Source organism: Neopsephotus bourkii, unplaced genomic scaffold, assembly GCF_033783945.1.
Source record: "Neopsephotus bourkii isolate Nb327-2 ecotype Australia unplaced genomic scaffold, CSIRO-AGI_Nbou_v1 NB_739, whole genome shotgun sequence".
In the NCBI taxonomy this organism is placed as follows: Eukaryota; Metazoa; Chordata; class Aves; order Psittaciformes; family Psittacidae; genus Neopsephotus; species Neopsephotus bourkii.
In genome coordinates this window covers 838,047-953,809 of record NW_026901237.1, presented here as the reverse complement: position 1 = coordinate 953,809, position 115,763 = coordinate 838,047, and the positions used below count along the sequence as shown (strand labels likewise).

The following is a 115,763-nucleotide window of genomic DNA, read 5'->3' as shown; positions in this document are numbered from 1 at the left end:
AATCCTCAGCTGATGTAAAGCATCATCACGCCTGTGAAGTCAACAGAGTTACCACAATCTATGTCACGTGAGCATCTGGCCCTCAAAGGACTACTACCATCCTGACATCGAATTTCTGCTATTTTCACCCAAGTGAACCTCTAGCAAACAAGCAATTCATCACATTTGTGATCCAGAATTTCCTGTGAAAATATCTAAATTTGATGTTCATATCTTCTCATATTTGGCTAGCTGAAACCTTAAACAATGTAACAAAAACAATTAAAAAACAATTCCTTTAATTGAGGTCATCAAGAAATAAGGTCTGTCTTCTACTGTTTCTTCCCCCATCACCTCAGCAAGATCAGTAACATGCCATGCTGTTAAAGGAAATGCCAGTTAGATGAGGTACCAGTTCAACCTATACATTATTCAGCCCATTTCTACAGGTTTTTGTGTAAGAGTTAAGTTGCTTTTTGAGATGAAAGAGCCAAGGTACTACAAGTGGAGGTGAATGGGAGAAGTTCCTGGTCACCGGCTATTTGTGAGGTTCCAGTAGCTAGGAATAACTGCTGACATCAGCACAATTAAGAGAACAAGTGAGACAAATGCATTGCAGTATCAAATGTTTCCATAATTATTTACAACATGATTAGCAAATTCAGTTATAAACTCACTCCACAATTTTTCTTTAGTCTGCTTCAAATTACCTGTTCTATTGCATCTTGACTGAGATTAGCATCCTAACTCATTAAAGGTAAATTGATTTTTCTCAGTATCTTTCAGAAGCAGGGCTTCAAGACTTGCCCTGGAAAGGTACAAAGACTGCTGTTCGCAAAATCTCAGTATGGTATTTTTTTCCCCAATAATACTGTGTCTGGAACAGGCAACCCATTGCAGTCAAACGCACACCAACATTTTCATTCATGAACTTCTCTCTGAAATGTCTCAGACAGGAACTGGGAATAGGAACTGTAAACACTGCTGCTTAACATTTATCTCCAGTATTATCTTTACTGACAATTTATATTTGCCAATAGACCAGATAAATTAATAAAAAGGAGAAGCAAAAATCACTGTCAATCAAATTGCTTTTTTAGACCCTGTTATAGAGACAAAACCAAACACAGGCAGATCTTGGTTGATGTACTTCACAGTACCTTCACTGAAGTCAAAAGAGCTGCAAGCCTACATGCATTGAAAGCATTCTCTATACCGTACCAGTATACGTATCACCGTACATAGCGATCAGAAAAGTTTCAACATCCTGCAACTACCTGCCAGCATAAATCTCCATATGGATAAATAGTGGCATAGATGGGATTAAACATATCAACAAGATAAAGACCAGACAAATTAATGCTCTAAAGAATTAGAGATGCTCATAAAACTTTATTTCATCTCCCCTCATTATACTCCTGATGCTCCTTAGAGTTTTCCAGAGGATCTTCACCCAGTACACATGACAGTGGTCCTTCAATCAGCAGCTCTTTGATATTCTGAGTTTTAGTTCATATTAGGTGGCCCCAGGCCTCTCTGCCTGCAGAGTGCTCAAGCCCTCCACTGACTACAAAAACAACTATTTCCAGTAAGGTGTTTGCTTGCAGAGCTAAACAAAAACCGAAACACCTAAACAAAGTATTCTAGCTGGAAACGATTTTTGACATTACAGCCAAAAGTAACAGCTTAGCAAATTTAACATGCCTTCATGTGCTTTGGGAAATAAAAGAGTCAGAAGGAAGATTTCCCCAGATTTAACTGGAAAACTTGAAGCCAGGGTAATAAAGTATGCTTCTAATAATGTTCCCTATAGTAGTTCCTAGTCTCAGGACTCTCACCTCAACCTATTTCTGATCTTGGATGAGGAGGAGATGTACACACACAGGGCTATGACCTGATCCTGCAAACGCTCCCATCTGGCTGAACAGAATGAAAGTTGTAAGACTTTCCAAGGACTTACACACTTCACTGTATGGACAATCAACCTTTCCCCATACATCTCCTTGTCTGATCTATTCTGAATTCCACTTCTATCCCTGCCTGTCATGGCAGAAAGCCCTTAGCTCCATGCAGTCACTATGTATGCATTTCCACCCTATCATGTGAGTCAGCTGGAGCAGCACATAGGGTATAAGAAATCCAAGTTGCATTCTTGCTATTGCAGGGTCAAACCACTCAACAGGCTACTCACCTGCGCTGCAAAAGGAAACCCTACTTCCTTCCTGAAGCCCCAGGCTGCACAAGCTCCAGACAAACTTCAGGGCAAACCTTCTCTTCTTCTCATGTTGACAGCAGATATGCAGAGCCATCTGATTTGGCCAAAACCAAGAAGGAGAGTTTGAAGGAGAAAAAAAGCCCAGATGAGCCAGAAAGCCCCATTTCAAGTCCCTGTGAAAATAAAAATAAACCATGAAAGTGACAAACTTTCTCAAAAGTGTGTGTCAGGGTTTTTTCCCACTTAAATAACTACAAAATAATGCATTTTCCCTGTATCACTCCTGGATCTGGTTAAACAGTAATTTACTCATGCTTTCCCACACATACATATATTCATATGCACAAAGAGCAGCCCAAACCAAAGGCCTGCAACTGAAAATTTCAGCCTGAACAGTTACATGTTGGCAAGCACATAACATTGGAAAACAGAACCTTTTAATAGGAAATGTCTGGCAACCTTAATTATAGTCACCACTGCCAGCTCCACCAATAATTATAGCTTAGTTTCAGAATCATCCATGTGCTAACAAATATATTCAATGACAAGAGCATTTCCCAGTGGTATTCACCAGGAAAGACTTCCAGCCAGCTAGAAGACAGCCATGAGATGCAAGGATGACCTTACATTACTTGTTTGCCTCCAGGTACAGATCTTCTTCTGCCTAAGCCATAGATGAGCCTCATGGCTGCTTTGGTTTCCTTCCATCTGTATCCTCCCCCAGGCAGAGGGAGAACTCTATCTTAGTCTTGCATATAAGACTATACCTTAGTCCCCTGTGACCACCAGCAAGTGAGTCTCTTGCATCTTTATGTAGTCTGCAATGAATACAGTAGAGATAAGCAAAAGAGTCTCTCTCTGCTCCACGGTTTCGCAGTGAAGCCAGACAGGTTTACAACAGGGGTACTTCAGATGCAAAAAACTGTCCACACATGCACACATTTCAACAGCCTTTTCAAGAACTTTGCTACTATCTGCGTAACAACTGTTCTCCCTCTGAAAGGCTCTGGCAGAGAGCATTACCCAGTGCTGAAATGGTTTTTGTCTTTCTCTGCACAGCTTTTTCAGCTTCCAGATGTCTCCAGATTCATGTGTAAAGTGTGGAGCTCTGCACTGAAAGTTAACACCATTGAGTTTGATGGCTCTGGTCCAGGCTTTAACAGTCTCTGCTAGCCACCATTCAGTGGCCTGCAGTCCAGAGGCCCTGGTACACACAGCCACATAAATCAGTGAAGACGCTGTGGAGCTCCAGCCATCTATGAGAACCTCAAAGAGGAAAACATCAAACGTTGAACATCTTCAAAGATTAACATCCTCCCAGCAGTAGATCAGTGAGCAGGGCATGATTGTCACCTCCTCATCCATTGCAGCTGGGAGCAGGTGTCCCATCCTTCAGCCCAGGGAAGCCTATGGTAGGCGGCTTTAACACTGCTTACAGAGCTTTGTATAGTCAGTGCAGAAAATTGATGTGGTTTAGGCACAAACGGGCTAAGCGGGCCTACAACTACCTCTCCTGGGCATTTGGCACCTGGATGCCACTGGAATTTCTTTCTGGTTGCCCACTCAGCAGCTGGCAAGGCAGCTCAGCAAGGGGATAAAGAGGATACAAGCAGGGCTTGCCTGCCCATTGTCATATGCAAAGGACTTAAGGGAGCCCTCTTTTTTTAGAAGCACTCAGGAGACTGGACCAGTATGAGGGAAGGCAAAGGATGTGTCCAAATACCTGCAGAGAGGTGTCATAGAATGCCCAGAAAAGCTTCATGTATGAAAACAGCATTTCAGAAGCAGGAAGTGTGTAAGCATTTTTCCATGCCTGTGCACCTGTGCTGCAGAAGACATCTCTGTAAGTACCCAGAGGTGTTCTTTGGTATGCAGCTGAAGCCACTGTTACAAGTGCATAGGTTCAATGCCAGCGCTATCTCAGGAACTGTGACTCACTCACCCTTTCTTAATCTGTAAAAGCAGAAGGGACCTCAAAGGCTCCAACCCACCTCCTGCCATCCTGGTACCCACTGGTGTAGCAGAATTCTTGTGGGTGGACAAAAATCTCTGAAGCACCCCCTGGGAGAAGACTGTAATCCAGGCTTTTTATCATCCTATTCCCAGTTTGCATGATGCTGTGGTATGTAAATCAAACAAAAATGGCCCCGATTTCCAGGCACACTATACATTTAGTATCTTAGAAGCACTGCATTTAGGCTTAAAGAAAGTTATGTTACTTTGATTAAATACAAGCTGAGGGCTGAAAGAGCGCTTCCTGAGCTTTATAGAGCTGCAAGCAATGAATTGTGTTGCCACCTAATTATTCTGTCTCACTGGGATCTCCAAACCAGAATGTGATGCATATTTTTCACACTGCTAGGAGGACCCTAGCCTTTATAAGCTCTATCACAGCTCTGTGATTGCAAGGAAGATAGACGGACCCAGGTCCAATCCCACTTCTGCCCTTGCCATCAAGCACAGGCATACCTCTGCCTGGTCTGCCAGGCCCTCAGCATATACACTGTAAAGCCACCAAGTCCTGCATTTAACTTCCCTGGGAAATGTATGGACAGCATAAATTGAGCCAAAAAACTCCCCCAACAGGATAAATTTGTCTCCAGCGAGATGTCTGTACCATGCCACCAGTTTCCTGAAAGGGGACCATAAACCTTCTCTACTGCTAGACCAAAGAGGTCTAGCAGCATATTCTCTCTTCTCTAATCTATATAGATTATTATATTACTTCTTACAGGGTTTTACCTTCTCCTTCAGCTCAAAGCAAGAGTAGGTTTGCTTGAACTTGGAAGGATTGAGGAGTCCATCACTTGCTCTCGCTCTTGGTGGGCTCAAGGCAGCTCTCAGCTCCTGCCGAGGGGCCAGCAGCTCTTTTATGGGTTAATTACAACTGTGCATAGTGTCTCACTCTGGAAAGGACAACGGAACAAACCTCTCTCAAAGCCCTAACTCAAAAATGGGGAAGGATGAGCATCCCCACACACTGATATTACACCTTTAGCTCAAGTAGGAGCTCTCTTGTAAAAGAGGAATCATAGAATCACAGACTGGTTTGTGTTGAAAGGGACCTTAAATCTCATCCAGTTCCAACCCCCTGTCACAAGCAGGGACACCTTCAACTAGACCAGGTTGCTCCAAGTCCCATCCAACCTGGCCTTGAACACTGCCAGGGATGGGGCAGCCACAGCTTCTCTGGGCAACCTGCTCCAAAACCTCAAAAAAAATGCAGCTTCCTCCTACTGAGCTTCTCTTCTCAGGAAGCTGCTTAGGAGGAAAAGCCACACCGTTATTATTCCCATAACCAATTACAGTTACCAACATAGTTTTCTGTACCTACTCACAATCCAAACCCATCTGCTTCAGATCCTGGGGAGAACATTTCATTGTGGGAAGGACCATGTTCAGCATGGCAAGAAAAGCCTCCTAAGAAAACTGCTTGGTTTATTCCAACACTGGAGAATAGGTTCCAGGCACAACCCAGGCTCCCTCTGTGACTTTGGGCAAGTCATTCAATTCTTCTGTGTCCACACCAAAGAACCTGGTGCTATCTTTAAATACAGTCCTGGGGTACACAAGAGCTGGAGTCTTTTCTGCTTGCTTACAGCCCCTAGAACAATGCAGACTGACTCTGTTGCTCCTGTCATCTGAAAAAAGCCTTATCGTCTTATCCTGGTCACGGAAGATGATAGAAATAGTTCTTTAAAAGGGGCTTCAAAGGCTGAGTCATCCTGAATTAACCAGTCATTTATTTTAATGCAGATGCAGTTACCTATTTTTTCATGCAAGAAATCTGCTGCATGTTGCTGAGTTCCAACCTTAGCTCTCAAAGTACATTAGAGCTTTTGCCCTGTCCATGGGGAATGTGTCTCCAGGCACGAGTATTCACCTTAAAGCTTGCTTAAAGCCCAGCAAGAGAGGATTCTCAGCATCCTGCTTGGGAAGGTTTCAGTCCTTTAGTAAAGATAAGTGTTCTTCCCATCTTATTTATTCAGACTCGGGAGCACTGAGAGGGAAGAAGGGGATTGGTTTGGGGTTTTAACAGCCTGTAATAACTTACACGTCCTTTCCAGACTCAGGTATGTGGGAATCTTTATCTGCCAATTGTTCAATCCTCAGAGTGCCAAATTAAAACAATGACACAAAATGCCATCCTACGATCACACAACACTATTCTGAATTGCCAAGTGCATTCTAAGCAAGGGTGAAAAGTGTAAAGTGATCCAGAGCTAGGTGTCAAGCTCTGCCACAATAGAATTCAAAATAATTGTGCTGTTGTTTGACAGGTAGTAAAATTCATGGTGGTTCATTAAATCAACGGCAATATCATGTGGGACACTGCAGATTAAAAAAAAAAAGCCAGAGTTCACAAAGGGAAGCCATTGGCAAGAACCCCTTTGGAGCTCCTAATAGGTTTGATTTGTTGCAAGAAAGGCTGATACATGCAAGGCAGAATAGAGGGGAATACAAGAAGAGAGAAACTGAAGAAGGAAAGCAAAATAAATGTGAAAGAGGAGACAAGCGAGGGGAAAATGTGAATAAAAGAATTGTAAAGAAGATACTAGCGAGTTGTTATTGTGTATATATGCCTCGGTCTTGCCACCTTTCACGCCTCATTGCACTGGTGCTCATTTTGTCACACAGCCAAGAATTCCTTACTTATAGATGTGGTCTTGTGGATGTAGTCTTCCCTGGCTGTCAGGAAAAAACCTGTTGATAAAGTTCAGAAAGTGAAATCTGTGTTTGCTCTCTTAAGCAGGATTTATCCCAAATGCAGTAAACCCCTGCAATTTTATAAAAAGAACTTGCCTCAAAGCATGTCAGCCTGAGGCACAATGAGTATACAAGTGGCACTGGAAGAGTATAACTTCCCATGGTTGGGCGTATTATCTTTTCCTGTCTGGAACTCAAGTTTTAAATCCAGATAAGGAGCCCAGGGTGCTTGGTGTTCATACTCTCAGGACCAGTCAAGGATTTCAGCCCACTTGCAATCATACACATTTTAAAATCCAATGGGTACATCTTGCACCCTGGAATTCCAGGCCTAGGATCTGGGAAATAATTTTGCATTAAATCACAGTGTCTTCATGAAATTATCCTCACAGGTTTCAGGGAAACAGCTATGCCAAAAGTGTTTGTGAAGATGAGCACAGGCCTGTGCCTGAATACATTGCAACAAAATGAGTGGAAGACAAGCCTGAAGAAGCCTGTGCTGTCAATAAGGGTCGCAGAGGTTCACCTCCCATCTATAGCAATAGGAGCTCCACCTTCTTAAGACACCCTGAGCCTCTTCCATAGCAGCAGTTGAACTGGAGAGAACCTTTCAGAAAGCCATTTAGTTGTGAATTAAAAGGCAAGCAGTCTTGATGGATTCACTGCTCTTCATGAGAGGCTGTTCCAGTAGTTAATTGCTCTCACTGTCAGCATCTTATTTTCCTTTGGAATTTATCACACTTATGTCCAATCAAATGCTCATGTCTATCAACACTCTGCTATAAGAGTTTGGTGAGAAATGATGAGTCTATTAGAGGATAGATACCTTCAGTACTAGATGCAGGTGCTGACATTGAGATACCTACAGTCAAATCACCTTCTAAAGCTTTCTTTGGGTAGCCTGAATACACCAATTACTATATCTGTGTGTAGGTATTTGCTGAACCCCAGCATTTTTGGTGCATTTGTGCTCTCCACTCAGCCTGTGAAGACCAGAACTGAATGTTGCCTTTCAATAATGATCTTCTGAGCTCCATTAGCAGAGATAATCTCTTACTTGCTTCAAATGACTATGCCAGTTTGTGTTCCAGTACAATAAAAGGAAGGACAGACGCCTGTTTACACCACCACAAAAATCTCTTCAAATTCACTGCTTCCCGGGATATATCTAAATTATTAGCTCAGTGCTTCCTGAGTCTTTTGTTTAAATATTTGCCATGCTAGGAACAGTTTATCTTTGTCTTGTCAAATAAAACTCACATCCTTTTAGCCTTCGCTCAAGCTCTCCTCAAAGCTGAAACACTTGTTTCAGTGAAGTTTTCAACATTTCAAAATTCATTCCAATTCTGCCTCAGAACACCCTTGTTGGGTTAAATCCTTAATGTAAAATGATTTCTCAGTGTTTTTTTGTTAATATATTAAGAACAGTTGGTATTTTATTTTGTCTCTAAACCCTGAAATTTTGCTGGGTTTTTTGCAACTTAACTGAAAAGCCGTAATACAGTTACAGAAAGCTGCTTGGTTTTCCTTCTCAATTTAGCACATACCTGCAGAACAGAAACCCACTCAATCATACCTGCTTATCAAAGCCTCTTCATTCCAAGGGTAACCACATGTTTTAGTCTCAGAATTCATCCACTTAACACAAACTGGGCCAGCTGTTGGGGTTGGGGCAGCCATAACTTCTCTGGGCAACCTGTTCCAATGTCTCACTACCCTCATAGTTAAGAATTCCCCACAGATGAACCCTAAACCCTTTTAAAGTTATAACTAGCTTACCTCCAAGAAGGTCTCAACCCAGTAGATACTTTGTCCTTCCGCACACCTCCCACCTATATGCTCGAAACATGAGAAATCCTATCAAATCCCCACTCCACTTCTGCCCAAGGATTGTCAAGATTGGATGGCTCACATAAATCTGAGTTAACTTTTTCACCTCTCATTTCTCATTCTGAAGTACCCATCTAAAATTCCTTCAGCTGAGGTTCCTTGTTTTCCTCACTTTACAGGCCTGCAAAGCTCACTGTAAGAAAAGTTATTTAAGACTTAACATTACTCTCAAATTGAGATATTTCTAATAAATACACTTGGAATACATTACCCTGCTTCTTCAAAAATACCTGTCTGCTCCAATTTCTTTACCCATCAATGGAAACAAAAATTTAGAGTTTCTAACTTGTCAAGAAGTAAGTTCAGAAGCATTTTCAGATTTTTTCTCCTACAGTTGTTCAATCACGATAAACAAGAAAATACAGATTAATAGAAAAAGGATGTTAAATATTTTAGGACTGATAAGCAGATGTAGAATGCATAACTTTTTATACTCTTTAAAATCAGTGGAATAACCCACCTGGCAAAGTAGGAAGCATACAGAAACATATATGGATCAAGGCATTAAAGACAACTGAACATGAACCAAACAGCTGTAGTAGTTGAGTGTGTGAAGAGCCACTTGGCAGTTATATACTGGGAGTGTGCTGTGCCACCCCTGAACTAAAGCAGAAATGTAACTGTTCAAAGAATTTTGAAGAGACTTAACACTGTGGATTATAAAGTACACCCACTTTTGCCTTTAAAGACAACATTTTCAGGCATGCTTAATTATATCATGTTTAAAAGTCAGCAACACTTGAAATTACATTCTACAACAAAAAAATTAGGAGTTTAGCAAATGAATGTGCATGCTGTCCTTTGGATCCCACTGCAGAGAATTACTTTGGTTTTAAACACTGCTGTTGTCAGCTGAGAATCTGTCATTTCCTAGTGGTGTCCTTTAGCCACCTATAAAATACAATTCATACAATAAACCCAGGTATTGCAGTGGTAATTAAAATCCAAAAGCAATTAGCCTTTTGTTTATTTCACTTGGGAATCTGACCAAAACCTAAATGAGAACACAAAAAAAAAGAGGGGGAGGGTGGTGGAAAGAAAGCTCTCCAGCTTAGGCATGGTCCCAGATGTCTGAATGATGTCCTAATTAAGCTGTACTACACCACAGCATCAGGCAGCCCACATATATATGTATGTGTGCGTGTGTGCGCTCTTTATTATGGACTGTACAGTCCTGACAGCCTCAACAGTTAATTTCCAGGACCTGAGCTGGTAGTAATTGGGACTGAAGCACTTGAGGGGGTGTGAGCTAAAAAAAAAACCCAAGCAACCCACCTAAAGCTTTACTAGAAGTGACCTGCAAATGAGTGGCTTCTTCTGTGAGGATACAAAATACCCAGAAGCCACCTTAAAGGGAGATCCTTGTAAGATCTCTGCATAGAGGTGTTTAGGCTAGAGGCAGGCAGGCAGTCAGGCTCAGTGGAATGAGATGAAGATGTGTCTGAGGTTGAGTGGCGAATTGTACACAACCTCCACCACTTGTGGGTCAAACGCAAATCTGCTAAAGAGCTTCTTGTTTGCCAAGATTTGTCCCTCCTGACCCACACAGAGAGAGGCTGCAGATCAATTCTCCAGGCTCTCAGAGGTGACCCCATCAATGAAGTTTCCATTTACTCCAGTGTTTTAGAGTCTACAGTCACAGACTTTTGGTTTCACCCTTCTGGAGCCTTTTAAAGGTGGGATTGACTAGGTCATTGGCACAAGTTAGAAACACCCAGGACTAGGTTCTGGACCTGGATGCAGTACCCAAATGGGAATGCAACATAAGGAAGGCTGTTTTCTAAGAGCAGAACTGCAGCTTTGGAGAAGTACAGGTCTGGGAGCAGAAAAAGGGGAAATTAATTATTTCTGAAGGACACCAGGCCCAGAAAAACCCTCTGGAAATGCTGTACTCAGACACCAGCTAAATAATACCTTGACGATATCAGCTGCTTGACTACAGTCTAGTGTTCAGTAAAGTCACATGAAGGAATATTCTTATGCATAAAAATAACTCCCAACCTCTTCCTTGTGCATTATTAATATCAACCCCCCAGATTTGCATAACTGCATAGTCTACATGTGTGTATCTAGAAACTGACCTGCAAATGTCTCTAGGAAAATGGAAGGATCACTCTTTGCTGTCAGTTGTGTTGCAAATCTGAGCTACAAGCATGGAGAGAGAAGTAGCATCTAATTGTAGCAGTGCAAAAGGTGAAGGAAACTGGATTCTTAAACCTAATAGAAATGTTCAGAGTTTATATTTGTTTTTAGGGCACTACTTAGAGATAAATAGCATTCAATAAGTTACATTCCTCAGTAGAGGGAACACATTCAGCTTTACATCAGTATTTCGGGGCTTAGGCAGACGTTAAGCAAAGAAAGCACCAGCAATAAACCAGTTCTCCCATGGGAAGGGTGGAAAGTGCTCTCTTGTTCCTGTTATAGTCAAAATGCAAAGGGAGAGAGATGTTAGGAACTGTTAGATGCAGTTAGCACACCCCTGTCCTAAGTAATCACTGACAGCCCTTCTTAGAGGAGGTACCTCCCCAGGCAGCAGATTGGATATGCGTTACTTGGATGCTTGGATCTGCTTAAAAAACACAACAGCATATATCCAAGCCCAGTGCCAAGTGCTATACCTGAGATACTGTCAAATACTCTGCTTGGGTGCTGCTTTGCAGAGCAGACGCTGCTGACAAAACCACATCATATTGCCAGCTCCAGCAGGTATCCAAACCAACTACTGTGCTTCAGAGGGAAGGAATCAGTGTGGCTTTTCAAGGAGAGTTTAGCCTTTTCAGATGCTTTCCAAGAAGTCTTTTGCAGACCAAATAAGCTCATTTTCCTGATATTTTTAGGTTTCCTTCAGCTACAATTCCCACTTCCAGCCATTCTCCCCTCTCTGAGAGTACTAAAGAAGCCTTCCAGATGCTCGTAACTGGTGTTGAAACCAATCAGTTCTTTGTCCTATTTGATATTCTTCTTGACATGACTGCTTTCATACACCTTTATTTCACTGTCTTCTTCCATAGTTGCCCTTGTACAGAGAGAGTTTGATGCAGAAGCCTGCCAAGCTCTGAGCAGAACATCCATGTAGACACCTGAAGTCCCTTCCAACCCGAATTATTTTATGACTGGTATAAAATGTGTCTCTCTGTCATCATGTTTCATCATCCAATAAGAAAAAAAATAAAGGCAGCCTCCTCTGCAAGGTTGGATGCTCTGTTTTCCCTGCCTCTTTTAGATTATGAGCCCACTTTTCTAATGCCGAGAGTATTTCAAGGCACGGGGGAATCAACCAGCAACAGTAAAAACATGCGTGGTAAAGATCCCCACTGCCCAGCTAGCTGTGAGCCTCTACAAAGGCTAAGCCCTATCCAGGGGTTTATGCAGAGCCTTTGTGCTGCATATAGGTTGTACTGAACCTCCAGAAGGATGTCTTCAGAGGGTAAGTGCACTGCAAGGTTCACGCTTCAGAGATCTCACAGCACTACCTGCAGGATTTCCATCTAGTGCTTCACTTTCTCGCCCTGTAATACGGCAACAAATAAGCATCACCTTTCACTGCCCACTAAAGAGTTAATCAAGATCACCAGAATATAACATGTGAGCACAGAAAACAGCCAAACAGAGAAGATCCTGGACCATTATTGCAGTTTTTCCTTCCACCTCCAAAACATCCATTTTCTTCTTTGATGGAAGAACTGGCTCAAGCAGAGAAAGGGATAAAATAAACCCAAATAAGGAAAAAGGAAAAAAATAAAAAAAAAGGAGAAAATAAAAATAAATCCATAACAAACTCCTTTCAAATACTCACCCTTCAAAAGGATAAAATGATTTCAATTTTGGTCCGTCTCGTTCACTTCCCTCCCCCCTCCCTCCCTAGGTGCATATACATGCCTGTATATTTAGAGAGCTGGTTTTTTTAGCATTATTATTTAGTTAATATGAATTACAGGCCTCAAGCTGCCTCCCCTCTAAACCCAAAATGAAGCTCTTATTTTTTTTCCTCCCTCTCTCCTTTTTTTTCCCCTCTCCCCTCTTCTTTCCCCCTTACCAACACGATTTACATTCTCAATGTAATGTATTAAAAAGTTGACAGGGCCGAAAGGATTCACATGATGTCGGCTAAGAAACCCAATTTCCATGATGAATTGCCCGGAGCCCCTGAATCACAAACCATTTTTTCCGCTGCTCAGAAGTTGATTTTTTTTTTTTTTTTTTTTTTAAATCTTCTTAAAGCTTCTCTCCTAATCTTCGGCTGGAAGAGATGGGTGAAAGGATTTTTTTTTCTAAACTAAGGAAAGTATTAGCATCTTGGTTGTTGTGCATCAAATTTGAAAATGCAAGGTTAGTAATATTTCAAATCGGCTACGGTCCAAGCCACTTGATAAGTGTGCTTGCTGGCTCTCCCCCCCTGCCTTGCTAAATTTCTGTTGGCAGGAGTACAGCACCACTGCAGTGATTGCGTGTGCAAGTGAGCGCGCCCGTGTGTGCTCCGTGTGTGCAGGTAGGGTGGTGGGAAAGGAGTTTCAGCCCCTCCACCACCTTTAGCTCTTTGTCTGCTCTTCCTTTCCACAGTGCGTGATTTCCAGCAGAGGAGACCCATCCATCCCCATTCAGTGCTTACACGATATGAGACAAGGCAAATGAAGCAACAGACAAAAAAAATGTAAAGATTAATACCTACAAGTACATTTCGCCTCCAGAAATCACAGAATGGTTTGGGTTGGAAGGGACTTTAGAGATCATACACTCCCAACCCCTTGCCATGGGCAGGGACACCTTCCATTAAACCAGGTTGCTCAAAGGCCTGTCCAACCTGGCCTTGAACACTGTCATGGGGAGTTGGAACTAGACCCTCAAACAACCACTGAGCAATTCCCTAGGTACTGGGATAGCAGCCTCATACTGAAACAGTGCAACCTGCAGGTACACTGTCACGTATATTTGTTTTTATACGAACTCCTTGCCTCCACGGAGTTCCTAGAAACAAAACCAATCAAACCTGCAGAGAGGAAATAAGTTATTTTGCCCACTCTGAGAGATGTAGCCAACTCCAATAGCAAGGTATTTAATGCAATATCCCTCCCTGCTCCTTTTCCATCCTGCAGATGAAAAACAGGTGATTAGAGGGGCTCCCTCTGTGAAAGGAAGAACAGCTTCTTCCCCCAGTGCTGTTGCTTCCAAACCATAGCATTCCTATCTCCACTTGTAGAGTGCCCCTACTGCTTATCCATGAAGGAGGAAAATGCTGGCACTCAGTGGATGGAAAAGTGCTATAACCAACTGCCCAAATATTTGAGCCTCTCTGGAAATGGCTCACACCGTAAGTGATGCAAACCCCAAGAACATGAAGTAGCACAAATATTGAGGACTCCCAGCAGCCAGTTCTGCATACAAAGAGGGGAGTCAGACACTGGGTTAGCATAGCAAGGCATTTCCAGGGAATGCATTACATTTTTCCACTTTATGTTCCAAGACAAAAGGTATTTGCAGCTCTGGGAGACTCAGATACTACTGGTCCCTAGTAGAAACCATCCACTCATGCTGTACCTGCTCAGCACTTGGCTCAAACAGGACAGTAGCTTGAGAAAGGCAGGCCAGGAATTCATCCCAGAAGACTAGCACACCCATAGGATGATCATCCAGCATTAACAGAGAAAGCAGCTTAAACATACACTGTGCAAAGAAACACATCTTTCTGTCTATTGTGAATCTGTTTACTTGCTGGAGTCAGCTGATGTCCCTTGGATTGGAAGAGTCCCCAGCCTCCTCTACCTCTGGGAATACAAAGTTGTTGTAAATCTGCTCCTCCAGTGGTATGTCTAACCTTAGCCAACCACAGCTCTTCAGGCTTGCCACCTTCTGTGTTCTCCATCTTTTTTAGCTATTATCCTAGCTGCCTAAAGGCAGAGAATCAATTGTATCCGTCATTCTGCATATGAATTTATCCCACCAGGAGAAAAAAGAATAAAACAACAAAAACCCCTCTTCTCTGACAGAAAATAATCTGCCTCAAATGCCAGGTTTTCCTTACTGGAAGTTGTTCATGTTATGGTATATTACCGCAGAGATGCTGGAGGGAGTGAGTCTTTCATGACCTTGGCAAAGCTACTGCAAGAGCCTCCACTACCTCTCTGTCATGACTAGTCTTTCTCAGCACAGACTACAGCAGTCTGTTCTACTTTTATTCATAAAACCCCTCCCTGGTCACATCCAAGTACCACCTCTGGGACAAAGCTTGAAGTTCAGGAGGTCGCCATCAGTGCACAGAAAACTGAGGCTACCATTTATTTGCTACAGGTATTGGAAACAGGTTTGCATCTAGGGGACATGAGAGAGGCCATGGTGAACTAAACACCTCTAGGATTCATCTGCAGTTGGGTGGAAAGGACTGGAATCTATGACCTTGGAGACCTCTACCCATTGAGTGGGACCTACTAGTTGAGTAGCTGGAGAGGAAATATCCAGCCATTCCTAGCTGAAACCTGTGCTGATAGCATCACCTTAGAAACCTCAGGATCCTTACTAGTTCTCCCAATTGCCCTATGGATTTACACTCAAAAGCATTCCTCTCTCTTCAAATACTCTTTATTAGAAAAAAATAATCTCTCTTTCTCCCAAATTCAGCCTCTACATTGCAGGATTGCAGAACTTATTTCTACCCTTCGGTACACCCCAAAGCCTGCTCTGATTCCTGAAGCATGTTGACAAAACTCTGGACTGAGGCACCCTTATACATTAAGCAAAACCCAGTTTTCCTTGCTATAATGTTTCTTAGTCTCATCTCATGCAGAGATGTAGGATCTGTGCCTAGCAGTTGACTTAACCTCTTTCCCTGGTGCTAACATTACTTCCATCAGGGGAGGTGATCCTGCGGATTACAGCATAAATATAAGCCTGATGATACTTTCTTCCAGGTACAGAAGCTGCTTTTAATGCACAACTCTCCAGGTGTTAGGTGCTAAACTCACAAGCATCTTGAGCAATTCCAGAGCTTACAGGTTTAGGAAAAACACAGGACTTGAGCAAGTGGGCTTAGGAGCTGATCAAGCTGAGCTCCATTCCTGCAATCACATCACCAGATTTTGCTTCCCTGGATTTAGCACCAGGAACATCTACATGAAGAAGCAGCAGCAGGAGGGGGCTGACCACATAGGTGTTGCTAGGAACTAATCTAGTCTACTCAGAGGGCTGAAGCCCCGCTCCTGTGCCCTGAGCTCTCAATTCATGCACATTTCCACCTCTCAAGCTGGGAGAGATCCCAAATCCCACTGCTCTGCTGCTGCAGAGCTTACACCCAGCAAGCATATACCCACCACACTAGGTACAGATAAGGCTGAGGCACACCGGAAGGAGCTGGGTACAAATCAGACCAAGATGATGCAGAAAGGCTGAGATTGAGAGGACTCACAGGAGAGAAGGTGAAAAACATCACCTGCAATTGCTGAAAGCCTGACAGACTTCATACACTGAAGGCATTTTGTTGTGGGACATGATACATGTAATTTAAGTTTTCCCATGAACTCCAAGGGCTTGATCAAACTATAATATTTAACAGGCAGAAAAGCCCTGGTACAAAGAAAACACCAAACCCCATTTTACAGCAGTTAGAGAGTTACAGAAGTGTTTCCCTTAAACTCACAGTGCACTGATCGGTGAGGTTGCTCTTCCCAGCCCACAGCTGAAAATATCACCCCAACAATCAGGTAGATAAATGCAAGTTACAAGCACCCTTACAAGCTGTAAGCTTTTCAGGACTTCTTGTCCTCTATATCTGAAACAATTATTACGTGATTTTTATGATCTGCCTGCTCTGCACTCACTACATCCACACAAACTCCCCCAAACCAGCACATCATTCCCTTCTTATTCTCAGACAACAGCTGAGAACTCAGATGACCCATGCTCCCCATGGGCACCACGCTTTTCTGATTACAATGGAATGACTATTAGTCACAGCATTGAACAAGTCTTAGCACATCTTTGGTCACTGCCAAATTTTTGGGAAAGCACCTTAGAACATGCTTTGACCTCTCAATACAGAGCAGGTTTAATGAGGGGACTAAGGGAATGTCACCAGAAACGTTAGCTTTTGCATGAGGGAAGATGGAAACACAAGTGCAGCCATGTCCACAAGAGAAGCCAAGTCTCTCCATGTTGGATGTCCAACTTGGAGTTTGCTTCTCCCCCAAGCTTCCCATCTAGTAGCCTTCAGAGTGTGAATCATTACCTTTATCATGCATAAACTTCAAAGTAGTATGACCTTCCTCACTGAGTTAAACCCAGGTTCCTCAGCAGCAAGCTATATACAGCATGGTAGCCACAATCAGGTTGCATCTAGTACTACACAGGAGGCAACAGAAATGCTGTGCAAACTGGGAGCCAAGGATGACCCCAGCACAAGCAGTGCCCTCACCGACCAAGGCAGAGTCCCTCAGCACCACAAAGCCAGGAAACAGGGTCTGTCAACAGCTAAAGGATGCACCAGGTCCTAGGACCACCCCAAGAAAGCCCCTCAGAAGATGAGGCAGAAACAACAAACACAACATACATTCAAAACCTACCAGAGAAGAGGCAAAACTGGAAATAAGTACACCTAACAGCATGCTCCAAACCAAGAGCAAGCCTCCAAGCCTGGGCTTAAATATTGCTCCAGAGCTTTGGGCAGCAGGTTGTGTGCAGCAGGGCCCCAGGTGAGCCTGCTTAGGGCAATTAAGGTGTATTAGTACCCCCAGGGCACAGCTGTTTGTAATACCAGGGCTGTGACCCTTTCTTAACAGCTTCTAAATCTAACAAAATATACAGAGAGCATTGAAATCACTGTATTTTCCATAAAAACACACCTGGGCACTGATAAATTAGCAGACCACTCTGCTCCTTCAAAGCGTGACACAGAGATCCCTTTCCCATCCTACGATCCCTTCTCAGCCTGTTGCCTTCCTTCCCATTGAAGGAAGGAAAGTCCATGGAGGATGCTTTCTGGGCTGTTGGAGGAGTTCCAGGTGGCATTCACTGTACATCACGTCCACGCTGGTTCTTGCTGGGCATTGCTCCGGATGGGTGCTCAGGGATCGCAGGCAGCCGCTGGTGACTGCAAAGACAGCAGCAGCCTCCAGCGGTGAGCTGGCAAACAGCACCAGTATGGCTGTGCGCTTGGAGCGCCACCACAGCACCAGTGTCCCAAGGCAAACACCAACGTGGCCCTATGCCTGGCGTCGCATGGCAAATACCATTGTGGTTTCATGTCTCATGTCTCACAGTGAACTCCCATGGCAAGCGTCAATGTGGCCTCACTTCCAATGTCCCACGGTGAACACCGGTGTCGTTTCAAGCCTGACATCCCACGGCAAACGCCAATGTGGCTTCACATCCAAAATCCCATAGCAAACACACGCATGGCTTGGCATGCAGTGTCCTCATGCGGTTTGTCAGTGCTATCCCCCTCATCAGATCTAGGCCCATCAGATCTCAGCCCACAGGGATTCACAACTGGTCCAAAAACAGAAGGACACAAATGACACCCTTTTCACCAAAAAGGCAGGTTTTCGACACAACAGCACCATCACACTTGCCTTTTCGTGAGCAGAAACAAGCCTTTTCCCTTTTTGTCCAGAAATGGTACAGACACATGGGGCAAGCCCTTGTCCTTGTTGCATGGACATGTGGTGTTGTGACAATGTCATCCCAGCAGCAAGGCCATGTGAAGGGGTGCATCTCTTTCACTGCCCTTTGCCCTGGTGCAGTTGTACAATGGCACCATCCTTTGCCAAGTGTGGCTAAGCATATGGATGCAGGATCCTCAGTTCTCCTTGGCAGCTAATCCTCGTTCTCCCCCAGAAGAATAGCCTTCAATCTTCATTGTCACCATGCCAACTGAGACCCTGAGTGATCTTCATGACAGAGCTTTGCCCTGGATCCCCATGTCCTCGCCCTTTCCCAGCATCTCACCCGACTGCGTTTCCTGGTTGTCTTTTCTGAGCTGCTGCACAGGGAACATCTTGCAGAGGAGGAGCCCACCCAGGTGCCTGGAGAAGCTGCAGAATAGGAGTGGATGAGCTTGTTTTCTTGTTGTCTGCTTTTTTCTTAGCCTTTTGAAATAATCACAAACACAGCAATTATTGCAAAGATAAAATAGCAAGGATTAGGAAATCCTCACAGGCAAAGCTCTCCATCAATTAACTAAATCAATCCTTGCTTTAAAATATAATCCACAACAAGAAGACACAGCAAGAGACAATTAAAAAAAAACAGAGGCACAAGGAATAAATATGTTTTGTCAAGAAAAGGGTGGCAAGGAGAGAGGGGAGATTAATTTTGGGTGGTTGCACATAATGCACAAGCACTGAAAATTATCTCAGCAAGAAGCAAGCTAAGACATACTGCTGAGGTTTTAAAATGCAGCTGAGAGACTTAAGGGGTGTCATGAGTTTGGAGGTATGCACACAAAAAAATGCCTGGATCAAGATTTTTGGAAGTAGTGCATAAAATTGGGTTCCTCAGTTCACATTGAGGGACGTATAACTGGAGAAGTTCTCCGGAACCATGAAGTCCATCCCCCCACTGCACGGACAATGCTGGTGTTTAATCCCCTTCATCACTCATGGATCTCAGCATAAAATGAGCTTCTCTGCAGGAAGGGGTCCGTCTGGGGAATGCTGTGCTCAGTGTGCTGGTAGGGACTCCTCCACAGCCTCCTCACTTTGCCATCAGAAACTGCTTACTGGCAGTCAGCCTCCATTTCTCCCAGTTCAAACCCATTTCTTCCAGTATCAGTATTGCATTGTAACTGAGCTAACTGCCAAGCACTTCAGTGCCCTCTATTTGAGGAGTAAAGTAAGCAGCCTGCTTCCCAGCAGCCTGTGTTTCCTGCAGCAACCACAAATGTGGCTGAGAACTAGATTGATCTATTAATTACTGTTTCAGTTATAGTCGTGCTTAGCGAATCTAGCCAGGGATCAAACCTCAACATCAGGGGGAGATGCCAGTGAGAAGACAACAACCAGACACGTGTCCTTGTGGGGCAACCCAAAACCAACATACACATGAAGGACACAGGATTGGGAGACACTGATGAGCATCACACAAACAAGGCTTTGGAGGGATGTCCACGAAAAGCTCTATATTCCCATGACAATTGGGTTTGCTCCCATAAAATGGGAGCCAATATGTTGATGAGCCACGCATCCTTAGCACTGGGTTGGTGCCTTAAACAAGGATAACTACCCTACGTTTGATGAGGCAGATTTGGGTTTAGGACTCAGATGAGCTCTCTCATTTCCCTTCTTCGTCCTCTATTGGGCACTACACTGCACAAGGCAAGTGGGCTTTCTCCCTGTGATCATGTACAGCACCAAGCACAAAACCCTGCTATGCTGGAAGAGTCGAGAGAGCCCTGGGCTTGCTAGGCAGATAGAGCTGCATCTCAAACCTCTTTCTCTTGGGTGCTTTGTCTTCCTTTTGAAACTCAGAGCTCTTCAGCTGCAGCAGAGAGAAACCATAAGGGACAATCAGAAAGGTTAATAAAAAGTTGAAAATGTTCTTAAATGACAGCCCTGGCTTGAAACGTGAGCCTTGTGTTTGTTTCGCTTTGTAGCTTGACTTGAATATCCCTGTTAATTTTTTGGATATTGCTGTAGTGTACAGAAGAATTGCTGATGACACATTTTCCTAACACACGCATTACACAAAAGGAGATTATATTTTAGCCTCTTTCAGAGACTATAAAATCAGATTCCTCCTAATGAAACAGCAAATAAAAAGGGGTTTCCCTTTTCTTTCTCAATCTCTTGGCATTTTTCCTCCTGTGGTTTTATTCTTCTCCTCCCCCCTCCTCTTTTCTTACGTTATCTGTGTTTCTTGCTCATTTCAACTTGATGACATGTTGCTGGGACAACTAAGTCTCGTAACCTTCTTAACTTTGCCATTGTTACAGCCTGGAGTGTATTTAAGAGGAGTATTTTAATTTCTTTTCGAATGCACAGCGCCTGCCCCGTAGAAAGATATTAGAAATGGAAACGGGGGGGGGAGGCTTTTCTTCTACAAATGTATGCTATTCAAATCACCTCTTTTTTTATTTCCTTTAAACCCATCATTTGTATGCTGTAGGTCGCTACTTTAAAACCCGGCTCGCTGTTGCTGAAAGGATCACCCGTATAATGATGTCATCCATATTCAGCTGAAATCTCAGCTCCGCTGAAGCCCAGCGCTTCCCTCCTCTTCCCCTGGAAGCCCAGCTGCAAGCTCCCAGCTGGTCCACACGCACCCAAAATTTCCGTGTGGGAATGAGCGGACTCAGGTAGGGATCACGAAGAAGGGATCGTGCATCAGATGCATGGAAAGGCACCGTGGTACATAGTTCATAGCGGAGCAAGCAATAAAAAACCCTGGTTTGGAGGCACCTCTTCTCTGCTTGTGATGGAAGGTCCTTCCTTGGGGTCACCACACAAGGGAGAAATGCTTTCTCTCTCTGCGACCGAAGGATTGGGTCTGACCTGTCTTTCCCAGCCCTCACAGCCGAGGAGAGCCAGGTTTTACAGCACGGTGGGATATCCCACTGTTGCAAGCTAGGTGCCTCCATGCCCACTCCAGTATGACTCTATTAAAAACTTAATTGTACACATGTTGCGCACCCAGCCTCTTCGGTGTCAGCTTGATGTCTCCCTGACACACTTATTGTACCTGTATCAATGCTCTTTTAACAACTAATTGATCTTTTATTAACATATAATAACTTACTTATTAAATATAAATTAAAGACTTAATTGAGACACTTAATCTAGACTGGCTCAGTATATCACCCTCATAAGCATAATGTATAATTTAATTAATTGACAGAGCTGATAATAGCATGTCATCTGTCACCATTTCTCCTGACCTGGGAGCTGGTTGCAGCCCCAGGGTTTAGCCACGAGTGAAAACCCCATACTGGTACTCTGGGGTTTGGGTTTTGCTGTTCAATACGCCAGGCACAGACATCTGCAACCTGATCCTCACCGCTACCAAAATGCACTTAGGATCGCAAACGTTAACATTTTATCTTCTTAGAAGGAGAAGGCTGAATGTGCACCAGGTGCCGACAGGGAAGGACCAGCTCAGCCCCTACTGAGCCTCTTGGTGTAGGACAGCCACCATACCCTTGCGCTGCCTTTCCCCTCCCTCTAAGCAGACACCTGGGGTGGGGGGGGGCAGCTGCCCCAAAAGTGAGGTGCAGACAGCATACTTCAAGTGGAGAGATGGCTGGTACCCTGCATTCCTGGGCACACAAGGGGACAACAGGGCAGGGTTTTATTTCCGCACTGGGCAATATTCCTTCTGCTCCAGCTAAGATTTGGGCCCATGCACCATTTTTCACAGGCAGGCACATATATTCCACACCCCTCCACCCCCACCGCCGTCTCCCAGCAATAGAGAATTTCATTTTAAAAACTGAAAGATTTAATTTAAAAATACAAAATGGCAAAGGGAGGGTTTTTAAATAAAAAAATAAAGGTAAAGAGATGATGGTTGGAACAAAATGTTCTAGAAGAAAGCTGTTCCCTTGGGGTTTCTTTTCTTTAAGCTTTGCATATTACAATTTGAAATTTTTGTAAAGAGATCCCCATTTTATATTCACACTGGTAGCCTGAATTTAAATATCTCTCTCACCTGAGATTAATACAGGCTTCACCCTGAATTACTTCTCAGCTCTGAAGTACAGCTCTGGAGAGCTCAACTCTCCACAAATTCACTTCTCTTTTAGAGGCATAAAAGCTTATGAAATATATGAAATATTAAAATAGCATGTGTGCTGGGGCAGGGAAGGGGGAAGGGAAGGCTGGGTCAGTGAGGTGGGGCTCCTTTGATATGAAAACACACTTTTCCTCAAATGAAACCAAGGATCTGTTAGCACAGGACAAGAGAACCACTTAAACACTAAAAGAAAGGATTTCAGCCCAAAAGATGATGATATTTATTTATTTATTTATTTATAATTGTTAAGCCCTGCAAAGGGAGCAGGATGCAATCCATGTCTTGTGCAACAGAAAACATTTCCATAAAGCACTAGAAAAGATTAAGTTTCTCTGGAACAAAACAAAGTATTCCCTGCAAATGAGGTTATAAACGATGTTGTAAACACCAGCTCCTTATTATTCTACTTGACGGGAAAAAACACTTTGTTTTAGATGCTGAGGACCCATTAGCTAATTGCCATAGAAATCCAGCATTTGGTATAATGATTTAACCCTTATGGAGCTGCCAGGCTGGTGCAAGAGGGCAGCAGGTGCAGGAGAGATGCTGGTGCAACAGCAGAGTGGGCAGCAAGGAACCTGGGGCGCTTGCGTGGACCACCATAACCCAGGGTTACTGCATCCCACTCCTTAGCAGAGGGAATCCTTCAAATGTATGGCTTCATTAGAAACACTTCTCAGGGGATCATCAGCACATAAAACCACACCAATTTCCTCCCTCTTAGCCTCTGTAGTCTCTAGGTCTTGCAGAACACCCGGTGCAGCTGTAGCCCCCAAAAACACCTTAGTCCACAAGCACTTCTGGGTAAAACCCAGAAGGGATGCAGTGGTGCACACAGTGGGTAGCAGACAGGCAGCCCACTGCTGCACATCTGCAGTGAGCATCAAGCCCAGGAAACAGGCGGCCCATCTCCATCCTGGGACATGTCCAGCGCAGGGCAACTAAGATGATTAAGGGAGTGGAGCATCTCCCTTATGAGGAAAGACTGAGGGATCGGGGTCTCTACAGTTTGGAGAAGAGGAGATTGAGGGGTGACCTTATTAGTGTATATAAATATATAAAGGGGGAGTGTCACGAGGATGGAGCCAGGCTCTTCTCAGTGGCAAACAATGATAGGACAAGGGGAAATGGGTACAAACTGGAACACAAGAGGTTCCACTTAAACTTGAGAAGAAACTTCTTCTCAGGGAGGGTGACAGAACACTGGAACAGGCTGCCCAGGGAGGTTGTGGAGTCTCCTTCTCTGGAGACATTCAAAACCCGCCTGGACACGTTCCTGTGTAAACTTATCTAGGTGTTCCTGCTCCGGCAGGGGGATTGGACTAGATGATCTTTTGAGGTCCCTTCCAATCTCTAGCATATTGTGATACTGTGACATGCCACACGCTCCTGGACGTTCCCAAGGCACATGTCACAGCTACTGCTGTCAACTGGACAGGCATATGTTGGGACGTGTTGTGATGCCAACATAAGGCTCAGTCATGGTGCTTTCTCTTTGCAGCAGCCTTTTCCCATTTGTATACTATGGAATGTATGCTGTTTGCTTGGAAAGGTGCTCACTGCTGCAACACAAGGAGTTGTGTGCAGCTGCTCCATTCTGCTGCCTGCAATAAATGTCTTCGCTAGCACTGCTAGTCTGAATTGAATATAGTTTATTTCATTTTAAAAGTCTTCTTTTTTTCTTTTTTTTTTTTTTTTTCATTTCAGGAAAATGAATGTTAGAGCCAGATAAGAAACTATAGTCTGCTTTCAAGAAGGTTACAAGAAAACTGCATCTTGCATTACTAATCCTTTATCTTTCATGTTAACAAAAAGATTAGTGACATATTTTTGAATGAAAGAAAATAAAATAGCAGACACATCTAAAGAACTGTGTAACTTTCATGCAACACACAAATCGGTTGTTAAACGTGGAAAAAAAAAGGAGGAGAATGAAGGGAAAATTCATAATACATTTTCCTTTGTAAAGTGAGCAAACCAACTTTCTATAATAAGAGAAACTAGTAGAGGACTAGAAGATGCTTCTTTCATAAATGGAGAATGATGTTATTTTTACCAGAGGCTGAATTCCAATGGCAGAGGAGGAAATCTCCCTTGCCCGAGTTTTGCATGGGAGGGCTCAGGAGGTTCTAGCCCCAGGGCAGCCACCCTGCTCCCATAGGGGCTGAGGAGCTACATTCCCCAACCCCTTCCGCCAGCCTCAGCTTCAATAAAGCTGTTGGTCTGCCAAAGGTGAGATGCACGGTGAACATGTCCCATCTTTGGGATACAGAGTTGTCATATAGGACCCGGACAGTGCCTCCCTCCATGGTGCATTGTTCCGTCCCCCCTGCACCACATCATAGAATTAGCTAGGCTGGAAAAGACCTGTAAGATCATCAAGTCCAACCTTTACCCCAGAAATCCACGGGGGATGAGCTTTTCTAGTGCTTTTCTCCCCATACCTCCATGGAAATGCTAGTCCCGATCAGCCCTGCTTTTCCAGGAGAAAATATCCCCCTGCCTTGGCACACAGTGGTTCATTAGGAAACCCATAATTGAATTCCCTGACCATTCAGTTCTAAAACCCTTTTGATCGAGAATTAGTTAATTACACTGGGCCCAGTATATTCCTTGTCACAAATTTTGCCCATGTCCCCCAGATATATGATTGCAGGCTCCGCTCGCATTGTGTCCTTTGAAATGCGTTTATGAGCCTTTGAAGCTCTCCCCCCTTAATAACGCATTGTTCGTTAATAAGTTGCCTGTAACATTTCCCCATTAGGAAATAGCTGCCTGCGACTCACTTTGGCTTCAATGAGTAATAATAATCCAAATGTAATTGATAATGTCAGAGAATAAATGGGGAGAGGCACTACCTGGAGAATTGGCTGGAGCAAGGTGGATGGAAAGAGCGGCCCCTGCCTCCCTCCCGCTGCCGACCTTCCCATGCTCGCCCTGCCAGAAATCCATTTGACTTTGAGACAGGGGCTGGATCAAAACTCCCGGCGGCAGATAAGAGCCAGGGAGATCACAGGTAGGGAGCCCTGGCGCGGGCAGCCGTCTCTGCCTCCAGCCAGGGGAGCGGGAGGAGCTCACCGGGCTTCTGGGGAAGGTGAGAGGAGATAAGGAGCATCCGGAAGAAAAGGCAGATGGGGAGATAACGAACATGATGGAGAGATTGTGCCTTGCTTGACTCAGCAAGGAGGGGTTTAATAAGGCAGATCAGGGGGCTCTGCAGAGCAAAGGTGGTGGAGCCCCTTCGTCCTTCTGCTTTGGGGCTGGAGCCTGTTGTGCCTTCTCCAAGTAGCAGCAGCACAACAAAAGAACTCCCAAAAAAACCCTTCTTTTTCCCTAAGGCTTTGCCCCTAGCCCTACATTTCAGCAGTAGTGCCGTGGTGTAGGGCTTTGCCCAAATATCCCCAGCTACTTGCTGGGGTGTCTTGCCCCTCTGAACACCGTACATCCATGCAGGATGATGCTCCCTAGCACACACAGCTCTCTGCGTGTCCACATGGATCTCACCCTTCCTTTTCTAATAATTGCTTTATATTTTCCAAAAATAAAAAAGACCAGGCCTCATCCTTGCACCTAGGTGGGAATACTGCCAGAAAAGATTTCCTTCTGGTGTTTGTGCAGATGTCTTGTCCTGGCTGGGAGGACATCTGTGGGATCACACTCCTGACACAGAAAGCTTTCCTTGCTTACCCTTGTAATTCCAAGCGGTTTGGGACAATAAAAAATGGGCAGAAAGGGACACTGCAGGCAGAGGTCAGTGCCTAAAATCTCCAGACACATATGGCTGTGGTAGAATTTGATGTCTACATCAAGAGACCAGAGCATCCAGAAAGAGACACAGAAACTGAGCTCAGCTTAGTCACACAGACTGACCAGGTAGAATATAATCAGTGTTAGGAAAGAAGCTGTGGCTGCCCCATCCCTGGCAGTGTTCAGGCTCAGGCTGGACAGGGCTTGGAGCAACCTGGTCTAGTGGAAGGTGTCACTGCCCATAGCAGTGGGGTTGGAACTGGATGAGGTTTAAGGTCCACTCCAACACAAACCAGTCTGTGATTCTATCGTAGAATCATAGCTTTTCCTTCCAGCACCATTCACTGGGGATGCTCAGCCATGCCTATCCTGGCAGCACGTCTCACATAAAAACTGACCTAAAATCAAAAAAAGTTTAAACAAAAGGTTAAATATCTTTCTTCTCCATCCAAACACAAAGTAGTTACTTCTGGACTTAAGGAAAGAATTGTTTTGCTTTAACTCCTACCAAAATATCTTTGAATTGCTCTTTTGCTGTGACCTCATTCTCAAGCACCCCTCAAAAGCGGCCCCCACTGCACATCACTGTCTGCACATCCCTCTGCCTGTACATCCCTCTTCTCGCGAAAACTGCTCCTCCTGCACATCACTTGGAAGGGCTCGTCTCTTCTATTTGCTTCTATTGCCCTCTGCTGGGCACTGTCAAAGGGAAGGCTGATGCCCTGGGCAGTGCTTTCTCCTCGCCTCCCTTTGCAGTTTTGGGGGAGCTGCAGAGCCCCAGGTTGGTGTGACAGAGCTTCCCCATGAACCCTTATCACTACTCGCATGTCCCAGAGAGGCCCACAGATGTGGGACATGGCCAACCCAGTGGATGGCCAGCACATCTGGCCAAGAGGTCACCCATGCCAGTGAGCAGAAACCAGAGGGGTCTGCAGAACAGGCATATGCCATGTGTGACACGTGTGAAATACAGAGCAGTTTGGCTCGGCTATTGCACCTGGCTGTGCACAGCTTGAAAGCTCTGCACATCCAAATCTGGGCCAGGCTTTACCCCAAAGCTCAAAGCAGAATGGACAGAGAGAGGCAGTCTTGAGTATCACTTCCTGAAACCTTTTGCTCTGTGCAACCTTTGCATTTCAGCTGCTGTGAGCAGGGGATGTCTATGATGGTTCACACGTTAAACAGAGGCAAAGAGGTTGTCTGGAAGGACCACACTGGCAAAACTAGTGTATGTGCTGCAACCGGTATTGAAGACCTTCAGAGACCACCCAGGTATTGGCAGCTGAGAAAAGGAACAAATTGGTGATATTCAGAGGAATATTCTTCATTTCCAAGCATATCATTTCTGCCCTTTGGCGAAAAGCTCCCCCCTCCCCACCCAGCGTTTTAGAAACTTTTGCATTTCATCAGGCTGAATTCAAGGTGGAAAAAAAGGAGGGAAGAAAGTGGGGACCGTTTTCCTTCAAGAACTGGATGGATTTCAGCAGCAGAGAGGTGCTGCAGGGACAGATTGAGGCTCTCCCTTGTGGTGCAGGGAACAGTATGGGGCTGTACCCAGAGCTGGAGGGATGGGTCTGGGAGCTGGAGAAAGACTTCATACACGGCACCCTGGGGTCTAGCTTCGAGGGGGGCGGTCTTTCCTCCTTCTAAGAGGTACCACCTCCCACCATTCACCAATCCTTCCATCTTCCCCTTCCCAGCAGCTGGAGAAAAAGTGTCAAAGAGCAACACAGCGAGAAAAACAGGTAAAATTAGCAGCGAGTCTTTGGGCACCAAGGGGCTGGAAATTATAGAATAGTTGAGGTTGGAAGGAGCCTTCAAAGCTCACCTAGTCCAGCCCCCCTTCTATGAGCAGGGACATCTTCATCTAAATCAGGTTGCTCAGAACTACATCCAGTCTGGCCTTGAGTGTCTCCAGGGATGTGCATCCAACCCTTCTCTGACAACCTGTGCCAGTGTTTTACCACTCTCATTGCAATGAAGGTATCTTCAAGATTTCACAGCCAGCACCTATCAGGCTGAGGAGGGCAGTTCTCCACTTCCAGAAATCCTCACACAGCCACCAGATTACGGATGACAGAGGAGAGGAACGCCTCATACCAATTAATTCCCAAATTGTAATTAACATGTGGGCCAGCTCGGTGTGATCCCTAGCTGCTAATGAAGCATAGCACTGCTTTAATTCCTGCTATGCCGCACCATCTTCTTATTAAATCCAGGAGTAGTTTCCATCATATTTCCCTTAAAGGGAAAAAGGGGAAGAGAGAGAAATGGAGCAGGATTTGTCTCAATGAAATATGATAGATTAGCGTTTGTTGGATAAAGAAAGTAGGAATGGGGGGAGGGCAAGAGATGTGAAATTTTGTAGGTGCATATGAGCATCAGTATATTCTCTCTCGCAGTGACCTCCTTACACCCCATCCATCAGCCTGGGGTTGGCTTATTCTAACTAGCAGAGTCTTTTCTCGTGTCTAACAGGCCCATCAGACACAATCTGCATGCCAATTACTGGAGCAGACCCCCTGATACTGAGGAATGGAAATTAGCTGTCAAGCAAGAAACGGCATCAGCAGGCTGGGTTTGGATTGCCTGTGCTCCCCGCTCATATCCATATGCAGTCTGCTCCGTGTGCAGCCCTGACGAGGGAGCCCCCGAAGGAAAAAGTAATCTAGAATAATAATAAAATAAGAAAAAATAATAATAATGAAAACCCCACCACCAAACTAGCATATTTTATTGTTATTCGTGTTGGTTGCCAGCATCCAGGGCACAATGCAAAATTCACCAGAGGGCAAGAGCCCAACAGAGGAGAAAGGAGGGGGGAAAAGAGTTGGGATAATTGTGTTTTCACAGTGGGTAGATCAAGTGAGGTAATGGAAGGACGCAGGGAGGAAATGTTGGTGTAAGGGCTCTGGGGTGGGTGTACACCAGCAGCCACGGGCTGCAGCCCCAGCACCCGCTGCAGGTGGGGACAAAGCCCACCACAGGATGGGGAAGCACAGCATCCAGGCAGACATACCCCAAAATCAGGTTGGAAATGCACTGGCCAGAACATGCCTACCTGCAGAAGATTTTCCTTCCCAAATAGGGGTGGCAACAGGCTCCCCATAGAAATTGGTGGCCAAGGCCATGCTCAAGCTGGTGCTTTGCATGGGCAGGAGCCAGCAGATCTTGGAGAGCTGTGCCAGGAGCCAGGGGAAAAAGGGGAGCTGGAGCTGATGCTGGTAGGGCTGTTTGGTCCTGGAGAAATAATGCACCGAGGCACAACTGTAATGACAAATCACCTGCATCCTGCTGAACTGTGATGGAGAGATGATAGAGGAGAAAGGCAAGGTGGGACAGAAGCTGGTCACGAGGATGCATCACCCCTTGCAGCAAAGGGCTGAAACAGGGCAGGGGCTAAAGCTGGAGCGTGAACTGCAGGGTCACAGCAGGGGGAGGAAGGCAACTTCCTGCAGCCCACCTTTGTGCTGGGGGAAGCCCCTCTCGGCAGCCTCTTCCCATTCCCTGACTGCAGCTGCATTCTCAGGGGTTGCGGCACCACAACTTGACAAGCATCACTTAACCTGCTTCCCTGCTCCATAATAACCTCATACATCAACCGCAAAGAGATCGCAGAGCACGGCTAGAAAGGCTCTACTTCTATGCCCAGCGTCATTATCCCAAGGTCCCTTGGTTTGATATGCAAACAGGCTGCAGGTCCCCAGGGTACCCAGGAGGAGAGTGCCCTACACAGCAGATATCAGTTATTCCTGCCCACAGCATGGACCAGCCTGACATTTAACAACAAATGGGTAAATTCATGCTCCAGCTGGCAGCAAACTGGCCTGACTGTGAGCTCTCTGCATGTCTCAAGTGCCCAGGGACCAATTCTCACACTTACAGATGATTCATCAGCAACCCCCCATCCCAGGGCAGCTTTCAGTGGCACTCACTTTATCGATCCCCTCACAGCCTCTTCTTCCTCTTCCAGCTCCCCATCTTGATGCAGCACTTTACCCCCTTTTAAGCAGCTGGATCTCTTGTCTCACACCTATGAGGGGCATCCTGTACCTGACACTCTGGCTTGCTTCCTGAGGATCTGGATGCTGCACCTGGCCCAGCATCCCCCATCGAGACTGCAGCCATCTCCCTTCTTCCCACTCTGGGATCCCTCCCTCTCACACCTCCACTTTCCCTAGAGTCCCATTGCTCCATGCTCATGAGAGGAACATGCTTCTCCAGCAACAGGAAATCTGCTGCCTGCTCAGCTTCCCTGGGAAGGTCTCATTGCATGTGGCATGGATGCAAATCTCATCCCTTCTCCCCAGCCATCAGCAGCCCCTTCTCCCAAGCCACCACAGAGCAGCAGAGCAGCAAGCAGGGACTCCACAGGATAATGACAGGCTGAAACTGCCACAGCCAGCACCAAAACCTGAAGTGGTCCAACTGCTTCACTGGACTGAACAAATGCTGGAGCCCAAGCTCCAGCTTTGGGATTGTTTTTCCTTAGGGAGGAGCAGTGGGATGAAGGGGATGGGGCCAGACTGGAGGAAAGAGATGACAGCATAGACAGTTGTGCTTTGCTTAGAGAAGGCTCAGCCCCATGCCACCTCCTCTGAGGCAGGATAACTCACACACAGACCAGGCCAGGCTGAGCTGAACAACTTAGTTGGTTTATTGAGTCAATGGGCTCCTCACTGGGCGATGCTGCGGAAGGACTGGACGGCGGGGCCAGCGGCTCCCCAGTCCACAGGCTTGCGGTACTCCCCCTTGGGCAGCAGGTACTGCCTGCCCCGGTAGTTGGGATGCTCATAGAAAACCCAGACGCCCTCCAGCACTCTGCAGGCGTGGATCTCGCGCATGTGCCACTCCTCCATGACTGAAGGGCAGTCTTCAGTGGTTTCAAACATCTGCCCACCAAAGTCTCCCTTCTCAAATACCTGGATGTGGCCCCGGCCTCCACTTGGCTAGAGGAAAAGGAGAGAAAATAGCAGAGAGCTGGAGAGGGGCACCCCTATATCTCTGACAGATGACAGAACCTTGCTCCAGCAGATGAGAGCAGAGCTGAGGCATGATTAGACTCAGACCAGATACAAAGCACCTCCCCGCACACCAGGACAGGGCTAAACAGCCCCCCAAAAGCAGAGTGGGGAGGCAGTCGGGATAACTCTTGCGTGGGCATCATGTGCAAAGACACAAAAGCACCGAGCAGAGCAGTTTCAGCTCAAACCCCCACCACAGCCCCACTTCGGCAGGGAGGAAGGCTGCAGGGAGGGATAAGGCCAAGTCAGCAAGCGCTAGGCTCTCCACCCCAGGCAGCCTGCCTATCCTGCTGCTGGTCTGACCCTTCAGCCACTCCACGTGAGCATCAAGAGAGCCAGACCCCCTGCACTCCCCGCTCCTCCAGGCAAGGAGGAGTTTAATGAGCTGGTGACCCCGGCTGGGTTGTATTACAGGCGAACACAGCGTGGGTATTTTCCACTGTGATTTGAAGCGTTGCGTTGCCTGAAGGCACTGCAGGTTTAATCTTCAGCTGCCTGGACACCGCCTATCCCCCACTTCCCCCCATCCACCCAAGCCTGCTCTCATTGCCAGCCCCAGCAGAGCTCTGCAGGGTCTCCTCACTGCCATTGGGATGCTCTGACTCAACACCTGCAAGCAGCAGGTACTCATGCACCGCTCCCAGGCTCAGGAGGGCAAGCCTGGCACCAGCTGGACATGCAGGGTAAGGCCTCTGCATTTCATCCTGATGGGTGTTTTGGTTCCATCTTTTATTGCCAGACCTGTGTTCTGAACTGCCTGGAAACTTTTCCTGCCCTGTGCAAAGGGATTTAGACCTAACTCAAACCCAGAAAAGACTTCAGACATAAAAGCAAAACCCCTCAGCTGCGAGACCTGCTCCATGCTGACTTGCTGCTCAAGACACCAATGCACAGATCACCAATGTCTGCCCTGCTGCTGGCAAAACCACAGCAGCAGCACTCAACAGTCTCAACCCCAATTTATGCTCCATCTACCCTCCCATCCCTGCCAGTTTTAAAGTGTGTTTCTCTCTATAGGCTTCCCAAAGGAATAATTCCCTCTGTTCCTTTCTCCCGGCCAGTGCCTCCACAGTGCCTCCACTGCCACACTGTGGGATGGATAAACCCCCATTTATCCCATCTCCTGCAAGTGGAAGGACATGTGCTGCCAGAGGCTGCAGAAGCATCTTCCCATCTCCAGTTAGGAGGGGATGAGCACAGTTACTGCAGCAGGGAGATATGCATTGCCCTGTGCTCTCCTAATACCAGGTGACACAGGGCTGCTCCAAGCATGCCTATGGAGCACTTCAGGCACTCCCAGTCCTGGTCACTCCAGGACTGCTACTGGGCCCATTGTCCCCATGCCCAGAGGGGCTTCCTGATACAGAGAGTTGGTTCCCTGTATTAGAAGGGAACCCTGGGTTGCTGCAGAGGCAAATAAACTGCCCCTCATTCCAAGTGCTCCTGCAAATTCTGCATCACACTGTTACAAGCCTTGCATCCATCATCTTTCTTCGGGAAGAAAGCAAGAGGCAAACCTTGGAGTGACCTGCCTGGACACTGAAGTCCCTAGAGGAACACACAGATAAAACTATGCTGCTGTTCCTATGGAAACTCACCTACAGAGCACTCCAAGGCATCATTTTTTTCCCACTGTAGCCAAGTGGGAAAACACCTTGCTACTCCCAGAGAAGGACTGCAGGAACAAGCCCCCTGTAGCCATCCTCCCCAGGGGAGCACCCACAAACACGCTGAAACCTTTTAATTATAGGTGTGCAAATTAAGATGTCCCTTGAGAAGAAGTCACACTTACTATCTGAATGGCTTTGCAGGAGCCAAGGCGGTCATTCAGGCCCATCCAGTGCTGGTAATGAGGATACTCCCCTTGTGTCAGAACATACATGTTCCCAGAAAAGTTGGGCCTCTCATAGGCCACCCAGGCACCTCCATCCACACGGATGGAGTTGCAGCGGCTCAGGTAGGTGTGAAAATCAGGGCAGTCACCATCACACTCATAGCTACGGCCTAGGAAATTCTTGTCTTCATAGAAGGTGACCTGAAACACAAGCAGAGGAAGGAAGGCAGGGAGGTTCCTTGTCCCCCAGCACATCCTTGCAGCCATATTCTAGCCACATCATGACATGAAATGTCTGAAAACAAAGCCCTCAAGATGTTAAAAGTTCTTGGAGCCCAAGCATTGAGCAGGATGAACTCCATCCCAGCTAACCCTGGCAGCAGATTCACCAGTGTGGTCCCAATGACTCCAGTCTGCCACCAATGTCTTACCTTTCCCAGCACCTAATTCTGTCCCAGTCCCACCCAAAATTCCCTTGGTGAAGCCCCAAACAGCATCAAAACACTGTTAATACATTTCAATCCCACCTTGTCTCAATCAGTAGTTACTAAATTATGGCCAAGGGAGCCAAGTAGCCAATGGACTATGTAACCTGTCCCCATGTCTCTCCCTCCTGAGTAAGCTCTTGCCATCTTCAGTGTGATGGAGAGTTGGGAGATCACTATCATCTTTCCATGAAATGAGTAAAAGTTGTAAAAGGTGTGCACTAAAACGTCCAGCCCCTCTGTGCCCATGCTAACTATGCTGCTCAGCCCTTGCCAGCCACAGCCCTGCTGTTGCTTTACGGATCCTGCTTCTGGATCTTTGTCCCTAGAGGTGTCCTCTGAAAAATCTGATAGCATGAGCCCAGAGGCAACACTGAAAGCCCTGCTCATGGAGACTTGGCAGCCACTCATTGCCAGTAATCCTCTTCTTGAAGCCAATGGTGAAGGAAGCTACAGCATCTTCCCCTCTTCAACCTCATTCCCCAAGCTCTGCAGTCCCACCGCTGTTCATGCAGTGAGGGTCCAGCAGGGTCGATGATGAACTCTGCCCAACATCTGTAAGACCACAGGTCTGGTCTCCATGCAGGCAGCACTCTGCCTGGGCAGAGGGATGCCTCCTCCAGTAGTTGGCAGTGGGAAAGGAATGGGTCTCCTTCACCTCTGGTCCTGGTTCTGCATAAGCTGAGTTGATTTTGTGGCTGACATCCAGCAGAACCAGCTCCTATCACAGCAACTGTGCAAGAAGTTGATTAAGTTGGTCTTTAGTTTTGTAACAGAAAAGCTCCTTTGATGTTTCTTCTCCACCTAGCCTGACACAATATTGAACTTCATTGTTTCCCTGTACTTATAAAGCCACAAAGTGAAAAAAATCCAAGAGAACATTAAGGGTATGACCATTCCCACAACACAGTGACCAAACAAGTGTTGTTTGTTTTATTCCTAAACCATTTATAGGAAGACTTAAGGACAGGGCTCCTGTCCACCCATTCTCCACCACAGCCCTTTGCACACACACGTCAGTTCATTCAGACCCTCACACTCGGCACTTCTCAGTTTTTCCCCAGCGACTCAGGCTCAAGCAGACCCGACTGACATTCCTCACCCGCAGCATAATGACAGGTAAATTACAGATTTGAATTCCAGATTCATCATTCGTTTCACTTGCATCTTCCTCCAACACAAATCACCTTCCTTCAGCAAAGCCATCAAGTTTCTCTGCTTACAGTGCTAACCTGTTAACCACCCACTGCCCAAACTTGATTTTTGGGGGCTTACTTGGCAGATAACAGATTTGCCATAACACATCTTCCTCACAGGACTATAAAACTCTTACTCCTTTGGTCACCTCATAGCAGTTACCGTATTTCTTCCCAACAGCAGCTCTGTTAGAAAAAAAGCTCATAAACAATAACTACCCTCTAAGTAAGCAGCATGGAGGCAGCAACTCCCTTTCTAGGGCAGACTGCTTGCTCAGGTTGTGAGAAAGAGTGGTTAATTATCTCCTTTGCCCTCTTCTTCTTCTTGGGACCTGCTAGATAAGAGCATGGCATAGAGAAAAGAGGAGATTCACACTCTTTCACTGACTTAAGTCTCCTTGGACATTTTGTTGCACCACATAATTAATTCCCTGTAGCACACTCAACAGACACATGGCTTTTAGCAGGGGTAAAGACAGTATGTGTTTTGGGTCTCTTCAGCACTTTCTTTATGCACAGATACATAGAGACTGTACCACTGAAATCTGACAACCAGCAGATAAGAAGCAAGCAGCACATCCATCCTCAGTTTGTAAAGACTGCTCATAAACAGCCAAATCACTTTCAGCCAAGATCATAGATGAAAGGACCAAGGAAGCAGAGACTGATCCCAGATCTCCCACAGACATCAGACAATACCTACACACCACTCTGCTTCTAAGCCTTCTGCTACCTCAGGTCTTACAGTCTTGGCACTGTGGAGGAATTTACTGAAGGAATGTCACGAGACAGCAACTCATATAATGGAAAGATGTACATCTGACCACAGCCTCTTAACTGATGTTTAATATTTGACAGGAGGAACTGGGCACTAGCTAAAATTCTTGCCCTCCTTTCCCAGCTGTTTATTCCTGCCTAGTCCCAACCTTGCAACGAGGTCTGTGTGACCAAACAGCTTAGCTCTGCTAACTTCAAGGCTGAAGAACACAGCAATACAGCTGGATCCCCATCTGATACACAGCCTTCCAGCTGAAGCTGAACTTTCTGATGCATCTCCTTCTCCAGTTTAAATTCACCTCTGATTCTACCAAAACAAGGCCAGTTGCATCTCTCTGGGAACACTATTGGTTTCAGTGCTGTGGTCATCATACAGGCATCTTTCCATCACAACACACCTTTTGCTCCACCATGGAAGGGGAATGTGGAGGGTACCTGACACGGACTCAGGTCATCCCAAGGAAGCCTTCCACAAGACTCTGCTCTGCAAACGCAGCTCATCAGGTTTGCTGCTGGCACAGAAGCCTCCACCACTAATGTGCAAGGCATTAGGCCCTGGTGCATCTTTTAAGTATACTCTCATCAGTCACCGTGTTCAACTCCATCCTCTCACAGAGCCATACCTAGAGGAGACAGCCAAGATATGGGAAAAGACTAGCAAGGGCTCTTAGCCACGATAACAAATAGGCTGCAAATAAACTTACCTTGGTTTCAGCTCCGGACATTTTCCGTTCCAGACAAGCTCCCTAGTGCTAGAGGAATGTCAGAAGCTGTTACAAACAGCCAGGATTCGAGGCACCCTTTTTATAATGGGTTTGTTTTAAACGAGACAGCTGCTTTGTCATGAGAATAGGATCCAAAAATTGAGTCAGTAATTCTGAGGCTATAGCCGATTTCCAGAAAAGCAAGCAGGATTATGGAATAAAGGCAGGCTTTGCCATCCTCCCTTTGTTACCATTTGCTGAATCAGAACACCAAAACTCTGCCAAATGCACTAAAAAACATTCAGCCCCCTGCCAAGTCCTAGAGGATGGGGTGCAATTTGGCTGCTCTCTCCCTTTTAAGCATGTTAAACAAGAAGGCATTCTGTCAGCTCCAAAAGGCCCAGTTCTGCTTGTGAGGAGGAAACCCAATATTCATCAGAGGACATCTAGCCACACCCCACCCAAGGGTCAAATAGTAAGGAAAAAAGTCCAAATTTCTGACCATATCTGCTAATGTCACAAATTCAACTCAGAGCTCCTACACCGCTATCTGAGGCTTGAGCAGAAGAGTTTTCCTTTCAGCCCACTGAGGCCCAGTGAGCAGAGGGGTCAGAGATTGCTGGCTTACATACACCCGCCAGCACGATATGAAAAAACACCTCTGCAGCTATTCACTGCACCAGCCCAAAGGCTTAGTGAAACAAAGGGAGATGAATTCGGCACAGCAGCGCCTGCAGCACACAGACCCCATTTCAAATCTGTCAGGACAAGCAGTCTGGCAGTAGCAGCTCTGCATGCCACCCCATGTACATTGCTGCAGCAGCCCAACAGACAGCCTGAAACACGTGTGCTCAGCAGTATCTCATCCTCTCCCTCTTTAGGTGTCTTGAATCACCCAGCGCTGTTGCTTACAGGTCTTACTGCTCAAACACTGTGAGAACACTTCACATATAAATTAAAAAGAACGTAAAATCTGCCTTATGAAGATCAGTGTTCAACCACAATCCAGGTCCTATCGAATGACAACTCAACAGCTGCCTTTGGTCATCCAATGCCTCTGCCTATTTTGCCTTCCTTATTTAGGTGCTCAGCTATAAGCACATCTTCTCAGGACTGGTTCCACCAGCCCCTGAGAATAGTACTCATTCAAGCTGATACTCTTTAAAAGAAATACTAAAGGTAGGAAACAGTATTTGTATCAAAATGTTGCGCTAGGGCAGCCTTCAAAACAATCGATTCCGTGGCTGTTAATAAATTGGCACTTTATTCCCTACTGACCAGTTCACATTTCACAAAGCAGTAAAGATGCTGTGTCCCTCTAACACTCACTGTACAGGTAAAAGTAGGACATACATCAAGCTTATCTAAGAACTCTGTTTTATTGACATTTGTCAAAAACATGCAAACATACAAGGAAGTGAATTCCATAAAATCACACTGCTTAAATGCAATCTCTGTATTTTAAAAAAATCAATCTAAATTTAAATCAATTTAATTAAAAAATCAGTTGAATTTCATTCACAACAAAATCAAACATTTCTTTTTCACATTCACAAAAACAGTGCAGCTGGCTTGTACCATAAAAAGGAGGCATACTTCTCACTCAAGGAGGCACACTTCTTCATCCTCTAGCAACATACTTTCTCAGTTACCAACAGAATAGCTGCATTATTTCTCAATTACCAACAGAATAGCTGCAGCACATTCCTGGGAAAGTGGCAGCAATCAGAAATCCTAAACCAGACAGACAGTCCAATCCACACCAAGGGTGGGTGCCAGATCCACGTCAAGTGTGTTCGGGCAAGACTGCCACAGTCTTAATGAGAACTGTTTTTCCAGAGCTCTGTAACAAAATAAGAGGAGAAAATTTTACTACAGCACCAACATTGAAAAAGTAACTTGGAGAATAAAGAAAAGGTGAAAAAACCCAAACCCAAGCTTCTAATGGTTTTGTTGCCGGTTTGGGACTTTCTAAACAAAGACACGGAGTCTAGCTCAGAAAGGAGACATTGTTTACTCTGCGCACAGTGCTCAGAAGTCTCCACAAATCAAGCACCCCCAGGACCGTAACTTTAAGCTATCTATATATTTTGACAATGTAATCAGTGTCCTTTGGTTGAGAGTTACACAATTAATTAGTATTCCACCCTTTATTTATTGGTTAAAAGTCCCTCTTGCCTCTCATGCTAAACAGGCACTATGGTCAGTGAAGCTAATAGTGTCTTGTAATCAGTGGTGGCTCCTCAGCACAGGAAAGACTGAGCATGGTGCCAGATAAAAAGTGAGAGAGAACTTTTTCCAGGTTAAAGATCCCCCCTCTATTTGCCCTGATGGGCCAATATGCATCCCAAACCAATTCTTAGGAATATAACAATAATCCAAACTCCACATGCTCCAGTCATCACCGTAATCATGCACGGGAATACCTTCAGGTACTTTTTACTCCTCTGATCCGTATCTTTTCTGATACAAGTTGCTCAGGGGGTGAAATCAAAACAGAAATAATAGTAACAATATCTTGTATAGGACATTGTTCAAGAACTCACCACAACCATGGGTTCGCCAGGAGAGTCCCCGGATAATCACACCGGTGTGTGCTGGAGTTCATCTGGCGAATCCCTCTGGCTGCGATGATTTCCCAAGCAAGGTCCAGTCCAAATAGTGTCCCATCTGGGCCACCAAAAACTTGTGGAAAAGCATGATAAAGGCTTGTCTCTGGCTCCTAAACCACTTCTGCTTGGGAAGAAAAAGACACTACAATGTAAGAATTATTTGAGTCTCACTCGGCTCTCTTAAGCAAAAGGTGAGACAGGTAAGTAGATATTAATGCACAGAGCCTCTTTGAAAGGGCAGTTTCAAATCAGGTTGGGGGTTTTTTATATCAGATTAAGTACAATATGCCTGTCTGCCTTTACAGATGCACGCAGCATCTTTGTTTTTCTCCAACAAAGCAAACAGAACACCTGCACAGAACAATGGATGTGCTGAGTACACAGGGAACAGATTCAAATTGAAAAGAGGTTTTGACTACAAAATAAGAACTAAAACCAAACGCAAGGCTATTGGGAGAATAGTCTCTTGAACAGCCTCCTCTTTCTTCTACCTCTGCCTAACCTGTATACACAACCATTGGACAACTCTTGAGAAGAATCAAGAGAAACAGGCGTCTACTCACCCTTCCATTCTTTTTGCTGCACAGGAATGTGATGCTATCCTGCTGCCTGCTGGGAGCCTACTGCAGGAGGGACAAGGCTATCCAGCTGCTGACGGTTCCCTGTCTGAACCAGCCATTCATAGAACTTGGTTTCTACCAGTATCTGGAACCGTTTCCTCTGATCCCTGAAAGCAAAAGATCAGCAGGGAAGTATGCAAAGCTGTCATTTATTTATAGTATTATTATAACTGCACCTTCACTACCAAAACAAGCCTCCCTATGTGTCAGCTGAGAGCTGGACTTGGTTCCTGAACTATCTGTATCAGGAAAAAAAGGTTTTTACCAAGTGAGCACGACTGCAATGAACCCCAAAGGCAGAACTTGGTGGTGGTAGAAACCATGCAAATCTCCCCATCTCACTAGCACAGCAACCCTGCTCCACGGGGCTGCTGAGCAGGAACCCATTCCTAATTTGATGTGCTGATCCCATCCTCTAGTGTGAAAAGCAGCACATAAGCCCTAATCATTTTTGTGCCACTCAGCTTCAGAGAGGCTCAGTGTGCCCAGACCCCTTTTTCAAGTTATAGGCTCTTCTTTATACTATCACTTCCATTTGAGATGTTCCCCAGAAAGCAGGGTTCTACGACAGCAACTAACCTAAATTCCTCCCCAGTGAATGTGAACACAAAGGCAGTCACTGCTTCCTTCCCTTACGGCTTTATTTTCTCCAAGTGCTTTTTATATACCTTGATCTGCTACTGACCCTGAAAGACTTTCTGTCCGATATGCTTAGGAAATGAATAAACAGGATTTTATGCTTTTGCAAGTTGTTCCTCAAGCTGTCTTACTGGTCCTGTCTTACGGGGGTTTTACTTTCAGCCTGGCAGGATTTACATTCTTTTTCTGCCCCACTTTCCTCATTCAGACAACTTCAACTTCTTGAAAGATGTTTTCTTATTCCTAACATTCGCTTTCACCTCCCCGATCAAGCATGGCAGCTTTTTTCTTTCTACAAGTCTGATACCCTGCTTGCTCTAAGCTTCCTAGTTGCCTCCTGAGTTGTTTCCGTGTCTGTAGGAGACAGACATTTTACACCACCAGCTGCCCAGTTTCTTTTCAGGAGGCTTCTAAACTTGCCATAGTTCTCCCCCCTTTTGTGAAATAAGCCACTCCAGTAGAAAGTGCCTTGCTTCCTGTGACTGCTGTAGAAGAGGTTAAATCTAACCATAAAGTCTGAAGTTGTAACTTTCCTCTCTGTTGCCCTTGAAGACTCAGGGCTGAAAGTCCAGAGTCACTTCTGTCATCACTATTGGGTCATCACTGCTCAGCCACCCTGAACCTGCAGCAAAATCGTGACCCAGAATCCTTCCTCTCTCCATCTAGAGCTCTTTCAATCTGCATGCTCCTCCACACTCAGCACGGAGGCACCTGGATTGCAGAGAGGATCAAGAGAAGCAGGGGGAGCTCATCCAAAACAAAGAACCATCAATTGGGCTAGAACTCCTCAGCCTGGTATGATGGGAACTATTGACAGTTTGACCCAAGAGGAGGTTTTCATATTTGGAGTTCCCTACAGGATAAACCCCTCCAAAATCACTGCTTATCAGCACCCAGTTACACACCTGTTACAAGTCATTGACTGAGCACAGAACAGAAAGAAAATCTATACAGCTTAAGTCCAGCTTAGGGAACTAAACTTGTTCTCATCTTTTCAAGTCTTTACAATTGAATACCTGGGTTTCTAACCCCGTTCTGTATTTGCAATGGAAGACAGGTACTTCAGGTTTGCAGTTCACAAAAAAACATAAAAGCAGCTAAACTGAAGTCAGCAGAGATTCTGCAGCCTTGTCCAATCTGGCTGGCTGCAGAAGCAAGCATGCTGACAAAGAAGCAAGAAGAACTTTGTCAGAACTCCACAACAGGTACTGAGAAAGCAAAAGCACATGAGTACATGAGATGCGCTAGGACAGGCCTAGCTACTACAGTAGAAGCTGGGCAGAGGATGTGATGCGATCTGATAGAGGACTTTAAAAGCTACTGTCCATGAGGTGATCTACTGTAATGATTCACATGCACATTCTCAGCTCACCTCAGCAACAGATGGGACAGTAATTTAAAGCTTCAGCCTCCTTGTAATGGTTGGACTAAGACTCAATCAGCTGCAGGCCAATAATTAGTCGAGCTGTTGTTCAGGGTACGCACCTAGATGTCACCCACAGCAGCATGCAACACTGGAAGCAGAACAGAGACAGTACCCAGCGTGAGATCATTTGTAAACTCTTACTACTGCCAGGATGGTTCCCTCATGTCAGCCCTCAGCAGTATCTGGGCATGCTTTTCATTGAGTCTCACATACTGCCATTTGTATTCAGCACTCACTTGGTCAGGCCTGCCTTCCTCACAGTTTTCTGCCATATCTGCACGCTCTGCTCCCGCTGACTCAGTGCCTTCTGATACGCATGGGGAAGCCCACCCGGTGTCTCCGTGGTGTCTCCTTCCATCTCAAAAGGAATCACGAAGGTGTAGAAGTCCGAGGGTGGCAGGAGGCGGAAAACACTCCTGTCACTGCTCTCCTTGCACACCAGCATAGGACTGTCCCAGTAGTTTGGCAGAGTGGCCAAGCCCGCCTGAGCCATGTGGTCTTCAAGCATCGGATAGTGGGTGTGGAAAGGGGCAAAGCTGACTGCTTGGTTCCCCGAGAGGATGAGAGGCTGGGTAGGTGTGAGAGTGTAAAAAGTACAGCCAGCAGTGGAAGAAAGGGACAAACGATGGCAAACCACGATGACCTTGACATTGTCACAGCTGTGGACGTGCACAGATGCCTGCACAGGGCCGAGGACAAAAGTGCTATTTCGGCACTTCTCAATGGTCACAGACCTGCAAAAGAACAAGAGGGAGAGGACACAGTGAGCAGGAAAGAGCAAACCCAGGACTATTTCACTGCTTAGTCCATCTAACAAGAACGTAGCACTTGAACAAACTTGCTGAAAAGACATCTAACTGTGTCCCAGGAGAATAAAAACTCACCGGAGGGGAGAGAGGAGGTAAATGAAGGACTCATTGCAGCGATGAATTCTTACATGAGCCCCTACCAGGGTGTCCGAGCTCTTGGCCAGCGTCTGCTTGTACACTTGACTCATTATCACCATGGGAAACACCTCAGGCACCACACAAGTATTGCAGGCAATCTTTGCTCTCCTGGTTGTTCCTTCAACTGCAAAATAAAGTTCTCCAATGCATTTAATTGTGGGGTTTTTTTAAAGCACAGAAAGGCTACACAAGATTCCTACAGAGAGACAGACATGATGGCTCACTGTCCACATCACCCAGCAATCCCTCAAAAAAATAATCAGCCCTAAACTTGCAGGATAGTACCATCAAACTCCACACTTCATGCACCAGTCACACCATTCACTGATGCCTACCAGGCAGCTCAGCAGCACAAAGCAGTCTGAAGCTCCAGAAGTCAGGGCACATTGAAAAATCAAAACCATTTCAAGATTATCGAGGGGTGGCAAATGCCTCCCACAAGGTACAGGCAGCCCTGACCTGGATATCTCCAATTCCAGAAGTCTTTTCCCAAACACAAGACTTTGCTTGGCAGGAAGATCCTTATGGCAAGTTTTACGTTGAAAGCAGGAACTGTATAGAATCATAGAATAGTTAAGGTTGGAAAGGACCTTAAGATCATCAAGTTCCAACCCCCCTGCCATGTGCAGGGACAACTCACACTAAACCGTATCACCCAAGGCCTTGTCCAACCTGGCCTTGAATGCTGCCAGGGATGGAGCATTCACAACCTCCCTGGGCAACCTATTCCAGTGCATCACCACCCTAACAGGAAAGAATTTCCTCCTTATATCCAATCTAAACTTCCCCTGTTTTAAGTTTTAACCCATTACCCCTTGTCCTATTACTACAGTCCCTAAGGAAGAGTCCCTCACCAGCATCCCTACAGGCCCCCTTCAGATACTGGAAGGCTGCTATGAGGTCTCCACGCAGCCTTCTCTTCTCCAGGCTGAACAGCCCCAACTTTCTCAGCCTATCTTCATAGGGGAGGTGCTCCAGTCCCCTGATCATTCTCGTGGCCCTCCCCTGGACTTGTTCCAACAGTTCCATGTCCTTTTTATGCTGAGGACACCAGAGCTGCACACAGTACTCCAAGTGAGGTCTCACGAGAGCTAAGGGCAGGATCACCTCCTTTGACCTGGTGGTCACACTCCTTTTGATGCAGCCCAGGATACGGTTGGCTTTCTGGGCTGCAAGTGCACACTGAAGCCAGCTCATGTTCATTTTCTCATCGACCAGCACCCCCAAGTCCTTCTCCTTAGGGCTGCTCTGAATCTCTTCTTTGCCCAACCTGTAGCTGTGCCTGGGATTGCTCCAACCCAGGTGCAGGACCCTGCACTTGGCATGGTTAAACTTCATGAGGTTGGCATCAGCCCACCTCACAAGCATGTCAAGGTCCCTCTGGATGGCAATCCTTCCCTCCAGCATATCAACCAAACCACACAGCTTGGTGTCATCAGCAAACTTGCTGAGGGTGCACTCAATCCCACTGTCCATGTCAGCGACCAAGATGTTGAACAAGACAGGTCCCAACACCGATCCCTGAGGGACACCACGCGTATGTTTTAAGACAGTGAAATGCTCCCTCTACAGTACAATCCTTGAGCAACCTCACTGCCCTACCTAACACATGTCACTCTTACAATTGTGGAGTCAGAGAAACAAAACATTCATCTGAATTTTTCCTTCCCAAGGTTGAAGGTGCCTTGGCTCCACTGCCACATCCCTGCAGGCAAGGGGCTGCTATTCAAGCCAAGGAAACCCAGACCAGTTCTCAGCTTTGCCACAAACACATCACATTATCTATTCTCTGTGCCCAGCTGTACTTAAATAATAAGGGTACTAATCTTGATCTCACTCAGAGGGACCTTTGACAATAACATCATTAATGTTTGCTCACAAAAGTGATCCAAAGACCAGAAAAATATAAACAGATGTCATGCAGCACTTTCTCATCTCCCAGACTTGCCCCTAAGCTGTCACCTTCCCCATGTCCACAGGAAAAGGAGGCAAGCCCTCACAAAACTGCCAGATCCCCAGTCAGCAAGAGGAGCTGAGACTGGACTGTACGTACCTTGCTGTGCCCATGCGAGTTTCTTCCCAGACCTGAGGCAGGCAGTCATTCCAAAAGGGTTTGCTGTCAGGCAAGACCGCAGCCAGCTCTCTAACTTGGGGAAAGAGAAGGCTCTAGAGATCTTTGAGTAGCCATTCTGCCCAGGACAGGACTGCCAGACAGCGAGCTCGTGCAGTGGATGGACCGTCCTGGATTTGTTCACAGTTCCTTCAATAAGGAAGCTGAGGGCACAGACAGCTTCGTAGGACACCAGGCTCCTGTGGGTTGAATGGGAGGAGGCACTGAGCTGTTCAGGCTCCAGCAGCAGTTCAAGTATCTCCAAGAGGTGGCTCTGCACAAAGGCACGGTGGTCCTGATCATTCCAGATCTTGGTGGGCAGAAACAGACATAGGGAGAAGGTAAGCTCTCACAAAGCTGACATTATATACCCTTCCTTACACTTGTTCTAAAAGAGAAAGTGAAGTCAAACATGGTGGTCTCTCCTGCTCACTGTTTCTGCTGCCTTGCTGTTCCAAACTCAGAAAGCAACCTCCCCCAGAAAAGGAAAAACAATATTCTAACTCCAAGTAGCAAACATTTCATTCTAGAAAGCAGAAACACTCTCCTACAATCCTTCCCGCACAGATTCAGCAAGCACGGCTGGTAATTGAAGGTAGGAAATAAAGCAATAACTGACAGTCAAGGTCTTGAAACTGTCCTATTGGAAAATCACTGCATCTGTCCCAGACCTTCAGCTATGATTCACTGCTACCTTCTGAGGCGCTGTGGGGAAAAAAGCAGAGGGTCATTTCTTCACAGCAAGAGGACCAATAAACCAAACTGCTTCTGAAAGGATCATCAGTTTAAATTCTAAAGGGCTCCAAACCAAAAAAAACAAGGCAGAAGACCAGAATTATGGCAGATCTTACTAAAGACAACTGTGGCTTGCCTGCAAACTGTAGAACAAGCAACACATGCTGCAATCACACACTGTCCTCATCATCATATCTTACCCAGCAGTTGCAATCCTTGCTCTGGGACAGAGACCCTCTTGTACCAGACAAGGCCCACTACACCACTGAAAAAGGCTGAAGCTGGGAAATCTCTCCCAGTCACACAAAGTAACACCAGTGGAGCCAACCCCAATGCTGTTGGGACCAAAACCTCTGAGTAGGTTACAGTGGTGGTTAAGTCTCTCCTCCTTTCTGTCCCAAGTTCTATGAAATGGCAACAGTTAAAGGAAAACATCAGCTTTCAAATAACACTGGATGCTCCACAGCCACCCAACTCACAGCCCTGTCAGGTCCCCTCATTTCTTTTCTCATTTGTTAAATCTTCCAGTATAAAGTCACCCAATTCCTGCTTTTAATTCCTGCAGCTTCCCCCAAGCTGTACTTCACTAGATCATATAGCTCCCAGCATCGCAGTCATGACAGAAATCCACCACGATTTGCAACTGCACTTTATGACACTGCCCAACTACAATTCACTCTCAAATCAGAGGTACACAGAACACATCCAACTTGATTCTCTTCTTTCAACACTTGATAGTATTTTAAAAGGAGACATTAACAATTCCATGCATTTGATCAACAGCTGATCAACCAGCTCCTGTCTGAAATACATTGTGAGGGACCACCTTGGGATCCTAATACTTCAACCCAAGAAAAGCTTCCCATTTCACCAAAGGGGCAGCTGGTTCTTAAAAGGAGAATTCCCATGATTCTGGGAGTACTTTCACAGCTCAGATTCAATTCACCAGTAATTCTGCAGGTAAAGCTGCACAGAATACACCAACTCCTTTCCATTTACTATTGCGTGAAGCATGTTCAACCTGACCGTACCTCAGACTTCACCACAGGCAGAGTCACACACTCCCAGACATAAACCATCCACTTTCAACTCACCGCTAGGCAGGACCGTGCAGCTCCTCACACGGCCACACAAGAAGACCGCCCTACAGCCACAATTACCTTGCTCTCGCTGGCTGATTTTCCAGTCAGGCTGGGAGACTTGGTCCGGGGGCTGGGCCACTCCTCCCCGATCAGAGACCTCCGCAGAGACACCTTGCTTACCTGCTGGATGTATAGGAAGAGCAGGAACTGCAGCGTGTCCACCGACAGCTAGACGAGAGAGAAGAAAAAGAGGCGTCAGGATGGGCTGGGCACTCCCCACGCCCGCCCTGCTCGGGTTGGGACTCCTGCCTTGCTCCGCTCGCGTTCCAGCTCCTCGGCGCTGACACAGGTCGCCTCAGCCTCTGCCCACTCAAGGCTGCGGGGCGGGTCGGGACGGAGGAGGCTGTGGAAGAGCTCGAAGTAGAGCCAGGCTAGGCCGCGGTCCAGCTGCAGCTTCCCGCAGGCGATGTGCCGCCAGCGAGGCCACGACAGCCGCGGGAAGCAGCCCTCGGCCGCCCGCGCTCGGGCGTAGGCCGCCATCTTTCGGAGATAGTGCGGGCCGAGGCGGGCGGGCGGCGGGGCGGGCAGGACCCCCACCACGAACGGCTCCGTCTTCACCCACAGCCGCACAGCCGCTGCCGCCTCCATGGTGACCGGTACCGCCCGCTTCCGGTGCCCGCGCAGAGCGGCGGCGGCGCGGACCAACGAGACGGCCCTTCCCTCACCCCCGGTGCACTCCGCTTGGGCCGCGCAGCCCCGTCCCGTCCCGTCCCTGAGGAACCGGCTTCAATTGGCTTTCCAAGCCCCCGCGGTGACAGACTTAACGGTGCTTCCTCTGATTGGCTGCTGCGCCGCGAACTCCTACTTCCGTGGCGTGGAGCGGCCATAGGGCAGGGTGAGGAGTGATGAAATGGGCCATGATTGGACCGAGAGGCTCAGAGCCAACGTCCTGGCAGACGATAGGTCAGCGGCGTCGAGCCGGTGGTGAAGTGTGCGCAGCTGATTGGCCGCCGGCACTCAGCGCGCGGGGACATGCCGTGCTCTTATTGGCCAGTGGATGTAGCTGGGCCTCGCTTCGCGTCTGCTGGTGTCCGTGCCGGGGCGGGCGGCTGCGGACCCGCCTGTGGAGCGCCGCGCTCTCTCCCCGCCTCCCCCCGGGCAAGGCAGGCCGCGCCGCGCCATGGCCCTGGGCTGGCTCGGCCGTCTCTGCCTGCTGCTGCTCTGCCTCTGTGGGGAGGCTGCCGCAGGGTGAGTGTGCCGGGCCTGTGTCCCCTCCGCCGCGCCTTTGTGCTGGGCCGGTCCCTTTCTCACTCCCTGCGGCTCGGCGGCAGCGGCGCTGACGGGGCCTCAGTCTCTTCCCTTCCTTCTCCTTGCAGGAGGGACTTCTACAAGATCCTAGGGGTGTCCCGCGGCGCCTCCATCAAGGACATCAAGAAGGCGTACCGGAAACTGGCGCTGCAGCTCCATCCCGACAGGAACCCCGATGACCCCCGGGCGCAGGAGAAGTTCCAGGACCTGGGGGCTGCCTATGAGGTGAGGCTGGGACCTGCGGGTTACTCCTGCCCTGCGCCTATCAGTGGGCATTGCTACCTGCAGTGTAGGGCAGGTGTAGTGAGGGTTGGTGTAGTTGTGGGGGAAGACGAGAGGTGAAGTTGTGCACCCTGTTGTAAGTAGGTCAGGGAGTCTGAAGTCCTGCCATGCTGTGAAGGGTAGATGAGGGTTTGTGTTGGATGGGGCTTTCAGCAACCTCCTCTAGTGGAAGGTGTCCCTGCCCATGGCAGGGACCTGTAACTGTATGAGCCTAAGATCTTTTCCAACCCATTTTATGATTCTGGGAGCACGAAGCTGAGATTGACCAACAAGTAGTCTTGTGAAGCTTTATCCTATAGCTTTCAGGGGCACAAGAAAGGAGGCTTTCTAGGAAATGTGAAAGCCCTTCTAATAAGGTGCAGGTGCAGTCCATTGTTCCACTATTACTATGAATAACTTCAGGCATTCTACCAAATAAAAAACAAAGGTGGAGAGGCTGCCAGGTAGATTTCAGAGCTCCTTCTGTCAGAGGACAACAAAAGACCTTAGCTTACTTAGCCAGAGGAAAGTGAGGGTAGCAACCTAAATTCTCTGGTATTTTATTAATAGCTCTTTGAGGAGGGAATATAGCTGATGCAACCCTGAGTATTGGCACAGGAGCAAATGTGTGTGTGTTTGTGAGTAAGGCTGAGCTGATAGGAGATAAAAGAGAAAGAAAACACATCTAACTGTACTTTTGTATCAGACCTGAACCTCTTTTTAGTTCAGTTACCTGTTTAAACAAATTGGCTGAGCTATCACAAGGAAGCCAGCGAACATAAGGAATTTTTCTGTGGACAGAAGTGTTTATTACCTGTCCCTTGCAGCATCTGGAGATTGGTGAATGTGTTTTACTTCAAAGTTGTGAGCTCCATGTCATTGCTGAGTTGGGATCTTGTCACATTGACAGTATGCATAGGAAGCATTTCTCTACCTCTTCCCTGAGTCCCAGTTTATTTCTTTGCCATAGTAACAGTTGAGAGTACTCCTTCTATTAAAAGCAAATGGTTGTAAAATCAAATCAGCAGGGGATGTGGTGGCACGAGGAGCTGAATATTAATTATGAGCAGTGACTGAGCCTGTTTTCCCCTAACCAGGGTGTTGTTGAAGCACAATAGTGTCCTTGTTCAACATCAAGTGTGGAGTGCTGGTGGTAGCACAGACAATACGAATGCAACATACTCTCACTGGATGCTGGTAAAATTAAACTAGGAAACCTCCCTTCAGAGCTTTCAGCTGGAAGCTGATGCATCAGAATGTTGAAATCCAGTATTGACATATGTGTGCTTTTAAAATAGGTTTGGAAGGAGTAACGTTTTGATGCCCTGCAAGGTCTTTGTTTCTTTGTTTAGCAAGTACAGCTTGCACATCCTTTTGCTAAAGTGGCTGCTAGATTCAGGGTGTTGATTTGATTGTTTTGGGCAAAGGGGAGACAGAATTATGTGTATGTTGTAATCTAAATGAAGGTGCTTTGTGCTGTAATGCAGCAGCCTCTGTAGTACTGCTGTTCAGGGTTAAGCTGGCTGCCTAGCTATAGCAAAGTCTTCAAAGAAAATGTGGAGAAAGCAGGTTAATTCAACTACTTGGTCTCTCATTTCAATAATAGCCTAGGTGATTTCCACCCTGCAGCTGTGTGGTGTGTGCGCAGTTCTTTCAGTAAGAAAGAAGAGGGAACTGAGACTACCCTACTTCAGCAGGCATATGAGGAAGCTGGAGAGGGACTTTTCACAAGGGTATGTGGTGACTGGACAAGAGGGAATGGCTGCAACCTGACAGAGGGGAAATGCTCTTCACTGTGAGGGTGGTGAGGCCCTGACACAGGCTGCCCAGAGAAGCTGTGTCTGCCCTATCAGGGCCAGGTTGGATTGGGCTTGAAGCAACCTGGTGTAGTGGAAGGTGTCCCTGCCTGTGGCAGGGGGCTTGAACTTCAAGGACCCTTCCACCCCAAGCCAGTCTGTGATTAGTCTCAGGGTGGCTTGAGAGTGGTTTGTTGTGTTTTTTTTCCCCTAAAGCTTCTCCATTATAATTGCTTTGCTGTCAAGGCAACCAAATGTAACAACCAAGGAGTCTTGAAATTGTGTTCTTAGAGTTGTGTTCTCCAACAGCTTTGGAAATGTGTGATTTAATACAAAATAGGACAAAGGGAGAATTTAACTCATCTACTAGATGATGCTAGTAAAGTAATTTGTGATTTTTTTTCTGTATTGTTAGCATTTACCATCAGTTACAATTCCAGGCTGGTTTCCATCATTTAGCCAGCTTCTCCACCTATTTAGTTGCTTCTCAAATTGTTTTCACTCCTCCTAGCCTTTTGACCTTCCTAACTATAGTCAACAGGTGAAGAAAGGGAAGGAAAACTAAATGTGGCTGGAAACTTCTAGATCTCTGCAGGAGAAAAGAGCAAAGATCAATGTTCAGGAGTTAAAATTGAAGTCCTGAAAATCGTATGTGTTATTCTGCCTCAGTACTCAAGTTACTTCTAACTTCTGTGGTCCTTCCGAATGAGGGCCAGCATTCAAACTGGTGCAGTTACTGTATTTGGCAGGTTCAGCTTGGTGGATGAACTTGCCATCACTGCCATGAAATAGTGGCTGGAGAAATATGTATTCTGCATGCTTGAAGAACAAACTGTGAAACAGGAGTGGCATAATTTGTGGGTTTGAGGTTTGGGTTGGGTTTTTTTTTCAGTTTGCTGCTTTGCAGGAACTTAAATTTGAGCTATTCCTTCTGATTTTTTTTTTTTAATCTGTAAGAAAACTCAGTGTTACTTTAATTTTCTGTGTTACTCCTGCTGATTGAATAAAATAACTTATTTTTTATGGGTTTAACTGATCAATGTTTAACTTTTCTAGTCCAGTGCAGCAAGCAAGTTCTAGCCAGTACTTCTGTAATGTGAAGCATTGCTGCTTGTGCCCCAGTGAAGAGCACTGCTGAGCTGCTTCCTCTCAGAGCCTTATTCAAGTAACTCGGCTCAGCTGTGGGTGAATGTCTTGTCTGCTTTCATGCCGTTGCCAGGTGCTGTCAGATGAGGAGAAGAGGAAGCAGTATGATGCATATGGTGAGGAGGGATTAAAGGATGGGCACCAGAGCTCTCATGGAGACATATTCTCACAGTAAGGAGGTTTTGCCACTTCAGGCTGTTCTACTGTTGGGGCTTTAATTTTGTGATGCTTGTGCACGCATTTGTCATGGGCAAATTCTGCGTTAAGGTCTTTCACCCAGTCTGGGGCACTGATCTGAATCAACAGTTGAGAATTTGAGGAAATATATTTACAGTGGATATCCCATGTGCAGTTTTCAGTTATCTGTCATGCATCAGTCCTTTCTTTAGAAGCAGTGAACCAATAGTGTCTTGATGTTTAACCTGTTGTCACAGATCATATGTACACTTTGGGTCACGTTTTTCTTCTGCAAAGTAATGCTGTATTGACTTAGAGTAAGTTTTAGAGCAATTGTAGAATTTGGATCAGTAAAATCTGAAGGCACTTGCATGTTACTCAGGCAGAACCCAATTTTCTGTTTAAGGCCCCTTTGGTTCTGCTAGGCACACAGTTACTAGAACAGCTCTTGAAGTTGCTCATCTCAGGTAATCCCTCTGGGTGAGATCTCACACCATCTTCTGGTTTGTTTTGAGGAAAAATACAGAGACTTACTAGGAAGTTTTTTTTCTCATCCCTGCCCCTTGTCCTTAAACTACTGAAAAACAACCTGCTAGCATTGACCTGAAATGCCAGAGGTGACATACTACTTGGAGGTTGTGCCATGTGGTGATGGTTGCAGTGCAGTGTGGAGAGAACTTCCCTTAGGCAGTGGTCAGATTTTGAAGTGTTGTTCAATCCCTGCTCCAAAATTGATTTTCTTCAGTACAGAAATATCTTCCAACATGATAACTTTGTTTGAAGGTATTAGTTTGTGTTCTGGAGGAGCAAAAAAAGGTATCTGGATTTATTGTGGTGCTTTTGTACTGTGAGAAGGCTGTTCACTAGTGGGCTAGAAGCATTTGCCAATTACCATGTTGCTGCTGCTTTGTATGGCTCTCTCTTTCAGAGCCTTGTTTGATGAGAATTCCTTCCTGAACTAATTGATGTGCTTTTACTGCAGCTTCTTTGGGGACTTTGGATTCATGTTTGGAGGTAACCCTCGCCAACAAGACAGGAATATTCCCCGAGGAAGTGACATAATTGTGGACCTGGAGGTTACACTTGAGGAGGTGTATTCAGGAAACTTCGTAGAAGTAAGTTTGGTTGCCTATTGGTCTGTCCAGTGTGCTGCCTATTGGTCTGTCCAGTGCGTTCTCAGGTTTGAGGTGTCTGGCCTGGCCACTGCTCAGAATGATATCACATCCCAAAGAATAGAACTTAAATAGGTGCTCAGTTTCTCAGTATTTTGCAGTGACAGTGAAGGATGTTATGATGCTGTTTGCTAGTAGTTAACTGAAGAAACAACACCCTCATCTTTGCCATCTGCCATTCTCTATAAAACAATTTATCTTAAGATAATAGCTTATTTATTTGCTGTCAGTGACCATCTGTAGCCCAGTTGGAAAAAGTGTAAGTGGTCTCTGTAGAATTTATTGGTATTTGAGGGTCCATTCATAAGCCTTAAATTCATGTCATAATTCTTGCAGAACGATGTTGAGGATTTTTCATAGTCTCTTTATATGGCCAAACATGTCACTGCAAATTGCTGGGTTACATGCTTGGTGAATATACGGTGGCCCTTTAATTTTTTGGTATTTCTTTTAAACAAGCTACATTTTTGGTGCTGACAGTCCCTGCTGCTTTGCATGTTAGAATGTGATGCTTAAGTTTGAGTTTCTGGGTAAATGGGGAACTCAGAATAATTTTGCCCATTGGTTACAATCACCACCTTGTCCTGTACAAAGTGTGAGGTTTTTTATCCTAGCTTTACCTTTTCTATTTAGAAAGGTGTGCAGGAAAAAGAAATGGAAATAGTGGTGTCCTAGAGAGGTATTTCTGGTATTTAATCTGTGATCAGCAAGAAGCACAAGAAGAAAGCTGTTGTCAGAATGTTTTGTTGAGGCCACTTGGCAAGTGGATTGTAGAGGCAGCACATGAAACCAAATTATTTTCAGGGTGTTTGAGGAATCCAGATGCTGATGGAGACCTAGGTGTGCTGTTGGCCTGTGTGCTGTATTGACCTCTTCCTCTTCCTTGCAGGTTGTCAGGAACAAGCCAGTGGCAAGACAGGCACCTGGCAAACGGAAATGCAATTGCCGGCAGGAGATGAGGACCACCCAGTTGGGTCCTGGACGTTTCCAGATGACTCAAGAAGTCGTTTGTGATGAATGTCCAAATGTCAAGTGAGTTGTATGCTCTTTGATATATGGGTGTTTATTCAAAACCTACCACTAGAGGGAGGAAGGCGCCTGTACTACCAGTAAGATCCGGAGTGAAAAACTTAACACACAGGTTTCTCGTTTCCAAGGAGCCAGTCCTTATTCTTACAGTCGAGCTGGCAATCTCTATTAGAAGTAGAACTCCCCAGTTTGCTCCTTCAGCCTCTTTTTCCTTGAACAATCAGTAATACTACAGTGGGAGTTCCACAACTAAATATTAATAAATAAAGTGAGAAAAGCCCAGAGTTTCCAGCTGGGAACAGCTGGACATGGAATACTGGCATAATTGCACATCCAGTTGCTGTCCTGTGTATTTAGTGGCTTAACATTGCCTTCTCTGGTAGGTAAGTGTCAGCACACAAGAAAGGTAACACTCACCCTCCAGTTCTAGATGTGTTACCCCAGTAACATAAGTAGGTCCTGCTACCTAGTGTTGGAAACTTAGTGCCTGGCTGCTCTTCCCCTTTGCAGGCTTGTGAATGAGGAGCGAACCCTGGAAGTGGAGATAGAGCCAGGTGTGAGAGATGGTATGGAGTATCCCTTCATTGGTGAAGGTATGTATTTGGGTGCTGCCCTGCTGCTCAGCTTTTTCTTGCTCCTTTTCTGTCATCCAAAGCTGGTCTGTGTGGCAGTCAAAGTGTTCAAGCCCTGCTTTTTGTAAATGATCAGCACCTGTGGTTTTAAGTGCTGTGTCTTCTGTGTGCTGCTGAAATTCAGGAGCATATTCTCTGATAAGTATGGATAACACTCCAGGTTCCACTCCCTTTGCTGGTACTGGGGGTGTGCACAAAAAGAATATAAAGCAATCTCTACATCTGATGTTTCAGATAACTTTTGAGTAGTAGCATCTGTGCTGGGCTTGAGTATGTGAGGGAATGTCTCTACCCAAGGAGGTAAGTCCTTCAACAGGTAAAGGACATCATCAGCATGCAGGCAAGTCTTTCAGAGCAGTATGAGCTCGTTGAGGCAATACTCAAAAGTCCTTGGCTATTTAGTAGCACATCTGACTAAACAGGGTTTTAGTCATGTAAAGATCAACTACCTGTTTTTTCTCTTAACATGTGAGCTGAAAATCTCTTGTGTTTAATGTACTACTTGTTCCTTCAGCTATTACTAACTAGCTCCTTTAAACAGAGCTTTTCTCTTCACAGGTGAGCCCCATGTGGATGGGGAGCCAGGTGATTTGCGCTTCCGAATAAAAGTCCTTAAGTAAGTGACTGGCCTAGCTAGTCTGCTTTTTCTGGTTACTATAAAAGGCAGCTTGCAAGCAGTTTTCTGGCCAGCATTGCCTGCTTGGCTAGTATGTATCTTGCCCTTCAGCAGAGTTGGTGCAGCTGGGGGTTTGTTACTCAGGGCTGTGCAGGACGTTCAACCCTGCTGATGCTAAAGTAGCTGGATTCACCACTGGTAAGATACTGTGATAATTCCACTTTTATTTGGCTTGAATGCTGGCATGCATTAGTGGCTCCTATGTGAGTCACATGAAAAAATCTCCTTTTTCCATAAATATACTATCTCCCTATTGTAAGGAAATGCACTACTAAGAAGATTGTTGTGTGAGTCACAGCTTCTTGACACACCTTGCCACTCATTGCCCTAGAAATAGAAAGGTTATTTGGTAGTACATAGCACACACAGGAAAATGAACCTAAATTTAATTCCTTCTTCACTTCCTCTCTGATTTGTGAGTTCTCCAAACTCTTAAACAGAGGGGAAGAAGCTAGAGGAGCTATTTTCCGTATGAGGAAGAAGAAAATTTCCAATGGTTTTTATTTCCACAGGCACCCAGTCTTTGAAAGAAGAGGAGATGACCTTTATACAAATGTGACAATCTCGCTGGTCGAGGCACTTACAGGCTTTGAAATGGATATCGCCCACTTGGATGGGCACAAGGTCAGGCAACAGTTTGTGTTCTTGCTTTGTATTAAAAAAGTTTAACTGCAGGTCTTCTGTGCTGGTGGTTATCTTGCTCAGGGGGTGTGCAGCTGCTGGTTGTGTACAGCATCCCCTTGGCTAGTGCCTTCCAGACAAATTTCCATGGAGTCATAACAGGCTCTACAAGGGCTGCACAGTGTGGTGCTCTATTCCTGGTTCATCTGCTGTCTTCAGCGGTGTTAGTTCTGACACTAACACCACCTGGATCCATTGCATATCACTGACTTTGGCAAAGAATCAGTATCAGTGGAAGCTTTCCAGTGGGTTGGAAAGGGCATTGATGTATTGGGGTACACACAGAACACTAGTAATGCCCTGAAATTTCTTTTGTCTCTAGGTTCACATTGCTCGGGATAAAATTACGAAACCTGGGGCCAAACTGTGGAAGAAAGGAGAAGGTCTTCCAAATTTTGATAACAATAATATCAAAGGCTCACTAATAATAACGTTTGATGTGGAGTTCCCCAAAGAACAGCTGACAAACGAGCAGCGGGAAGGTGCGTGTTTTCAAGCCCTGCCATGGTAGCAGGCTGCACAGACCTCTAGCCAAAGCCGATAAGACATTGGCACAACAGAATCGGGGCCTGCAGTGGTCAGGAGGGGCTCTCCTTTCCCTGTGCCCCTTGTACAATATAACACAGTTGCCCAGTGCCCTGTGATTAACTTCTCTTTCCCTTTGAAGCCAAGTGAACTTGGCTGCTGCAGTTGTAGGGAGCCAGATTAAGTTGGGATGTGCTACTGCTGGGATGTAGTACTTGGCAAATTTGCAGGTTCTTTGTTTTGTAGCTGGCCATCTGTCTGAACTGAAAGACTTATTGGGCTTAGCTTCTGCCTGCTTTGCTTCTCCTGGAATGGGATCACAAGCAGTTTTCTAGGCCCTGCTTCTGCTTTCTTAGGGGCAAGACTTGTGAAAATCCCTCTGCTATCGAGGGTAAAGAGTCATACAGCATCAGAAGGATTGTTCCTCTCTACATTTCCTTCTACCCTAAGTGCTTTGTGGCTGTCTAGGGAAGAAGGATGCAGTAGAGATCTGCTTCTCAGCTTTAGTACTCAAATAGAAACTTGATGACCCATGTAGAAATCCCAAGATTGACAAGAGGATAAATATTGTACTCCTAGCTGGAAATTCCTCTTTGTTTCAGCAGCCTCTGCGGTAGGTTCATAAGGTTTCAGAGTAGGCATCAAGGGCCCTATCTTCTGCTATAGGACAAAGTTCCTGGAATGTACCAGTACAGCTCTTTAGAAAACCCTAACCCCAAAACTTCTTCCTGCTGGCCAGGGCTATCATATTTTCTTCATTTTGTTACCTTTTTAGTGGATTCTGGCAACTGTCCTGGTGAAAGGAGGTGTATGTGCAGCTTTCCTGTACACTTCAAGTGTGTAGAGGGAAGCCAGTCCCTTGGGGGGGGCGGGGTGTCAGCCCTGTGGCATTTACTGTTGTGTTGGCCGTACTGTGCGAGTTACCACTTGGAGCCCAGTTGGTAGCTCCAGGGCTGACTGATGTTCTGTGACTCTGCAGCTGTTTGTCGCAGACTTCTGCAGTGAGGACCGTGCCTGTGGGCTGTGTTTTGAGTTCACTTGTTTTGTGTTTTGACCCCTGTGATTTCCCACTTTTGCTGCAAGCGTGTTGTGCCCAGTGAGGGCTGCAGAGCACAGTGACCACATCAGTGTGAAGTCTCATTCCAGGATCTGCTACCCTTCTTGAAGCTTTGTAAGGCAATGACACCTCTCAAACAGACCTGAGGTTATTCCAGCTGTTGCTCTTGGCAGTTTAGAAGAGGCAAGGAGCAGTCACAGAAGCCTCTGTCTTTGTCAAAATTGCCCACAGACCTTTACAGGTATCCTGGCATCAGAGACGTGACAGTACTGGCATGAGTGTGTTCAGGCATGGGCCCTTTGCGCATTTCACTCCCTCCTAAAGCAATTCTGTGTTCCCCAGGGGAAAGTGACTGGGTAGGCAGTCAAATGCATTTCTGAGTGCTAGAATATCTCCAAACATCCAGTGATTTAAGGAGTTCTATGAGGGAATACATCTATTCATGTTGTATGGCAGCAGTTCAGTGTACACATTCAAAGGAAGACTGTAGGCTTCGGGATTCAAAACATCCCTTTTTTTCTTATTGTTGGCAGTGGTCCTAATTTCTTATCTCATAACCATATGCACAGCTCCTGGGGCACTCAGAAGATACTCTTGACTTGGAGAGCACCACTCTGGTTAACCTAAGCTTTAGAGTCACAGAAATAATATGCTTTCTTTCGTGCCAGTGTGACATCAGGGAATTTATTGCCTATTGCTCAGAGGTGACTTTCTCTCTTTGACGTTTCTCATTCATCTTTACTGATGCTTGTTTATAGTCTGTTTTGGAGCTTTGGATTCCATGCTTTAACTCTGGAGTACCCAGAGAGCACCAGCAGGTTGTGTTGTAATCTGTCACCTGTTGATGGTGTCAGAATAATCTCAAAGTTGGCTCTAGTAAAAAATGCCTGAGGTGCTGTAGCTCCTGGCTGAACATCAGGTATGTGTTGACATATCCTGTGCAATAATGGGGGTATCCTTCAGGCCAGCAGGCAGCTGCCTAGAGCTACCTAGCAGGAAATGAGGTATGGGAATGGTCCCTCAGGGTTACTGGAGCACAGCTTTCTCCAGCTATGGCTTTCCTTCCAAAGAACTACACATCCAGGAGGCACTTCCTCTTGCCCATTAGCCAGGAAGTGACTTGGAGCCTCCTTTGGCTGTGGAGGGGAAGTGAACTTGTGTTGCACTCCCCTGGAGAATGACCTACCCTTAATGATTAGGGGCTCCTGTACAGGGGCTTGCTTTGCCCCACTGTTAGGGATATTTCTGAGCATAGAAGAGTGTTCAGGATTTTCTGTCTTGTCAAGCAAGAAGCATGAATAACTCTTGCCTGGCAGAGAGCCATCTCTTTTCCAGTTACTACTTCCAGAACAGTTTTCCAGTATTTTAACAGCTACCGTGACCCTTACGTGCGAAATCACCGGTCTTAAAGAGCAGTAGTATCTATAGCCAGAATGATTGAAGGGTAGACAAGCAGGACAAGGTTTGCAGGGAGACATAATATCTTTTAGCTGGATTTGTTGATGGACCTGGACCAAAAAACCCCTAACCTTTCAGGAATGTCACAAATTGATTAGTTTAATTGCTGATATTCCCTCCCCATGCCTGAGGACCTCACTTCAAGTTAACAACTATAACAGTATTTTCTAGGCAGCCTGGTCTGATGTGTTGTACAAACCTGTACACTGTGATGCCAAGACTGGCTTCACTGCAGCAGCAGATTGAGGTCATTTGAGGCAGGACTGCGGTCCCATCTACTGTCATGTTGAGGTGCAGGCCAGCTGCTTGTGTGCTTTGTTCTGGGAACATCCAGCAGCAGAATTATAGCAGTTTACCTTAATTTTTTATTATTATTTGGAAGCTACTCATGATGTGAGGAGTTTTCTCCTTTGTTTTGATTCCTGACAGTCCTTCCTCAGGCCCAGTGGTTTCTGGTGCTGGTCAGAGCAGAGATGCAGCCATGCCCTGAGGGATGCTGTGGCCAGGGCAGTGGGAGTCCTGGCAGTGTGTGTCAGGGCTGACCTTAATCAGAGGGGACTCCCTCTTTATCTCTAGAAAAAGCAGTGTGACACATCTGTTCTTGCCAGTCTGCTTCCTCTGTTTTGTGTGGACTTGCCCTTTCAGTAGCACTGTCAGTCTCCCTGAATGTGCTGACCCCAGTAGATAAGCTAGTATGGTTTTAAAGGCTGATTCACTCTTATCCTCTTCTGCTAAGAATTTAATACTGACAGGACCTCAGAGCAGTCAGCTCCTTGAATGTTTTATGAATGTGGAAGGTGGTATTTGAAAAGTCATCTAAAATCCATTTGAAACGGTGGGTTTCAAAAACCCTTAAGATTTTCAGGCCTTCAATAGGATCCTTAAGCCCATAGATAAGTTTGCTTCTCTTGGTTGCCTTCAGGGACTGCTTCTAGTGGACAGTAGTGTCCCCAGGCACCACATACTGGTGTGAAAACCTGTTTTCTTAGTTACTCCTGTGGATTCCTATAGCTGGCAAGTCCAGGACTCAAACATAGCCGTCCTGGGCTTGCTGCTAGCAGGTTTCTCTTGGCTGGTAGAGGGAGCCTTGGGAGATAAGCTACATTAATTAGACATTGGAAGTACTTAGCAAGTTGTTTATTGTTGCATTTGTACTTTAAGATGACGAAGTTGTTGTCAACTTCAACAGCAGAGCAGTACTGCAAGTCAGCTTTATCCCTTACAGAGCTGTGAGGAGCTTGAGTTTGTAGCAAAGGAGGTTTTCTCCCTGGAACCACGGATCTTGTGTGGTCCTGAGAGTGCATGAAACCCCTGTTACAACATCACTAACCTCAGTCCTGTTTCTTCTGGTGGGGATGCTGAAGGAGTGGGAGTAAAGCTGTCACACTGCTGGGTTTGGGGGGATTTTTTTCTTATTTTTTGGGTTTTGTGATTCTCTGAGCCAGATGTGTAAATGCAGCGGGAACAGGAAATGCAGAGTCCTGTTTGTGCTGTGCAGTAATGCCTTCCTTTCTTTTGCAGGTCTCAAACAGTTGCTGAAACAAGGATCAGTGCAGAAGGTGTACAATGGATTGCAGGGATATTGATGTGTGGAAAAATGGGACTTACCTGACAACAGAAAGTCAAATTTTTTTGCAGTCTTTTCTCCTGCCCACTGTAGAATGGAAAAGAGGGAGGGTGGGACAAGTGTTGAGGTATATATAATTCTTTTTCTTTGTCAATGGTGGAAGTGCTCAGACGAGTTGGGAGAAATACTACCCTTTTCAGGATGTAACTGGTGCTGCCTATCATGTTCCGTGTCCTGGAACAGCAGAGACTCCTTGAGCAGAGGATTTAAAAAAAAAAAAAAAAAGAAAAGGTGGGGAAAAGAGTTTTAAATTCCACACAGATCGGAATTTCTGGTTTTTAAATATATTTTGATGTGACTTTTCTTGACCATCTCAACATATTTTCATAGCTTCTCCTGCTTCTTATGTCCTTTGTGTCAGTCTTTTTGGAGTTTGTTTTTTTTAATCCCAGCCCCTCATTCCCTTCCCCTCTGAGCCCAGAGTACAGAGTTTGTTCAGAGTCTGTGTTTCTGGGGCAGGCGTACAGGTGCTGGTGGGAGTGGACTGGCAAGAGGGGCTTTAGGGGCTATGTTAGGCCGCACATATGGTTGGGAAAGCAGGGGAAGAGTCTCTTGCTCCTGTGGACTCTTAACTACCAAGTAGTCCTCTTGTCCCAGAAGCTAGTGCTTGGTTTTGAATCTGAAGTCACAACAGCTTAGCAAAGACTCCTCAAGACTTCCACAGAAATGAGAATGGCTCCTCATGGCCTTGGCTCTTCCTTGTTGCTCCCAAGTGTAAACAACAGCTTGTCTGGAAAAGTTCACTTACCTCCTGCAGTCTGTCCTCTGTGAGGACAGATGAAGCCAACAGCACAGAAATAAAGATGTTTTGAGTTGGAATGGCAAAATCTACCTGGTTATGTGTTTCAGCCCTGGAACAGCTGACAAGGAATGGTCCTTTCAATGATCTAAGCTGCGAGCTGCTGTAAAGGGTGAAACTACAGCTGGTAATACCAGCAAAAGCTTTGTAGCTGCTTTATTTGAATTAGTAGAGGGCATGGTAACCTGGTGGGGAGGTTCCTGTGCTCTTCTGGCCTCTGTCATGAAGACTGCTTATGTATCCTGATCAGAAGATGCTCATCTCTATAAGTTCTTCAGGATTGGTAGCTAAACAATTTCTCAGAGATGCCTGTGTCAGTCAGACTTCTGCTTTACTGATGGGGATGTAGGCAGCAGGAGAAATGAGTTGGTGTAGCACAGCATTCTGCTGCTTCCCTCTGGACTCTTAGTAGCTATAAAGTGAGGTCCTTACAGCCTTAAACCTTGTGCCGTGCCTGGGATTTGGATGAGATCTTGAGTTTTTCTATATGGAAGTGCTTGCTGGGAGCAGCAGCAGCAGGACACTTGAGGTAGGTTGTTTTGTGGTGTTTGGTTTTCTTCATTGCGGGCTTTAAGTAGCTCCTGTATGAGCTCAGGAAGGTGGAAAGCAGCTCTGGCCCAGCCCTTGTGTGTGCCCTTGGTCTAGCAATGTCCCACCCAACCCTTCAACTCCAGCGGGAGCTGACGCAACGGAAGCAGCAACACCGGGAAGGTTTCCTGTTGGATGCTTTGTACATTTGCCTTGGCAGAGCAAAGTGGGGGCTTCAGAATCAAAGGGGGACGAGACAAACCCGGAATGCCAAGCCTTTGCTCTCAATGTTTGTCTTCCTCTGAATCTGTGTGAGCTTTAATCCCAGCTGAGGCTGAGTGTCAGCCCCCTTGATGACAGCCTCTTTGCAGGTGTGTGTAGGAAGCTCTGTCTGCACTTCCCTCCTTAGATTTGATTTCTAAGAAACCTCAGAATTCGAAGAAAATCTTTTTCGATATCCCTGTGCATGGGGCTGTTCCCTGTTACCTCGGCCCCTCAAGGGTCTGTTTGATTGTCTTGCTATTCCACTGGTGCACAATCATGCTGCCACTGCCCACTGGTAGCAGTAAAGCCAAAAGCTGGGGTTTGACACCAAAGCCTCAACTTCCAGGAGAAGGTGGTGTAACCTTTCCTACCTGCACCCCTAGCAGCAGGCAGTGCATTTATTTCAGGCATGAGTACTTGTTCCTGCTGCTGTTTTTCCTGCTAATTCTTTTCCTTCCTTTGTTGGTTGTTTTAGTTTTCATTGTGGGTCTGTACTGTGAGAGCTAGTGCTGTGCAGAACAACAACAGTAACTGCAAAGCTCCAGCTTTTACAAGGGTGAGAATCAGAACAGGAAAGAAAGCCTCAAATCACAGCAAGCAACTCTGCTTCCTTCCTTTTCCCCCCTGGCTTTGTGCAGAGCTGGGGTCCTCCACCTTTCCCCCCTTCAGAGAGAACTTCCAGGATTTCCATGCTTTCTCTGCAAGCACCAGCATACACTAGTGCTTGCCAGGGTCTGGTTCAAACGCTTCCATTTGGTTTTGTCCACTTGCCCGAGGAGTCTTGTGCTGCTTGCAGATCATGGGGGGAAGTATTTGTCCTCCAAAGGCCCCAGGGTGTCTGGCTGGTGAGGCTGTGGAAGCTGTTCAGTGTCTGTGACACGCTGCGTCCTATATTTCAGTAACATTTAGCTGTTGTGTATAAGTCCTAGCATGCGTGTACTCCATTGCATATAAATGCTTCCTAGGAGGCTTAGATATTTACAGAATCAAACCAGTTGAGGCTGAAAGGAACTACCAGGGGTTTATCTAATCCAGCCTCCCTGCTCAGGCATGGTCTCCTGGAGCACATTGCTCAGGACTGTGTCCAGACAACTCTTGACTATCTCCAGAGCAGAAGACTCTACAACTTCTCTGGGCAACCTATTCCAGTGCTCAATTGCCCTTACAGTACAGAAGTTCTTTGTGTTCAGGTGGGGCTTCTTGGGTTTTAGTTTATGCCCATTGCCTTTTGTTCTATACCCTGGCACCACTGAGAAGAGCCCAGCCTCATCCTCTTGACCCTCTCCCTCTGGGTACGTACACACATTGATCAGATCCCCAGAGTCTTCTCTAAGCTGAACAAGCCTGGCTCCCTCAGCCTTTCCTCACATGAAAGATGCTGCAGACCTTTACTTCTTGTAGTAGCTTTTTGCTGGACTTGCTGTAGGAACTGTGTGTCTCCCTTGTACTAGGGAGCCCAGAGCTGGATGCAATATTCCAGGTGAGGCTCCATCAGGGCAGAGCAGAGGGGGAGGATCACCTCCCTTGACCTGCTAGCCACACTCTTCTTAATGCATCCCAGGATGCACAAGAGCTTCAGCATTAGGTATGTGTGCCCTGAGGAGCCCAAAGGTGCAGTTCATTTCTGAAGGCTTTAGCTGTGCAGAAGGCCACTGCTGTCTTCTCTCTACAGCAAGTGGGACTGCTTGCATAGAGCATTCCTTTATCCCCAAATCTGGTCGGGGAGTGGAAAAGTGTTTCTTCTCCATGGAAACTTCTCTGCAAGTGCAGTGTTTGGTTTTCCTTTTGTTTTTACTTAAGAGCTTGTTGTTTTAAAGTACTTATCTATGTTTGTCTAAGCTTTTCTGCTTATGAGAGGCAGTGCAGGGGGAGAGGAAGGAGGGCAGAAGTGATTGATGCTAGGATAAAATTGCTCTGAAGGCACATGTATTCAGGAGCACTGCAAATCTGTCTGCTCAAACGGCTGAGGACCAGTGGGGTCCCTGTCTGGGAAGGGAAGGTGGAAGTGATGATTCCTTCCTGGGTAATGTGCTTTCTAGACAACAGCTCCGCTTTCTGCTCCTGTGGCAGGAGCAGTGGATGTCTTGCTCAGCCCAAAGCCCATGAAGGGAACAGCCTGGTTGGGACAGGGCAGGAGGTGTGGCAGCACTGGTGGTATCCCACTGCCTAGAAGCTTCTGTTCACCCCTAGTGCCACGTAGCCCTGCTTGGTGTTGACTGTGGCCAGCAGCCAGCTTTCTCCTCCCGTTTCCTCTGGTGTGGTCAGGCACTCTGGGCTGGGAGGTGAGAGGAAAGGGAAGAGGGCAGTGATGGGTCCTGGGCATCCATACACCCTATTCCCTTTCCCCTGCTGTTAAGTGTTTCCAGGGACCTGCCCACTCACACTGAATTAGGATGCTGATAGAGAGCAGATACCAAACAGCTTTCACCCCCCAAAACCATGTTTCTGCCAAAAAGCATCCCTACCTCAGAAGGGCTGGCTGGAAGTGTTGTAAAACCCCTCATCCCGTGGAACATGGGTGAAAGGGAAAGCCAGTTCTCAGCACATCAGCATCATCTTACTCATTGGAACAACATTCAAAGCTGGGTGTCTTATCTCAACTCTTATCCAAGCTAGCGATAGCAGAGCTGAGTGATGGAAACCATGTGGTTCATGGAAGGCCAAGCCTCATGCAGTGATCAGTGCAGATGACGAGGATAGTTTTCCCCGGGGAAGATGCTGCTTTGGTGTTAAAGCCTCTGAAGGGCTGTGTGTGGGCTTGTTGGCCCTCATGCAGGAAGCAAAACAAGTAGCAAAGTAAAAACAACCCTCAGTTGACAGGATATGCAGTTAAGTGTTAGTGTCTGTCCCAGGCTGTGATTAAGGGCAGAATAGCTAAATCTGGGAGAGGATCAGCCATGGATGTGGCTACCAACAGCCATGGTACTCAGAACAGTGAGGGATAGCCTGGCCATGTGTTCCCAGTGTGGTGCTTGGGGCTGGGTATTGGTGACCCTGTGATGAGGCAGTTTGGGATAAGGAAGAGTAGTTTTGGGGCTGTGATGTGCTGGAGCAGATGCTATCACCATAACCCCTCTGCTCTTGGCCACTGTGTCTGTGTTGAACGCAGGTGCCGGTCATCACCAGGGAGGTGGCACTGGGCTGGGTGCATTGCCCATGGGCAGAGCTTGAGATGAGGCTGTTGCTTGGGATCCAGCAGTTCCAGGGGGATCCCCTCTGCTGTTTGCTGCCCCATATCCTTGTGAACATTGACAGAGACTTAGATTAGCAGCCAAGTCTGCTCCTTTCTGGAGCTCTCTTCTGCTGCAACCAACATGCATTGGGAACCGGGGTCAGGAAAAAGGCTTTTGCAGAGCTTTAAAGCAGAGGCATCCTCATCTGTCCAAAAGATGACAAGTTTCATAAGCAAAACAAGCCCTGTTGTTCCAGACCTACCCAGTTTCTTGAGCCTGGGTCTGTCCCCAGTGCCATCATCCCTGATGCCAGTGTGCACCCAATGACACACTTGGCATAAGAATCACTCTGTGTCTTGGGACCACAGTGCAACATCTGCCTCCACATGCAGGTAACGCTGATGCCTCAAGTCCGAAAACCAAGGCAGAGCTGGGAATGAAGCAGTTTCTCCCTGCTGGAAGCTGGCTACAAGCATTCTTATCGCTTTGTGGGGAGCAAACCTATGTTGTTTAACCTTTAAGCGTCAGCCCCCTGTCCCCTGATGCACACAGCAGGACTTGTAGTGCTCAGTCCACAGCAAAGCTGCTGGCCAAGGACACTTCTTTCGAGGCCAAGCAGTGACATCCACGTGCCTCAGCCTTGTTTTGGAGTCCATGACCTCTTGGCTGCCATTCCCCTTGTGCAGAGTTGCTGGCTGGAGGGTGGGGAGCGCCTTGGCCCCTGCCTGCCTGGCAGGGCTGCTTGTGCTGTGGCTGGGGCCCAGGGTGATGAGATGTGGTCTTTGGAGACCTTCTCCTCCATCCCTTCCTAAGGACAACCACTATGTCATCTTCCAATCCCCTTTCTGCCCTGCACCTCTCCCCATCTTCCCCACTGCCTCCCTTTCTTTGAGCTGCAGGGAAGGGTATTTAGAAAGGAATGAGATGGAAGTTACTCCAGGAAAGCTCCTAGCTCCTCTGCTGTCCCCTCTTTCAGTGGCCCAAGCCAGCTCCTGGCTAACCCCCAGCCCTCCTTGCCTTTGGGGCATCAGTGATGAGCATAAGAAGGCTGATGTGCTCAAAATCTCGCTATGGGTGAAAGGGAAATGCAGCCAAGATTAATAATTGATGTAACCAAGGTCTAAACAGTCAGAGAGCTTTTATCTCTGATCTAGACTGCAGAAAGGGAAAATAAAATAATGAATGCTGTTGTACTAACACCACAGTAGCACTAGTAACAGAGCTCTGTGTGGCTTTAGCTGGTCCTTGGGAAGTGGTTTCTCACCTTGGGGTCTCCAGTGCATCTCCCCTCACCTGGCATCCCCCTACTCCTGTATCCCTCTGGCAGCATCCTTACAGGGCATCAGAGCGCTGAACACGTTAATCTGCTAGGACAGACTGTCCTGTTATGGCTGGCTGTGTTCAACTTCGATGCCTCATAGAAAGATGAGGGAATGAAAACTAAATGAAGCACTGACACTTGGCCATGGGAGAGGTGACTTAATTGAGTTGAACCAAAGCAATCACAGCCCTCCCCATGTCTGCCTCCCCTGTGATGGATCTGCAGCCCCACGTCAGCGCTGGGGGGAGGGAAAATGAGAGCAACCGAACACACCATGAGAGCTGATGGGTGATTTTATTCACAACATCTCCAAGCAGTGCCACAGGGTCTGACATCTGCTCTCCTGTGCATTTATCCCCATTAAACAAGGATAAATGAGGATATGATGCCATCCTTTTAAACCCTTCCTTGGTTGTTTCTCCTGGTAATTTCAAACTCCCGTTCTGCTTCCCTGTCTTTTTCCATCTGTGCCAAGTATATTTCAGTGTTAAGACTCAGTGCATCATACCAGCCTGGTGTGGGGACCGTCCCCAGGGCAAGGCACGGCTGCTGCCTGGGGGGCTCAACCCATCTGGGACTGGGCAGGGAACCCACTGGTGTCTTTTGAGAGCAAAGCCTGTGGTGCTAGGGAGATACATCCCTCATGGGGCACAGGCTTGGTCCCTGATGGGTCCGTTCCCTGCCTCCACAGGGTGATGTGGTACCACTGGCTCCGCTAGCAGCTCCCTCCTGTGCATAGGAAGATCCCTATGGCCATGCCTAGCAAGGAGAAGGTCCCCAGGATCAGGCCCAGCACCAGCGGGGCATGTGACCGGCTGCTCTGTTTACCTGCAAGAAGAGGGATGGAGGTGAGACAGGGCTCACAACCACCGAGCCCCCTTCTCCCCTCCCGGACCTGACACAGACCTGTCCCAGCGCTCTGAGCTTGTAAGAGGCCCACGCAGGTGGTGTTGAGGAAATGCTGGAGGTCCCGCGTGGTTTTGGGGTACTTCATCAGCTCCTTCTCAGCAAAGGTGGCCACCGCGTCCCTGCCGGGCCAGCGCCGCTCCCAGGTGGCGTTGGGGACGTGGAAGCTCAGGAAAGCTGTCCCGTTGAGCGTCACCTCGTAGAAGCTTTGGGCTGTGCCATTGGGGAAAAGGCTGCAGCCGAGGTGGCAGCACAGGCTCTGGGTGTCTGTGGGGACAGAGTCAGCAGGTCAGGGTCAGTGTGCTCCTAACCCTCGGCAACCCATGGCTGTCACCAGCATCGAGCTGTGCATTGAGTTTGTGAGGCCTCAGCCTTGCACCACGCAACCCAGCCACTGGTCTGTTTTCACTCTGTTTAGCTGCAATGGCAACTTTTCCCAACAGATGGGCACTGCGCTTTATCTTCCCCTTCCTTATCTGAGTACAGCACAGCTTCACTGTTAGAGACGGGTAGGTTTTGGGTGCTATCCCTCACCCCCACAGAAGGATGCAGCACAGGGAGGATGGGACCCTGGGCAAGGGGAAACCCCAAGGTGAGAAAGTGCTCCCTGAAGGCCAGGTAAGGAAATGCAGAGCTGGGGCAAAACTGGTTTGGGGGTAAAAAAGGAAATGATGGGGTAACACAGCCTGGGCAGGAACATGACAGGAGCAATGCAGGCAGGGACATGAAGCCATTGCCATCAGCACCCCGCACCTCCCACAGCAGCTGCAGGGTGCAGGAGGGGAGTGAAGGCAACATAAAGGCAGGGAGCAGGCAGAATGCTTGCACCTCCCCATCCCCTCAGGCTGCAGCCCCCAGCCCTTTTCCCAAGGCTGAGCATCACCCTGTCCCCCCGGTGGGCTCTGGGTAAGAAACTCCCAGCTCAGAAGGGCTCCTTTTGCCTAGAGAGACAATTTGCATGTGGCCATGTCCATCCCTTTGCCAAGCTGTTCCAGTGCCCAGGCAGTGAATGGGGGCTCCTCTTCCCCACTGGGACCCATCCCTGTGCCCTCCCAGGGTACCACTCACAGTTGATAGGCCTCTCCTTGCTGAAGAGCTTCACCAGCTGGCTGAAGTAGTCCAGGTAGGTGGTCACATCCTGCTGCCGCCTGGCCCAGGCGGCCGGGGGCTCCAGCGGCAGCACCTGGGTGACATTGAGCCCTTCCAGGAGATGGCTGAGCTGCCCGTCCAGACTGGCATTCCCCCAGAATTCAGAGCTGCCTTTGGAGACCAGGGTCTGCTGCAGCATGGTGAAGGTGAGCGGAGCTGCAGGAGACAGCAGGCATCACCCACCGCCTCATCCCCTCACCTAAAAGCCATGGGTGTCTCCACATGTGAACACTGAGTTCCTCCAACCCCAGCCACCACTGTGCCCTTGCCTTACCTGCCTGATCTGCCCCACAGCCCAGAGCCCCGCAGAGCAGCAGCAACCGGAGCATCGTGGGGATGGGGACTGAATGGATGGCCCCACGGCTGGCCTGGTGGGGAGTTAAGCAGGACGGGGAGGTGGGGCTGCGGGAGGAGGAGAGTGGGAGTCCAGCCAGGTCTCTCCCATTTCCTTAGTCCGAGCCACCCGCACCCCTTCCCTGCCGGACATGCCCTAAAGCGCTGAGCTCACAGGGGAGTGAGCAGCCAGTGCCTGCCCCAGTTTCCCCATGCCTTGAGGATGAGCTCCAGGGATCCCTTTGGCAGGAGCCCCATGCATCATAGAATCACAGAATGGTCTGGGTTGGAAGGGACTTTAATATCTCATTCGAAACCCCTGCCAGGGGCAGGGACACCTTCCACTAGACCAGGGTGCTCCAAGTCCCATCCAACCTGGCCTTGAACACTGCCAGGGATGGGGCAGCCACAGCTTCTCTGGGCACCCTGTGCCAGTGCCTCAGCACCCTCACAGGGAAGAACTTCTTCCTAATAACTAACCTGAATCTTCCCCGTTTTAGTCTATACCCATTGCCCCTTGAATGTGTAATGCCGGCGGGGAAACACAGCGGCAGGGGACCACTCCAGGAGGAGAAGGGAAGGATGGAGGGGAGCAGCCTCCCAGACCCACGCTGCACCCATGGGGGGCCTGGTGGGTACATCCGGTACCGGTGCTCCCGGCAAGCGCTGATGCGACATGTTCCCCAATTATCCCTGGAAGGACGCGGTTCTAAGGATGCAGCATCCGTGCAGACCTCTCACGGGGGAGGGGTCGGGACCGAGAAGCGCCCGGCAGGGCTGGCTCCGTGTGCCCGGTGTCTGTAGGAGCCATGGTTTAGCGTTCAAACGCTAAGAGACCTGCATTAAAACGCCGCGCTCAGGCACCGCACGTTGCGGCGTGGCGCGGGGGGCGTGGCCTCACCGCCGGGGGCGTGTCCGTTATCGGGGGCGTGTCCGGCGGCGCCGGTGCCGGGAGCGCAGCGATGGCGGCGGCGGAGCTGGAGCGGCTGCGGATGGCCGGGGCCGGCATGGCCATCGCCGTGCTCACCAGCGGCGGCGACGCGCAAGGTGGGGCCCGGCCGCGGGGGAGCGGGGACATCGGCCCCCGGTGGGCTCGCCCCGTCGGGGTTGCGTGGCTGTGGCCGTGTCCGCCCTGGCTCCCGCAGCCGCGGCGGGGCCAGAGTCCTCGGGGCCTCGGGGAGCGCAGCTCCTCCCCGGACGCCTGGGGCGGGCGCAGCAGGGACAGGGACAGGGACACGGACATGGACACACGCACGCACATTCCTCGCGTGTTTCCCGCGCGGTGCATCCCACCCGCGGATCTTCCCTGTCCCCATCACCCCGGCGGGAGCATCTTCCCGGGGCAAACCCGACGGTGGGGTCCGTCCCCCCCTCAGCCGGTGTTTGTAATGCACCTCGCTCGCAGGCAGTTGCTCATCTGCAGCTCTCACCCGTGCACTGAGTTTCTGCCTGCATGGCCCCCGCTCCTCAAGGGGACACCTCAGGGTCATCGCTGTGATCTGGTCCCCACTGGGCCACAGTGTCCCTCAAGGCCAGCCTGGTTCATATCTTGCCGTTCCAGGGATGAACGCTGCCGTCCGCGCTGTCACCCGCATGGGGATATATGTGGGAGCCAAGGTCTTCCTCATCTATGAGGTTGGGGTACCCACCCGCTCCCCATCACAAGTCAGGGGGGAGCTTCCCCCATGTGCCGGGGTACCCCTCACCTCCACCTCCTGCTTCTCCACAGGGCTACGAGGGGCTGGTGGAGGGGGGAGACAACATCAAGCAAGCCAACTGGCTCAGTGTCTCCAACATCATCCAGCTGGTGAGGATCAGTGGTAGGGTATGGGACCCCCAGATCCCACCCCAAACCTGTACGATGAGCTGTGTTCCCCCTTTCTGTCTGCAGGGTGGGACGGTGATCGGCAGTGCCCGCTGCAAAGCCTTCACCACGCGTGCAGGCCGGCTGCGGGCTGCCCGTAACTTGGTGGAGCACAGCATCACCAACCTCTGTGTCATCGGTGGGGATGGCAGCCTCACGGGCGCTGACATCTTCCGCTCTGAGTGGGGTGGGCTGCTGGAGGAGCTGGTCCGAGACGGTGGGTGAACCCCCTCCCAAAACCCTGGGTGGGTAGAATGAAAGCATTCAAGGGGCGTTGAGTCCAACCCTATCACCATGATACAGCATTACCATAGGGTTTAGTGATGCTCTTGGCTAGTCCTGGGTTAATGGTTGGACTTGATGATCTTAAAGGTCTTTCCTAGTTTACTCCATTCTGTGAGCCTCAGGGAGGGCTGGGCTCCTCCACTGCTCTGCAGAATCCAGCCCAACGCTGGGGCAGGGAATGGGAGCGCCCTAAAATATCTGGTGGCACGGCCATCCCCCCCTGCAGGGCAGATCAGTGAGGAGGTGGCGCGGGAGAACTGCCGCCTGAACATCGTGGGGCTGGTGGGCTCCATCGACAATGATTTCTGCGGCACCGACATGACCATTGGCACCGACTCGGCACTGCACCGCATCATGGAGGTGATCGATGCCATCACCACCACGGCACAGAGGTGAGCGGGCTGGGGGCTGGACTCTGGACCACCCTGGGCATCACATCCACTTTCCATCTCCTCCTACCCGTATTCTTGCAGCCACCAGCGGACGTTCGTGCTGGAGGTGATGGGCCGCCACTGTGGGTAAGATGGGGAAGGAATCAATGGGATGGGGTGGGATGGGATGCTACGTGTTGGGGCTGGTGCTGGTGCTGCCACCACCGTGTCCCCACAGGTACCTGGCGCTGGTATCCGGCTTGGCCTCAGGCGCAGACTGGCTCTTCATCCCTGAATCCCCTCCAGAGGATGGCTGGGAGGATCTCATGTGTGAGCGGCTTGGGGAGGTGAGAAAGGGGGTTCCTATGGTCACATCCCCCTTTTCTCTCTGGAGAGTCCCCACAGGGATCTGGGCTGAGCCCTGTGGCCAGTGGCCAAAACCTGCGAAGCTTCGGGAGCTCCCATCATTGTCCCTGTGAAACAGGGCACTCAGCTGAGTGCAAATCCAGCCCTCATGTGCCAGGGGCAGTGCTGCCTCGGGGCTTCGGCACCCAGACCATGAGCCACCCCCCAGCAGCAGCTGATGTGGGGAGGGTGGAAGGATGCTGGGACTTGGTTGCCGGTGATTTTTGGCTAACCTTGGTGGCTGATTTCCTCCCTACACCAGACACGCAGCAGGGGCTCACGGCTCAACATCATCATCATTGCTGAAGGTGCCATCGACCGCAACGGCAAACCAATCTCCTCCAACTACGTGAAGGATGTAAGTGACTGCTCCAGCATCCACTCCAGCACCTGCAGTGACCAGTGGGTTCCTGTGTGACCTCCTCTCTTCTCTGCAGCTGGTGGTGCAGCGCTTGGGTTTCGACACACGGGTCACCGTCCTTGGCCACGTGCAGCGTGGCGGGACTCCATCAGCCTTTGACCGTGTGCTGGTAGGTCCTGGGTGAGGGTGATACAGGGGGCAATCCTCCAGAAAGGAGCAGGCAGCTGGGAGAACCCTGTTCCTGCTTTCCCTCTACCCATCGCAAAGGACTTGCCAGCTTGGGATGAGACTCAGATGGTCCCCACAGGCTCAGCACTGCAGAACAATGTGCTCTTTTTCCCTCATTTGCTTCAAATTCCATGGGTTTTTAAGTAAAACCAGCAGCTCCCTGGCTGTAAGTCAGCTGTGCAAGCAGCCACGCAGTTTCCAAGCCTGTGGGAGGCATCCCAGCCAGCTGGCATAGGGCAACCCTGATGTCACAGGGCACCGGGTGCCCCTTTCCCTTTGCAGAGCAGCAAGATGGGGATGGAGGCAGTGATGGCTCTGCTGGAGGCCACGCCAGACACACCAGCCTGCGTGGTGAGCCTCTCGGGGAACCAGTCTGTGCGGCTGCCGCTTATGGAGTGCGTCCAGGTGGTGAGTACCAGGAGGATGAGGCATGCCAGCCTGCTGGGTGCGGGTCCTGCTCCCCTTCCCTGCAAGCAGGGGTCTCATAGTGCTGTTCTCTTACTGCCCTAAACAAAGACTAAGGATGTGCAGAAGGCCATGGATGAGAAGAGGTTTGATGAGGCCATCCAGCTGCGTGGGAGGTGAGGAGCGGGGATTGGGATGGTGCGAGACCTCCCTGTGGGACGGCCAAAAGGATGTGCTGGGATGGGGGGTTCTCTCTTGGGGGGAAACCATTGGCTCCTGCCTCTGGGAGGGCATCCCCTCTTCCTTCTCTGGGTCTAGATGCCCCTCAGGGCCATGCTGCCTTGTTCTTGCAGGAGCTTTGAGAACAACTGGAACATCTACAAGCTGCTGGCGCACCAGAAGCCAGCACAGGAGAAGGTGAGGAGGGACGGAGAGCGACAGTGGTCACTGTCCCCACCTTGGGGGACACGCACCCATGTGCCATCCCACTCACTGTCCCCACAGAGTCCCTTCAGCCTGGCCATCCTGAACGTGGGTGCCCCCGCTGCTGGCATGAACGCTGCCGTCAGGTCGGCTGTGCGCATCGGCATCTGCAAGGGACACACCGTCTACGTGGTGAGCGACGGCTTCGAGGGCTTGTCCAAGGGGCAGGTGAGTGGGATGGTGAGCCTGGGTGCCACAGACGGCCCAGAGGAATGGGTTTGGGCTTGGAGGGCGTTACAGGGTGTTTTACCCCAAAACTGAGCTCTGCTGCTTTCAGATCCGCGAGGTGGGCTGGCACGACGTGGCGGGCTGGCTGGGACGTGGTGGGTCCATGCTGGGCACCAAGCGGTAAGTGCAGCCCCAGAGGGCTATATGGGAGGGGATCGCCCATCCTCACCTCACAGTCTCTCCTCCGTTTCCCCCCAGGACACTGCCCAAGACCTGCATGGAAAAGATCGTGGAGAACGTGCGGAAATTCAACATCCAGGGGCTGCTGGTCATTGGGGGGTTCGAGGTGCGGGGGGAATCCTCAATTCTGTTTCAGAGGGGGCTGGGATGGACTGTCAGCATCCCATGTGGTGCAGGCAGCCCATGGCATCCCTTTTGGGATGTGGATCCTGCCCCAGGGCCAGCATCTCCCCAGCTTTGGGCTGTTTGCAGGCCTACGAGGGGGTGCTGCAGCTGGTGGAGGCCCGCGGGCAGTACGAGGAGCTCTGCATCGTCATGTGTGTCATCCCTGCCACCATCAGCAACAACGTGCCTGGCACTGACTTCAGCCTGGGCTCAGACACAGCTGTCAATGCAGCCATGGAGGTGAGGGACAGACAGGGGGCAGCTCCCGAAGCTGTCCTGCTCCAGCAGGTCCCATCATGTTTTGGGATGGTACATTCCGAATGAACCGGGCTTCCATCCCAGGCAGCAAAGGCGAGTTTTCCTTGTGTGACCCCCCCTTCTCCTGGCACAGAGCTGTGACCGCATCAAGCAGTCGGCCTCAGGCACCAAGCGCCGTGTCTTCATCGTGGAGACGATGGGGGGCTACTGCGGGTACCTGTCCACTGTCACCGGCATCGCGGTGGGTGCCGATGCTGCCTATGTCTATGAAGATCCCTTCACCATCCACGACCTGAAGGTGAGCAGGGCAGGACCTGTTTTCTGGCAGTATCATTTGGGTAAAATAAGAAGGGAAACTTGGAAAGGGAGGGCTCTGGGTCAGGACAGGATTTGGGGGAACAAGGCCAAGCTCCGTGAAGCTGCTGGGTCGATGTTAGTGGCACAGGTCCAAACAAGAGAACCAGAGGGACCCAGCATGGCTGTATGTTCATCTTGCAGGCCAACGTGGAGCACTTGACTGACAAAATGAAGACAGACATACAGAGGGGGCTGGTGCTGCGGTGAGTTGGAAACCCCCAGGGATGCTCACTGAAAAGCTCAGCCCTGTGGAATGGATAGAGCCTGGAGCTGAGCCCTTTCTGTGGCCAGAGAGGGTCCTTGTGTGCAGTCAGATTCGGCGGGGTGGGCACTCAGCTGGGGAACAGTCTTACAGTGGGATGCCTCTGGTGCTGTCCTCACCCCTGCCCCAGGGTCCTGCTGGGGAGATGAGCTGGAGCAGCTAAGATGTTCAGGGAAGCATGGAGGGACCCCCTCCAATCCTTTCCCTCTGTCCCCCCAGCAATGAGAAGTGCCACGAACACTACACCACCGAGTTCCTCTACAACCTCTACTCCTCTGAGGGCAAAGGCATCTTCGATTGCAGGATTAACGTCCTGGGTCACCTCCAGCAGGTACAGGGGATGGGGCAACACACGCTGTCCCCAAGAGCTGGGTGGGTTTGTCATTGCCATTTGTTGGTCCCCAGGGGGGAGCGCCAACCCCCTTTGACCGGAACTATGGGACCAAGCTGGGAGTGAAGGCGGTGCTGTGGATGTCGGAGAAGCTGCAGGAGGCCTACAGCAAGGGTGAGCCGAGGGCTGGGGGTCCTGTGGTGGGGTGGGCAGATGCTGGTGGCACTGGGCAGGCGGGACCTGGTGAGGTGGCCATGGTTGGCAGCATCCACCCCCCTCCCAGGGCGCACGTTTGCCAACTCAGCAGAGTCTGCCTGCGTGATCGGGCTCAGGAAGAAGGTGGTGGCCTTCAGCCCTGTGACCGAGCTCAAGAAAGTCACTGACTTTGAGTAAGTCCCGATCCCTGTGCCCCAGTGGTTTGCCAGGTCCCAGGGGGAGACCCTCTCCTGGGTGGTCCCTGGGACCACACTAGAGCCGTGTCTCCCCCTTTGCAGGCACAGGCTGCCCCAGGAGCAGTGGTGGCTGAACCTGCGGCTGATGCTGAAGATGCTCGCCAACTACCAGATCAGTCTGACCGAGTACATCTCGGGAACGATGGAGCACGTCACTCGCCGCACACTCAGCATCGAGAAGGGCTTCTAATCCCACCAACCCAAGCCATAGCCCCCCGCCCTGTGTCATCTCCATCCCCACATGCTGCTCGGGGAGCACCAGGTCCCCTGTTCTCAGTAGCCCTGTAGCTTTGCCATCAACCCCTTAAAGCAGGCAGAGCCTGGTCGCAGCTCTCAGACCAGCACAATCCTGCCCCAAAATGCTGGTCCAGGGGTCTGGTTCCTCTGCAGGTGCAGAGAAGAGGTGTTGCTAGAGCCCTGCTACAGAGCCCAGACCCTTTGTCTTCCCTTAATAGTTTATTCCTGTTATTTAACGATGGGGTATCTTGATTCCTTACTTAGCGGCTTGACCGCCTGAGGCAACTGCTGCTGTTAGTCACCTGCCCTGTGTGCAGGAGGAGAGCCAAGGAGGATGCGGTGAGATCCCAGAGTGGGTAGGGGCTGTTCCTGGGGGCTCTCAGCTACCCCAGGGGCCCTGATAAAGCTCCATCCTCCAGTGGTGTTTGGCCTGTGGGGTGTCTCAAGGGCTCAGCACAGAGCACTGGTCCTGGCAAGCCCCTTTTTCCCGGCCACCTTGCATGATGCTTGGCTGTGACCGTCACCATGCAGCCCTGGGTGCTGTGCTCGTCATCTCACTCCCCAGATCTTGTACCATTCGTGGCACTGCTCTCTTCCTCTAGAGATAAAACCTGCTGGAGCCAAACCTGCCTTGCTGGAGAGTGATCATTGTGTGCTGTGGGGGGAGACCTGTGGTTAGGATGGGGTGGATGAAGCCAGATGGTTTGCTGTGGAATAACACTGGGCCGTGAGGCTTCCCTGCTTCATGCATCCTCAAAGCCTGGGAGAGCTGGACATCAGCATCCCTCTGCGGGCAGACTTCGCAATCCTGGAGGAAAACTGCTTCTCCTTTGTTTTGGTTCCCACCTTCACAGAAAGCGCAGAAGTGATTTATGGGGGTGCTATGTTTGTTTGTTAAGGCAGTTTCCCAGGGCGGCTGCCAAGCGTGCTGGCTCCCACGTGCAGTGCTCGGCTCACCCAATGCCAGATGGACACATGTAGCCCCATTCCCAGGCCACTTTCCTCCCAGGGCTTTTGGCTATGGCTCCAGCCCCTGGGACATGGCCAGCACCAGGACACTTCCCAGTCTTTTGGGTCAAACACGCATTTATGTTTTCCTCCCCATGGAGTTGTTCCCAAGCGATGACTTCTCCCCCCAGTTTCACTGCTTTTCCCCTAGCTGGCCCCATTACTTGTTTTAGGCTCTGGAGGAAGATCGTAATTACTGTATCTTTCCTGCCAGAGCTGGGCACACAGGGAATTAGCAGGCCTTGGTGACAGAGGCAGCATCGCTGCTGTTCCTGGGTATCTGCTCTGGGGACCCCAGCCAGAGACCTGGCTGTTACTGCCAGCACCAGCAAGTGGGAAATAGAATCACAGAATGGTTTAGGTTGGAAAGGACCTTAAGATCATCCAGTCCCAACCCCCTGCCTTGGGCACCGACACCTCACACTAGACCATGCCACCCAGGGTTCTGTCCAGCCTGGCCTTGAACACTGCCGGGGATGGAGCATTTACCACTTCTTTGGACAACCCATTCCAGTACTTCACCACCCTCACAGTAAAGAACTTCTTCCTTATATCTAACCTGAACTTCCCATTTTAGTTTAAACCTGCTACCCCTTGTCCTATCACACCATCCTGTGTGCACTTTTGAGAAGCCTCAGTGGTCCCACTTGCCTGCCCTAATGTCCAAGAGTCCCCGAGGGCAGTTTCAGCACAAGTTCAGGCTGTACCCACAGCCGCTGGTGTTTTCCACCATAGGGATATGTCTGCCGTCACCCCTAGATATTCCTGCTGAGACAAAAAGTGTGGGTGAAAGCAAGTCATGCCAAAAAGCTCTTGGCAGGGCAGCGGATGGGCTGGCGTGGCATCACAGCCAGGTTTACAGTGTGAATGGAGAAGGGGTGTCCCCACATGGACAAAGGTTACCGCAGCCTTAACACTTCATTTCCACTCCAAAACATAAAAGCCTGCACTGCCAGACTCCTGGGGGAAGACAGGCAAGCACAGCCCTCCCATCCTGCGGGGAGCAACCACCCTGTGCCCTACCAGGACAAGCAGGAGAGGACATAGTGACTGTGCACCCAAGCTCCCCATCACATCCAGCCCAGGCCCAGGTTCCCACCCTCCCCATAGGGAAGGCAGGACAAAAAGGCACGAGCATCTTTCAGCGAAGGGCAGGCTGCCAGGTCCCTGGGGTGAAAAGGCATGAGCTGAAGGGGCCAGGCTCCCCCTGGGCTGTGCCAAGAGTAGGATGCTGCGGGGTCATCCTGCAAGGAGTGTTTGGGAGCACCGAGGGCAGCTCTCCTGGCAGCAGGAGCACCCGCAGTCGCCAAGTGTGAAGAGTGTAGCACGTAAGCAGCGAGAGCTTGGGGACAGTCGTGCTGATGGGGATTAACAGCCCAGCTTCTTCAGTGGAGCCGGAAGGAACTGTGCCAGAGCAGCTGCAGGCCATGGTAATTGCTCCATTTGCCACCCTCACAGCAAGGAGCCCCCGTGACAGATGACACTTTGATCACTCTCCTTCCAGCAAAGCTGAGGTATGGGGGGGGTCTGGCATGCCCAAAGAGCAGCTCTCCTGTTCCCCCCAACTTGGAGAAGAACAACTACTGCCACCGAGACAGCCTGGGAGAGGGCCTGCCCTCGGCACAGGGGCAAGATGCAAGCAAGATGACGGGTAAGTCTCCTGGGCCTTGGCTGTCAAGGGAAGTCTGGTATACTATAAATCACACTGGCCATTTAAATGCAGCTGGGTTTGACGCAGAAGGCAAGAACTAGGTCATCTGAGGAGTTAAATGCCTCAGCAATCCTCACCCAAGTGATGAGGGTCAAACTGTACCCCCTCCCACCAATGTCAACAGCATTGTAGACACAGGGCTGTCATCCCCCAGGATGAGCATTCCTTCCTTTCTGGCAGCATGACAAACAGGGAGAGTGGGGACATGGAAAACGCCACGTTCCCCTGCACAGCACCACGGTCCACAGCTGAGCAGCACACAGGGTTCACATTCTGTGTCTCAGGAGCCATTACCATCCCTTTGTACCCCTGCACAAGCAAGTGAGCCTTACTCACCATCTCCTTTGCTTCCTGCGCTCCATGTGGACTCGTGGCTGCAAGAAAGTTCCCAAATACCAGTGCCTTTGCAAAGCAGCCCCTGCAGCAGCCTGGTGTGCTATCCACCCGCACCAGAGGCTGGTGAGCCATTTCCCAGGTCCAGTGAAGGGGCAAGGCACAGGGGCCCACAGCCCTCCTCCTGCTCTGCAGGGATAACAATGCAAGCCATGAACCAGACGTAATGGAGCAATGCCCAGAGTCAGTTGTTCTCACTGTGTTTGCTGAACCCCAGCCACAAGTGATGTGTCCTAGAGGGATAATTGGTTTTATTTGGTATGTCACAATATTTCAGTTTGTATTTAGGAGCTCTATAAAATCTTAGTAAATGCAGCTTTTTCAATTAAAGAAGAAACACCAACTCCTGATGGCTGTGCAAGCCTGACAGTAACGCCTGGCTTGTTTTCTTCTAACTGCAAAATGCCCAAGGGCTTTTTACTCTGATGTTGTTTCCTTAAGCTGCTCTAATGCCTGCAGGGGCATGAGGGGGTGAGAGTAGAGCTGAGCATTCAGGATCTGGGAGAGTATAACTGCTGTTTCACTGAGGCTGCATCAGCTTTTCTTTGGGCTGCCTGACCGCCAAGTCAGATGCTGCACATTGCTGATGATGACCAGAAGTCAGGAGCTGAAGATAAAGAATTCGACATTGACCTTCACCATCTGCACCAGACAGTTCTTGGTGATCACTTCAGACAGCGTCTCCCCAACAGACTTCACAAAACCAGATCTTTGTGGTAGAACTGCCTTCAGAGTGTGCTACACACAGAGGCTGGCCAAGGATCAGTCTGACAGGGAGCCACCAACAAGCAGTGAGTGACCTTTCTGGTCGTCAACAGGCTTTGCCATCCCCCTTCGATTGTACAGCATAGCAGCACCACTCACTGCAGCCCTGCTCACTTATGCTTTGCTGATTTGCCTGCAGCTCCCATCAAACAGCCCCAGCAACATGAGATACAAGTGTTAACACAGCCTGCTACGCAAGCAGGAAAGCTCCCGAGAGCTGGGTCAGGTGCTGCCAACCCCAGCATGATGTGCACAGCCACGGGCGATGTCAGGAGCTACAGGGGCAGCCAGCAGCACCCCAGTCCAGCCCCTCCACAGGGAAAGCACAGAGGGAAACACCGAGGCTTTGGCTGCAGCCAGGCATGTGTGAGCAGAACGGTGCTACAGGTCTGGCTGGTTCTCCGGGGAGGTTTGTAATGGGCACTGTCACTCCTCCTGCAGCTCCTTCTTCCCAACAGCCTGGAGCCTCCTCCCCACTGTCTGATGGATTATCTCCAGACCCTCCGCATCCAGTTCCTTTGTGAGTAGTAGGATGGCATTCAGGACATTGTTCTGCTGGAATCAGACAGACACTACTTTATACAAGCATATGAACACCGAGCCTAGAAAAGCACACTTAGATTTTTAAAACGCTGCTCTTTCTAGGAACTCCACCACAGCCAGTTTGCAACAGCCACCTGCAGCTACAAGGACAGAACAACCAAGCCCTAAAGGCAAAAAGGGACAGAGACTGCATGTGAGGAGGCTAACTGGAATGCAGGACAAACCCATCCACCCAGTCCTGCGGACTGCCCACATGCCTCTGGCTTCTCGCCACCCTCCTGACTGCCTTCTGTAAGGAAAGGCCCATTCATGAGCAGCCACCCTCTCTCTCTCCAGCGTGATCAAATGTAGGATGGGAAAGGACAGGAACCCTCTGATCTGAGGAATAAAGAGCTGGTAGAATCATAAAAGCACGAGCTGGAAGAAACCCTTGAAGGTCCCCAGCCCGACTCTCACACATCATTCAGCAGCACTGTACACATGCAGCAAGACTTGTAGCAAACTCTTGGTAATGCTGTTGAGCTTTGCAGTGAGCAAACTGTGAGCAGTTTATCTCCTACAGACCTCTGAGTAAGGAGAGAGCTTCAGTGGCAGTAAATGAGCATACTTAGAGAAGCCAGTGAAACAACATTTAGACTACTTTGATTTTTCTTATTTCTTCTTATTTCTTATGCCTCATCCCTGGTAGTGCTCAAGGCCAGGCTGGACAGGGCTTGGAGAAACCTGGTCTAGTGGAAGGCGTCCCTGCCCATGGCAGGGGGTTGGAACTGGATGACCTTAAAGTCCCTTCCAACCCAAACCATTCTATGATTCTGTGATGATTCCCACATGTCCTATCACTGGATACCAAGGAGAAGAGGTCAGCACCTCCCTCTTGACTTCACCTCCTAAGGAAGCTGTAGAGAGCAATGGTGTTGCCCCTCAGCCTGTTTTTTCTCCAAACTAGATAAAACCCAAGTCCTCAGCCACTCCCTACAGGACATTCCTTCCAGCCCTGCCACCAGTTTTGTTGCCCTCCTCTAGAAGCATTCAAGTACCTCAACATCATTCTCAAACGGTATGGCCCAGAACTGCAGGAAACAAAAAAGCAATCTGGTCTTCAGAAGATACTCACTCTCTTCTTGCGGTTACAATCTCTCTCTTGAGGTGAAAAGGAGGAAAATTTATCCTTGGGAACAGGCTTCATACCAAGCTCCTCTCGGATTTTGCTAAAGAAGGGGAGGAAGAGCAAATGTTATGACCAACTGAGAGAACCTTACTCTGCCAGGCCTTACTCTGCCAGGCCTTCTAATCATGGCAACCATGAATGAAGCATGTAGTTGAAGGACGGGGGGTGCATCTATTCTAACACCACCACCCCCTACAAACCAACATCCCAAGTAAAACTCCCACATGAAGTGACATTCACCCAGCTATAAAACCCACAACTGCTATTAAACCAGCACAGCTCCAGCATCATAACTGGAACAGTGGGAATCTGCACCAGCTGCTGGCCTGGCCCATGGACTATCAGGTTTGGCTGCCAGTGTGCTTTCACACTACACAAGTTCAGCCCAGACATCCTAACAGCTCACAAGGAAGCCCTTACTTTGTCTCTTCCAGACTGAAGTTCAGCAGTTCACTCTCTGTCTCTGTGGTGGATTCAGCAACACTGGATTCAGTGGACTCACAGCAGCCATTCCGCACATTCCTCCTTGCTGGTGGGGCCGTGATCTCCTCGCCATCAACCAGGGCCTGTGACAGTTCTTCCTCTGTCACAGCTACAAAAGCCAAAACAAAAGCCTGCTGCAATGAATCCAACAGCCCAGGAAGGAAACATCTCTAACAGGGGAGGTACTACTGCTGCAGAGATACACTGCAGGGGTTTGGCCCCAAAATCATCCTTTGTACTGGCCTTCTGCTTTTATCCTCCTCCTACAGTAAAACACAACAGGAGAATGATGGCAGCCATCACCAGTCTATCAAAGTGAGAAAGGTATCAAGGAGGGCTGCAAACATGCTTTGCTACTTCTTGTCTCTGGAGAAGGCTCCAAAAGCCACTGCACTACAGATACCAGATGGAAAAGCTTGTTTTTTATGCCAGCATAAGTTGCAGAATCTTTGTTTTGCCACAGCTAAGGAGAGAGCTCTTTAAACCAGCAATTAGTGGTACTGTCTGAATTATAATGAGAAGCTCTCAATCCCATTAATGTTAACTCTAGCACTGCAGGGAAGGCAGAAACCAGCTTAGAAGCAGTGGATCTCGCAGAGCAGACACTCAACCTTCAATGCATCCTGACCCAAGGAAGAGTCAAAGGACATCTTAAAGAGAGGAACCAACACATCACTGGTTGGTTTCCCATTCACCCTGCCCATGGCTTGGAGCTGTTTACCTGTTTACCCACCTTGGTTATCAAGCTTCTGCAGGCTGGGTAGGTTACGAAGCACCGTCATTCGGTAGCGGTGGGGGTCTGTCCCACAGCAGGGATTTTCAGACAGCCACAGGACCCTCAGCCGGGGCAGGTTTTTGAGGTAGAAGAGCTCATTTAGGCTTGCAATGTTGTTCTTCCTCAAATAGAGTTCACTCAGATTCTGGCACTGATTCAGAGGCTCGAGATCTGAGATGCCATTCACACTGGAGAGCACAGGATCAGAGACCAGTAAGCCCATCCCTCCCTCACTGTACTGTTCACATGAGAGCACAGCCCCTGTAGCACAGCAGCTTCCCAGCCCCCCTTCCCACAACTCCACACTGGGGCACATCATGGCAAGGGACGTCAAGCAACCCACAGCTTATAGCACTTCATCTTTTCAACAGAAGGAATAAATAAATAAGCAGCCACTCCTCTCTACTGCAGTGACAAACAGCCTCTGCTTTCCCCAAACGCCTGTCGCATTTGCATCCTTTCCTATAGCAGTTCCTCAGACTCACTGAAGGAGAACCTATGTAAGATTCCCCAAGCTAAAGAGCTCAGATTTACAGACAGCACTGGCCGTTGTAGGATCCCCAGGACAGGGGAAAGATGGATGTTTTGTTAGGGGGAGTCTTACAAAAATTACAGGCTCTGTGAGGTCCATGAAACATTTCAACAAGCATTCTGCAAACTGGCCCCATACAGAGGCCCAGAAGATCCCCACCCAAGCTATAGAATGGAACTTAGGAAGCAACGATCCTAACAGGTTTCAACACTTCTCAAAACAGGGACTATTTTCTTGAGTAGCAAAGTGAAGGGTGCAGAGGTCCCAGCAGAAGAATAATCATTTCTTCATCTTTGCCACTTGAGAAATGGGGCATGAAGAGCTAGGCAGCTCACACAGCCACAGAAAGGTGGTAAAAAACCACTGGCCAGGTCACAACCCCATGTTAAGGTGATTTCCTCTGCCCTCTCCAAAACTGGCGGTCCAACAGTCACCTGAACGTGATCACCTCGATGTTGGGCAAATCCCGGCATATTGATATCTGGGGCAGGAAGAGACAGAAACAGCAAGTTGGCACTTCCAGAAAAGAGAAAAAAGGCAATTTAAATCACAGACAAGATAAAAGCAAGCACGGGAATTTAGGTTTGCTTCAGCCTAACTCAAGTTTAATACCACCAGAGATCTGCTGTGCCAATCAGTGCAGAGTCAGCAGCTCCTCCACCCTCACTGCCCAAGAGTGGAAGCACAGATACAAGTCAGCAGCATGTTGCTTTTCTGCTCCAGCAACTCTGCACAGGCTTCCAGCCAACACATACAGGGCAGGATCCCTCTTACCCCAGACAGCCCTCTAACAAGAGTACATCATCCAAAGTCCCAAACAGGCAAGGTAGGGCTCAGGGTCCCCATGGGTCCATGCAGGGCCTTGGTGAGGAATCGGTTCCAAGGGCTCTCCGGAAACAACAGCATCCCTGCATGGGCTTTTTGATTTTGATTTGTTTAGGTTATTTTGAGATGCTGATCAATCCTGAAAATCACTGCAGCCCACTGGCAGCAAGCCAGCCCAAACCCAGGCTGGTGCCTTCCTCAGCGCCCTGTTAACCCCATCCCTGCTGCGGCTGCTGGCCCAGGCTATGGCCAGCCTGATGGGCACAGGCTGGGGCTCCACGATAGCAGCGTGGACCCGCGGTGCCTCGTCCTCGTTGGCTCTTCCCGGCAGGATGGGAGCGGGCACGCAGTACTTACATCCGTCAAGTGGCTGCCCCTGCGGGAAGAGAGCAGGGGGTCACCGGGAGCACGGCAGGGCCCAGCCGCCCGCCTGCTGTCCCCACGCCCAGTCTGCATCCCCCAGAGCTCCTCTGACACAGCCCTCCATGTGCTCCCCGCTCCCAGACCTGCCTGTGCACCCTCCCCAGGCCCAGCGCCAGGCCCAGGCCCAGCTGCCCGCCCCGCCTCCCGCCGGGCCCGCACGGCCCCGGGCCGCTCCCGCCGGCGCCCACCAGCAGTTAAGGCGGCGGACACCATCAAGCGCCACGGCCTTGGACCGAGCCAGCACCGCCGCCCGCGTCAGCCTCATGGCCGCGCCGGGCCGGCCGCCGCCGCCGCTGTTGCCAGAGGCGGAACCCAGCATTCGCGCAGGCTCCTCCCGGCCGGGGCGGAACGGGGCTGGGCCTGGGCACTGGAGCTCCAGCACGCGTTGCATTGCATTGCACTGTCTACCTTTCACCTCCGTTGCCCGGCCTGCCGCCGGGTTGGGCATCGCCGGCAGCCATCCGACCCTTGGGGTCTGCTGCTCCAGCCCTGCCAGCTCTGGATGGGGCTGTGTTGCCTGCAGCAACAGGCTGGGTATCCTGAAGATCCCTGATGTGCGGTTGTGTTTAATTGCCTCATACTTGCATGTAGATTTGATTATTAATTTGATTATATCTAATTAGAGAATGTTTCATACAGATATTCACACCTTTATGGATATGTATTTATATGTAACATAGATATGACATATCATATATGACTTATAAGTGGCACATAGGGATACATATACATGTCTATATAGATCTCCTCATGTATGTATCTCCTCATGTATATATACCCCTACATCTGTATTTATATAAACTATGCAAAAATAAGCCTTGGAGGCAGTTGAAGCAACTTTTGGAGTTCCTGACTGTTCTGCGTGCAGCTGTGCACGGGATTTGGGCCGTGTGTCGGTAAAGGCAGCTGCAGGATCCAAATCCTCAGCATGGCAGGAGGAACAGCAGCATACACAGACAGCTTTGTGGTACTTTCCTTCTCCAAATCCTGGGCTGCTTTCACTCCCAGTGGAATATGGAAACACCAGAGCATGCTTTCACCTGCCTGCCTGCACCGTCCCAGTCCCAGCCCCAGCCGTGCTGCTGCACTGTTATCCCTGAAACAGGTTAAGTAAAGAATCTTCTGTAGGTGCCACAGAGAGATTCTCATACTTACCTTGCTCACACAGGTACAGGTCAGTCTGTTTACACTCCTCTGCCTGTTCTGACACCTCTCCTGCAACTGAGCCATGTGCAAAAGATTGTTTCGTTCAGGTTAATTAAATTGATTTTAATCCCCAGTTTCATACAGCAAGTAGTATCACTAATAATCTCAGTGAGACCTCCTCCCTGGTCTTTTAGAACAGAGCGAGCTTAAAAAATAGCAGCCTGGAGAGAAAAAACAAAGAACCACTGTTAAGTCTGGAACCACATGGTCTCATAAGGCTGTGTGGGATCACCTACAACCCATGGCATGTCCACATCCCACTGGCAGCCCTGCAGTGTCGCCTATCAGATCATTCATGGCTCCACTGCAGAGATGGAATCTACCCATCATGAGCTCCCCCAGGCTCCACTCCCATCAGTAATGCAAGATGAGGAGAAATTATTATTTTGGCAAATAGCAATGCTTACTCAGGGGTTGCTAATTCTTTGGCATTTGTTTACTGAATTGCAGGCTATATAAAAAAACACCCCACACTTCTGAAATTAATGAAAAGATTTGTTTTCAGTGGCGCACTTTGATTCCAACATGTCTGCAGCTGCAGAGCCATCCTGACAGCTCCCTGCTCCCCCTCCGCCTCTTCTTGCCCCCGCAGCACGCCAACACGCTTGCTGGAGCACACAGAAACCACATTAGGGAGTGAGCCAGCTCAAAAATAATCAGTGAACCAGCATTAGACAGTTGCTGAAAGAACAAATGGAGATGAGCACAGAGAGGACGGTCACTGCTTGAGTGCGAGCCATGTTTAAGCATGCTCTGAAATTAAGAGTGCATGACCTGAGCTGTTTGTAGATTTTGAGGGATCTCTTCTGAGGAATTAGTTGCCTCTGAAGATGATGTAGCATGTGTGAGACTGTTACTTTAACTGCACAAGTGGCTTTTATATCCTCTGCCAGGAATATGGCTGTGGAGAACACAGTCAGGAGTTCCACAAATGCATATTCACGCTGTAGAAACACAAGCTGGGATTGCCCCAAGCAAACCAGAAAGCATGTCTTGAACCCAATTGCGTAATCCAAATGAAGAGAAAGGAAGAGCTGCATCTCTGAGTGCCTCCCGCAGCAGGGAGATAATCTCCTTGGGATCATCTCACACATCTGCGTCACTGTTGCAGAGGCCAAGAACAGTGGGGTCAGATGTTTGCTGAAAGGTAGGATTGCTTCAGTAGCTCTTGGTTGACCAAGTTTAACTATGAATAGAAAGGATCAGAGCACTGATCGGCTGTTCCTTTTCCTTTGTGCCCTGTTCTCCTGCTCAGAGCATCTTCACGAGCCCTGGCGACAGCACAGCTGCAAGAGGCCTTTGCTTCTAGCAGACTTCAGCCAGTTTACCCCCAGTGGTGTCTCCTCAGTCCTGCTGGTGAAGGGGAACAGCTTGAGGACCGGTGGTCAGACCAATGCCTGGCTCTGCGGTGTGTTGTCAGCAGAGATTTTGCTTTCACAGTCACAAGACCTTCTTTGAGGGTTGTGGATTACTTAGCTTTATATAGACCAAGGGGATGGAAAATAAATGCCATCAAACTTTCTGCACCAAAAGTGAACCAAAGGAGAACCCTGTAGAGTTCAGGCACCATCAATCAGAACTCTTTGCTGCACGTTTTGGAGGAGTGATATGATTTCTAAAGACAACCCATAACTTCAGTGTCATGCTCCTGAATCTTAGCCAGCTTTGGCAGCTCATTTCAGACGTCTCTCCCTGACCCTTCAGTACAGGGTGCTCCTTTTCTCCCTCCTGTTACAAGCAGCATAGAGGAAAAACTGATTTTCCTGAGCTCTAGTCCTCAACAATTCAATAAACACGTGGTGCTTTCTGTGTCTCCATCCTGCCACCCTTGCTTGTGACTTTGTACAGCACAGTGTATCACTAACTGTGCTGTAACAGCAGCAAAGCATGGAGATGAAGCCACTGAAAAGTGGCATTAAAAAAACCCTGCGGTATCTCTATGTCAGCAAAAGCTGCAAAAGCCTTCCTCTTTGGTTGATAAATTTATCTTTGCGCTCTGGGGCTGGGAGGCAGAAGGGCGGCCAAGCAGCCTCCAGCTTGTCTCTTCTTGTGAGTGTCAAAGTTAATGGAAATGGGGCTGGAATCCCCCTGGGCGTTTCAGAAGCCATCACCTGGAAATGTGCAGCACCGGAGCTGCTTGCCACACAGCACAGCTCACCAGCATTTAAAGCTATCAGTCAGATTGCTGTCTCCACAGCTCGCCACCAAGCTGCTCTCTGGTGTTTTCAGCTTTACCGTTCCAGCACGTTGCTGCCACCTCTTAAATCTGTGTGGCAAACAGCGCTGGGAATGAAAAATAAAGCCACTGTTTGAACAGGTACCGAGGTGTTCAACACTCTACCTCGCTGCTCATTTAACAGCACAAATACAGGTGTGTGCAGAGCATTATCCCAACTCTCACTCTACAGGGAATGTGTTCAAGTGAAGGGAAATAACTGCTGCTGGTGTGTCAGATGGTTATGGGAGCTGCCATGGAGTGGGAGTGCATCCTTTAGCAGCAGTGCATGGGGTAACCAATGCACTGGGATGTGCTGGCTGGGTGTGTTGATTCCTTCTGTCTCCACACTTCAACCCTTGTGCAGTGCCGTGGCATCAAGAGCACTAGGTCAGCGTTTTGCTTAAACTAAAAGGGTGTATGTTAAGTTGGTGTATTTTAAGTCACAGCAATCCACTCCATTTGGACGTCCCCGTTTAACACCTGCAAAATCAGAAGCCACGCTGACTTTTTGTGGACGATGGTGCTTTACTCGTGCTGCCTGTCTTGCCTAGGTGAAATAAACCAAACGTGGCAGCCGGAGCGACGGAGAAAAAGGCGTTTGTGTCGCTCCTTGCAGGGGAAGGCACAATCCCAGCACCGAGCAGCTATGATTGTTCAGCGATGCTATGCTGCCCTCGCGTGGGCACTGTAGAAACATCCCAACCTTCACTCCCGACCTGCACTAAACTAATGCTTTGACACTCTTGGCCGTCTCCTCCGCTTGCAATCACAGCGAGGTTTTTAAACCGGCACGACCTGTGGGAGGAGAACCTGGCCTTGGCCGCAGCTTTCCCTGGCCGGGTGGGCAGGCAGGCAGGCAGGACCGTCTCCACCCGGCTCTGAAGGGGTCCGTCCGTGACCCAGCCCCCGGCACCGAGCAGCGACCAATCCCCGACGGGCTGCTAGCGGCAACCGCCGCGGCCTACCACCGCCTGGGGAGGGCGGAACTTCCCCTCACGGGCGGAGGGGGCGGGCCCCGGAGCCCGCGCTCGGGCCTCGTCACTTCCTTTGCTGAGCGTGCAGGCGCGGGGGACGGTTGTGTCGGCGGTAGCGGCGGGGAGCGGCGCGGCGGGACGATGAGCGACAGCGGGGAGCAGAACTACGGCGAACGGGTAATACATGGAGCCTGAGCGAGCTGCCCGGCCGCGTCCCGTCTTCCCCCCTCCCCCCCCACTACGCTCCGTCTTTCTCCAGGCAGTGCTTTCCCTCCTCACCCCCAGCATCCGCCGTGTCCCCGTCCTGAGGCCTGGGCTGAGTAGGTGGCGGGTGAGGAGGCCTCCGGCGGGGGAAGATGGCGGCCGGCCCGGCGGGAAGGTCGGGCGGCAGGAGTGCTGTAGCTGCCCGCCCGCCGGCGCGCTCCGTGGAGTCTGCCCGGCGCCATCTTGGGCTGGTGACCGGGCGCGCCGGAGACTAGGACAAAATGGCCGAGGTCCGCCCGCGCGTCTCTTTGCGGCCGGGCTGCTGCGGCCCTGCCGCGGGAGTGGCGGGACACGGGCTGTGGCGGGGCTGGCTCCCTCCCGCCGTGGGTGCACGGCCCTTCAGGCCCCTCCGAGTGTGCAGCCGGGCTGCGGCTGGATCAGCTGGTGCCGTGGTGCCTTCTCTATTTCACCAGACTGGTTAGGGTAGACAACATCCTGGGCCGATACTAGTCTGGGCCTTTGTTGTACGCTCACTGCATTTCGCCTTGTAAATTGAGCTCCAATTTGCTGCTTCTTGCGCTCGCTTTGTGAAACATTAACCCTGCTTCTTGAAGCAGTTGCAGCCTTTGATCTAGGTGGCTTGGTCTCTAGTTTAGATGTGATGGCAGTAGTCGAAGGGTTAAACCTCAAACTGAACGTGCTCAGAGCTAGGGCAGTCTCTTTGCTTTATGAAACCTGCATAGTTACTGCAAGATCTTACTGCCTGGGTGGAATTTTACTAATACTGCAGTAGATGACTTGCTAAGCTTCACACTGGTGGTGTACATCTGCAGTATAGATTATCTGTAGTTGGTTTTGCTTTAGTGAATCAGTCTTGTTTTCCTTTGGGGTCTTTAATTTTTACTACAACACATGAGTACAGCAGTAGTCTAAATTTTAAACTTTCACTCGAGGTGGCAGAAAAAATAATATAATACTTCTGAGCACAAAATTGCAGTGGCTGTCTTTGAATATGGCGCTTTCTCATTCAGATTCACTCATTTAGATTCAGTTTCATTAGTATGACTACTTCTACTTCAAGGGAAGTTAGGCTAGAAAAATATAGTTTCAGTAAAGCTAAAAATGCCGGATGAAAACAAGTACTGAAAGGCAGGGATTAAAGATTTACGTATTAAAACTCGTACCACCCCCAGTATTTTGTTTTCATTAATGTCATCGTATCACTCATACAACTGTTTTAGTGAGGGAGTATTACTTCTGACTTGCTCAAGGTGGATTTCTGTGTGTTAGTTTTTTTAAAATTGGTTTAGTTTCAGTTAGATTACCACTTTAAGATGGTAGCCTAACTTTAGGAGTTTGGTTTAGCTTTCAGTCAGAATGAATGGAAATGTTAATAGCGAAATGTCTTTGAAACATGATTGTGAAGGGTATGATAGGACAGCAGTTGCTGTCCCACCTGCTTTTCTATTTTGCCTTTTCTACGCTTTTATTTTAAGAAAAGCCCCATCATGTGCAGGCAGTCTTCACCAAGGCTTAAAATGAGTTACGCCTGAACTTTATGAATCATAAGCAGATTCTTTTGCCAGTGTTACTGATGATGATTTTTGCTTATTGAAGGCTTATATTTTACTGAGTTAATGGCTTTCTACTTTTTCAAGCTGGAAACACTAGGGTCTCTACAAAGTAGAAACAGTGTTTGGATAAATAATCTAGGATATGACTTTACAACTGTCTGTTAAGCTGTTCCAAGTCCGTGCTGCCAAGAAGAGTTGTGCTGAAAACATGTTCCTGCTCTTTCCCTTGTGCTAGTGTTTGTATAGTCAGTCAGATCTGGTAAGTTTCCAGCTGCATTGCTTTGCAGGCTTGACTTGATTGTGTAGCCAGGAGTCCTAATCAGCATTGGGGATGAAGAAGAAATACCAGGTGCTTTCACAAGTAGTGGGACTTGCTATTTTGACAGCAGCCCAAACTTAAATGGGCTTATGTAACAGCTTAAAGAGGAAAAAAAAAAGGGGGAGGAGAGAAGAATATCCTGGTCAAATTCTCTTTTACAGTTTATACTCCATACTGGGATTAAACTCTAGAAGCTTTTTTTTTTTTTTTAATGAAAATACTATAAATTGTTGAATGCTGCCAATACTTCAGATGCTAAAACATGCTTAAAATACTGTCAGAATGTCATGATATTTGCCACATTTTCCTAAGTCACTTTTATTTTGATTTCATTCATTGAAATTGCGCTCATTGAAGTGCATGTGATCCAGGCATGGAAGGGTTGGAAAGACTAGTTAAAGGAAGAATAGTGAGTCTCATCCTGTCTGTTCGTTAATAGTGATGGCGATTACTTGGTATGTGTCTTATTGGAAACTGTTTAATATGGTAGTCAAATAGTCAAACATTGTTTTGGTTTTTGATCAAAGTAGCTTGAATGGTGTAAATGCTTAATTTGTAAATCTGCTTGCAAGGTACTTAACGCATACATTTCCAGAAATGCTGTTTTTATTATTAACTCCTGGAAGAAGGTCTAAAGAAACAGCTTGAGAAGGTTAGAAGTAATCTGATAGCTTGATGCTGCTAAAAGATTAGGGCATCCTCTGTGTTCCTTCTTCATCAAGTGGCACTTGATCTGACTTCTTGGTGGCTGATTCAGTGCCCTAAGCTGTAAGAAGGCAGGTTGCTTTTTGCTGATGGGTTCATTTCCTGCCAGTTTGGTGCACTGAATGAGCCCTCAGGGTAAGTGCGGAGGCAGCTGGGCTTCTGTGCTCCTGGCCTGTTAGCTTAGTTCTGGGCTTTTTCAAAATACACTTTTGTTTCTTTTTGGCAGAGTTTGGGAACTGTTGCATAAAGGGGTTGTTCTGCTTACCCTCCTGAGTGGATTCCCAGCTGCCCCCAGCAGTGATCTGATCTGGTGATCCTGTGCTTCAGGGGTAGAGAGACAAAAGCTCTGTTGGATGGATTGCTGAATTAAGTAGTAGAGAGGTTGAAGGAATGTGAAATTTTCACAATTACACCTTGCATAAATCGTCTGCAGACTTAATAATGTGTAATGTGTCTGCACCTTGCTTTAGGAAAGCAAGTGGACATACGTAAGCTCATAGGGATTTAGGATTTTTTTAAATAAACTGTTAATTTTATTTGCTTGTATCTTACATTATTAACTGAAATCTGTAGCTCGTATTCCTGTGGGAAAAACTGGATCTCAAAAGTGTGAACACATGGTCCTTGCATACCTTACAGCTGCTTCTGTCCATGGAAATCTTTTCTATCTGCTACCCCCAAAATAATCCTCCTGCTGTGACATTCTGTGCTCATAGAGTAGATGAATGTGCTTAGAGGTGTTAAAATTACCATCCCTATAGTATTATACTTTGGTTTTAATATGCTTTAACTATGGAAAGAATACTTTGGAAACCACAGACCTGGACTTCAGAGCCTCCACCTGAATTCCAGTAGTGCCTGATGGAGGGGGAGAAGTGTTGGTAAAGATCAAGGGATCTGGTGGTTTTTTAAATCCATGCTTTACAATCTCAAGGTTATTAAAAAACAGTTATTTAATACTGAAAACCAGTCTTGATCTGCCTACCAGTAGTGCTTCAATACAGACAGGATAAAAAGGTTGTTTCTTCTGTTGTCTTCTGTGTGTCATGATGAGACCCTACTCTGGCATTTAAAAAAAAAAACAAACAAAACAAACCTTAAAACACACAAAGGGAAAGAACAAAAAATAGAAAACCGTAAGTTATTAGGAGCAACAGATGTTTTTACAGGTGGTAAAAAAAGCCAAATAAACTCTCCAGTTGAAGTGAGCTGTGAGAATAGCTTATGGGAGCCTTCAGTGGGTGCAGTATAATGGGGTGTAAAGGAAATTTGGAGCACTGCAAGCTCACGGTGCTTGAAATTTTGGGTAGGAAGGATTTCCTGGGGTGGGGATAGTAACAACTTTGAAATTCTAGGGCTTGTTACTAGTTTTAGTAATATCTGGATTAGATGAGGTGACCTGACTTCCTTTAAGCCAGGAAATAATAAAGAAGTGGCATAATCCTGTAAAATAGATTGAAGATAAAGATTTCAAGAGACTCCTAAAACTCTGAAAAGTGTGTGGGTATGTTTACAGGCAAGATCCCATCCTGCGTTACTTCTTGCATCCTTTTCAGTATTAGATCTGGTCAGACATGGCTCCTTCAGTCTGGCCTGAGTGTGTCAAGAGAGTTAGGTTTTGCATTTTTTCCTCAAATGAAGAACAGGTGTTGGTTTTTAGCCCTTCTTCAATCTTGCTTTAATGCTCTTCAAAGAGTTGAAGACTTATTATGGTTAAATTAATACATTAAAGTAATGGGTTTAGGTTAAATTTGTTATTTATAACTTAGTTCTATTGCACTGCCCTTTGCAGATTAGTATATGAGAGAGCTGTAGTTCAGAACACCTCCCTAGACATTGTGACAGAGAAGAACGGCCTTAACTTTGTTGCTCTTTTAATCGAAAATCAGCTTTATCCTGCAAGTTGTGTCCCCCCCAGTATTGTATGGTAGGCAACTGTAAATGGTTAAACTGTTTTGAGTTGTGTGGAAGTGGTTTAAGCATGATTGAATTTGGGGTCAGCAGATGAGTTTCTGAATGCTTAGTAGAGAATGTCTTTGAGTTGAATGTTCAGGTTTAAGAGATGCTACAAAGATTTAAGAAGTCATTTTTATTTTCTGGTACTTTAGTGGTGTTAGTGAGCATTCTTGATCAGAATTGACACAAAATTTAGAATTGTTTGGGTTGGGGGGGGGGGAGATAAAATTCTGGTGCTTATTTTACATTTTCTCTTAATATCTGGAAATAATACCTTCCAGCGTGCTCAAACTGAGTGTTTTGGCCATGTGACTGAAGTTAACATACTGATTAAAAAAAGAGAAGCTGAAAATGCTAATTAGGGTATGTCATTACCAGAGATGATTTCAAATAAATAGTAGAGGAGATGGGATATTATTGTATAACAGTGTTTGTGCGTATTGCGCAGAATTGAATTTTCACTCAGTGGAAAATGATGATTTACTTGGAAGCATAAAGCCTGCATGTGTAATCGCGCTTGTGCAGGCAGAGTAGTTGTGAGTGTGATCATAAACCTTCAAATTAAGCCTGAACTGCAAGAATGTCTCAAAAAGTAAGGACCAAATGCATTCCAAAAGCACTTCAGTCACCTGTGGCCGCACTAGGGACCTTACTTAAGTCACTTCTTGTTGATTTTTGTCTTAAGTATGTGGCTGACAGTGAAGTATTTTGACTTTCCTAATGCTAGAATTCATTAGTTGATAATTCAGTTGATCCACTGTGCATTTGCTATTAAATGCAGGAATAAATAGCTAATTCAGTTACTTAGTACAAAGTTAAACTGAATTGACTGAATCTGTTTATAAAATAGTAGGGCATTTGGTAGATTCAATTCTTGAACTGCATATAATAGTAAAAGTCCACAAAACTTTTTTTTTTTCTAGTTTCAGTTTTGGCACTAGATTTTATCCTGGAGTTTTTAAATATTCTTCATCCTGTTCTTTTTCTATTAAGGTTAATGTTGAAGAAGGAAAATGCGGAAGTCGCCATTTGACAAGTTTTATAAATGAGAATTATTTGAAGCTCAGGAATAAGTGAAGCTGAAATTTGAAAAAAAAAGAAAGTGAATGCATGCTAATTGTCAGACCAGAAGTCCCACTTGTAGAATATTGAGCAATTTGTGTGAAGTGGGGAAGATGAAAGAAGTCAGAATTTGAAACGGAAGAATGAAGAAAAGGAATAAAAATGAAGTTAAGATAAGAAGTAATCTGGAATCTGAAAGCACTACGCTAAGTAATTACTAGTCTGTTTATGTGTCCCTGTATATTTTGCTAAACATGCATGCATTATCTGTTTAATAGCAAAAGTATATGCAGGGTAAAGAAGTGTCTACCAGGAAAGAAAAAAAAAAATTGTAAAAAAAAATCTAGGCAGTTCTAATGCCAACTGCCCGGACACATAGATGTGAATTTTTACCTTTTATTTCACTGGAGCTTGTTTACAGACCTCAGGTAAACAAGAAATTATGTACAAATTAGGCTTTCAATATCTGCGTGCAGGAATCCCGTTCTGCTTCCAGAAGCGGAAGTGCTCATGGGTCTGGCAAGTCGGGGAGGCACACCCCTGCAAGATCTCGATCTAAGGAGGATTCCAGGCGTTCCAGGTCAAAATCTAGATCCAGGTCTGAATCCAGGTGAGTTTACTTCTTTTACCTCTTCCTCCTCCTCACAAGTCAGATCGTTATGTCAGAGAAGAGCTAAAGTCAAATTTAGCCCAGTTTTGTTTCCAGAGATAACTGATGATCTGTGGACATTGAGCATGTTTGATTTCAGGATTTGAAAAGCTGAACTGTCAAGTTAGATCTTCCTGCAGCTTTTCCTGTACAAGTTACAGAGACATGTATCTTTGCTGCTACAATTGGAGGTGGCATGCTTTTTAAGTCTTAGAATGATGGCTAGTTTCTGAGCATGAAGCACTACTAATTCTAGATTTTAGGTTTTTTTGCAAGATCTTTGTTAGGTAACATTAATGTGTTACATTTTCTTACTGGAAACAATGGTGTTTCTGGAGTATTTAATGGTTGTCCTGGGTTCAGCAGGACATGAGAAAGAAGCAGTAGAGAGAAGTGTGGAATCTCAACAGACATCTTCCTGACCGTTAAATAATAGTAATTTAAAAGGCTGGAAAGCTTTAAAGATTAGATGGTTTTCCTTGCTCTCAACAAAGTTGTGGAGAAAGTAGCTTGCTTATTTTACTTGTTATGTGGTGATGCACATGTACACTCTGAAAATGTCTTCTGTACTGTATTACCTATTGTTACCTGCTAAACTAGCTGTGTGCAGTGGCAGAGTTCTCTTAAAACTGCTAAGACATGTAACTGAGACATTTCTAGACTATCAGCAATTTTGTAAGACTGTAAACATCACTGCTGGCCACTTTACCTTGGCTTTAGCAGGTGTGTCGTGTAAGATGTACCTATTAAATAAAGAATTGAAAGGTAACAAAGCCTGTAAATGGGTGAATGATGTTATTTTAATAGTCTAGATAATTGAGTGCTGGCTATACAAATGAATGTGTTCATAGCTTTACTCCTTTGTAAGCATTCAGGTTAGAAAATGTGGGTTTCAGCAGTGGGGTTTCCAGCTGAGCTGTTCACAGTGTACTACTTATGTGTGTAAGCAAAGAATTAGGCATGCCAAAACTTGGGGGTCAGGCTGGGGAATGACAACACTGGAACATACTGTGCTATTAACAGTCACGCATGGTGGAAAATGCTGTCAAATACTGTGTTTAGATATCCTTGCAAGGTCAGAGTGATCCATTTGAAAGCCTTTTGTGAGAAGGAAAATACCTGGGAAATTTTGATAGCAAAGGAATGGGCTTTGGGTGGTTTTTGGTTTTTTTTTTGGTTGCTTTTCAGGCACAGTCACAAGTTTTAAATTTTATGCACTTGGCAATCCCTGTAGTACAAGAACAAATATGTTAAATTATTAAATACTTGGTAGAGTAATACCACTTTATAGAGTGTGAAATTGGAGTGACCTCTGGAATTGCCAGCAGTGAGAGATTCATTGGACAGTTCAGGAAGGGCCCAGTCCAAAATGCTGCTCAAGGCAGTCAACTCTGGGCTCAAGACTGTGTTCACAGGGCTTGCTTTATCTTGTTAGGTTCTGAAAACCTCAGAGGATGGAGACTGCAAAACACTTCCAAATTTTAAAGTAATAAGCCAGTCAGGACCCAGCCCAGCATGTCCTTCTGCACCTCAATCCACAACCCTAGGGATGCCATATTCTTTAAAGCACCACGTTTCTTACTTGCAGAATATTACTGCATAAGAATGCAGTCACAAATTGTATAAAATGCTGGAAGAAGCAAATACAAGATAGAGAATTTACAAGAGACCTAGCAAATCATTTATGATAAATTGACCTTCGTGGCAACTGACTTGTTAGTTTTGATGAACAGAAGTAGAAGCCATGTCTGCCACAGCTTCCTGAGCATTTAACAGCTGTCTTGAAAATGCAGTATATATGCTTCCAGTATTTCCAGCTTTTGGCAGAGCTGGAGTGTGTTCATTAGCAGATTTGGGCAGAATTATGTCAAGGCACATACTTAGAACCAATATATTTATCTCTCTTCAGTGCTGTCACATGTTTGAATACGATCACAAACAAGTCATTTAACTCTGGCTCTCACCAGAGAAACAACCTTGTGAGAACTTTTATATTTCTTGGTGGTTTCTGTTGCAAATGTACTTCTGAGTGACCAGCTTTATAAATTAAACTTTGGTTTGGGAACAAATCTGTGTCCTGGCATATTTATCATTTGGGGTGTGGATATGCTTGATTAAAAAACCTGCTTTTTTGATGTTTTCATTAGCAGCATAGCAAGCTTGTTATTTTTGGTTGACTGTGAAGTCTAAGCAGTTCTTAACGAAGGAATAAGAGTTGTCAGCTGTGGTGACTTGACAATAAAGCAGAATAACAGCAGTATGACATTTAAGAGAAGCAATATGAGTAGGTCCTATGTAAAATGAGCCTTGTTCTCTTGCATAATGATAACCAGGTTTAGAAGTGTCCAGATCTTGTTCAGTGTAATTAGTATATTCTGTTACCTGGAACCATCAGTTCTGTGTTTGCCTTTTTTCTTCTATGTCAGCAGTTGAAATGTGACTGTATCTGTTGAACTGTTATTATTTATTATTATTGCTGTCTTTCCTGCCTCAGGGAAGTTCTCTCTTTTTTTACTTTCTGGCAAAAAAAATAACTTGGTCTTTCCAAATACGTAGTTAGTAGTGTTGTAATGGGACATGCTGAAGTCATTTCTCCTGGTTTTATATATATATATATCTATTTCAAATTAAAGACAAAACTTAGCTGGCTCACTTCAGACAGGGCTGAAGGCATTTTATTTTTTTTAAGGAGGCCAGTAATGTAGAGAGTATATATGTGCAGTTTGGCTGTCTGATGCCACTTAGCTAGTGAGAAATCCTGACTGTGGAAGAAGCTGGTGAATGCTCAGGATTAAAAACGGGTGCAGGTTAAGAGCTTCATTCATGCCAAGTGTAGTGGTGGTGGAGGTACTGTGAAATGTGATTGATCAATGATGGTAGCTTGTGGTTTTGGTCAGTACTTAACTACCTTGCCTTCCACAAACTAGAGGAAGGATGTTTGAGACATAAACAGGAGTCTGAATATTAACAATTTATAATTAGGAGTCCTTGAATATGAAACTGTTTATTGCACTTCATAGCCTTGCAGCGATTTCCTTTGTAGCTGTGTAGAACGCAGTTTATTCAGTGACTGCCATCAGCAGGCCAAAATCAGGCATTACATTCCAATTTAAGTGCCTGTCCAACTTTTCAACTAAGAATATTTGTGTTGGGAGGGCTAAGGGTTTAGGAGAAGGAATCAGTGTTTCAGAACATCATGTCCACAGACCTGGTGTTGCCAGAAGATGTTTCTGGAACTGTTTTGAGGCCTAGGCTGAAACTGACGAGCACCTTTGCCTAAATACACTTGGAGTGTGAACATGTTAACATTCATGAACAGCTAATGTGAAATAAGTTTTGAAATACCAGAAGGTAAATAAGGCTACTACAGCTTTTCTTCAATTGTATTAAGCTCTGTTTTGGGGGCATTTGCCAGACTTCTATGTTGGTAGTTATGCACTGTGTAAAAAGTATATTTGCTTTTCAGTGACACTGAAAGCATTGCTAGTCTGGGTGCTAGAATAAACAAAGTGTGCATCTCTGCAATCCTGCATGCTTTATGTTAAGTCATATTTACTCCTGTTCTCTTTTTGTGTTAAGTCTTTGAAAGAAAGCCACCTCAGCTATTTTTACTTAAATGCTAGTGTAAATGCTGTGAAGATACTGTGTGAAACCAAGATAGTCTCACTGGAGAAAGTTGCAAGCTATAGGGGAATTAAAAGCTAATTAAAATGGAAGTTGAGATTCCTGTTCTGCAATAGGAGTGCTCTGAGCCTCTACAATAATCTAATTGTAAAGATTAAGCACACAGTCCTTGAGAGTAGTGACTAAATTGATTACAGCTAAGTCATGTGGTGCTGCAGGTTTTTGGGAAAATGTCTTTTTGTGGTGAAAATCTGGCTTAATTTTTGAAGGGTTAAAAAAACCCAACACCATACCTTTCTTTTTTTCCCCTCAGATCTAGATCAAGGAGGAGTTCCCGTAGACACTACACAAGATCACGCTCTCGCTCCCGCTCTCATAGGAGATCCAGAAGTAGGTCGTACAGTCGGGATTATCGGCGGCGACACAGTCACAGCCATTCACCCATGTCTACTCGCAGGCGTCATATTGGAAACAGGGTATGTCTGTTACCAGAGATGGCTCTTGCATAGTGCTAAATACGTCCTGTAATCACTCAGTTGGGGTTTTCCAGAAAAACATTCTGCTTCAGGTCTACTTAAAAGATACTGTGGAGTTTAATGGTCATTTAGCTTTTGATAAGCCAGGGATCTCTGTAAGATCATTGGGGATTGTGGGTTGGGGGTGTCTTGTTTGTCTGTTTTTTAACAGATGCCTTTAGAAGTGATTTCAGTGCCAACAGCTGTCACTATACCCACAGTAATAAATGAGTGAATACATGCAGCAAAGGATTGGGGTAGAACTGGGGGGGGTGGGGAGAAACATTTGTGATTTTCTTGATTAGAAAACCTGGGAAAATAAAATTTCATTTCATTAAAAGCTATTTGGGTTACATCTTTATGAAATGAGCATGCAAACCAGTTTGCTTTTCGCTGCTTTATAGACTCAGGCAGCTTGAGCGTGGTGTGGTTTGTGCTGAAGTGGGGGAGGAAGTGGTAACTAACACAGATGAAGATGTGATCCAAGTCTGTGTGTGTATATATAAATCTCCACAGTCAATAGTCAAAAGCTAGCCTTTGGAGGGTAATTTCTTTTAAATGCAGTACTTATGTGCTGTAACTGTAGTTCGCACACTACATGAGAAATGCAAAGGATTTTTGTGAAAGGAGGCTTGTGAGTCTGTAAGCTTAACTGTAATAGTGTCTATTAGCAGATTAACTCAGCCTGAATTGCAGCAGTAACTTTGTTGTTGTTTTGTATTGAAGATCTTATTCTAATATCTGTCTGCCCCTTCCTTTAGGCAAATCCTGACCCGAATTGTTGTCTCGGTGTGTTTGGATTGAGCCTGTACACCACAGAAAGAGATCTGAGAGAAGTTTTCTCCAAGTATGGTCCCATTGCTGATGTTTCCATTGTGTATGATCAGCAGTCTCGGCGTTCGAGGGGATTTGCATTTGTGTACTTCGAAAACGTTGAGGATGCTAAGGAAGTAGGTTGGGGTACAGTATTACATGGAATGATTGCTGTGTTCTTGGATGCTAGGATGTATATTCTATAGCCTGGGGAAACTTGGGGCCTAAGAAATAGTCACCTCATAATAAATGTAGGTGTCCTAGTTCGAAAGCTCTACTGGATATCAGAGGAGAGAGTGGAGAAGCATGAATACTGGTCCCTGTGCAGGCTGAGCTGTTTTGCAATTCACAAAAGCAAACTTCAGGCTAGCCGTAGTGCAAACTATGCCAATAAGGAAAAGAAAACAGAAACACAGGCTCTGTTTTAATTACAGTAGTTCCTTCCTAACAGTTTTACAGGCATGTTCAGAGTAGACCAGGCAGCCTTTTAGGAGCATTCTGGGAGTGCCACTGGGCCTTCTGCTGACTTCTGGTGCTTCACTCTGAAGGGGCAGCAGGGGGGGATCTCAGAAAAATAAAATGCCAGGCTATACGTGTCAGCCTCAGTATAAGAAATTATGGGATTTGTGCTTATGAATGAATGAACAGGGAATTGTGCTACAGAGTGAACAGGGAATTCTGTACTCAATGGGTATAGAATTCTATGCTCAGGCCAGCTGTTAGAGAGTAGCATGCTTATGGGCTGTAACTAGGCTTGTATTCTGCATAAGTTCCATTATTTTAAGTCTACTGTAGTCTTTTTCCAAATTTGGCTTGAAGGCTTCCATGTTAGGTTGGAGTTTTGGATGTAGATCCTGCTAAGTGACATGAAATCCAATGGGTTTTGTTTAGTTTTTTTGTTTGGTGTTTGTGGGTTGTTGTGGGTTTTTTTACATCAGATTTACTTACTGACTCAGATACTACTATATTTGAGATTATGGTAGGATTTGAGGACATATTGGAGGAAAAAGTCTTAACAGTGCTCCTTTGTGAACTTCTAAAGGCTTTGCTTCATGTTGTGTGTTGGAGCATTTGCATCTCCGTAAGCATGTTTGAAAGTTCCTCATAATCATATTGGAAACAGATATATTGGAAACAGTTATGCAGTATTAGTCACATTTTGGGTGGCTACCAAGCATCTACATCCAGCTGGTCTACAATGTCTTGCAGTTTATCTTCAGTGTTACGTATAAGATGTACATCCTGAGCCACTTTAGGACTTAATACTTGAAGCAGTGGTTGTGTGAAGTGAAACTTGTATTGGTAATAAAGTTCATACCTACAGCCAATTGTATTTTATTATTGTTTAGGCAAAGGAACGTGCCAATGGAATGGAGCTGGATGGAAGAAGGATCCGGGTAGACTTCTCCATAACAAAAAGACCTCATACACCAACCCCTGGAATCTATATGGGAAGACCCACTTAGTAAGTTACTTGTGTGGATTTATTTCCAAATTGGTGTGGGATAGGATTAATAGTCTTGTGACAGCCATCAGTAGTAATGTAATCTTTCCACCTCTTCAGATACAAGGGGTTCATTTATATAGCACTTATCAGTGATTGGTCAAGGGCCAGCCTGGATTACAGTGAGCAGAAACTTGGATTCGTTAGTTACATGGCCTAGACATAAGCTATCTAAACATTTAAATAAGTCTGTGGTAAGATTTTTTGACAACTTCTAAATTATTTTTAATTGTTGCCACTTGCACTTCAAATGTCAGTGTCTTCTGCGTCTCAAGTTTTCAAGAATGAATGAACAAATACTAATTGAGCAGCTGTGTGGCACAGTTTGCCTGTCCACAGAGTGCACTTTAAGTCAGAAGTTACAAAGAATTTAAATTTCCCTGAGTAATTTCCCAGTTGTTTTCCCGCAGCATTCAGCTTATATTACTGGTGGTTATGTAGTTAATATTTTGTTGAGACTGCAGGTTATTTTTTAATCGGAGAGTTCTTCCAAAAGGAGCTTTCTGAGAGTTAAAGGTGAATGAAGAGTTGTCACAGAATGGAATTGTTTGTGTGCCTCTGATACGAAAAGGTTAAGAGGTTTCAGACCAAGGAGAAAAGTAGCTGTCTTAAAGTTCAAGCGTTTTTAAAAAGCAATTATTTAAGGAGTTCTGTTCCCATCTGTACTGATGCGAGCAGTCCTGCTTTCCCACTCATTTCAGCTGGGAGAATGCGAGGTAACAATATAACCCAGTTAAAATGTTGTGTACTTAACAGTGACTGTATGTTTACTGAAAAGCACTGCAAACAATATTAATGCTTTATATTTTACTAAATGTAATTCTCTTTCACTGCTTGTAGTGGCAGCTCACGACGACGAGATTACTATGACAGAGGGTATGACAGAGGGTATGATGATCGTGACTATTACAGCAGATCATACAGGTGAGGCAATATTTGTAATATTTGACTGCTATTTAAATTGTGCTTTCTCATTACCTTTCTACATACATAAGTGTAAAGCATACGTATGTATGCCAAAATAATTTTGGTCTCACTGTCTGTCTGGAATCTTACTGTGAAACATAGAATCATAGAATAGTTGGGGTTGGAAAGGACCTTAAGATCATCAAGTTCCAACCCCCCTGCCATGGGCAGGGACACCTCGCTCTAAACCATATCACCCAAGGCCTCGTCCAACCTGGCTTTGAGCACTACCGGGGATGGAGCATTCACAACCTCCTTGGGCAACCCATTCCAGTGCCTCACCACCCTAACAGGAAAGAACTTCCTCCTTACATTTACCAAAATGACTGCTTGTTACAAATCAGATTGGTCAGGTTGAGAAGCCTTTGTGATATTTAACCTGTGGCATGAGTTAGTCCATAATGTTTGTTTAATCTACATTATGTTTTGAAAAAGCGTGTTGTCTGTACTCTGACTTAAAATAATCTTCTGTTCATCTGTTAGTGCTGAAATGATGAGAACACAGGTGCAGATCTAATAGTTGAATTAGTATTAATAGTGTGAACTTTACATTTTGAGTGTAACGTAGTAGATAAAATGTGGGAAATTCAGTGGTCACTGGTATTCCCTACTAAAAACTATGGCACCTCAAACATTGCCAAAGATAAGGGATCAGGGATCGGAACGTTGTGTTCTATATTGGACATTTGCATTAAGAAAACCCACTGTTTTTTAACATACTGTCAGATTGGATGTGTGTGTTTTACTAGAAGGACTCCTCCTATTTATATCTGTCTTCAGCTTAAACTCTTGTGTTTGATGGCATAGTAGTAAAGTTGATAGAAAATCTCTTTTTTAATGTTGATAGGAAACGTGATTGTTGTGTAATTGGTTTAGTGATAGAGCAAGTTTGTCCTCTGCATTTTCTATTAAGAGTGCCAACAAGACTTGTTCCCTGTGAAATCCTCACAATTTCTGGGGCACTTAAGTTAGGAGTTAGTAACTCCCAACTTAACACAAAGGTGGGAGTTCATTGTTTCTGTCTGCAATTACTAAATGTTCCTGTAGTTGCAGAATTCTACAGTAGTACTTCCTAAGTGTTTTGCAAAGCTTAAATCAGCAATGGGTGGATTTACGATTGTTCCCTCTTAGCAACCGTGTATTCATGGAAATACATGAATTCAAATTGCATTTTCATCTTATAGCTTATGGACAAAGGAAATAAAAAAACAAGTGCTAAGCTTCCAGTATTCTCTCCTGTTGCTTTTGTAGGCTAAGACTTAAATGTCTGTGCTGATACTGGTAGCTGTATGGTCTTGGTACTTGACTAAGAGAAGCTGTCTCTTCCTTCTCCTACTATTACTTTCAGCTACTTCTCCTTCCTGGGTTGTTGGCATTGCTTCTGATCTGTTTCTCCTCTCCCTGCCTTTCTGTTGTCACATCAGGTGCCTTGCTTCTGCAGTGCTTCAGTGCTGCTGGAGGGAGGGAGGGGATCAAGGTGCTCTACATCATCACAGTGAACACAGGAGACACACATGTTCTGCCCATGTATGAAATGCAGTGATTAGGCTACTTCTCTGCCTCTAGCAATCCAGGTTTTGGGAATGACAGAGGTTCAAATGTTTTGGAGAACTGTAACAGCTAAAAATCTGAAGTTGACAGTAGGCATAGCACAACCCAGACGTGTTGTACGTAGGCTTTAAGATGGCTCTTCATTCAAACTTCCAGTTTGTTTCGGAGCACAAGGTACAAAAGCTTGCTTGGAATAGTTAACATAGCCTCATCTCACTTACTGTACCAAAAGGAATTTGCTGAAATCCAGTGAGTAAATTAACTGAAGCAGCTCGCCAGAGTGTTGGGGAACAGAAGACCTGCAGCATAGTCTGCTAAGCTCTTTGTTAAGTGGTGCTTCTAGCTTGCTTCTCCCACTTTCCATGCTTTCTATGGGGTTCTGATGTAAACCTCGTGGAAGGGCAAAGCACCGAAGGACCAGCAAAAGATGTGGTGCTCTGCAGTGTTCGGTAGCAGTTTTATGCCACTATTCTTCATATTACAGGTTTCTTTATTCTTTCCTAAAGGATCAGTCACTGTGTACTGGTTATCCTTGAAATCTGTTGTTTGTTGCTTGCATGTCCTTAAAGTGTAATTTATTCCTTGTTATGTTATGGCGTGACCCCAGGTCTTTAAGTGCTTAAGTGTTACCTTTTTGATTTCTGATGGTGAACAGTGGTTCAAATGTTCATAAAACATTATCAGAAGTTGTAATTACATCAGTTCTGGGTGCATGCTAGTAAAAATAATTGCAGACTGATAGTGGGTGAACATAAAAAGACTACATGCATGAGATGAGAAAGAGCAGACTAGTAAGTAGTGATGCTCCATCCCAAGGCCGGATGTCCTTGGGAGACATGGTTTAGTGTGAGGTGTCTCTGCCCATAGCAGGGGGGTTGGAACTTAATAATTTTAAGGTCCTTTCCAACCCTAACTATTCTATAATTCTATGATAGAAGATGGGCTACTGCAGTTAGGGTACTACTCTGTAGCTTGCCAGAATTCCCAGCCATGCTCTGATCCAGCTCAGTGAGGCAGTCATGCACTGAGCAGTGTTCTGACCTTCCTTCATGTTCTCCCATCCTGTGTGTTGTGTGAACTAGGGCTTTGGTGTGGAAATACCCAAATGCTGACAATTCCAGCAGAGGTACTTTCCATTTCCTATATTTAGGGAAAGAAAAACCTCTAGACAACCAAACGCCCCCATCCCCCCAAATGTGTTATAGCTCACTGCAGAACCTTTATAATGTTTATTGATCGCAGATATTGAAACAGTAAATGTAAGCCACAAATGGTTTGTGCGTGGCTACATTTTCATCCTGCAGATAATGGTGGTTTGAGGAAGAGAGGATAGTGTTTGGTATGTTGTGAGTGCTTCCTTAAGGAAGTTAGAATTGTTAAAGATGCAGTAGAGCATTGCATACTAGTACTCCATCCTAGAAAATCAATTGGTAACAATTACTTTGCCTTCCTTCCCCCCTGTGCAGTGAAGCCTTTAGGGAAATACAATTTCAGATGGGAATTGTCATGTTAAAACTTCTGCTTCTTGTTGTTGCTGTTGGATGCTTAATCTTGTCTGGAAAAGTGTCTGTAAAGTAAAGAATAACATTAAAAAAACCCAACTGGCAGATTGGCTCACTACCACATAGAGAAGACATTAAGCAAATAATAATTAAAAAAGGAGACCTGCTGATTGAAAGTGTGGTGTTTTGGGGGCTCTTTGTCCTTCATCTGGTTTGCAGCCTTTTTGAGGTGCTGTGAGACATCTCTGGCAGTGACTGTTCCATAATCCAAACTTGATTTAGTCTCTTGGTAATGCTCTACTGTATCTCAGTCTGTGGCTGTACCAGCCCAAAGGCTGTTAAATACTATAACATATTGTTTCAGTTCTAGGCAGCTCTTAAATCAGAAGTTGTATCTTAAATGCCCTTGTTTAAACATGATTGTGGAATGTTAAAATGTAAGGATGTGGAGCTTTTCCCCCTACCTCCCCTTGGAATTAACTTTTTCCTCAGAACAGTGAATTGATCTTGCTACTTTAAAAAAAAAAACAGACTTGCTTGCCTCAAGCAGGTAAGCATCTGCGAATAGAAGTGACCTTAGAAGCAAAGGGTATGTACCAATCTTGAATGTTGCTCGTTGGAGAATATGACATTGTGAAATAGAATATTAGTGAGGTTGAACATGAGTCGTCTTTGACTGCTCCTTGCCACCAAGTTTAGCCAGCTCCTTCCAGGAATACGTAATGAAGCCATTCAACATTATCCAATGTAGGAACCAACGTTTTCTTGTCTTTGTTATTTTCTTATGCTTGATGATGCTTCTTCCTTGTACAGTGAACTTTTTGTTTGTTTCTAAAATTCAAAAGCCAATCTGCTTTTGTATTCACAGAGGAGGTGGCGGTGGCGGCGGAGGATGGAGAGCTGTTCAAGACAGGGATCAGTTTTACAGGTATAATAGGAAAGCTTTTAGTGTCTGGTCATCAGTGGGAAATACGCATGGCATTTACTGAGTGTTCTATGACTCAACCCTCAAATAGGCTTGACTCTTTAAACACATGAACAGAAACTGGGTGGATGCTGAGCACTTGCAGCTCTTCAGTGAGCAGTGTGATTCATTGCAAAGGTTCCTTTGTTGCTGTGTAGAGGGGTCCAGTTAGTACAGGGACGGGTTAGCAAAGGAAAAGCTTTGTGATTTATGCCAAGAAGTTAGTGTCCTGAATTAAGCAGAACTAGGCAAGAAAACACAAAGCTTGAGAGAGTGCCTGGATTTGAGGGACTTACGGTGGTTGTAGCAGTGACTGCTAGTCAAAGAAACTCTTCTGTCTTGGGATAAATAATTTAGATTTAAAGCTGAAGTGTGACTTGTTTTGAGATGCTCCTGGCTTGAAGCACTAAACCAGCATTTAGTCAAATTGTGAATGCAAGAAAGCTTGTATTTCTTCTGTTAGTCCAAAGTAATAGTACTCTGAAATGGTAATAAAAAGAGTATTAAGAAAATTCAAATGCTTGCTTTATTATCCAGTAGAAATATTGATCAGTTATTTATGTGCTGGTTAGCTTTCCCAGGTATACTCTTGATACCAGGATGGGGTTAGAGGTATCAGTATAAAGCTGCTGCAACTCATCTGCCACAGGCTTTAACAAGGGGATTTTTCTGTTACCCTCTTTGACAGGAGGAGGTCACCATCCCCATATTACAGCCGAGGGGGCTACAGATCTCGATCCAGATCTCGATCCTATTCACCTCGTAAGTAGTTGCAGAGCTTGCATATCAAAAGCAGATTCCCTGCACTTTGCCTGAACAACTTCTTTGGAGCTTTAGTGTCCACACAGACTATTTGACTTCAGTGTGGTTATTTTTTCTTTTGAACCACAGTTCCCTTTAATGTTTCATTGAGCAACTGGCAACCTTGAGGACAGAGCAAATGTTTAGTTTGCAAATAAACCAAACTAGATAATACTACTTGTTAAAAAGTCGGAAGTACCATTTCTTTCTCAGAAACAAGAAAACAGGAGTTTGTAGTATGTTGACAGTTTGGTTACTGCTAGGGCAGCAAGGTTGAATCCCCAAGCCTCACATATTCTAGTATGAAATTTCCCAACATAACTTGTTAAAGAGGAGGTTAACTTCATCTGAGCTCCAAACAGTGCTTCCCTCCCCCCCCCCCCCCGAATCACTTATTTGCATGGAAGATAAAGCTGCATTTTGATGGCAGAAATGTAATAAACCGCAGTAGCATTCCTAGCATAGTCCCTTTGTAATGGATACAGAGTGAATGAATAGGTCGTGTTCTCATGTTTACCCTTTGTGTCCAAATGAAAACAAGTGTAACTGCTTTTACTGATCCATAGGGAAACTGGCCACCACAGAGCAGTTAGAGTATGAATTCTCATTGTGCTCCAGAACATTGGCCCTGGTCACATGACAGGAACTGGGAGTTTCCTACACAAAGGAACGCAATGGTAGAACTGTACTGACTGCTTGAATTGATCATGGACAGATCACAAGATGTTTAAATTCGATGCAGATCTGAGGGGAGGCAATGAGTTTAGAAGGAATCTTAAATATCTGACAATCCTTGGAAGTCTAACAGTGTATGTATTTTGTCTTTTCTTCCAGGTCGCTATTAAAGCATGACATGTAGAGGAATTTCTAGCTCCAGCCTTTGAGTTGAAATTGCAAGTTTGTGGACAATATTTTTATTGTCTCTTCCATTTAAACAAGTGAACAGTGCCTAGTGAATAGGTGACTTTTACACCTTTTGTGAGGACTACTTCTGTGGTGTTAAATGCTGTTTCATTCTGCATATTTGTGTAGTTTGGTGCTTTGTTTCAAGTTGTGTTTTGAAAGGAGTATGTTTTGCATGTATTTTTTTAGGCTCCATTTTGACTCCTGAAAGGTTTCTATTGTAAAAACAAACTGTTCAGTTAGTTTTTTCTACTGATTCCAAGGTATTCTGAAGATCAAAACCTGTGTACAATGCTTTCAAAAGTGAAAAATAAAATAAAAATAAGTTTGTTTTTTCTTTTCCTACGTACTTCTGCCAAGTGTAAGTTATGGGTTGAAAACACACAAGAACACTTAAGCTATGTATGCTACAATAATGTTTAAAAAACCCAGAAGTAAAATTCACCCTAACTTTGTGTTGCTGGCTAGTTGTCCTCTAAATGGAATAGCTTCAGGTATGTAAACCCAGGGTGTACAGGAGTCTCTGTGCAGGAGCAAGAAACATCATTCAGCAGCACTGTACATATAGAGTAAGGCTTGTAACAAACTCTTGGTGATTCTGTTGAGCCTTGAGGTAGGTGAGCTGTGAGCACTTTATCTCCTATAGACCTTTAAAAATGAGAGAGCTTCAGTGGCAGTAAATGAGCATACACTTAGAGAAGCCAGTGAAATAACATTTAGACTACTTTGATTTTTCTCTTGTTTCTTACGCCCCATCCCTGGCAGTGTTCAGGGCTGGTCTGGATGGGGCTTTGAGCAACCTGGTTTAGTGGCAGGTGTCCCTGCCCATGGCAGGGGGTCAGAACTGGATGAGCTTTAAGGTCCTTTCCAACTCAAACCATTCTGTCTATGATTCTTGATTCACTGATGGTCATCCTTCTAAAGAGTACATCTTTAACTGCATATGCAGCTAAAATGCTATGTAATTCTCAAATGATGCTCTCCTACCAGTGTTAGTGCAACTCTGCCTACTTGGATTCATGAACTTTAACACTTAAAAGAAAAATTTATGCGAGATTTGAAAGTACTGTCAGACAGGAACTTGCCTCAGCCTTGTATCATAGCTCAATGGTCACCATGCATGGAGGACCTAGAAAAAAGGAGCAGTGAGATTCTAGGCTACATCCACCACTGTTCTCTCAGCTTTTCCTGTATGGTACCTTCCATGCATTTTTTTTCATGGACTAAGAGCAGTTTCAGGACCCTGTGGACTTGCAGCCTCCTGACCTTGATGATTTCCTCTGTTCCTGTGTGGGAATGGAGCAGACAGTTGCTCTCCATGTATCTCTGCACCATTTGTAATCAGGGGTCCCCCTCATCTTGCTGTGGTTTTCAGCTCAAGGTAGATCTTCATATGGAAGTTTTCAGTAACTTTGATCTTTTGGAGGGTGGTGGAAGGACCAGTATGGCACACATTATTCCACAGGCTTAGGAACTGTGGGTTTGTGTCGTAACAAAATACTGACATCTGTCTGAGTACTACCTCACAAGTGTCCTGGTTTGGTTCTGTTACATGCTACTGAGCTGAAGGTTTTCATACAACTTACAAGAGCTTGTACTGGAGGATGAATGATCAGGAGCCTGTCCCTGCAGTCATCCTTTCATCAGAGAATTTAAAACATGGCTGTATGAGCTGCTGTAGTGGCACCTTGTTATAAAGTGCCACCAAAGCCAGCACAGGTTGGGATATAAGGGGTAAGCCCGTTTTACCCCCAACTTCTTTTGCAGTGGGAGCTACTGTAATAGTCCTGTCAGCCTAACAAAAACCCTCAGAGGTAAATCCCCAGAGTGAGTGTGTGCTGTCTGAGCTACATCTCATTTCTTTTATAGGAACAGCCAGTCATTTGCTTGTCCCATGAAGGTTGGATTGCACTGATGGGTCTTCATGAGGTGTTTCTAAAGTCCGTTTCTCATTTCCAAGGCCAGCAGTGAACCACTTGGTTTGCTGTTCAGGAAGGTTAACTCTCAAGTTACCTATTGGCTTTAAAAGCTCCTGGGCAAACACTACACAGTACGTCTGTTGTATCATGTGGTAAATCGATGCAGTTAGATTTGTGATCTGATTGGTTTTTAACCTTGTGTTGGAGTGTGTGCATTGAGCTTCCCACACTGGTTTGGGGTGGGTATTTTATGTGTGTGCAGAAATAGCCGTGTATTCATTTCTGTACTCAAAATTACGGTCTGTACGGATGCAGGGAAGGAAAATGTTTTTGTTTTGCTCTCAGAAGCATTTTGGCAACTTCTGTGCAATCACATGGAGCAACACACACGAGAAATGAGCCATACCTGCTGCACCTGCCTGCAGGGGAAGGCAGCTAAGGAAGGCTTTTACAAACACCTGGGCTTATTTGTAAATTCATGTTTTCACTGTCCAGAACAGAGCAGCACTGCAGCAGTAATTATTTTAACTGAATGAGCAGTAACATCCCATCCAGGGCTGAGCTGCTATTCCCATTTACATGTCCCCTGTAGCACGTACTGCTGCTCCTGCACTCAGAGCATCCCAAATCCCTGGGCCAGGTCCCCGCTCGGTGAGAGTATTACGGATGCGTGCAGTTGTGCTGCTGGGAAGGGGGAGTCCCCCCCCACTGGAGCTGACCTTTCTCCTGCGCAGAGTGGCAGTCTGTTCCATCTTTTGACCACGTTTTCTTAGTCACGGTCTTACGCTTCCTTTGAATCACCCGGCAGGGGCTGACGAACGTGGAGCGAGCTGCTTTATGTTTTAGTAAAACGAGGATTTCACAATGCGTGGTGCAGTTCCAGGCAGCTGAGTTCAGCTGAGGGCTCGCTGCTGCCAGCAGAGCATCTTCCCACCCCTTCCCCGCACAGTGACACCTGGTACTGCTGGTACAGCTCGGACCTGCTGTGGAGCAGTATATGGATAAAAGCTTTTCCTCCACCAAGGGTACCAAAGGGAACGGGGGTGTTGTGTTGGTGGGTGTCAGTACACCCTCAGATCTGTGCTAAAGCTGTTTCTAGGGCTGGGAAATCATCAGCCTTGCAGTAGGGAGAGCCTTTTGTCTGGGTGTTGCTGCTGAATCACTCCCCTTGCTTGTCAGTCCAGAAGAGAGCCCCTGGTCAGATGCTCCCTGTCGTGTGTAATGTTGCCCTGTTACGCGGGAATGACAGATTGCTGTGGTATGTGATGCGCTTTGAAACCACGTCTGAATCACTGCTGGATGTCCCGATGCTCTGCCAGCATGTAGCACACATTCAGCACAGGGGAAAGGGGGAGAAGCGTCCCTTGAACTTCAGCGGGAATCCCACCAGCAGCAGGGAAGTGCCTTCTGCCGAAGTGGCTGCGCAAGCAACATCTGCTGGGGTGGATGTGACATGCTGCGCCCTGTGCTGACCCGCTTTCCCGTCAAGAGGAGGACAAATAAAGAGCTTTAAAAGCACACGTGGGGGGAGAAAGGAAATTGGGCACTGTTTGTGTCGCTGGTCTCCCCCCACTGCGTGCAGGTGGAGTTTCCTCTGGGTCAGTTTGTGCCTCCTCCCTTGGCATGAGAGAGAGATGCACCAGTCCCTGCACAGCCCCACAGCATCTCCCCTGTGGGGGGTGGTGTAGCGCAAGGGAGCTGCTGAGCATCAGCGCAGCAGAGTTGGTAGCATCAGGAGTAGTCATGGGTTTAGTGCATTCAGGAAAACATTATTAAAATCAACGTGTAAGATGGATCACAAATACACATGAACTGGAAACTGGATTGTGAGAGCGTCTGGGACCAGGGTGCCACTGAACGTGAGGGATGGAGAGCATGGGGCTGTGACTCTCCTGCACCGCTTGCACAAGCTATGTGGCAGCTTTCTCCTCTCTGCTGAAGTTGGTGAGTTCCCAAAAGTCCTCTTCTCCCTAGCAACTCCTTAATTCAGGTTCAAGCAATTTATAGGGTGGTTCACATTTCAGCTCCAGCAAATCCACTCCAGGAAAGGCAGGTACTCCTGACCCAAAAGAGCTACTTTCAGAGATGAGAGAAGCTGACCCTTTATTTTGCCTGCTCTAATACAATGAGTAGGGCTTCTTTGGTGTCCATCTGCAGCACCTAGCCTTTGCTCAGTCACCTGGGTCCTAGCTAGCTATACCTTCGAGATCACCTTACGAGGGTCAGACCCTATTGCAAAGAACCTATTTGTACACCCCTACTGACAGTCTCTGTCCACTGTTCCCATAGGTAAAACTTTGGAGTTATGTCTCACCCACACTCAGCCCCTGTACAGGCGCAATTAACAGAGGACCAGTTACTAATTCAATTACACAGCCATCCTAGCACCCCTGAGCATTCAGGGTTGATGACCTGAGAGCCTCTGGAATTCTGTAGTAGATTTTCACTTGTGTCCTAGCAAATGGTGAGCAAAACAATTCATAGAATCCCAGACTGGTTTGGGTTGGAAGGGACCTTAAAGCTCATCCAGTTCCAACCCCTGCCACAGGCAGGGACACCTTCCGCTAGACCAGGTTGCTCCAAGGCCCGTCCAACCTGGCCTTGAGCACTGCCAGGGATGGGGCAGCCACAGCTTCTCTGGGCACCCTGTGCCAGTGCCTCAGCACCCTCACAGGGAAGAATTTGTGCCTATGATTTCACCTCAGTCTCCCCTCTGTCAGGTTAAAGCCATTCCCCTTGTCCTGTCACGACATTCCTTTGTAAAAAGCCCCTCTCCAGGTTTCTTGTAGCCCCTTTATGCACTGGAAGCTGCCCTAAGCTCTCCCCGGAGCCTTCTCTTCTCCAGGCTGAACCAGCCCAGCTCTCTCAGCCTGTCTCAGCATCTCTGTGGCCTCCTCTGGAGGTCCTGTGGCTTGAAAAGCACGGAAGTGTTTTTCAGCTAAATTCTGAACTATTTTCTCAAATATACCATCCATAACAGGCAGCTTTAGTGCACCATCAACTGCAGCCAAGCCTGTGCTGCTTTTCCCTCACCGCTGCAGCAGCTGCTCAGTTCTCTTACAGGAGGTTTCCAGAAGCCAAAAGCCACTTTTGAGAGAGTTCATTAATGCTGTATTAGAGTTTAAATTGTCAGGTTTGCTTCAACCTCCTCATGTCTCATTCCTTGGCACACGGTGGTCTAGGGCAGGTGAGAGCCACTTCCACCAGCACATGCTGATCCCTTTCTGCAGTGCATCGTGGCACATGAAGGTACCTCTGCAACTCAGAATCGAATAAGTATTTCTGTAAAGGGATTCAGTCATTTTGTAGGGCACAATTTATATGTTTGGGGTATTTTTTTGGCACTGCTTCTCCTGGGAAGGTGAGAAGGAGCCAGAGGTGCATCCCTGCCCAGGGCAATGAGCAACTGCATCCCACCTTGCCCCCAAAACCAAAGGTGAGATTCCTCCTGTGTGATGAATGAGTGAAAAATACCCTTAAGGATTGAGGGGAAACAGGCAGGACAGAGAGACGAGGCGGGTTCCTCCTGAGCCAGGTAGCCAGGCTTTTTCCACAGGATTAATGCATCTCCTGGGGAGCATGATGAGGGCTTGGTCCAGCCAATTTTCCTCTCCCCACACAGCCCATTTATCCACCCCCTGGGGCACACATGTATAGCTATAACTGTGCTGTATTCAGTTGCAAAGAGCAGTCAGGATCCAAGGATGCCCCAATGCCAGGCACCCCAAAAGCATCCTTTAACAGGAGCCCAACCAAATGCCCTCAACTTCAGGTCCCAGTCAAACCAGCCCATCAGAAAAGGGAGATGAAAACTCACTGATCTTAACCTGCCTGCTCCAAAACAGGATCACCAAAGGCTGGGTAAAAATCCTCCCAAAACCTCCAGCCAAGGAAGAGCTCCACCTCCTTCTTTTGCTGTGTCTGATCAGCCAAACACAGGGTATTTTTCCTGATATCTCCTGTCTTTTCAAGGCAGCCCTTCACACACACTGCCTCTTATCTTGTCCTCCTCCAGACTAAACAAACCCTCCTTTAACCTTCCCTCAATATCACAGTTTTTGCTCTTTTTATCAGTCTCGCTGCCTCCTCCTGGACTCGTTCCATGGCAGCATCTCTTCAGAGAGGAACGATCTCGCTGCACATCCCACCTGCAGGGCTGCCCTTAGAAAAAGACTTGCCTTTCCTGATGGGTTCTGCACCACACTTAGGACCGCTGACCTCCAGCTTTGCCTGTGTGATTGCTGCCTCACCAGCTATTTAGTGCCAGTGCTCTTGTATCTTCCTCCCCAAAGCACCCTTGGACGCTCCCTCCAGAGCAAGACCAGTCCACCATAACTCTGGGAGAGCGAGTACCAGCTCCACAGGGTTGGGAGAACACCTGAAGACTGTGGAGCTGCTTCTGCAAGGCTGAAAACCAGGGGCAGGAAAGATGAGATCATGCAGGTGATTGCGGGAGACTTCCTACGTTACATCCTGCTCCCGCAGAAGGCTGGAGCGAGGAGCCATAAATGAGTATTCCAACCCATGGGAACCAATTACTCCAGAAACATCAGGTTTCTCTTGCTGCTTCCCAGTGGCAATGACCTCACACGATGAAATGGCATCTCCCTGCCCCATTACTGTTGATAGCTCATCACTGGGGATGAGTTCATGACCTGGATGAGGGTAAGCTTTGTTTTTAAAAGGACATTACCAACACATCTCAGTCTAAAAGCACCCAAAAGAGGTGTTGGAGATGGCACAGCCCCATCCAGCCCCGCTGCTGAATGACAGCCCGGAAAGAGCTGCGCTGAAAACGAAGACGAAGAAATTGGAGGAGAAAGGATTCTTCTTGCTTTGCATCATCGCAGTCCAACCACATCTATTTTTGCTGTACACATGGCATCAAGCACCCGTCACTGCTATTCCTACTCCATCCAGCACCTCCGCATGACAGGGGAAGAGTGACAGCGGGATGGAGCGCAGCCGGAGGGAGCGTTGCATTCAGTTGTCCCACCACCCAACCTAAAATCTGGGGAATTAGATTACCTCCCTTCACACACACTTCCGTAAAGGATGACTGGCCCTAGGGCACAACACTCCACAACTAGGACACTCGTCCCCACGTCAGCCAGTATTACTCCTGCACCTTATTTTAGTGTCCAATCACATCCCAGACACACTTCCATAAAGACTGGGCTTTGTATTCCCAAGAACAGAGAGGAGAAAACACTCGATGGGCAGTGTCCAGCCCTCAGCAGACAAGGCAGGTCATGATGCTAGCTCTTGGTGGTTTGAGGATGTCCTTCAGCAGAGCCCCTTAGAGCCATATGGCTCAGAAGCTACAGCAGGCATCCAGCACTGAGCTGAGAACATGCAAAACTCAGTGCTGAGGTGTCACAGCACTGGCCCGCTGTCTCATGCAGCCTTTTGGGTGATGGGCTCGTACACAGCGATGGCAACTCAGACCTCGGCTGTGGCAGGTTTGTGCACTCGCACGTTCCAAACAAGTGCATGTAACCCAGGCTGTTATTTATTGACTGATTGTTTTACCTTGGTTCCCGAACAGTTTCCCTCTCCTTGGCTCCCGAACAGTTTCGCTCTCCCTGAAGGTACTCAAGTGGTTTCAAGCAAGGACAGAGCCAGATCTGCGAGCAGGACACCAGAACCAAACTGCCAGAGATGGGGTGTGATGAGTTGAAGGACAGAGATGTTGGGGTGCAATGAGTTGAAGGACAGAGATGTTGGGGTGTGCAGGCAGGGAGCACGCTGTAGGCAGAGCAGCTGCAGGCAGAGCTGCACCTCCTGACCCACCATGAATAAATGACCGGACATAGCTCTTCCCTGTGAGGGTGCTGAGGCGCTGGCACAGGGTGCCCAGAGAAGCTGTGGCT

At 47.3% G+C, this 115,763-nt stretch overlaps 7 protein-coding genes across 10 annotated transcripts; 3 read left to right on the top strand and 4 right to left on the bottom strand.

Annotated features, from left to right (window-relative positions):
- Positions 1–30,913: 30,913 nt before the first annotated feature.
- CRYGS (crystallin gamma S) lies at positions 30,914–34,304 on the bottom strand. The gene is made up of 2 exons (XM_061354438.1): positions 33,071–34,304; positions 30,914–31,203 (listed from the first exon to the last, which is right to left on the bottom strand). The coding sequence occupies exons 1-2, from the start codon at positions 33,377–33,379 to the stop codon at positions 30,931–30,933; spliced, it is 582 nt and encodes a 193-aa protein (XP_061210422.1). The 5' UTR covers positions 33,380–34,304; the 3' UTR covers positions 30,914–30,930.
- Positions 34,305–38,084: 3,780 nt separating this feature from the next.
- On the bottom strand, positions 38,085–47,187 carry TBCCD1 (TBCC domain containing 1). 3 transcript variants are annotated; one of them, XM_061354437.1, is made up of 7 exons: positions 46,755–47,187; positions 46,524–46,673; positions 44,572–44,938; positions 42,456–42,642; positions 41,808–42,305; positions 39,450–39,613; positions 38,085–38,117 (listed from the first exon to the last, which is right to left on the bottom strand). In XM_061354437.1, the coding sequence occupies exons 1-6, from the start codon at positions 47,091–47,093 to the stop codon at positions 39,484–39,486; spliced, it is 1,671 nt and encodes a 556-aa protein (XP_061210421.1). In that variant the 5' UTR covers positions 47,094–47,187; the 3' UTR covers positions 38,085–38,117; positions 39,450–39,483. The 3 variants fall into 3 exon arrangements, with proteins under 3 accessions (XP_061210421.1, XP_061210419.1, XP_061210418.1); XM_061354435.1 differs by lacking the exon at positions 38,085–38,117 and adding an exon at positions 38,127–39,028; XM_061354434.1 differs by lacking the exon at positions 38,085–38,117 and adding an exon at positions 38,128–39,007.
- A 289-nt stretch (positions 47,188–47,476) lies between these two features.
- Positions 47,477–60,293, top strand: DNAJB11 (DnaJ heat shock protein family (Hsp40) member B11). The gene is made up of 10 exons (XM_061354433.1): positions 47,477–47,693; positions 47,822–47,978; positions 51,030–51,127; positions 52,116–52,248; positions 53,195–53,337; positions 53,845–53,927; positions 54,525–54,582; positions 55,155–55,266; positions 55,646–55,805; positions 59,885–60,293. Exons 1-10 carry the CDS (start codon positions 47,626–47,628, stop codon positions 59,947–59,949), a joined length of 1,077 nt encoding a protein of 358 aa, XP_061210417.1. The 5' UTR covers positions 47,477–47,625; the 3' UTR covers positions 59,950–60,293.
- Positions 60,294–66,350: 6,057 nt separating this feature from the next.
- On the bottom strand, positions 66,351–68,728 carry PROCR (protein C receptor). Its single transcript, XM_061354432.1, is given in 5 exon segments — positions 66,351–66,903; positions 66,982–67,248; positions 68,050–68,286; positions 68,405–68,518; positions 68,521–68,728. Coding segments are annotated over 5 exon segments (828 nt in total). The 5' UTR covers positions 68,618–68,728; the 3' UTR covers positions 66,351–66,790.
- A 645-nt stretch (positions 68,729–69,373) lies between these two features.
- Positions 69,374–75,960, top strand: PFKL (phosphofructokinase, liver type). Its single transcript, XM_061354430.1, has 22 exons — positions 69,374–69,510; positions 70,025–70,098; positions 70,193–70,270; positions 70,355–70,544; positions 70,839–71,004; positions 71,086–71,130; positions 71,222–71,330; positions 71,651–71,746; positions 71,826–71,918; positions 72,260–72,385; positions 72,494–72,558; positions 72,736–72,799; positions 72,887–73,033; positions 73,143–73,213; positions 73,292–73,379; positions 73,526–73,678; positions 73,830–73,994; positions 74,195–74,256; positions 74,535–74,646; positions 74,721–74,820; positions 74,930–75,035; positions 75,141–75,960. Exons 1-22 carry the CDS (start codon positions 69,426–69,428, stop codon positions 75,286–75,288), a joined length of 2,343 nt encoding a protein of 780 aa, XP_061210414.1. The 5' UTR covers positions 69,374–69,425; the 3' UTR covers positions 75,289–75,960.
- A 2,721-nt stretch (positions 75,961–78,681) lies between these two features.
- CFAP410 (cilia and flagella associated protein 410) lies at positions 78,682–84,290 on the bottom strand. The gene is made up of 7 exons (XM_061354431.1): positions 84,150–84,290; positions 83,896–83,914; positions 83,148–83,194; positions 82,140–82,369; positions 81,344–81,515; positions 80,870–80,963; positions 78,682–79,764 (listed from the first exon to the last, which is right to left on the bottom strand). Exons 1-7 carry the CDS (start codon positions 84,278–84,280, stop codon positions 79,639–79,641), a joined length of 819 nt encoding a protein of 272 aa, XP_061210415.1. The 5' UTR covers positions 84,281–84,290; the 3' UTR covers positions 78,682–79,638.
- Positions 84,291–88,379: 4,089 nt separating this feature from the next.
- On the top strand, positions 88,380–108,316 carry TRA2B (transformer 2 beta homolog). Of its 2 annotated transcripts, XM_061354440.1 has the most exons (9): positions 88,381–88,536; positions 94,656–94,789; positions 98,766–98,928; positions 99,729–99,917; positions 101,130–101,245; positions 102,125–102,208; positions 106,172–106,231; positions 106,956–107,029; positions 107,903–108,316. In XM_061354440.1, exons 1-9 carry the CDS (start codon positions 88,501–88,503, stop codon positions 107,911–107,913), a joined length of 867 nt encoding a protein of 288 aa, XP_061210424.1. In that variant the 5' UTR covers positions 88,381–88,500; the 3' UTR covers positions 107,914–108,316. The 2 variants fall into 2 exon arrangements, with proteins under 2 accessions (XP_061210425.1, XP_061210424.1); XM_061354441.1 differs by lacking the exon at positions 107,903–108,316 and having other exon boundaries at positions 88,380–88,536; positions 106,956–107,037.
- Positions 108,317–115,763: the final 7,447 nt, after the last annotated feature.

Coding starts and splice junctions, on each gene's coding strand:
- CRYGS (XM_061354438.1), bottom strand. CDS start 33,379: ATGGCTGCAAGGATGTGCTGGGGGACAAGGAACCTCCCTGCCTTCCTT. Junction 31,204..33,070: donor CCTGCAAAGCCATTCAGATA/GTAAGTGTGACT, acceptor CTTTTCCTCTAG/CCAAGTGGAGGCCGGGGCCA.
- TBCCD1 (XM_061354437.1), bottom strand. CDS start 47,093: ATGGAGGCGGCAGCGGCTGTGCGGCTGTGGGTGAAGACGGAGCCGTTC. Junction 42,306..42,455: donor TACCTCCTCTCTCCCCTCCG/GTGAGTTTTTAT, acceptor GTTCTTTTGCAG/GTCTGTGACCATTGAGAAGT. Junction 39,614..41,807: donor AGGAAGGCAGGCCTGACCAA/GTGAGTGCTGAA, acceptor TTTTGCTTTCAG/GGATCAGAGGAAACGGTTCC.
- DNAJB11 (XM_061354433.1), top strand. CDS start 47,626: ATGGCCCTGGGCTGGCTCGGCCGTCTCTGCCTGCTGCTGCTCTGCCTC. Junction 47,979..51,029: donor ACCTGGGGGCTGCCTATGAG/GTGAGGCTGGGA, acceptor TGCCGTTGCCAG/GTGCTGTCAGATGAGGAGAA. Junction 54,583..55,154: donor TTCCGAATAAAAGTCCTTAA/GTAAGTGACTGG, acceptor TTATTTCCACAG/GCACCCAGTCTTTGAAAGAA.
- PFKL (XM_061354430.1), top strand. CDS start 69,426: ATGGCGGCGGCGGAGCTGGAGCGGCTGCGGATGGCCGGGGCCGGCATG. Junction 70,099..70,192: donor AGGTCTTCCTCATCTATGAG/GTTGGGGTACCC, acceptor GCTTCTCCACAG/GGCTACGAGGGGCTGGTGGA. Junction 71,131..71,221: donor GTGATGGGCCGCCACTGTGG/GTAAGATGGGGA, acceptor GTGTCCCCACAG/GTACCTGGCGCTGGTATCCG.
- CFAP410 (XM_061354431.1), bottom strand. CDS start 84,280: ATGCTGGGTTCCGCCTCTGGCAACAGCGGCGGCGGCGGCCGGCCCGGC. Junction 82,370..83,147: donor ATCGAGGTGATCACGTTCAG/GTGACTGTTGGA, acceptor TGTGCTCTCCAG/TGTGAATGGCATCTCAGATC. Junction 79,765..80,869: donor ATTGTAACCGCAAGAAGAGA/GTGAGTATCTTC, acceptor TGATTCCAGCAG/AACAATGTCCTGAATGCCAT.
- TRA2B (XM_061354440.1), top strand. CDS start 88,501: ATGAGCGACAGCGGGGAGCAGAACTACGGCGAACGG. Junction 99,918..101,129: donor ACGTTGAGGATGCTAAGGAA/GTAGGTTGGGGT, acceptor ATTATTGTTTAG/GCAAAGGAACGTGCCAATGG. Junction 101,246..102,124: donor TATATGGGAAGACCCACTTA/GTAAGTTACTTG, acceptor CACTGCTTGTAG/TGGCAGCTCACGACGACGAG.